Source organism: Mustelus asterias, chromosome 8 (assembly GCF_964213995.1).
Source record: "Mustelus asterias chromosome 8, sMusAst1.hap1.1, whole genome shotgun sequence".
Lineage (NCBI taxonomy): Eukaryota > Metazoa > Chordata > Chondrichthyes > Carcharhiniformes > Triakidae > Mustelus > Mustelus asterias.
Window position 1 is genome coordinate 121,901,269 of NC_135808.1, and position 106,899 is coordinate 122,008,167.

The window sequence follows — 106,899 nt, forward strand, 5'->3', positions numbered from 1 at the left end:
TTGCGCGCTGTACAAAGCATACCGTTCATAGAGAAGGAAACGAGAGGGTGCAGAATGTAGTGTTACAACCATGGCTAGGGTGTAGAGAAAGATCAACTTAATGCGAGGTAGGTCCATTCAAAAGTCTGATGGCAGCAGGGAAGAAGCTGTTCTTGAGTCGGTTGGTACGTGACCTCAGACTTTTGTATCTTTTTCCCCCGAGGGAAGAAGGTGGAAGAGAGAGTGTCCGGGGTGGGGGAGGGGGGTAAGAGGGGGAAGAGATTTGAGAGGTCAGCTATATTCTGCAATTTTTTCATTAATTACATTTGGGGATTAGGGAGTATTCCGGAGAATTGTCCCTTCAGCAGATTAAACCTTACAGAACAATACCAAGCTGAAACATTGACTGTGTTTCTCTGGAGACTCTGTGATAGTGCCGGAGGGTTGACAATGCTCTGGCTGCAGGAAGGACGAGGTTGTTTGGCTGAACAGATGCTGCCTGCCCAGCTGAGTGTCGACAGCAACAACAACAACATGTATTTATATAGGACTTTTAGTGAGACTCCAGGCACTTCACAGGAGAGTTTCAAAGCAAAAAGGAAGCCCTGTGGCTCAGTGGATAGCACCCCTGCCTCTGAGCCAGAAGCTCCGGGGTTCGAGGGCCAAGGAAGGTGCATTCATAACGGGGCCAAATAAGTTGAGTGTGTCAACCTGGAAAATCCTTCCAACATGCCAATGGCTGACGGTAAGAGTGGGAAGGACGCCTGGTAGCCATGCCTGAGGTGGAGTTGCACCCCTCAAACTATCAGCCCCTGGCAACAGATGACCGATCTGTACCCGGAATTACTAGCTGTGGAAACAGACAGAAGCCTGCCTTAGGAGCACCACTAGGTGTGGGACAGGGAAGACAAGACAACGCTCAAAAAGATATCATTGTGGGTGGACAAAAGCTTGGTCGAAGAGGTAGGTTTTAAGGAGCGTATTAAAGGATAAAGAGGTTTATGGAGGGAATGTGAGTGCTGTGATGGTGGAGAGATTAAAATGGGGAATACTCAAGAAGCCAGAGCTTGGGTAATGGAGATCTATCAGAAGGTTGATGCTCAAATGGGGCAACGAGGTTGCAAATTGTCAGTCCAGATAGTTACCAAGCAGAGGGTTGGAATTAATGGTTTATCACAGAAACCGAAACAAATGGCTGCTCTTCCCAATATTTAAATTGGGGGAAATTTTGTCCATCATTTTGATTTGATTTGATTTGATTTATTATTGTCACATGTATTAACATACAGTGAAAAGTATTGTTTCTTGCGCGCTATACAGACAAGACATACCGTTCAGAGAGAAGGAAACGAGAGAGTGCAGAATGTAGTGTTACACTCATAGCTAGGGTGTAGAGAAATATCAAATTAATGCAAGGTAAATCCATTCAAAAGTCTGACAGCAGCAGGGAAGGAGCTGTTTTTGAGCACTGGATGTTAGACATGTTGTCCAGAAATGCCAGTATTGTGTGTTTTCTCCAAACCCTGATCCAGCGGCAGAGCCTGTCCAGCCTCCTGCCCCATCCCCACCTGTTAAAAAAAGTGGACAGACTTTCCATTCAAAAACAGAAAATGCTGGAAAAATCTCAGCATCCGTGGAGAGGGATAATAGAACCAATGTTGAGAGTCTAGATGACCCTTCGTCAGAACTCCTGAAAAGTGAATAGACTTCCCATTGCCTGATTGGATGATTCTTCATTGCTAAAAGAGTTTTCCCTATTATCTGTAATTTGTTTATTAGTTAGAAAAATAAGTGTTCAAATAAAATGATAGGTTTTTGAAAGTTATACTCTTCTGGTTGCTGGAAACAATGTGCATGATATTAATGTTAATTCCTGGTGACTTCAGGACAGCCCTATGGTCTATCTGGGCCAATCTTGGTCGATTTCCACACTTGAACTGATATGTGGCGTGAATTTTACTCATCACGTAAATAGGCAATGACCATAGAATCAGAATCCTACAGTGCAGAAGTAGGTCATTCGGCCCATCGAGTTTGCACCATCCACAATCTCACCCAAGCCCTATCCCCATAACCCCATGCATTTACCCTAGCTAGTCCCACTGATACTAAGAGGCAATTTAGCATGGCAAATCCACCTAACCCACACACCTTTGGACTGTGGGAGGAAACCGGGGCACCCGGAGGAAACCCACGCAGAAACGGGGAGAATGTGCAAACTCCACACAGACAGTGACCCAAGCCGGGGATCGAACCCGGGTCCCTGGCGCTGTGAGGCAGCAGTGCTAGCTACTGTGCCACCGTGCCACCCAGGTTCAGCTGCCTCCCCTTGACATCTAATGGCATTGCCATCATTAAATGCTCTCTTCATGAATATTTAGGGGGTCACCACTGAGCTGAAACTTAACTGGGTCGGTCACATAAATACTGTGGCTACAGGAGCAGGTCGGAGGCTGGGTGTTCAGAGGCAAGTGACTCACCACCTGTCTCTTCAAAATCTTCCACTATCTGCAAGGAACAAATCAGGAGTTTGATATAATATTCTCCACTTGTCTGGATGAATACAATTCAAACAAAACACAAGAAGCTAGACACCATCTGGGATAAAGCAGTCCACTTGATTGACATCCCATCCACCACCTTTAAGCAATCACTTCCTCCACTGCTGGTGTACCATGGCTGCAGTGTGTATTTTGCAGCAGTTGTGTTGCAGCACATTGCCGAGATTTCTTTGGTAATACCTGCCAAAGCTGGGACCCCCTCACTGCCTAAAAGAACAAGGGCAGCTGGTGCACAAAATGCACCACTACCTGCAAGTTCCCCTTCAAGTCACGTATCATCCTGATTTGGAAATATATCACCATTCCTCATACTCAGTTGGGTTAAATCCTACAACTCCCTCCTCAAAAACACTGTTGGTGTATGTCCACTACCCAGACTGCAGTGGTTTAAGGCAGTGGCTTACCACTATTTTCTCAAGGACAATAAGGATAGGCAATAAATGCTGACCTTGCCACAATGTCAATTTCCTTGAGTCATTTTTTTTGTCAAGTCATTTAAGAAACACTTAGTGACCATTGCTATTTTGGTGTCACACTATTCAATTTATTCCACTTGCCATTATGCCTGTATCTACTTCTTTACAGCACTTGAAATTGCACTTGGATACAAATAAGATAACCTAAGAACAACTGTTGGTCTAATGTAATTAGTAGAGATGCAATTGCCTTATTGCTTTCAGTCTGAATAAATCTTCAAAGGGAAGATGCCAGAAAACCATCAGGTTTCATCTTTTTAACCATCGTGGACGCTTAATTTTAATCAGCAGAAAAGGTCGATCAATCTTAAAACTGCAGCACATTTCACAGATGTAACAGGTCCGTTTAAACTCCACGTATAGATAGGCAGTGAGTGCCTATGCTATTTTAAGCAAAGAAAATAGTGAAGCATATGAGTCACAGTTTTGTGATATTCTGTTCATTTATTCCTTATTAATAAACCATCTGTTGTTTTAGAGCCCAGATTGTGGTCGGTTAGCATGTATTTAATCACTCTTTGGCTACACATGCATTCCAATAGTTCAGATAGCTTGCCATTGCCATCCCTGAATCTTTGCTCAGACATTGGGAGAAGCCAGTGACAGAGCAGAGAAAACCATTTAATGCCAAAACCATGACAGCCAGTGTTCTATTTATTTCACATTCCATTCCACTAGTTCTTGCATCCAGCAGATAATTTCCCATAATTTTTGTCATTCATAGTTTCAACTCTAGAGCAAGTGTGTATCCCCCTCCTGAAAAGGAACCATTTTTGCGATACATGCTTGCTCGCTCTTCACCATCCCATTTCTCCTTCCCTTGCAACCTCCCTATGAAACCATAACAAGGGAATTTGCTTGCCACACATATTGAATGTCACTCCAAACACTTTCTAAGGAACATTGGGTATTTCTGCCATATAGTGCACTACATTTGCAGCTCACCACGTGGTCACAGGGAGACCAAAGCAAGTTAGAATGATGGCTGAAAGTGTGATCCTGATCTCGCTGTGGTTTTCCACTTCAATTTCTATCCCAATCAATGCATCTTACGCTGTTCTAACCAAGCTCAACACCATGAAGAAACACTATTGCATCTTCATATTCTGAAGCTTTGTGGTCCGAATGTTGACTTTATCAACTTCAGCCATTAGGATGCACTTACACGAATAGTTTCAGCCTCTGACCAACCTGCACTTGGGAAATGAAAGTTAAGGTTTGAATGGACTCTGAAACCATGTTCAGCATCAGGAAGGGTCTGCCTTTGAGTTAAAGTGGCAGTTATACTAACTGCACAGTCGTGATGCAAACCAGGATTGTATGCTGCTCAATCTCAAGCCAATCTCTCTTCCTTTTTGGCCACCAAGAGCGCCTTATTCTACTTTCAATACATGCTCGATGCAGGAAGAATGTTCCTGATGTGGGGGAAGTCCAGAACTAGGTGTCACAGTCTAAGGATAGGGGGTAAGCCATTCAGAACTTCTTCACTCACTCAGAGTTGTGAACCCATGGAATTCTCTACCACAGAAAGCTGTTGGGGCCATTTTGTTAGATATGTTCAAGAGGGAGCTGGACACGGCCCTTGCAGCTAAAGGAATCAAAGGGTATGGAGAGAAATTGGGAGTGGGATACTGAAAGTGCATGATCAGCCATGATCACATTGAATGGGGGTGCAGGCTCGAAGGGCTGAATGGCCTGCTCCTGCACCTATTTTCTATGTTTCCCAAAGTGTGGTGCCCAGAACCAGTCACAATGCTCCATTTGAGGCCTGACTGGTGTTTGATACCAGTTTAATACAGCTTCCTTGCTTTTGTACTCTATGTCCCCATTGATAAAGCCCAGGATGCCATATACTTTATTAACTGCTCTCTTAACCTGTCCTGCCACTGTCACTAACCTGGCTGATGTTACTTGCGAGGGTGTCCCAACTTGGAACACTGGCTCGTGGTGGTGTATAATTTTGTGGTCGGTACAGACTCGATGGGCCGAATGGCCTGCTTCTGTATTGCAGGGACTGTACGATACTCCTTTTTTGAGGTCCCACTTCTTATTTCCTAACTTCCTAAAAATAACTTCCAAGACCTTAACCCTCTTCCTACACAACGCATTGGTACCAATATGGACCACAGCCTCTGGCTATTCACCTTCACCCCAGAAAAATGTCACCCAGCATTGGGTGACTGTGCGGAGTTTGCACATTCTCCGTGTCTACATGGGTTTCCTCCGGGTGCTCCAATTTCCTCCGACACTCCAAAGATGTGCAGGTTAGGTGGATTGGCTATGCTCAATGCACAAGGAGGGCCTGGGTAGGATGCTCTTTCAGAGTCAGTGCAGACTCTACGGGCCAGATGGCCTCTATCTGCACTGTAGGAATTCTATGGTAATAGTGATAGATAATTGAGACTTCAGGCCTGCCCATTTCCAAACAATATGAGTTTTCATTGTGCAATAAGGTGCTTGGACCTTGTAATTCTTAATTATCAGTCGGTTGTAAAGTGTTAGATATTTCTCTTTCTGAAGCTGAAGTTAACATTTTAACAAAAGATTGTAAGAACAGAGACAACTGCTGAGAAATGCTGACAGTTGCATTTACATAGGAACAATAAGAAAATGTAAAGTTACTATCTACCTAAATGGGAAACTGTGGGAATGCTAAAGTTTATTTGTGTCACAAGTTGGCTTACATTAACACTGAAATGAAGTTAGTGAAAATTCTCTAGTCGCCATACTTCAGCGCCTGCTTGGGTACACTGAGGGAGAATTTTCCTTAAAGAGTTGAGAAATTTGGTTCCAAACATGACTTGCTCATTCTTAAAGTTAACAATGCAATATGTTGTGTTTCATTCTATAATGAAGTACAAAGTCATATGCTAAATTTATGATACGTGTATATTTAGAATTTTTTTAATGCATATGGATCAACTTCATACAATAAATGCTTCATTACAATTAGCCACAGTGAAAAATTAAATTAATACAAATTAAAGCACAGAAATACCGACAAAACTAGAACAGTAATCAGTCAGTAATAGGAAAGTAGGTTAAAAAAATTGTCCACTTAACTTTGTGCATCTAATGTTTGATTGCATATTCTCTCAAACCTCAATATACCAGAGATCTCCTGATTTTTTTCTTCTGAGTTTATTTATATTTGTTTACAGAACTATTTCACCCACAATAGATACTGCATGCTAAATTTGCCACTCAATGCAAATTCAGAGACATTATTCAAGGATTACCAGAATTTGGAGGGGGGTTGGATTGGAGGGGAACTGGAGGGAAAGGGAATTGCAATGGACAACAGGTCATAAAAATATATTACCTCCTTCCAAAAAGCAAAGATGGCTTACTGAAACATTACACCGATGAATAAACTTACAAAGGGCGCTGCAGAGGTTTTTGACCGCTGCAGAGGCCTAAAGTCTCTATTATCTATCACTATTACCATAGAATTCCTACAGTGCAGATAGAGGCCATCTGGCCCGTAGAGTCTGTACTGACTCTGAAAGAGCATCCTACCCAGGCCCTCCTTGTGCATTGAGCATAGCCAATAAAAGGGATAATTCTGCATGTGTTTATCTAGTTGCCAGCAACTACAAACAAGTCGGCAGTTGCAAAGCAGTGAAACAAGGAAAGTTCAAATTGTGGAAACAATCCGATTACAGAAAAGAGTGTGATCTATTAATGAACATTTTAAAAGAAAATCTGTTCATTACATGTCTGATACCAAGTATGAAAAGAAAATCACTCAATACATATATTTATTAACTCTAATTTTAATGCCACGTCAACATGTTACGGTAGAAAAAAATTACATCACATCTTTTTCCCTATTGTAACCATCGTCTTTGAATAACTCGGAATGTTATCCCTTGTCTCAATTCTTTCAATACAAACATAAGTACATCATTGCAGTAAACCGGTTAAATGTAAAACAAGACTTTTATAACTACAGTGAATCAAAAGCCATTTGTGCAAATAGATTTTTTTAATGTTATAAACCAGTTATACTAAATACTCAAAACATAGATCACATTATCTTTTAATTTCAGGTTTACAAAAGACAGACGAGGGACATTGTCACCCCATTTTACAAGTTTGCTTTATCCAGGAGGAGCCACAGACCCCAAACAGTTTGTCCACATAATTGTAAATACACAATATATTTCATTTCTGCGAATAGCTTTGGGTTATTTGAAAAATCTGAGAAAAAAGGTGCTATATGCAAGTGCAAGTTCTTCCATCTTCCACTGTGTGCAGGGAACATTACAGGAAGCATTTGATGGTCAAGTTCATGTCAGGATCTTTTAATAACCAGTGTCTAGAATATGCTTAAACAACTGCAAAACCCAGAATTGTCATTTCGGATCATCTCAATCATCATGCAGATAGAAATTCACTTTTGCATGAACAGAGTCCAAATTAATGTCACGATTTCTAATAAAGATTTTTCTCAAATGTTGCCATAATATCACTCTGTAAATTCATGTCAATTGTAGTTGCCATCTGTAAAGAAATGGAGATAAAGGTTATTTTTTCAATTCATTCATCTGATGAAAGTATTCCTGGAAAAGCCAGCACTTGTTGTCCCATCCTCAATTGCCCTGAAAAAGGTGGTGAGCTGCCTTCTTGAACTGCAGTCTGAGAGATGTGGGTGCAATTACAGTGACTTTATGGAGGGAGTTCCAGGTTTGTGACGCTGAAGGAGTGGGGTTGTAGTTCCATGGCAAGGTGGTATGCAGCTCGGAGGATATATCATCATTCCTTCCCAGTCGCTGGGTCAAAATCCTGGAATTCTCTCCCTAACAGCATTATGGGTCAACCTACAGCACATGGACCGCAGCAATTCAAGGCAGCGGCTCACCACCACCTTCTCAAGGGCAACTAAAGATGGACAATAAATGCTGGCCAGCCAGCGACGCCCATGTCCCATGAATGAATAAAAAGAGAACTTGCACGAGGTAGTGCATCCATGCATCTGCTGCCCCTTTTACTTTAGGTGGTAGAGTTATAAGGTTTGGGAAGAGCTGTTGAAAACAGGCTCGGCGAGTTGCTACAGTGCATCTTGTAAATAGTACACACTGCTGCCACTGTGTGCTGATGGTGAAGGAATGAATGTTGAAGGCTGTGGGTGGGGTGCAGATCAAGCAGGTTGCTTTGTTCTAGACAGTGTCAATTTTGAGTGTTGGAGTTGTGCTCCTGCAGGTAAGTGGAGGTAAATTCCATCACACTCTTGACTTATACTTGAGAGCTATTCTATGTAAAACAATGAATTCCTTTTAAAATCCCAGGAGAAACTAATTAGGTTGAAACTCCTGGAAGAGAGAAAATCAGCTTGAATCTTTAAGAAATATTTTAAGTCACCAAAATTTTCTAGAAAAAGAAATTTGAAATATACATCCATTAAAAATAGAAGCAGGAGTAGACCATTCAGCCCTTCCAGCCTGCTCTGTCATCCATTATGACCATGGCTGATCCATCAAATTCAATATCCACAATATCCAAATTTAATATTCAATATTAATATGGGGCGGCATGGTGGCACAGTGGTTAGCACTGCTGCCTCACAGCACCAGGGACCCAGGTTCAATTCCCAGCTTGGGGGGGTCACTGTCTGTGTGGAGTTTGTACATTCTTCCCATGTCTGCGTGGGTTTCCACCGGCTGCTCCGGTTTCCTCCCACAGTCTGAAAGGCGTGTTGGTTAGGTGCATTGGCCATGCTAATCCTCCCTTGGTGTATCTGAACAGGCACCAGTGTGCGCCAACTAGGGGATTTCCACAGTAACTTCATTGCAGTATTAATGTAAGTCTACTTGTGACTAATAAATGAAAACTTAAACTCATCCTGATCCCGCCTTCCCCCATATCCCTTTAATCCCAAGTGAATTCCTCAAAACCACACAATGTTTTGGCCTCAACTACTTTCTGTGGTAGTGAATTCCACACATTCACCACTCTCTGGATGAAGAAATTTCTCCTCACGTCAGTTCTAAAAGGTTTACCCCTTATCCTCAAACGATGACCCCGAGTTCTGGATTCTCCCTTCATCGGGAGCATTCTTTCTGAGTCTACCAAGACTAATCCCATTAGAACTTTATAAATTTCTATGAGAACCCCGCTCACTCTTCTAAACCCCAATGAATATAATTTTAACCAACTTAGTCCTGTCATTCCAGAATCAGCATGTAAATCTTCACTGCATTCCCTCTATAACAAGAACATCCTTCTTCATAAGGACACCAAAACTGCACACAATACTCCAGGTGTGGCCTCACCAACACCCTATACAATTGCAGCAGAACATCCCTATTCCTATACTCAATTCCTCTTACTATGAAGGCCAACATGCCATTTGCCTTCTTTATTGCCTGCTGTACCAATGTACTTACTTTCAGCAACTGATGCACAACGACATCAAAGTCTCGCTGAGTATCCACCTCTCTCAATTTACAGCCATTTAATTAATGTCTATCATTGCTACCAAAGTGGATAACCTCACATTTATTCACATTATACCACATCTGCCATGCATATGCTCACTCACTCAGCCTGTCCAAATCATGCTGAAGCATCTCTGCATCCTCCTCACAGCTCACCCTCCCACCCAACTTTGCATCATCTACAAATTTGGAGATAATGTGTGCTCTGTTTTACAGAGACGTGGCTCACTCCTGCTTCACCAGACAGTGCCCTACAACCAGAGGGCTTCTCAATCCATTGAATGGACCATACAGTGGCCTCAGGCAAGGCTAGGGGAGATGGGATCTGCTTCCTAATCAACACTTGGTGGTGTCTTGACATAGCAACACTGGCAAGTTTCTGCTCCCCAGACCTAGAATACCTGATGCTAAAATGCCGCCCCTACTACCTTCCATGGGAGTTCACCTCCATTATCCTGATGGAAGTTTACATCCCTCCCCATGTGGACGAGAAGATTGTGCTGGACAAAATATACACCACTACGAATAGCGTTGAGACAAAACATCCCGAGGCCTTGTTCATTGTGGCCGAGGACTTCTATCAGGCCAAGCTCAAGAGCGTACTACCAAGCTACCACCAACACCTCTCCTGTTCCACCAGAGGCCCAAACATCCTAGACCACTGCTACACAAATAGCAAACATGCCTACTGCTCTATCACCCGCCCACACTTTGGCAAATCAGACCACAAGGTTGTGCTCCTGTTCCTGGCTTACAAGCAAAAACTGAAGCAGGAGAATCCATCAAAGAAAGTCGTGCAATGTTGGTCTGAGGAATCAGATAATCTCCTAAAGGACTGCTTGGAGTCAGTGGTCAGTATTTAAAAACTCTGCGAACAGCCTAAACGAGTACGCCACTACAGTAACTGACTTCATTAGTTAGTGTGTAGAAGACTGTGCGCCAAAGAAGCAAATCCGTGTGTTCCCCAATCGGAAACCATGGATGGACAGGGATAGCCACTGCTTGCTGAAGTCCAGGTCTGAGGCGTTCAAGTCAGGCGACACTGACCTATACAAGAAAGCCAGATACGATCTAAGGAGATCCATCAAAGATGCCAAAAGACAGTACCAGACCAAGCTAGAGTCCCAGGCTAGCCACACAGACCTCCGCTGACTATGGCAATGTCTGCAAGATACAACAGGCTACAAGATGAAGGCATGTAAAATCGCCCCTCCCTGATGAGCTCAATGCATTCTATGCCCGTTTTGAGCAAGAGGTCAGCGAGAGCATGCCCTCCACCCTGGATGAACCTGTATCTGGGGTCACCATTGCAGATGTCAGAGCAGCCTTCTCGAAGGTCAACCCATGGAAAGCGACTGGTCCAGATGGGGTACAAGATGTGGAGATGCCGGCGTTGGACTGGGGTAAACACAGTAAGAAGTCTCACAACACCAGGTTAAAGTCCAAAAGGTTTATTTGGTAGCAAAAGCCACTAGCTTTCGGAGCGCTGCCCCTTCATCAGGTGAGTGGGAGTTCTGTTCACAAACATATAAAGACACAAACTCAATTTACAAAATAATGGTTGGAATGTGAGTCTTTACAGGTAATCAAGTCTTAAAGCTACAGACAATGTGAGTGGAGAGAGGGTTAAGCACAGGTTAAAGAGATGTGTATTGTCTCCAGACAGGACAGTTAGTGAGATTTTGCAAGCCCAGGCAAGTCGTGGGGGTTACAGATGGGGTACCCAGACATGCACTCAGATTCTGCACAGATCAGCTGGCGGGGGCATTCGCAGACATCTTCAACCTCTCTTTACAATAATCTGAGGTCCCTATCTGCTTTAAGACAACCATCATCCCAGTACCCAAGAAAAACCAAGCAGCGTGCTTCAATGACTATCGTCCGGTGGTTCTGACATAAATCATTATGAAGTGCTTCGAAAAGTTGGTCATGGCACAAATCAATTCCAGCCTCCCAGTCTACCTGGATCCACTACAGTTTGCCTCCACAGCAACAGGTCCACAGCAGATGCCATCTCCCTGGCCCTGCACTCAACCCTGGAACACCTAGATAACAAAGACACCTATGTCAGACTCCTATTTATTGACTACAGCTCAGCCTTCAACACCATTATTCCTACAAAACTCATCTCCAAACTCAGTGACCTGGACCTCAGCTCCTCCCTCTGCGCCTGGATCCTGAACTTACTAACTCACAGACCACAATCAGTAAGGATAGGCAACAACACCTCCTCCACGATCATCCTCAACACCGGTGTCCCACAAGGCTGTGTTCTCAGCCCCCTACTATACTCCTTATACACCTATGACTACACCAAATTCCCCTCCAATTCAATTTTCAAGTTTGCTGATGATACCACCATAGTTGGATCTCAAACAATGACGAGACAGAGTACAGGAATGAGATAGAGAATCTGGTGAACTGGTGCGGCAACAATAATCTCTCCCTCAATGTCAACAAAATGAAGGAGATTGTCATCGACTTCAGGAAGCGTAGTTGAGAACATGCCCCTGACTACACCAAAGGGGATGAAGTAGAAATGGTCGAGAGCTTCAAGGCTTTAGGTATCCAGATCAACAACCTGTCCTGGTCCTCCCATGCCGACACTATAGTTAAGAAAGCCCACCAATGCCTCTACTTTCTCAGAAAACTAAGGAAATTTGGCATATCAGCTACAACCCTCACCAACTTTTACAGATGCACCATAGAAAGCATTCTTTCTGGTTATGCAGACATGGGGAGAACATGCAGACTCCACACAGACCAGTCACCCAAGGCTGGAATTGAAGCCAAGTCCCAGTTGCTGAGAGGCAGCAGATCTAACTACTGTGCACCATGCCGCCCTTGGACCTCTGGGTAACAAAGGCATGAAATAAGCTACTAGAGAAGGCCACTGAAGCAGAAGTGATGGTTACCTTCAAGGGATAACTGTATAGATACATGGAGAGCAAAGAAATTGGTTAAAACATGGGCAGGTGTAGTAAAATAATCAAAATTGCTCAAGACAAACAGTTTCTAAAAAAGCTCACTCTCGACTCCCAGCCCTTACATTGTAACACTACCAAAATTGGGGCATTTCTTAACGACAAAGACCAACTCTTAAATTGCAGATTTAACTGCTAGGACAATACATTTTCTGTTAGCTTCTCACTGTGGATGAGGAAGTGTGTGCGCGCGGCTTTTACTATTGGGTGGAAGCAGCTTCTTAGAAATGGAAAAGTTATCACAGAAACTACCACCTTGAGCACAATACATTCCCATTAACTATTTAATCACTATTGCGAAATCAATAGCAGCGGTCTTGGTTTTTGGAAAGTATCGTCTTGGGCTACTTACTGCCTCTCTCCTTCTACGTTCTTGCTCCTTTTTCCTGGCCAGCTCTCTCTCTTTTTCCGGTGCCTCGTGCGCCTCTTGCATCTTCTGCTCTGTCTGTTTCTCACCCACCTCAGCTTGAGCTCTTTGATCCTCTTCCAGGACACTTTCCTTCTCTTTTTCTCTGCAACAAAAGTGTTGGGTCAGTGTGACCTCTTGAAAGGAAATTTTAAGTTGGCATACAATATGCAAGTAACTTGGTAACCGGGAGTGATCATCAGTCGCCAGGTTCAGTCTGCAGAACTGCCTTCCACAATTTGATTTTTTGAAATTAGATCATTGCAATGTATGCTCTTTCCTAAATAAAATTAGTTTCAATCTTGCAACTAGATTTCACATATCCTTCGATACATTGAGAGTCACTGCTGCCATAGAAGCCAATAGCTAAAAAACTTCAGGTTGCTTCACAAAGATATTTGCGTATTAGGCAAATGACTCATCATATCCTATCATAAAATAATTTCCAAATAATTCAAAGGAAATGCTACATTACTTTTGATGCTGCTTCTGCTTAATCTTTAGTAATATGTTAGGTTTCAAAAAGGAACTTTGGCGATAGAAAATAATAATCTAGGAAATGTGTCTTCAAGGACTTTGTGCAATGTCTGTACCTAGTGCTCTTTGGTGATTTTTAACGTATACAAGCCTCGATTTGCAACAACATGCTGGGATCCTGAGTAGCAAGTGATAACGCAAATAGATCCTGAACAGTTAACAGAGTCAAAAGTCATGTGGTCAGCAATCAGATACAGGACATATGCTTGGAATGAATTTCCTTGTGGAGAAAATGCCTTTCGATGAAAGTGAAGCACCTTACAAAAACGGCAAAACCCAGAGGCTAAAGGCAGTGCAATTGATGTTGTAAATATAGATTTTCCAAGTTTGGTATACTAGACATGTTGGAAAATAGAAACAATGTGGCATGAAAGGGACAATGGCAATTTGTTTACAAAATTGACAAAAGGGATAGCAGAGAGACTAGTGATAAATGGATGCTTTTCAGAAGAAAGCATCTGTGTAGTGGGTTTCCCCAAGGGCTGGTGCTTGGGCATTTACCTTTCTTGTTACTGTGACAATACTGTAACTTTAAGAAATATATTTGCCATGTTTCTTGTGCAGGATCGGTTTTAACAGTTGTTATCAATGTTGGTTTGTCTATATCCAGCAGCCCTGTATTGTTACTGCAGCAGCATAATTGCTCCCAATTGCGAGAATGTTCGTTTTACTCTAAACTAATGCTGTTCTGCTGTTTGTAGTGAGTAGGACTCGATTGGATAGATTGATAGATGACTGGGTGGAGCTAGGTTTACACAGGGAATTCAAGCTTAGTTGCTGCTTTAGATGCTATGAACTTGTTAGAGAGCCTCTCTTTTCCCCTCTCTGAAATTGGAGACTGGAATCTGCCAGGAAATAAGTCTCTTTCTCAGAGATTCTGCCTTTTGGGAGTGGATATCTGAGAGTCTGCTGTATGAGTTGTTGTTGTTTTGGAAACTGCATAGGGAGAGATTTCCCTTTCTGTCTCTAAAGTCTGGAGTCTAGGTTCTGCTGTTTGAGGATATATCCTTTTCTGGAAACTGCTGCCTGGATCTCTGTCCAGAACTGTTAAAAGGCTGGAAAACTAGTGTCCATGTAAGCATATCTGCTTTTGGTGCTACAGGTTCTATAGGGATTTATGTCTATGAGGGATACTGCTAAATAGGAACAATAGAGATAGCTAGCTGTTAAGAATTATACTTAGTCATGTTTAAGTATTTTAATTGGTAAAAGTTATACTAATTCTTTTTGTTATATTCTGTGTTAAGTTTGTTTTGATAAAAGTTTTCTAGTGGGTCAATTGAATCATACCTGGAGCAATAATGCCTTGTATTCACCCTAATGCCAAAATCAAAAGTAAGAGTTGGGGTCTAGGCTAACTTCATAATATAGCTTGGAGTTTCTGATTAGGTCCCTAACATTATGTACAACTGGCCTGGACTTGGGTACAATTTTAAAGTTTCTGACTGATACAACATTGGCAACGTAGTGTATAGCAGAGAGGGTGGAGGACAGACAGGTGAAATGGTCAGCCAAGTGACAAATGCAATTTAATGTGTATAGTTGTGAAGTGACACTTTGGCAGAAACAACATGCAAAGGAATTGTAATCTAAAACGGTACCATTCTGAATGGATGAGAGCAGAGGGACAAAGAGGTGCATATTCACAAATCCTTGAAGGTATCAAGGCAAGTGAAGGTAGTTTAAAAAAGTACAGAGGATATAGGCTTGGTAAGTAGGATCATTGCTTACTAAACCTTTACAAAAACCTGGTTAGGTCTCATTTGGAGTGGTGTGTATAATTCTGTGTACTACACTTTAGAAGGATGTCAAGTCCTTGTAGGGAATACAGGAGGTTTCCCAAAATAATATTGGGGATGAGGGAGTGTAGTTATGTGCAGATTAGAGAATCTGGGATTGCTCTTGGAGCAGAGCACGTTGAGGAGAAAACTAATAGAATATTCAAAAGAAAGACCAGTTTTGATCTTTCCTACTTGCTGGTTTCCTCTAGAATGTCGGCCAGCAACCAGAAGGGATAGATTTTTTGGATGATGTCACTGAGTGGCAGCATTGTGACAGATATCCCCATAACCCTACATATTTACCCTGCTAGTCCCCGACACTGAGGGGCAATTTAGCATGGCCAATCCACCTAACCCACACATCTTTGGAGTTAGGGGGGAAACCGGAGTACCCGGAGGAAATCATGCAGACATCAGGAGAATGCGCAAACTCCACACAGAGAGACAGTCATTCAAGGCTGGAATTGAACCCGGGTCCCTGGTGCTGTGAGGCAGGAGTGCTAATCACTGTGCCACCAGTTGGAATGATACCATTGTGGTTGGGTCACAAAGTCAGAGTGATCGGATCAATCCCCCAAGAGCTGGGTCACTGCATGAACAGTCTGGCTTTCAAAAAGTGAGGCCAAAAAAAAATCCCCAATTTGCTTAGCACTGTCTAATTTGTTTTGAGTGAAACTATGGCTGCAAAATCATTGGTTGTGTACATCTGTAAGTTACTTCCAACAGAACAAACGGGAGACAGACATTGCTCTTGCGTTGCAGTTTTTCCGACAAATCTGGCTGACAGTTCAGGAGATGCTCAATGAAGGAGGTCTTGGTGTGGCACAGTGGTTAGCACTGCTGCCTCACAAAGCCAGGGACCTGGGTTCAATTCCGGCCTCGGGTCACTGTGTGGAGTTTGCACATTCCCTCTGTGTCTGCGTGGGTTTCCTCCCACAGTCGTGCAGGTGGATTGGTCAAGCTAAATTGACTAGTGTCAGGGGGATTAGCAGGGTAAACATGAGGGGTTACAGGAATAGGGACTGGGTGGGATTGTGGTCGGTGCAGACTTGATGGGCTGAATGGCCACCTTCTGCGCTGTAGGGGTTCTACGATTATCATGTTGAGGATTAGAAGGTCTGACAACTGTGACAAACTTAAGTGGTAACAGGTTAAAAAAATAATTTCAATGGCAAGGGGAATTTTAAGGGGGCGGTGGGGGAGTGTACTTTGACTGCTTAAATCATCTGAGCCTATAGCAAAATTCTGATAGTCTTCTGTTCTGTAAAGTAGTCATAAGATTTCATTTTGTATAGATCCACTGTAAATCTATTATTTGAAACTTGGCTTATTCTTTGCTGCACTTAAAGTATCTGAACCTCCCACAAATGTTTCTTGCGCTAACTTGGATACACCAGCATGGTGAATTTAAAAATCTGAATCTGTATCCCTAATTCTTTGTCCTTGTATTCGCTCTGTACTTGGCCTCTTGTTTCTCATCCTCATGTTGCCACTCAGTGACATCACCCAAAAATGTTCAATTCATGGTCTTGATGGGTCTTTTTGTGCAATTGTAAAGACGATGTATTATAATGAAATCTTATATTCCCCAAGTGAATGGTGCTCGGATTCTCCTCTGACGCTCATCAATTGCATTCCAAACTTCATCAATTGTCATACCTTACATTGGGAGCAGTGAGTACAATAAACCAAATTGAAGAGGTGCAGGTGAAATGTTGCTTCACTTGAAAGACGTGCCTGGGGCCTTGAATGGTGTGCAGGGGGGTAAAAGGGGAAAATGCTATTATTCTGATCAGAATAATAGAATTCTAATTAGAATAATAGGTACAACGTCTAACAGCCAACTTTGCATCATTGTGGTTCAAATGAAATTGCCAGAATTCTAACAATGCTAAATTCTTGGTTGTTTGGTATAATGACCAAGGGATTATCTAAGGGTACCTGGTGGCTTAGCCAGCAAATACACAAGGTGATGTGGTCCTGTACCATAATCACTGGAAAAAGTTCTGGATTTGAACCTTAGGAAGTGAGTAGATGTTACCTGAGGCTTGTGGGAGTCATTTACGTAGACACTGGATTAGGGACGGAATTGAACTTTACTCTGCCATTTCTTATGAGAAGCTGGTCAATGTTTGACATTTAATTTTGTACATAATAAATGGTCACTTACAAAGGCATTTTAAAGTCTGCTAGTGTGTCTGGATGCACAGCTGTGCAGTGAATCACCTCCGTGAGAGGAAAGAACATTCACAATTGCTTTTTTATTAGTGTCCAAACCCGCTCCTTTGGTATAAATTGTTACCTTTGCTGCTCTGATGCCATTTTCTTTTGATCGCTGTCAGCTTGCTCAAGGTGGCATCTTTTCATTTCTTCCTGAGCTTTTTCCCTTTGTTCTTTCTCGATTGCTGCTTTTCTGAACAACTTGAAGCTCTCAGTAGAACATTTTATTACTGGAGTTACGGTCATCATTTTGCCCAAACTTGCCCAAGAATTTGCATTCTTGACCTCAATTTCCTAATATATCAAAAATTAAAGCAGCTTGAGAAATTGCAGATCAATAAAAAAAAACTTTACAGCAACTGGCTTAGACACAAATTGTCTTACTTTGATATTTTCAGCATGCTAATTAAATCATGCCAATTGGATTTCAATAGTTACATTGACATTTCTTGGATCAAGAACAACAAGAATTTGTCTTTAATAATGGAACAGTGTCAGATTCCATTTCTAGTGTACAGGAGCGTGGGTGAGGGGGGGGCGCAGAATATAGGGAGCCACAAAAGAGTTAGTTTATTTTATTTATTGTCACAAATAGGCTTACATTAGCACTGCAATGAAGGTACTATGAAAATCTCCTAGTCGCCACACTCCGGTGCCAGATCAGGTACATTGAGTGAGAATTTAGCATGGCCAATGCACCTGACCAGCTTGTCTTTTGGACTGCGGGAGGAAACTGGAGCACCCACGCAAACGCGGGAGAACGTGCAGACTCCGCACAGACAGTCACCCTCACTGGGAATTGAACCCGGGTCCCTGACGCTGAGGGGCAGCAGTGCTAATCACTGTGATAGTGGAGAGCTTAAGAACAAATATCTGGGTTTTGGGGAAGGAGGAGGACACAGTCTTGCCCATGGAAAATTCTTATTTAATGTTTGATTTATTGTCACATGTATTAACACAGTGAAAAGTATTGTTTCTTGCACGCTATACAGACAAAACATACCGTTCATAGAGAAGGAAACGAGAGAGTGCAGAATGTAGTGTTACAGTCATAGATAGGATGTAGAGAAAGATCAACTTAATGCAAGATAAGTCCATTCAAATGTGTATTTTGTTGTAGGATTACTGGAATTGAATTTAGGAGTTGATGATGAGGTGTGGGTGGTTAGAAATGTTCCAAATTTAGTCGAATACATATTTACGTGATAAAAGCTTGGTGTGGATGCTCAAGGTTAAAAGTTCAATTTAACATCAGGTTGCACAGTTCTTTTTCTATTTAAGAATTATTTGTTATTTTAGTTACAATATTTCGGATATGGAAGCTGCCCATTCTGATGAAAATAAAGCAAATGGCGACAGTAAACTAGCCCGAGAGCATAAAGAGCTCACTTGTTCCAAATAAGGTGGGAGTCAGGCTTTAAATATTCGTGGTTGCCTAGGATATTAATGCTGATCTGGAAGTCGACTTGGCAATCCAACAAGCGAGTTAGGAAATGCTGCATTTTGCAGGTTGCTATCAATAATTCAGTCAGCTTGATTCATTGCACAGGGGTTTGGGATTCTTAACATTTGGCTTCAACTAATCCTGCAAGTTCATGTCTCAAATGGCTGGAAATGCGATCAGGACCAAAACTTTATGGGAGATTATTGTCTGGGGACAAAGAGAAGTTTAAAAAAAAAACTGATCATTAAAGTGGATCAAATAAAGATGACTAAAAACAGGAAAATGTTTATGTGCAGTGCACGGAGTCCAAATCCCATGGCATAGGCAAAACTGGTTTTTAAAAATAACCGTGTAGGTGGACAGCCTCTTACGGCGAACAAAACTCTCAGCACTTGATGGAAATACACAATTGCAGAGCTGAAATTATCCGAGTTTGATGTAAAATACTTTTGCACAAGAACGCAATACATTAAAATCTCTTAACTGCACCTTTTGTTCATTTGCTAATAGTTCTAAATGTATGGCCCTCATCTAGCAGCTACCTGACCAGCAGAAATTGCTTTCACACAACTTAAATTATGAGGGATTTGGAGAAGGTTGAGCATCTGTTTTAGATCACTGCAACTCACAATGTTGTAGCAAAGACATGCAAGGTTTTATAGCTTCTCTGCATAATTAATGTCTCCTGGTATCATCTCTATTGCTTTAGCAAACTCCTTAAATTAAATCACTTAAAGAATGGAACATCTGACCCTAGTTTGTCTAGTTTTCACACCAATAGCAATCCTCAACCCAAATGACAATTTCTGCAGAGCTGATGACTGTGGAAAATCAATTTTGATGGAGCTTTTCCATGATTGAATGGAGCTTAACACACAAAGGACAGAACTTGAACCTTTGTCAGATATAGTTTTTGTCCATTGTTTTCTGTTTTAAATATTGGCCACCTCTGCTCATGGATCTTAATGCAACCATCTAACCGGCTTTATAAAGGCGGCTTCTTTGAAATAAGTCACTTGGTACTTCAAATCAAAAGGCTATTGCTTACAAACTTGTCAGGGAAGCATTTTAGTTTTACTGTACAAAAAAAGTCTGCATACCAAGAGAAGTTATAATTCCATACTTGAAGGGGAAAAATTAACAACATTTTTGTCACAGATAATAAGTCTAGAAATAAGAAGTCTCACCTTCTTTGGACCAGGTGTGGTTTTAGCCTCTGGGGCTGGTTTATTGTCACGACTTGCTTTCATTTCATCAGTACGAGCAACTTCCACATCTGGAATATTTAGAAAGATTTTAACTATTAGCAATACTAATGCAACAAAATATGCAATACACATAACATAAGGATTTAGTGGACATTTACACAGAATCATACAGTGCAGAAGAGGCCTTTCGGCCTATTGGGTCTGCACCGACACACGAGATTTTGAAGTGATGCATTTGCCTGTGGGCCTGAAGAAAGCTGCCAATCTGGCAATGTCCGTGGCAGGCTTCCTCCCTTCCTTAATAGCAGTTTAGTCTGTCACCAAGTCAGGGAATGAGTTGACATACAGCAACAGTGATGTCAATAAGCAAGCAAGCAGCCAACACCCTGAAGTACTCATACACAACAAACTGGGAAGCTGAAAATACTTAATATTCTTCACTTTAAAATTTACATTTTCTGATAGGATTGGATCCAAAAGGATTGGATTAGCATAGAAACTAGAATAAAACAAAGATCACCTTTTAAAAAAATACATTTTACAAGGAGAAATTAATTATGGAGAAATCTGACACTGTATAGATAAAACATCAGCTTCTCTGGGCGTATGTGGGTGTTTAGGGGTAATTATGAACTTAGTATGTCATTAAACGCTGTAATCTTAGGGGCTTTTACAGCAAGATAAGCAGTATTAGAATGAAAGTTCAAGTGGTGGGGAGGAGGCACCTATATAAAACATTACCTCACTTTTAAGTCATTCTTTGAATTAAGCCAAGACATTAACAACGTGATATGACATTATGTAGAAGCAAACAGTACTGCAGTTCAACACTGGGTAGTGCTTCTCTAGCTGACCCAACAGCAGCATTCCAAAGGCAATTTCTTAAAGCAAGAAAAATATTTCTAAAGTGTGTGGAATGACTTTAAATGTCATTTTTGTACTGCTATGCTCCACCAGACAAAAACAGCCCATCTGAATCAACTGGTACCATGAAAGCTTTCACACATCTGTGGCTTTTCAAAAAGGCAAATTGAACTCTAGTATAAATTTTACAATTTTCTATTAAGATTTCAATTTGTTTCTAAATCCTAATGCCTGACTTGCATTTGTGCAAGATAAGCTCTGGATAATCATTCTAGATTCATAGAAACTAGAAGGAGGAGGAGGCCATTTGGCCCTTCAAGCCTGCTCCGCCATTCATTTTGATCATGACTGATTATTGAATTCAATATCTTGATCCCCCCTTCCTCCCATATCCCTTGAGCCCCAAGAGCTATATCTAATTTCTTCTAGAAATCAGACAATATTTTGGCCTCAACTACATTACGTAGTAGTGAATTCCACACATTCACCATCCTCTGGGTGAAGAAATTTCTCCTCACCTACAAGAGCAGGGATGTACTTCTGAGGCTGTATAAGGCTCTGGTCCGACCCCATTTGGAGTATTGTGAGCAGTTTTGGGCACCATATCCAAGCAAGGATGTGTTGGCCTTGGAAAGGGTCCAGAGGAGGTTCAGAAGAATGATCCCTGGAATGAAGAGTTTGTCGTACGAGGAACGGTTCTCTGGGTCTGTACTCACTGGAGTTTAGAAGGAGGAGGGGGGATCTTATGGAAACTTACAGGATACTGAGGTGCCTCGATAGAGTGGACATGGAGAGGATGTTTCCACTAGTAGGAAAAACTAGAACCAGAGGGCACAACCTCAGGCTGAAGGGATGATCCTTTAAAACAGAGATGAGGAGGAACTTCTTCAGCCAGAGCATAGTGAATCTGTGGAACTCTTTGCCGCAGAAGGCTGTGGAGGCCAGATCATTGAATGTCTTTAAGACAGAGATAGATAGGTTTTGATTAACAAGGAGATCAGGGGTTATGGGGAAAAGGCAAGAGAATGGGGATGAGAAAAATATCAGCCATGGTTGAATGGCAGAGCAGACTCGATGGACCGAGTGGCCTAATTCTTCTCTCATGTCTTATGGTCACCTTCGTGCCAAAAGGTTTACCCCCCTTATCCTCAAACAATGACCCCCCACCATTGGGAACATTCTTTCTGAATCTACCCTGTCTAAGCCTGATATGACAGACTTGCCATCCAAGGAATCAGCCTGGTAAACGTTCGCTGTATTTCCTCTATAGCAAGGACATCTTCCTCAGATAGGGACACCAAAACCGCATACAATACTCCAGATGTGGCCTCACCAATACCCTATACAATTGCATTAAAACATCCCTATCCTCAAATCCCCTCACTATGAAGGCCAACATACCACTTGCCTTTTTTACTGCCTGCTGTACCTGCGCGCTTACTTTTAGCGACTGATGCATGAGGAATCCAAAGTTTCTGAGTACCCACTCCCTCAATTTACACCCAGTCAAATAGTAATCCGTCTTCCTATTATCGCTACCAAAGTGGATAACCTCACATTTATCCACATTATACTGCATCTGCCATGCAGATGCCCACACACACAGTCTGTCCAAATCACGTTGAAACATCTCTGCATCCTTCTCACAGCTCACCCTCCCACCAAACTTTGTATCATCTGCAAATTTGGAGATTCCCTCTTCCAAATCATTAATGTATAATATGAAGTGTTGGGGTCCTAGCACAGATCCCTGCGGAACCTCACTACTCACTGACTGCTAATTAGAAAAAGACCGATTTATGCCAACTCTTTGCTCCTTATCTGCTTGCCAGCTTTTTATCCATCTCAAGACATTACCTGCAATCCCATGTGCTTTAACTTCACACAGTAGTCTTCTATGTGAGACCTTGTTGAAAGCCTTTTGAAAGAAATAAACCGCATCCACTGGTTCTCCTTGGTCAACTCTACTCGTTACATCCACAAAAAATTCCAATAGGTTCATCAAGCACGATTTCCCTTTTGTAAATCTATGCTGACTTTGTCTGATTGTACCACTGCCTTCCAAATGCTGAGTTACGAAATCCTTGATAGTAGACTCTAGCAATTCCCCAGTACCAATTTTCCCAAAACCATTTCTCTACTAATGCCGATTTCCTTCAGCTCCTCACTAAAGCATGTCTCGCTAAACTTCTAGTACATTATTCATGTCTTCCTTTGTGAAGACTGAAGCAAAGCCATTTCTTTATTCCCCGTTATGAATTCTCCCGGTTCAGACTGTAAAGGGTCTACATTCATTTTGTCAATCTTTTTCTCTTTACATATCCATAGAAACTTTGTCAGTTTTGATGTTCCCCGCTAGCTTACTTTCATACTTCATTTTTCCATTCTTAATCAATCCCTTGGTCCTCTTTTGCTGAATTTTAGGTTGCTCCCAATCCTCAGGCCTTTTGTTTTTTCTGGCCAATTTGTATGCTTCTTTCTGGAATCTGATACTATCCCTAATTTCCCTTGTAAGCCACAATTCCCTTACCGCTCTTGTGCCAAACAGGAACAAACAACTTCTGGAGTTCACCTGTTCGTTCTTTAAATGTCTGCCATTGCCTGTCCACTGTCTTTCCTTTCAGTAATGTTTCCCAGTCCATCATGGCCAATTCATGCCTCATACCATCATTGTTACCTTCATTGAGATTCAGGACCCTGGTCTCAGAATCAACATGTGGAGATGCAGTGCTCCGAAAGCTTATGGTATTTGCTACCAAATAAACCTGTTGGACTTTAACCTGGTGTTGTGAGACTTCTTACTGTGCTCAGAATCAACTACATCACTATCCACCTTGACAAAATAATTCTATCATATTATGGTCACTCGTTCCCCAAGGGTTCTCTCACAACTAGATTGCCGACTAATCCTTTCTCATTGCACACCATTCAATCTAAGATGGTTCTGTTAGAGAAATACAAAGGGCTGAATCCCACCAAATGCACAATTTGTGTTATGTTGCGAATGCAGATCTATGCTGGCCAGGCTGGTAGGTTGGTCCAGATCTGGCCACTGATCTCTCCACACTTTAATGTTGTTTCCTGACCACCCTTCCATATCTAGATTTCATGGAGTGAAAGAGCTCAAATATACATTTAAAAATTCTAAATTAGAATGCTGTAGACTTACTTTGTTGTAGCGTGACAGGCATTGGGTCACTGCATGTTTCGAGAGGTGACTTGGTTTGTCTAATTGGGATGCTATTACATTCTTCTTCTACATTATATGAAGACTTTGGTTCCTAGGAAATAACATTCAGTAAACTATTTTCTTTTAAGATTTAGACTGGTCCAAATTACATTTTTTTAAAAATCAGAATAGATTTTACTTTACGTGGATGGCTGACAGAAATTTAAGTTTCGACAGAGGTGGTGAATGCAACGGGGATACAACTGCAGGAAGCCCTTCAAAACAAGAAACCAAGTGTTAATTCAGACATGACTAGTAGGTTTCCTTTTGAAAGTTCAACAGAAAGGTTAACATTGGATACAGCATTCTTGATTATAGACAACTTAAATATTCAACAATATCAAATGAGAACAGATTTCTATATAGTTACTGTTCCTTCCTTCATTTGCATTGGTGTCTTTCCCCCAAGTAACACTAGCAAATGCACCATTTTGCTTATATTACAGTTCATTGTATTTACAGTTGGAAAAAGTGTCCATCTGCAATTGCTGTTAAAGATAGATCCTTCATTCCAAAGATATTCCTTCTTAGCAGCACTGCAGGAATGCCTACACCAGCTGGACTACTGGCTCACCACAACATTTGCAAGGGCAATTAGGGATGGGCAATAAATGCTGGCCTTGCCAGTGACGCCCACATCCCATGAAAGAAATTACTAATTTGACATATGGGAAAAACGTACATGACCTTTAAGAAATAAGCACCCAAACAGTCAGGGTGCAAATTGCTACTTGAAGATTAAGGCTATACAGGCAGACTTTTGGAAAATACAAGACTGCAATTTTAAGTAAAAGAAGCCATAAAACATAAAATAGTATTCTTAAATGGGCACTGCTGCCTCACAGCGCAGGGACTCAAGTTTGATTCCAGCATTGGTTGACTGTGGAGTTTGCACCTTCTCCCAGTGTCTGCATGGGTTTGTTCTGGGTGCTCCAGTTTCCTCCTACAGTCCAAAGATGTGTAGGTTAGGTGCATTAGCTGTGGTAAACGCATGGGGTTACAGGCAGAGGGGAGGGCCTGAGTGGGATGTTGAGAGTCGGTGCAGACTCTGGCCTCTTTCTGCACAGTAGGGATTCTATGGTTATGTATGGGCCATACCATAGCTGAAGGTTATTGTTCCAAACCAGGAACGGTTATTCCTATTGGAAATTGCCACTAGATTGAAAAAGCTGCAATATACAATACAAACGCACAACAGAAACAAAATTCCACATGCAAAGTCCTGTGAAGATGACAGAATATGCTGCTACATGATACCCTGGTGATGACAGTGATTAATTTGGAGGATGGCACTGGAGAAAAGAAAAGCTGCAAAAGTCATTGGATTGCACCAGCATCTACTAATTGCAACCACACAAGTCAGAATAAACCAGTGCTCGTAAGGCTGTGAACAGGACAAGTTTTTAAAAAACTAAGGATACTTTCATGGTCTGTACAATACTCAAGATAGCAGGTTTTACAGGACACCAGGAATAATGGAACCATTAACAAATGGAATTGTGCATGGGTGGTAGTAGTTTTCAAACTACTTCTCCACTAAAGTGAATCTGTGCTAAATGCAAATAAATTGTGCAACATCATTTCCTTTAGTGTTAAGAAATAAGTTATGTAAGCTTTATCATTGTTGAAGAAAAAGATAATTTTGGTACTTGAGTGCCTCAAATATGGCTTGCGAAATTATCTACACTTTTGTTGTAACAAAGTCACATCACAAATGTGTAACTAAGGTATTACAGATTTTAAGGACTTTTTTTTAAAAAAAGGTACATCTCCATTTTCAAACCTATGGACATACAACCCAACACCTGTGTTTGCTCAAGTCAGGTCAGACTCTCATCTCTAATGTTGACTATGAAGGGTTGTTGAAATCTAAAGACTCCTCCAGGGATGTCAATTTAATCTTTTAAAAAGGTGTGAAAACCTTTTGGCTTCCAGGGGAACATGTGATAGGAAGGGACTTCATAAAAGGACCTCAATGTAATTAATTCCTTGCTAGTTTCAAACAATGACTAATTGAAAATTAATGTATCAGCCATTTTGGTTGTTTTGAACTGGATAAAGACGGCTGTAAGATGCCATCTTGGATGGCAGGTTGCGGAACCTCAAGTAGGAACTCCAACAGGCAGCAACAGGGGGGGTTCTTGGCCAAGGGAGAGCAGAGGGGAAGATGTTAAGAAATCAGTAGTTGTTCTGCTGAAAGAGTCTCGGCAATCTGCAAGTGTCATAGTCACAGTTATAGGAAACCGTCTCTCTCTTCCAAAAACTTGCTGACCTACTGAGTCTGCAAAAGCAAATCTCCAAATATTCAACCACAGAAGCCATTGCAGCTGATGAAAACAGCTCTTCAGCTTTCACTCCAGTCAGCCAACAATTCACCTGGCAGCTACAGGCCCACAATGATACTTTAAAGGGCTGAACCGAACCTCATCTTTAAGTATCTTCTATTTTCATCTACATTTAATCTCTGTATTTATCTCGTAACTTTATTGCTTTTACTTGGGTAACTTACAGAAGTGTTTTTGTAATAATCCAACCTTTCATCAGTTTAAGATTACAGCTATGCTCCTGGCTGTGTTTAAACATTAATCATTCGCAAATTAAAAAGAGGGTTACGGATGCACTAAAATTCTTAGCTCTCAGACCACTTTAACAAACTGCCTTTTACGTGGTCATGAATTGTATTTGTTTATGTTTTGCAAACCTAACAGGCAATAATGATTTGGATGAGAAGTTAGGAGGCATAGTTAGTACGTTTGCAGATGACACCAAGACTGCTGGCATAGTGGACAGTGAAGAAGGTTATCTCGGATTGCAACGGGATCTTGATCAATTGGGTCAGTGGGCTGATGAATGACAGATGGAGTTTAATTTAGATAAATGCAAGGTGATCCATTTTGGTAGATCGAACCAGGGCAGGACTTATTTAATTAATGGTAGGACGTTGGGGAGAGTTATAGAACAAAGAGATCGAGGGGTACAGGTTCATGGCTCCTTGAAAGTGGAGTCATTGGTGGACAGTGTGGTGAAGGCGACATTCAGCATGCTTGGTTTCATTGGTCAGAACATTGAATACAGGAGTTGGGACGTCTCGTTGAAGTTGTACAAGACATTGGTAAGGCCACACTTGGAATACTGTGTACAGTTCTGGTCACCATATTATAGAAAGGATATTATTAAACTAGAAAGAGTGCAGAAAAGATTTACTAGGATGCTACCAGGACTTGATGGATTGAGTTATAAGGAGAGGATGGATAGACTAGGACTTTTTACCTGGAGTGTAGGAGACTTAGGGGTGATCTTAAAGAGGTCTATAAAATAATAAGGGGCATAGATTAGCTAGATAGTCAACATGTTTTCCCAAAGGTAGGGCAGCCTAAAACCAGAAGGCATAGGTTGAAGGTGAGGGGGGAGGGATACAAAAGGGTCCGGGGGGGGGGGGGAAACAAAAGGGTCCAGAGGGGAGGGATACAAAAGGGTCCAGAGGGGCACTTTTTTCACAGAGGGTGGTGAGTGTCTGGAACAAGCTGCCAGAGGTACTAGTAGAGGGAAGTACAATTTTGTCTTTTAAAAAACATTTAGACAGTTACATGGGTAAGATGGGTAAAGAGGGATATGGGCCAAAGAGGGGCAATTGGGACTAGCCTAGTGGTAAAAAATGGGCAGCATGGACACGTTGGGCCAAAGGGCTTGTTTCTATGCTGTATGACTCTATAATAATGTTTCTATGCTTCAAAATACATGAATTTGAAGTACATCCTATATAAATGTCAAATCATACACAGTGATTGAGCTCAAACTGTTTTAATCAAGTGAGATCATTACCTGGAGGTGAAATAATAATCCGTGCTGGTTCCTTTAATGGCCCAAACTGCCAAGGCTCAGAATTCTGCATCTTTCTTTGGTGATTACTGAACACAATAGGTTGACTATGCGTCTGTTGTGACGGTGGTACTTTACTACCAGACAATGACTGCACTAGAGGAACAGCATTCCATGCTGGTTGACGCATCTTGTAATTTAGATGGTTGCGCTTTGGGGAGGAAAGAAATGTTTTGAGAAAACCAAAAATGAAATGACAGAATATCACACCACCGATGTTAAAGGTTTAACAGTTACCTTTCTCTCTTCATTAGAAAGAACATTGTTACATTTGCTCCATTTTGGCTTTGGTGCTCTCTCTGCAGAAAGAAAGTTAACACTGTACATTAAAATTATGAAATGAAAAATAAAAGATTATGGATGGCCACTCTTGCATTTATAAGATTGCAAATCAAGTCCAAAAAGCCCTTCCGAATATCTAACTGGTTATGCAGTTAGTTTCAAGTTTATTTATTAGTGTCACAAGTAGGCTAACATTAACACTGCAATGAAAGGTTCTGCGAAAATCCTCTAGTCTCCACACTTGGGCGCCTATTCGGGTACACTGAGGGAGAATTAGCACAGCCAATGCACCTAACCAACACGTCTTTCGGACTGTGGGAGGAAACCGGAGGCACTTGGACGAAACCCACGCAGACACGGGAAGAATGTGCAGAATCTGCACAGAGTGACCCAAGCCAGGAATTGAACCCGGGTCCCTGGCGCTGTGAGGCAGCAGCGCTAAGCACTGTGCCACCACTCTGCAACGGAATATATTACTTCACTGCAGTTTTGCCTCCACATATTCGAAAAGATGTTGAAGCAATAAGAGGATACAGTGCAGATTCATTAGGATGCTGCTTGGTATAGAGAAATACAAATTAAAAAGACTTGCTAGAAAAAGTAAGTTGTTTTCACTAGACCAGAGGAGTGTATGATTTAATTGTAGTGCTTAAAATTATGAAGGGATTGGTCACAGTAAGTAGAAACCAAATCATTTAATGTGGTTGAGAGATCAAGAACAAGGGGACACAGTCTCATGACTAAATGTAAAGTGATTTAACTCGGATTCGGATAAACTTTACTACTACAGAGAAGGCTGCAGGACTGCATTGCACTATCAAAGTTAGTGATTAAAACAGAGACCATGCCAGAATAAGTTAGATGGTTTATTGAAGAAAAGGAACACAAAGGCAACAGGGGATTGAGACGCCTGCTCACATGTGGGTTCAACACTATCAATTGTTTTAGTCAAACCATCCGTTTCTCCAATTCTATAACATTTTGAAATCTCATCTGGGGAACTTCAATGGTTTAAGAAGTCAAATAGGTTGCAATCCACAGATTTATCAAGCTTAAAACAATAAATATACACATTTGCTAGTCTAGGCAAATTATTGGCCTGGATTTTACACAACTAAATGTTGAGACCAATGATGCTCACCATTAGTAAAAGGACAGAAAATTCCAGCATCTGTACATGAACATAAAATCAGAAGTTGTTGTTGGAGATACTTCACTCCTATACAGGTGCGCTGCAACAATCCTTACCGAGAGACTCGGTAATCACTCCAAAGTCAATGCAATGGCATTGAATTGGAATACTTACTCAATAACTCCCGCCACAAAGATGTCAAATAAAAGGTAGGCTGGTGTATACAGGAGTTCAAAAAAAATTAATAGCGTTCGTAATAATTGCTTCCTAAATCTCTCTGGCCCCAAAAATGAACTTTTACAGAAACAACATCTCATTCCTTCATGTCTATTAGTGGTGACTTTAAAAAAAAATCTGACCTCAAGTTTATGAAGGACAGAATGAGAGAAACAAACTTCAGATTGGTTTCTCTGATAGCCAGCATGACACTGAGAATTAACATTTTAAAAGAAAAAGGACATGTTTGTAAAGACATTTCGGTGTCCTTGTTTCTTTGGGCATTTTTATCTGTACATCTAGCTAGGAGTATATTAGAAGGTCAAGTTGTGAGGTAACGAAAATATGAATGCGGGTTTCTGCAGCAGATGAGTTGAGACAAGGTCGGAGGTCAAGCAATATTATGAAGATGGAAATAGCCAGTCGTAATGACACAATTGTGTAATCGGACAGTCATCTCAGGGTCAAATATGGCACCAAGGTTGCAAACAAACTGATTAATTTCAGACTGTTGCCATGGCAAGGGCTGTCATTGGTACTCAGGGGACCAGGTTTGGAGCAGGGAACAAAACAAAGGTTTCAGTCTTCTCAATATTTAATTGGGGGAAATTTCTGCTCATCAAGTACTGGACATCAAATAATTAATTTGATAACTTAGGAACAGTGGAGTTAAGGGAGATGGTAGTGAGGTACAGCAGTAATGTCACTGACCAGCAACCCAAAGGCCCAGGCTAATGCTCAGGGGACATGGGTTCAAATCCCACCATGGTAGCAACTGGAAGTAATAGTCACTTAATAAAAATGGAATTGAAAATTAGTTGCAATAATAATGACCACAAAACAATCAAATCATAAAAACCCATCTGGTTCACTAATGTCCTTTAGGGAAGGAAACACAGAGGGTGGTAGGTGCCTGGAACTCGCTGCTGGGGGAGGTACTGGAAGCAGATACAATAGTGACTTTTAAGGGGGGTCTGAACAAATACATGAATAGGATGGGAATGGAGGGATATGGTCCCTGGAAGGGTAGGGGGTTTTAGTTCAGTCGGGCAACATGGTCGGTGCAGGCTTGGAGGGCCAAAGGGCCTGTTCCTGTGCTGTAATTTTCTTTGTTCTTTTGAAATATGCTGTCCTTACCCGGTCTAGCCATGTGGCTCCAGTTCCACAGCAATGTGGTTGACTCTCTGAAATAGCCCAGCAAGGCACTCAGTTCAAGGGCAAGAAGGGATGGGTAACAAATGCCGGCCTAGCTAGTGACACCCACATCCCATGAAGAAATATTTAAAAATGTGAAATTAACGATGAGCTATTGTGGCGAAATGGTGAGCGAGTGAAAATAAGGGAGGACAAGAGAAATGTTGAGATAAGGAAAATTGATTTAGGATTACACATCTGTTGGCTTTTGTTTTGGTTTCTATAAGATCAAAGTACAAGATGCAGGAGGGGAGAGAAAAAGAACTTGGGGAGCAGACAACAGTATCTCATCTAAATAGATTTAAAAATAAATTTGACCTTGAAATCAAAAAACTTCTAATGGGAAGATTTGTATGATAGAGAAAACAGCTGTGTATTTTACAAGTAGACAGCCACAATTCTGTAATGTCATAATTAAAACATGCCGCTATTTAGCTTAACGTTCTGCAAATGACAATTTACAAGACTATTGGTACAGAGTGAATGTTTAACTTGCATATATAAAGGCTCGCAAATCTGCATCTTCCCTTTTATTTCCTTCAACTTGAAAGGAAGCAGAGTAAAACGAACAAAAACGGGTACAAATGCTCCTTGCTCCTTTAAAGAGAACAGAATGTTAATGCAACTAGGAATTCACAGAAACTTTGTGGCAAAAATGAATCATCTATTTCATGAGTGGCCATTTTCTTCAAAAATCTTGACTTTTACATGAGATCTAGCACAAGATAAGTGATTTAAATGTATGTGTTTAAAGAAATGAAAATGTAAACAATTGATGAAAAAGCATTATCCTACATAGTAAATACCATTTCTGTTGGATGTACATTATACAAAAATTAAAGGTCTCAAAATGACACATGATAATTTATACAAGATAGGTTTGCTCAACATATCGAACTGTCCCATTGAAATCTACGAACTTTCCACTGTAGCAATAAAAAAAAGCCCCATTTGTAAACTATTACTGAATAATGGAGGGGATTAAACCTCCGATACAAAATACCAAAAGCATTTAGCAAACCTTTGACAAAATAAACACACTTTAGTCACTACAAAACTTTTTTTTTATTAGAGTCACAAGTAGGCTTACATTAACACTGCAATGAAGTTACTGTAAAAATCTCCTAGTTGCCACACTCTGGTGCCTGTTCAGGTACACTGAGGGAGAATGTAGCACGGCCAATGCATCTAACCAGCACGTCTTTTGGACTGTGGGAAGAAACCGGAGCACCCGGATGAAACCCACACAGATACGGGAAGAATTGCAGACTCTGCACAGACAGTGACCCAAGCTGGGAATCGAACCCGGGTCCCTGGCGCTGTGAGGCAGTAGTGCTAACACTGTGCCACCATGCCACCCTAATTTTATTTGGCATGTTAGGATTACTGATTTTAATTCAGTCCAATTGTAAAAAAACACAAAAATAGAACTACAATTTTAGCCAACATATTCAAGTTAGAAAGAATTCATCCCGACAGAGCAAGACTCTTGAAATAATTGTAGTTGCTGAATGCAAGAGAGATGACTTGGAGTCAGCCAAATTCCAATAGCAGTTGAAAAGGTGAAAGAGGTTAACAGACAGTTCAGCCTGGGGAAAAGAATGCTTCCTAATAACACACTAAGGATTGATGCTGACAGACAAGAAGAATATCACATTCTGCTACAAAACAGATTAACTACATCATATTGCAATTTCTACAACTGATCGAGAAGATGTAAACTCTTGCTCAGTTCACCACCTACGAGAAACTTCAAATGGAAAAAGCTTTTCGACAGCCTGACCATTAATATTTGTACCCAGACAATAAAGTACCCCTTTCCACCCCCCCACCCCCTACCAGCCTGACAACTGAGATGACGCTATAACGTAACAATAAACACAAATTTTCTGACAAATTAAGTATTACAAAAACCATTTTAAATTATTTCTCCAATCACAGAATGAATAAATAAAACGCGGAAAGCATTTCTAAGGTGTTCAATTCCAAACATTGACCCTACTCCACTCAGTGACAGCTGCAAGAACCTGGACTATAATTATATGAAAACTGTACTACAAAAGCCAAATCAGAAATATCAGTTACACTAACACAAAACCAGAAAATATTGTTAACTGGCCTCTCAATCTGCATTATGCACCAAATAGAAAATCACAACACTTGAAACATTACATTAAATAGTGAAGTGCTTATGGTGAATTCCAGTAACGCAGTAAATTAAAAATATGAAACATCAGTCTTGCAAGCCAAGTTTTACTCAACTCTAATCAATTTGAAAATAAATGGAAAAAGCAGCAAATGCTGGAAATACAAAGCATGTCAGCTAGTACTTGCAAAGAAATGTCAAGTACATACAAGCTTTTTATCATGTGATCAGATAAAGTTAAGTATAAGCTCTTTTTCCTCTACTAATGCTGACTTGACTTGCTGAGTATAATCTGCAGATTTCATTACAGGTCAATTGGCCTAAATTTACAGATAAATTTGCTCGATATTTACCACCCTAAGCAAAACACTTGGATTGTAACTGATTGGCATTTTCAGACTTCTTAAAAAATGAAGAATTGCTAGGACAGGCTGGATGGACCAGCTAGTCCCTTCCTGCTGTCAACTTTGTACGTTTAGACGAAATACATTGCTCTGTCAATATGTACATGAATACCAAGTTATTAGGAAGGGATTCAAAGAATACTTCAGCTTCCAAGACCCATTATTAATAACAGCATTATACAAGACCCATTATTAATAACTAGACCAGTTTTCTGTAATTATCCATGACAAATGTTGTTAAAAAGATAGTTTGAGCAGCAGAGGTGGGAGATGGTAGCATTTGATGTTAACTCAGCTGTATTAAGTCATGTACAGAGGTTGGTACCTAACCTGCTTCAGTGTCACTGCTATCTGAAGAACTAGAGTCACTACTGGTGCTGTCACTTCCCGAGTCTGAGGAACTGCTGCTACTTTCACTTAATCGGGAACATTGCCCCATCTCTTGAACTGGATTATTCTTCTGAGCTGTGTAAAAAATGTTAGAACACTTAATTTGAAGACAAAAAGAGAGAGCAGATTATTACAGATTGAACAATCCAAGTACATACAGTTTTTGTTTTGTTTCTTTCCAGAGTTCAGATGTCCACTCACATCCTGTAATCTTTTTTCCAGCTCTTGCCTTTTCTCTAGTTGAATTTCTTCCTTCGATTTTCCTAAAGATTTTTTAGCTACACAACACAGGCATCCAAAAAACGCATTAGACTAGCCATCATTCTAAATGAGATAACATACGTTCTAGAGAATTTCATACTTACATAAAGGTTTTCTTTGTTTTTTCCTCAGACAAGTCATAACATGCCTTTGTAGGTCTCTCAGTGTAGAGGGTTTTAAAGTTTCAAAGTCAATTTCTATCTCATCTGGATTCGAGTCTCTTAAGGAGGGTTCTCTTGCCTGTATTATGTGGACGATGCGTCCCAATTTGTCACCAGGAAGCTTGTTTATGTCTAGACTCAGTTGTCTCTTTTCATCGTAAGACATTGGCTTGGCATCATCTTCTGAATCACATTCAGGTGCTTGCTGTTTATTTTTCCTCGATTCTCTGCATTGTAAAGTGCACTTATTAGCATCAGTATTTAAAATTGTCCTGTTCAATGAAAGTGGTGTCACAAACACCTATTGCTTACTATATGTGAAGTCAAATTTGCAATGCTAGGAAGTGACAATGGAATCAGGTTTTGCATGCAAGTCACAACGAAAAATAGAAATCATAGAAATCATAGAAACCCTACAGTGCAGAAAGAGGCCATTCGGCCCATCGAGTCTGCACCGACCAAGATCCCACCCAGGCCCTATCCCCACATCCCTACATATTTACCCGCTAATCCCTCTAGCCTACGCATCCCGGGACACTAAGGGGCAATTTAGCATGGCCAATTAACCTAACCTGCACATCTTTGGACTGTGGGAGGAAACCGGAGCACCCGGAGGAAACCCACGCAGACACGAGGAGAATGTGCAAACTCCACACAGACAGTGACCCAAGCCGGGAATCGAACCCAGGTCCCTGGAGCTGTGAAGCAGCAGTGCTAACCACTGTGCTACCGTGCCGCCATGAATAGGGCTTCATAGCATTAGAACAATTTTGTGTCCTCAGGTTATCACTAAAAATGCCATTAAAATATAACCTGTGTATGAAGCTTTTTTGAACAAGTGCTCAAGACACAATGTCACGCTCTGTAATTGACAGCAATGTAATTTGTAAGCAATTGCCTTAGTATCTCGCTTGGAAATTGCAGACCCACGGTAAAGCATTATAATTTGTATTATTTTGTTCATACTTTCAACAGTTATTGCAAACAACATCCTTGGGAGTTTTTGCTTTACGGAGTACAGTAGAGCAAGGGAGCTGAAAAGAGAGATATTGGATCATAAATTGATGCAACCGCAGGTTGGACACAAACCAGGTGCTCCGGTTTCCTCCCATAGTCTAAAGATCTGCGGGTTAGGTGGATTGGCCATGCTAAATTGCCCCTTAGTGTTGGGGGATGAGCAGGGTAAATATGTGGGGTTATGGAGATAGGGCCTGGGTGGGATTGTTGTTGATGCAGGCTTGAGGGGCTGAATGGCCTCCTTCTGCACTGTAGGGATTCTATGATACTATTTGGTGTCTTCTGTTGACATCACACTATATTTGCACCATAAATTAATCAGATAATAATGCATTGATGTCGCCGTCACATCATGAATATTTTATCAAAAGGCTTCTTTCTTTGGCCAAGATCATAAAAAGGATAGAAAAAAAAACATGAATGGCAGGGGAGAAAATAGAGTGAATTAGAGCCAAACAAAAAATGTAGAATGAGGAGTAGAGAGAGAAAAGGATAGAAGGGAGATTAGAGTCAATTGTGGAAGAAGCCACAAGGAAGACACGAGGAAAAGGAAAACTTTTTAAAGAGACAAACAGAAGAGGAGGACATGGTAATCCAGTTGTGTTTTGGAACTGCTGCACTGGTCCTTAAGACTGACTGGCCAACTAGGGATTGTATTTCAAGTTGATGAGCGACTGGAAGCCTTTAAATGCTCTCTGAAAGGAAGGGGGAAGGGGTCATGAAAAGAGAGTATAGGGAATTAGGGAGACAGCTGAGAAGGAGGAAAGTAAAAGGTAGTAATCTCAGGATTGTTGCCTGTGCCACAGGAGGGTGAGGGCAGGAATGGAGTGAGGTGGAGGATGAATGTGTGGCTGAGGAACTGGTGCAGGGGGCAGGGATTCAGGTTCCTGGACCATTGGGACCTCTTTAGGGGCAGGTGTGACCTGTACACAAAAAACTGGTGGCACTTGAATCTCAGGGGGACCAATATAGGTTGGGGGGAGGGGATCGAGACGAGGTGACTGGGAGCGAGGAAGTTAGCTCGCAAACAGAGAAGGGTTATAGACGGTGCAAGAGGGAGGATGGACGGGGGATAGAGAAGGGGAGAGCTCAGACCAAAGGATTGAGATGTGTTTACTTTAATGCCAGGAGTATAGTGAATAAAGGGGATGAGCTCAGAGCGTGGATTGATGCCTGGAAGTGTGATGTGGTGGCCATTACGGAGACTTGGATGTCTCAGGGACAGGACTGGATACTACAGGTGCCGGGATTCAGATGTTTCAGGAAGGACAGGGAGGGAGGCAAGAGAGGGGGTGGAGTGGCACTGCTGATCAGGGATAGTGTCACAGCTGTAGAGAAGGTGTATGCTGTGGAGGGATTGTCCACAGAGTCTCTGTGGGTGGAAGTGCGGAGTGGGAAGGGTTCGATCACTTTGCTGGGAGTTTTCGATAGGCCGCCCAATAGTGACAGGGAGGTGGAGGAACAGATAGGGAAACAGATCCTGGAGAGTTGCAATAATAGCAGAGTTGTTGTGATGGGAGACTTTAATTTCCCAAACATAGATTGGAATATCCCTAGGGTAAGGGGATTGGATGGGGAAGAGTTCGTTAGGTGTGTTCAGGAGGGTTTCCTGACACAGCATGTGGACAAGCCTACAAGAGGAGAGGCTGTACTTGATCTGATACTGACCAATGAGCCTGGACAGGTGTCAGATCTCTCAGTGGGAGAGCATCTTGGGGATAGCGATCATAACTCTATCTCCTTTATGCTTGCATTGGAAAAAGAGAGGATCAGGCAAGCTAGGAAAGCGTTTATATGGAGTAAAGGGAAATATGAAGACATAAGGCAGCAAATTAGAGGAGTAAATTGGAAGGAGATATTCTCGGGGAAATCTACTGAAGAGAGGTGGCAGTTTTTCAAGGAATGTCTGTCTAGGGTTCTACAGGACAATGTTCCGAGCAGACAGGGAGGAGTTGGTAGGTTAAAGGAACCGTGGTGCACGAAAGCTGTGTGGGACCTATTCGAGAAGAAAAGGAAAGCGTACAAAAGGTTCAGAGAGCTTGGCGAAGATAGGGATCGAGATGAGTATACGGCTTGTAGGAAGGGACTAAAGAAGGAAATTAGGAGAGCCAGAAAGGGTCACGAGAAGGCCTTGGCAAGTAGAATTAGGGAAAACCCTAAGGCGTTCTATAAATATGTGAAGAGTAAAAGGATGAGACATGAAGGAATAGGGACTATAAAAGGTGAAGGTGGGAAAATCTGTACGGAACCAGTGGAAATGGCAGAGGTGCTTAATGAGTATTTTGCCTCGGTTTTCACAGAGGAGAAGGACATGGGTGGATGTACTGTGGGCTTGCGGTGGACTGAAAAGACTGAGTATGTGGACTTTAACAAAGAGGTTGTGCTGGAATCTTTGAATGGCATCAAGATAGATAAGTCGCCGGGTCCGGATGGGATGTACCCCAGGTTACTGTGGGAGGCGAGGGAAGAGATTGCAGAGCCTCTGGTGATGATCTTTGCGTCGTCGATGGAGACGGGAGAGGTGCCGAAGGATTGCGGATGTGGTTCTTATTTTCAAGAAGGGGAATAGGGATAGCCCAGGAAATTACCGACCGGTGAGTCTAACCTCAGTGGTTGGTAAGCTGATGGAGAAGATCCTGAGGGACAAGATTTATGAGCATTTAGAGAGGTTTAGTATGCTCAAGAATACTCAACATGTCTTTGTCAAAGGCAGATCGTGCCTTACGAGCCTGGTGGAGTTCTTCGAAAATGTGACTAAACACATTGACGAAGGGAAAGCGGTAGATGTGGTTTATATGGATTTTAGCAAGGCGTTCGATAAGGTCCCCCATGCAAGGCTTCTCGAAAAAGTGAGAGGGCATGGGATCCAAGGGGCTGCTGCCCGGTGGATCCAGAACTGGCTTGCCCAAAGGAGACAGAGAATGTGTATAGATGGGTCTTTTTCCAAATGGAGGTCGGTCACCAGTGGTGTGCCCCAGGGATCTGTTCTGGGACCCTTGCTGTTTGTCATTTTCATAAATGACCTGGATGAGGAAGTGGAGGGATGGGTTGGTAAGTTTGCTGATGACACAAAGGTTGGTGGGGTTGTGGATAGTCTGGAGGGATGTCAGAAGTTACAGAGGGACATAGATAGGATGCAAGACTGGGCGGAGAAGTGGCAGATGGACTTCAACCCAGATAAATGCGTCGTGGTCCATTTTGGCAGGTCAAATGGGATGAAGGAGTACAATATAAAGGGAAAGACTCTTAGTACTGTAGAGGATCAGAAGGACCTTGGTGTCCGGGTCCATAGGACTCTAAAATTGGCCCCGCAGGTGGAGGAGGTGGTTAAGAAGGCGTATGGTGTGCTGGCCTTTATCAATCGAGGGATTGAGTTTAGGAGTCCGGGGATAATGACGCAGCTATATAAGACCCTCGTCAGACCCCACTTGGAGTACTGTGCTCAGTTCTGGTCGCCTCATTACAGGAAGGATGTGGAAAAGATTGAAAGGGTGCAGAGGAGATTTACAAGGATGTTGCCTGGATTGAGTGGCATGCCGTATGAGGATAGGCTGAGGGAGCTCGGTCTTTTCTCCTTGGAGAGACGTAGGATGAGAGGAGACCTAATAGAGGTATATAAGATGTTGAGAGGCATAGATCGGGTGGACTCTCAGAGGCTTTTTCCCAGGGTGGAAATGGCTGCTACGAGAGGACACAGGTTTAAGGTGCTGGGGGGTAGGTACAGGGGAAATGTTAGGGGGAAGTTTTTCACAGAGGGTGGTGGGCGAGTGGAATCGGCTGCCGTCAGTGGTGGTGGAGGGAAACTCAATAGGGTCTTTTAAGAGACTCCTGGATGAGTACATGGGACTTAATAGGATGGAGGGTTATAGGTAGACCTAAAAGGTAGGGATATGTTCGGCACAACTTGTGGGGCCGAAGGGCCTGTTTTGTGCTCTAGTTTTCTATGTTTCTATGAAATAACCTATCAAGCCATTCAATTGCCATACTGAAAAGCAACAATGCCAAAAGCAAAAGCACCACCATATGACAAATGTTCAGCTACATGAGGCATCACAAAAATGGCACTGCTAAAGAGTGGAAGGTCTCAGCCTGCTACATCATTCATTGAGGGGGCATATAGTTTGGTTAGGTTACAAAGCCATACAGTGGAGTCAAATTACACTTCGCTCTATTGCACAGGTATTGAACTCTTTAAACCTGGACTAGATCCTGTAGGTTTCTTGAATTTCAAAAATAGGTGTCCTTTGGGTTGATGAAGCCTAACTCTGGATTTCACAATTGAAGATCAGATGGAGAGTCACCATTTTAATTCTTTTTTTTGCTTACAGAATGAGATGCAGAACTGGATATACTGGTCCGAACAGGGAGTGGAACACTCCCCATTTGCTTGGATGAGTGCAATTCTAACACTCAGCTCAACACCATAAAAGGACAACACAGACCTCTTTATTGGCACTATATTCACCGCCTTAAACATTCATTCCTTCCACCACTAACACAACAGCAGCAGTGTGAACCATCTAGAAACACTGCAGCAACCTATCAAGTCTGCTTCAGCAGCACCCTCCAAATCCACGATCTCTACCATCTGGAAAAACATGGGCAGCAGACAACATGGGAACACCACCATCCACAAGTTCCCTTCCCAGTCTCGCACCATCCTGAGTTGGAACTATGACACTTTGTTCACTGTTGCTAGGTCAAAAATCTGCAATTCCCTTTCTAACCGCACTGTGGCTGTACCCACACCAGATGGGCTGCAGCCAATCACCATCATTTGAGTTATTTGGGATTGGCACTGTCAGCATTGCTCAAATCTCATGAATCATTAATAAAAAAGCAAATTACTTTTTTTTTCCTTAGCAACAAACCTGTTGTTCACTTAAAACATTTTAGTGATTTAAGTTAGATTGCAGCAGGAGCATTGTACGTAACTCTGGGGTTTAAAGTTCATTAGTGTCGCAAGTAGGCTTACATTAACACTGCAATGAAGTTACTGTGAAAATCCCCTAGTCGCTACACTCCAGCACCTGTTCAGGTACACTGAAGGAGAATTTAGCATGGCCAACGCATCTAACCAGCACGTCTTTCGGACTGTGGGAGGAAGCCGGAGCACCCGGAAGAAACCCATGCAGACACTGGGAGAACATGCAGACTCCGCACAGACAGTGACCCAAGCTGGGAATTGAACCAGTGTCCTTGGTGCTGTAAGGCAGCAGTACTAACAGTCCCACAAGAAGTGAATAGCAAATATTCTTGGTATTTATCTAGTGAATGAGGCTATAGATAGCCAAAAAAGTCTGAAAATGTAATGAAGGCTTTTTCGCAAGATATTGGATGTTAAAATGAATGCTCTTAAACAATAAAGAATGAATGTAAATATCAAATGTGTGTCTGCAAGATGGTTTTCTGGAGCTGCATGTTGAAGAACTAAGCAGGGAACAGATTATTTTAGATCTAGTTGCATTATGCAATGAGAGGGGGTTAATTAATAACTGTGTAAAATAACCCTTAGGGAAGAGTGACCATTATATGATGGAATCTTTCATTAAGTTTGAAAACCTTGCAGTTCAATCCAAAACTAGGACCTTAAATCTAAATTAACTATGAAGGTACAAGAGGGAAGTTGGCTCTGGTGGATTGGGAAAACACACAATGGTATGACAGAAGACAGGCAATGGCTAGAATTAAAGAGCTAATGCATGGTTAACAACAAATATACGTTCTTTCAAGGCACAAGAACCCTACAGGGGACAAGTCAATTGACTGTGGTTGACGAGAAAGGTTGCAATAGATCAAAGGAAATGGCTTAAAGTTGACAAATAAAGTATTAAGCCCGAGAATCGGAAGCATTTTAGAATTCAGCAAAGGAGGATCCAGAAACTAGAATATGAATATTGAGAATCATAAAACAGACTTGTTGCTAGGTAAAAAAGAAGAGATAAGCAAGGATGTCCACATAAGTAGTTTGGGATTTTCTAAGTGAAATTAATTTTGAATAGGCTCTCATAGCACCTAGGTCATTCTTTATTTACATGTCAAACCACTTTAACCACGATGGAAATAACAAATTATGACGATGCGTTACTGGGGAACTTCTACATAGTTGGAGGTGCATCTTTTGATAGATGTCAAAATGAGGAGTTACCTGATCTCAAAGGTTCCTTCCTGTGAAGAACAGTGACAGTCTCTCAATGTCTCAGTCAACATTTATCTCTTAACCAACACCACTAATTACAGACCAATGGTTAGTATGAATATTTGTTGGTCTTGCTGAGCATAAATGAACCGCCATGTTTACTTACTTAACAGTAAGCAGATTTCAGAAGTAATCAATTGGCTGTGGCGCATGTTGGGGTGTCCTGCAGAATACAATTGGTGCTGCCTGAATACAATTTTTGAAAAAGTTTGTAAGGAGATAAGCTAATGACGCTGGGAAAAGTGAACAGATGCTCATGTTAATTACTTTGGGTCAAAAATTCAACACATTGTCTCTTGCTGATGCAAAACAGTCATCAACTTGTCCATGCAGGTGCAGAAAATCATTGACGTCATTTGCAGGGAGACAGTGCCAGTTGGATCTTATTCTGATCCTGAAGCTGTTCACCCAGTTTGAGCCTCACGATGGGCAGGCAGAGTGCAGCCTCTCCACAGTTTCAGGGATGGGAAGGAGGGGAAACTTCTGACACAGACTCAAGAACAGCTTCTTTCCTGATGCCATCAGACTTTTGAATGCTCCTACCATATATTAAGCTAATCTTTCTCTACACCCTATTAGTAAATGCAACACTATATGCTGCATCCTCTCCTTTCCTTCTCCCCATGTACTCTATGAATGGTCCGTTTTGTCTGTATAGCGCTCTAGAAACAATACTTTTCACTGTATCCCAATACATGTGACAATAATAAATCAATTCAATTCAGCCTCCATATCTCCAAAGTAATTAATACCAGCATCTGTTCATTTTTCCCCAGAGTTTGCAGCTTGCTAATGCACCCAGGTTAAGGGGAAGAGGCCCGGGAGCAGGAGACACAAACTGTGGGGAGGTTACAACCCGACTGCCCGCCTGCCACAAGACTCAAACTGGGTGAACGGCAGCAAGATCTAACTTGAAGCAGCCCTGGAGCTGCAAAGATGGGATATGGAAGAAATGTCTTTGTATATTAGAACGCCGTCACCCATAATTCTTCCCATTGACATATTCTCCCTACAGACTACTGACAGCTTAGCTAAGCAGCCCTCTAACTTCTGAAAGTTTGTATGTAATAAATACTTTTAAACAAAATACTTCTACATTTTGTAAAATTCCATTCAAAAACACCACGCAATCATCGGAAATTTCCACTTTAAATAGGCATCCTCCATTTCTGCAGCCTGTAGGAAAATATGCAAAAACTTGAGCCCAAGTTCACACCTATTCCAGGGAGAAAAAAAACAATATGCTCAGGGCAGGGGAACGACAAATAAAAATGGACATCAGAAATAAAATACCCAAAATAAGCTCCAGACAGGTCCGAACATTCAAATCTGCTGGATTCTGGAGAGCTCCACTGATTTGGAGAAGATGAGGCTTTGTAAAATCACTGTCTTTAATAGCTATTTGATAAATATTTCTGCTGCTGGTTGCTGCTGGACTGTCGCTTTCAACAGTCAGAGTAAAACAGTACAACTGCGCAGGCTGGCATTTAGCAACAAACGCGGCCTTTTTAAAAAAATGGCTTTAAAAATAAATATTATCACTGGATTTAAAGGGACAACTAACCAAACAAAAGTAAAAGAAAATTTAGTTTGGACCAACATTCCTTTCCATCTTTTCGGCACTCGAGGACAGGTCACTGTCTTCAGGTAGTGAGGAAACACCAGTTCGAGAGAATGCGATTGTACCTTTTTTCCACCAAGCCTTTCTTCGATTTCTTTTTCTGCAATTGCTTAGATTTGAGTTTCTTCCTTTCACAATTCTTCTTCAGTTTCTTTTTATCTTTCTTCTTCTTTTCCTTTTTGACTTTGCTCTTTTTCTTCAGCCTAGACAACGGAGCTCGGGCTAAGGCTTTAAGCTGATCATGTACTGCTTTTAACTGTCAGGGATAATATTGATAGAGGTCAAATGTGCAAACTCAAGTTATAGGATAACAAATTCTTTTCTCAAGACCGTAAAAAAATGAGCAAAAGCACCCAGCCCATCCAGCATGTTCTGCCATTCAATAAGATCATGGCTGATTGGATTGTGGCCTTACCTCCATCTCCTGCCTGTCCCCATAACACAACTCCCTTGTCAAAATCTACAAATTCGCCTTGAATATATTTAATGACCAGCCTCCACTGTTCTCTGTGGAAGAGAATTCCAAGGACAATGATCTGCAGGAAATAATGTCTCCTCATAAATGGAAGACTCCATTAAATGGAAGACTCTACTGTGCCTAGTTCTGGATTCCCCCACGAGGAAACTTCATCTCAGCATCTATCCTATCAATCCCCCTCCAAATCTTTTAGGCCCTACCTGCTGAACCTTGCGCAAGTGAAACTCTTCATCCCAGGAATCAGCCTAGTGAACCTTTTCTAAATTAATTCCAGTGCACATATATCTGTTCTTAAATTTGGAGGCCAAAACAGCACGCAGTATTCCATGTATGTTCTCACCAAAGCCCTGTACAATTGCAGCAAGACTTCTTTACTCCTGTACTCCAATCCCTTCGCAAAAAAGACTAACATACCATTTAGAATCATAGAATCCCCACAGACCCTATCCCTGTAACCCCACAAATCTACCCCGACACCAATGGGCAATTTTCCATGGCCAATCAACCTAACCCGCACCTTTTTGGAGTGTGGGAAGAAACCCACGCAGACATGGAGGAAATCCACGAAGACACGGGGAGAACGTGCAAACTCCACAGAGTCAGAGGTCGGAATTGAACCCGGGTCCCTGATGCTGTGAGGCAGCTATGCTAACCACTGTGCCACCGTGCATTTACCTTCCTAATTACTTGCTGTACTTGCATGCAACGTTGTGCTCCTTATACAAGCACACCCAAGTCTTTCCGAATTGCAAGTCTCATGCCTCTCAAAAATATTCTCCTTTTCTATTGTTAAAAATGAATAAACTCACTTCCCCCCCATTACATTCCATCTGACACCTTGTTGCCCACTCACTTAAAATGTCTATATCTCTGAGCTTCGTGTCCTCCTCACAACTTAAGTTTCCACCTAGCTTTGCATCCTCAGGAAACTTAGATACATTACTCATTGCCTCTTTGTCCAAGTTATTATTTGCAAGTAAATGAGGTCCAACCACTGATCCTTCACAGCCGGACAACTTGAAAATGCCTCAATTACACCTACTCTTTGCTTCATAATCATTAACTAGTTCTCTGTTCTAATATATTACCTTCCAAAATGAGTCCTTATCTTGCCCATTGACAATTTGTATGGCACTTTATTAAATGCCTTTTGGAAATACATGTATAGTATATCTACTGGTTTGCCATACTTGTTAAATCTTGAAAAATCTGTAATAAATTTGTCAAGCACTATTTCCCTTTCATAAAACTATATTAACCAAGTGCAGTGTTAAGACTTCCCTAATAGGTTCCAGCACTTTCCCCATGAATGATGCCAGACTAACTGACTTGTCGTTTTCTCTCCACTTCCTTTCTTGAATAGCAACATCACATTTGCTAATCTACTGGGAACATCCCAGAATCTAGGGAACTTTGGAAAATCATAGCCAGTGCATCCATTATCACTACAGCTATCTCCTCTGGGGCACAAGGGGATAGCCCATCAGGTTCTGAGGATTTGTTGGATTTTAGTCCCTTAAGTCTCTTTAATATTTATCTCAATTTCCTCACTTGTAAGCATCTAAGTTACTCTTTTGGTATGTAACTTATAGATACAAAAGATATGTTCAGTGCCTCTGCCATTGCCTCATTCCCCAGAATAATTTCTCCCGTCTCTGCTTCTATGATTACATAAGTTTGCTTAAGCCACTCTCTTCCCTTTTTATATAGATGTATTTGCCTACTCACTCCACTTGACTAAATTGCCTTGAAACCTCTTTACATCATGCTCGTCACTCACATACCCACCTAGTTTTGCATTGTCAGTAAACATGGAAACATTATGTTTGGTTTCCTCATATTGTAAAGCACTGATCTCTGTGGTACTCCACAAGTCACCACCTGCCATTCCAAAAAAGACCCATTTATTCCTACTGTTTCCTGTCTGTAAACCAATTCTCAATCCATGCCAATATTTTACTTCCAATCCAATGTGCTTTTGTTGACTTTACCAAAAGCTCTCTGAAAATCTAAATACACCATATCCACTAATTTCCCCCTTATTCTTCTAGTTACGTCCTCAATAAACTCCAGGTTTGTCAAACATGATTTCCCTTTATAAATCTATGTAGACTTTGCCTAATCCCATTGACGTTTTCCAAGTGTCCTGTTATCACATCCTTTATAATAGACACTAGCATTTTCCCTAATTCTGATATCAGGCTAACCCGTCTGTAATTCAGTTTTCTCCCTCTCTTTTTTTAAAATGGTGGGATTATATTTCCCACCTTCCAAACTGTTGGGACTGTTCTAGAATCCACAGAATTTGGGAAGATGACAAGCAATGCATCCATTATTTATTTCTATGGCCACCTCCTTTAGCACCCAGAGGTGTAGATTAGGCGACTCTGGAGATTTATCAGCTTTCAGTCCCATTAATTTTCCAGCACCAATATTTTTTTAAAAACAGATGCTAATTTCCTCTAATTCCCTAGAATTTCTGGAAGTCGTGTCTTTTTCCGTGAATACAGAACTGAAGTAGTTGTTTAACTGCTCTGCCATTTCCTTGTTCTCTATTATAAATTCTTCCGTTTCTGACTAAGGGACCTACATTTGTCTTCACTAATCTTCTTTTCTTTTTATATACTTCTGTCTTTTGTTCCTTGCAAGTTCAGTCATACTCTATCTTTTCCCTCTTAATAAATCTCTTGGGTCTTCCGTTGCTGAATTCTAAACCACTCCTGGTCTCTGGGCTTGCTATTTTGCTCTAGCAGCTTTATGTACCTCCTCTTTGGATCTAATATTATCCTCAATTTCTTTGGCTAGCCATGGATGGGCCACTTTAAGTTAAAGTGAAATCTTATTTTAAAAATTCCACGTTCTTCCTTACCTGATCCTGAAGCTGAGCAAGGCGGTCCTTCTGCTCTTTTCTTAAGCTGTCGGAACTACTTTCAGCAGAGAAACTGTCATCGCTATCTTCACTTGATGATTCAGTGAATTGAGTGGTGGGTTGTTGTAATGGCACAGCTTTAACAGGCTCAGATATTTTTGCAAAATGCATCTCAAAAACATCCTGTTATAAAAGATGGACACAGAAAAACATGGGTTACATGATTAACCAGATAACCAGTTATGTAGGATTTAGTGCAACTGACTATCTTCCTACATTACTTTGTATATATTACATAAAAACTAGCAAATTAAAAATAATACTCTTGGGGGGAATATACAATATCATGTACCCAATTCTTTTCCCAAGGCTGTTCTTAATTGCATCATCTACATTGAGGAAAAAAGTTGCTAAACAATGGTGTCTGGTATAACACAAAATACTCACTCCCCAAGAACAATTCGAAACTAATGAAGTAAATGAAAATTTCAGGTTTTGGTCTAGATATGTCTGTCTGAATTCAAACTATGTACAGAGGGATCTCAGAATTTATACATCAAAAATACTTCTCTCTTGACAGATTTTGAACGTGTTAAACACATTTCAGATCCACAGATTTTTGGCTTGTCCAGTTTTAAAGTTATATTTAAAAATGGTTGATTTTCCTGTTACGTGTCAAGACTCGACCAAACCTAGTATTCATCTGTGGGTGGAAGGTGGAGTAAGGAAAGATGGGATGCTCTACAAGGCAAAAATTTAACTGTCCTTCCATCTGCATTGTCCCTATTTTTATTCTCAGTTTGGGAACCAAGACAACCTTCATTTCCCCCACATCATAATCACTCCCACTGGGGTATGTAGTGGGGTGGGGATTACACTGGAGAGCAATAGATGGCAGATACAATGCAAGGTTACAGAATTAGGAGGATGAGGTGGAAAGGCAATGAAGTTACCATAGAAGCAAGCCTCAAATATCCTACTTTTCCCCTTTCCCAGCCCCGACAAGCTCACCTGCTAATGCAATAGAGTACTCCAATCATAGCCCTACTCAGAGGGTAACGATGCTTCCAGTCTTGAACTTGCTTTTAAGTAGGAATGGGGTAGGGAAGGAAAACGGGGGAAAAAGCCAGAACCACTTTGTCTAGGGAGATAACCATCTATCCAATTGGGTGACGGCCTGTCCTGGTCAATCAAAATTGATTTTTAAAAAAATGTAACACTTAGGGACTGTATGCGAGGGTCACACGCTAAAAAAGGGATTCATCAAGTTGAGAAAGGCAATTTGTAAAAGAACCAAACAGATATTAAATTTTCTAAATGGAGTTTTAAATTCAAGTCTTATGGTACTTTCCTTACCTTCAACAATTTATCTGCTGGTCATAACCACAAAAGCCTATAAAACTGCCTCACAGCACTATTCTGCATACAGAGCCTACATTTGTATGCAGAATTAAAACAGTTCTCTTGGTTAATTTTCAATTTTCTATATACATCACCTACAGGTATCATCTGCAGGTATGACAGGCACAGCAGGAAATGATTTTATAATGCATTTTTCTATTAAGATAGCAAAAGATAGGATTTAGCAAATCCTATGAATTATTGCAACCCAAATTTTAATTATTGATTCAGAATATTTATATTTCATGAATGGATACACTATTCTATTCTCTTACCTGAAGTTTTTTACCCATGGCTACTACTTCATGGTCTGGTGGATTATACTTGTAGCAATTCAAAAACATTAATCTCACATCTGCGGCAAACTCCTGGCTATTGCTGTATTCTTGGTTGCTCAATTTTTTCTTGCAAAAAAAGATTGAAATAAAAATGATTAAAATATCAAGTACATTACACTTGGCTCTTGCACCAGATAACTACCTAGATTTTCACTCCTGAAAAGGGCTTTGATGTTCATTAAAATTTTTAGCATTTTAAAAAATAGAATAGCAATGATTTACAATGTATTTGCCACATCATATCCCATAACAGTTCTTCTGTATTGAGCATATTTTTTTCCAAATTTTAAGTAATTTGACGCACATCATTTATACTGACTGCAGTGACTTGAGGTCAAGAACAAACTCTTATACTGTATAGAGCTCCATTCCAGTGAATGACCATAAGAGATAGGAGCAGAATTAGGCCACTCAGCCCATCGAGTCTGCTCCGCCATTCAATTATGGCTGATTTTTATCTCATCTCCATTCTCCTGCCTTTTCCCCATAACACCTGATCCCCTTATTAATCAAGAACCTATCTCTGTCTTAAAGACACTCTATGATCTGGCCTCCACAGCCTTCTGCGGCAAAGAGTTGCACAGATTCACCACTCTCTGGCCAAAGAAACTCCTCCTCATCTCTGTTTTAAAGGATCGTCCCTTTAGCTTGAGGTTGTGCCCTCTGATTCTAGTTTTTCCTACTAGTGGAAACATCCTCTCCACATCCACTCTACCCAGGCCTCGCAGTATCCTGCAAGTTTCAATAAGATCCCCCCTCATCCTTCTAAACTCCAACGAGTACAGACCCAGAGTCCTCAACCATTCCTCATACAAGCTCTTCATTCCAGGGAGCATTCTTGTGAACCTCCTCTGGACCCTTTCCAAGGCCAGCAAATCTTTCCTTAGATAGGGGGTCCAAAACTGTTCATAATACTCCAAATGGGGTCTGACCAGAGCCTTATACAGCCTCAGAAGTACATCCTTGCTCTTGTATTCTAACCCTTTCAACATGAATGCTAACATTTCATTTGCCTTCCTAACTGCCGACTGAACCTGCACACTAACCTTAAGAGAATCTTTAACAATGACTCCCAAGTCCCTTTGTGCTTCTGATTTCCTAAGCATTTTCCCATTTAGAAAATAGTCTATGCCTCCATTCCTCCTTCCAAAGTGCATAACCTCACTTTTCCACATTGTACTCCATCTGCCACTTCTTTGCCCTCTCTCCTGATCTGTCCAAGTCCTTCTGAAACCCCGCTGCTTCTTCAATATTACCTGTCCCTCTACATATCTTTGTATCATCTGCAAACTTAGCAACAGTGCCTTCAGTTCCTTCCTCCAAATCGTTAATGTATATTGTGCAAAGTTGTGGTCCCAGCACTGACCCGAGGCACACCACTAGTCACCGGCTGCCATCCTGAGAAAGATCCCTTTATCCCCACTCTCTGCCTTCTGCCAGTCAACCAATCCTCTATCCATGCCAGGATCTTACCCTTAACACCATGGGCACTTAACGTATTTAACTATCTCCTATGCGGCACCATGTCAAAGGCCTTCTGGAAATCTAAATGAATCAGGTCCACTGGCTCTCCTTTATCTAACTTCCTTGTTACCTCCTCAAAGACCTCTAACAGATTTGTTAGACATGACCTCCACTTGACAAAGGCGTGCTGACTCAGTCCTACTTTATCATGCACTTCCAAGTACTCTGCGATCTCATCTTTAATAATGGACTCTAAAATCTTGCCAATGACCAAAGTCAGGCTAACCGGCCTATAATTTCCCGTCTGGTGTCTCCCTCCCTTCTTAAACAGAGTTAGTGATGTAGTGACAGCAACGTTTGGAATGCATTTAAAAATATACTTTTAATTTTATTCCCAGGAGGCTCAACAGGCATCAAACTTGACACTGCAGTGAAGTTATATACAGCATGTGGTGCACTTGGGAAGTCTTTCATCAATGTGTACCACTGTCAAACTATAACCGGACTCCAAATCATACTAGCACTTCTGTCTTGTGAATCCCTTCTTTGGCATTCTTCTGTCTAAGAGATGATGGTTTACACCTTGATGCTTAACTTCTCGGTGTTCCTCAGAAAACCCACTCTGCCACAGCAGTCTCTGCCAGATTTTCTGCAGATGAAGGCAGTGGGTTGAAAAGGTGCAGGATTCACTGGTGTCCGTTTCCATTGGGTCCTCTTCTGGACCAACTTAGCTTTGTTTTCTCTCCTCTCTTCCTGTGCCTCTCCAACAGTCAAACCCCAGAGGTCACAGCTGTCAGCGACTGTCTCCATGCATAAACATTCAGTTTACTTAAATTTACTTGATAAAATTGAGATATTTGTTGTAAACTAGAGATGAAAAGCTGTTCAATTTTAGATTGGGCCTGTACTCATTGGAGTTTAGAAGGCTGAGGGGAGATCTTATAGAGACATATGAGATAATGAAGGGGCTAGACAGGGTAGAGGCAGAGAGATTCTTTCCACTTAGAAAGGAAACAAGAACTAGAGGAAACAGCCTCAAAATAAGGGGGAGTCCGTTTAGAACAGAGTTGAGGAGGAACTTCTTCTCTCAGAGGGTAGTGAATCTCTGGAATTCTCTGCCCATTGAAGCAGGGGCAGCTACCTCGTTAAATATGTTTAAGACACAGGTAGACAGATTTCTGATCAATAAGGGAATTAAGGGTTATGGGGAGTGGGCGGGTAAGTGGAACTAAAGCACTTTCAGATCAGCCATGATCTTATTGAATGGCGGGGCAGGCTCGAAGGGCTAGATGGCCTACTCCTGCTCCTATTTCTTATGTTCTTATGTAGGTAGTTCTTGTATCCAATAGTTGATGCCACCTGAAATTTGACAGTATGTCTAAATTTCTTTTCAATAATTTGCATCTTCCAGCTCTGTAAATAGAAATTTACATTTCAAACTTATTTTTCATAATTACTAACAATGTCCCAACTGTGCCTGTTAATATCATGTTCAATCTTGCTTGCAGGTCTGCTTAAAGCAGAGAGAAGGGCATCCAACAGCTTGTGACCCAGTAGTCAGTTCCCTGCAGAGAAGGTGATTGTCTATACATCCTTCATTCATATGATCAACATGGCTTAGTAATGAATAGATGAGGATGGATTTAGCTTGCTCCAGGACCTCCGTGTTAGTGACACTGTCCTGCCAAGGACTGATGAGGAAATGTCGGAGACAGTGGAAACTGTTCAACCTTTTCTCTTACATAGCACATGCTACTCAGGTCACACACAAGGCATGTTGATTTCAGCATCAAGTGACAGATTGCTGGTGACTGGGGAGCCTAGACATGTGAAGCTATCAACAACCTTCAGCATTGTTGTTAATAATAATTGATGGTGGGATAGCAATATCCTGGACCATGATATTTGCCCTCCGATATCTACCGTCAAGAGTGAGAAGGAAAATGCATTGGTCCTGTGAAGCAGTAATGACTAAGTGTCAACAGTGGGCAAAACATCCTAAAATTAATTTAATGCAATAACATGAATGCATAAGAGTTATGTGGAAGAACATGAAACAATCAGTATAAACAAAAAGTTAGTTCATTTTTATATTTATTTCTTTATTTGGTTGTCTCAAGTCTTTTGACTAAATTCTTAACTGCCAACTTGAGAATAGAAACAATATAAATTAGATTTTTAGATTATAACAATCACCAAATACTTAAATACATGCAGAAATACAATGTGGTGCTTATGTTGAATTGAAAAATTGATTCTCTCAATTGCAAATTGAAACTTGTGCTACATGCAAAGGAGTCCTTGGCGAAAAGGTAGACAGGCCACGACGATTTTAAATAGATTAATATTTTCTTCAAAAATGCATCTAAGTGTGAAATATTTATTTACCAAATAGTCCTCTTCATTAATCTTCTATGATGAATAGAAGAATGGTCAATCCAAATTAGAATACCACACACTGATCTCGGATTCTAGGCGGATCACAGATGGGGACGTGCAAGTTTATCCCAGGGTAGGGATACAGTAGTAATAACATTTGAACACCAGATCTATATTCATCTTCATAGTCAGTCTTCACTAATCCTCAATTGTTTAAAACAGTTTGATATCCAATGATGGAATAACATTGTTATTGGTAATTATGTAGCTCCCCATTGATAGAAAACCTGGATAAAATTGCAATGTAAATTTCGATTTGCAGAACTGAAAGTTATGAATTATTGTAAAGACATTTACAAATACTGGTCAAATTCCAGGTGCCAACAACAACTAATGTTGGCAACTACCAGATACAAGAGCCAACTAAATTGAACAGCTTTTCTTCTTGGTTTCCAAAAAATTAAATACTTCTTTTATCAAGGTGCAACTTAAGTAAGCTGAAGGGTTATGCATAATGTCATTATGCATAGACTGACTAAAATATCAAAGATGTGACAATTTAAAGATTCCACAAAACCTCGTGTTGCATAAAAGAGATGGTACACCCAAACAAAATCTCAATTAATCACAGTGAATTTTTATTAATTCTCTCAACTAGATGCCAGCATTCCCTCAATGTAGATCAGAATAGCACCAACTAATCTTCTAACACAAATATATAAGAGGAGAACCTAATGGTTATTTGCAGCCACTCGCATTTATATGGTACTTTTCACCTAATGAAACATCCCAAGGCTCTTCACAGAAGCCATATTAAACAAAGTATGACAACGAGCCACGTAAGGAGATTTAGCTCAGATTACCAAAGGTTTGGTCAAAGAGGTAGTTTCAAAGAAATGTCTTAAAGCAAGAAAGTGAAGTAAAGAGACAGAGGGGTGTAAGGAGAGTATTGCAGAGCTTGGTGTCTAGGCAACCAATGATGGTACAATTAAAATTGGGGATGCACAGGAGGATTGAATTAGTGGCCTCCCAAATATTAGTGGGCTGTGGGGTTGGAGAAGGTTACAGAGATAGGTAGAGATGTTTATTATTAACATGCACAGATCTCTCGAGAGCATGAAAACTTTAGTTGGAGCCAGGAAACAAAGCTGGCTAGAACAAATTGCACACATCTTAACGCACCCTTAACTTTTTGCAACCTTTCACTAGAGAGTAGTACAAAACGCATCATTGGTATGGTGGCACAGTAGTTGGCACAGCTGCCTCACAGCACCAGGGAACCGGGCTTGATTCCTGGCTTGGGTCACTGTCTGTGCGGAGTTTGCAAGTTCTCCCCACGTCTGCGTGGGTTTCCTCTGGGTGCTCTGGTTTCCTCCCACAGTCCAAAGATGTGCGCGGGTTAGGTGGACTGACCATGCTGAATTGCCCCCATCAGGGGGACTAGCTAGGGTAAATGCATGGAGTTGTGGGGATAGGGCCTCAGTGGGATTGTGGTCGGTGCAGACGTGATGAGCCGAATGGCCTCCTTCTGCACTGTAGGATTCTATCTTCATTCCTGTGGCTGCAGAGAAAGAACGTCCAAATGGGTACAATATCCATTAGCCTCTTTTTTTCATGATTCTAAGCAAAGAGCATGCAAACAGGTGGGGAAACATTCCACTAAATTTTGTGGAACATACCAAGGTTTGAGAGTGGACTAGAAGTGGTAGAACAATGAAGTGGTGGCCAGGACGAACTGCTCATATTGGAGAGCATTTCTCACTTGCCAATTGATGGAATAATTCTCAAAGCCAGTGTCTTTTTAATCTATAGATTCTACCTCAATATTTACTTTGTCCACCTCACTCTCATGACAGTATTTCTTTGCAAGTTGTGTTAATCTTCGCCCTCGGAAACTTCCCACTTCGTGTTTCACTTTCCAGTCACTGATCCAGCTTCTCTAGGGTTCCTTCTCTCTGCCACATTGATTCCATTGCTGTGTATAATTAGCCTCTTTTCCACAAAGATTCCAGATGCAAAATTAGTGTACTCAAAACAAGACCATGTAAATATTCCACAGCCCTTAGGGATCAAGTTTTAGTGACATTAGTTAGTGCATCAACCCATTCCAATGTAAAATTGACATTTGCAAGACTGCTCCAAAACTTAAAATATTTAACCACGTTATTTGGATTGAAAGGACATATCCAAATATGGTTTATGGAAAATTGAAATAGCTGATTAAATCAAATCAGGAGGGGGTTGGGGGGGTGGGGGGGGGGGGGGGGGGGGGGGGAGAGGAGAGATGTAAAAAAAAAACTTACTTTCACAATACTAAGATCCATGGGATGTTTAATAATATCATGATAATCATGAAGTCCCAGTGCTTCAATATCCACTGGCTGGTAGAAAGGCCAAGCATAAGCTGCATGTCTCTTTGCCAACATTTCTTTGAGAATATTATTGCAGTATTGCAAATGCACCGTGAACTTTTCTTTTCTAACTGAATGTTGTTGAGAATCTGGTAGATCCTTTGTTGGTGGCTTGTTTGATTGACTGCTTTCCCTCCAGGAACAGCTTTTTATAGGCTTCTGTTCTGAGGGTTTTTTCGAGGACCCACTACTTGTAGTGAAAGTTGAAGTAGTGGGTGTAGTAGTGTCTGCCTTCCTTTTAACACCTTTCTTTACCTTAAAAGGAAATAAGTTAAAGGCAAAAAATGAAACATGAATAAGAACAGGCGGCAGCAAGCTTTTTTTGAAAAATAAAACTCATCTGTTCACCTTATAAACGTTATTTCAATATTTTCTCCATATGGGAATATTTTAAATAGTCTCCTCAAATCCACAGCAAAGCACACTGGGCAAGCAAATGTATTCACTCAAGCGTATTGCTGCAATTAATTCTCAACACCCAAGTAGGCTCATCTAAATAACCGGACTGATCTGGATTGAATTTCCATTTAAAACAAGTCAGAGCCAACTTTTAAAAGTTCCTTTAGGTACAAAAGAGCCTTTCAGGTGGCCAAGGACACCAATGTCAGACTCCTATTTATTGACTACAGCTCAGCCTTCAACACTATTATTCCCTTGAAACTCATCTCCAAACTCTGTGGCCTGGGCCTCGGCACCTCCCTTTGCGACTGGATCCTGAACTTCCCAACTCACAGACCACAATCAGTAAGGATAGGCAGCAACACCTCCTCCACGATCATCCTCAACACTGGTGCCCCACAAAGCTGTGTTCTCAGCTCCCTACTATACTCCTTGAACACCTATGACTGAGAGCCAAATTCCCCATCAATTCGATTTTCAAGTTTGCTGACGACACCACCATAATGGGTCGGATCTCAAACAATGACGAGACAGAGTATAGGAATGAGATAGAGAATCTGGTGAACTGTGTGGCAACAATAATCTCTCCCTCAATGTCAACAAAATGAAGGAGATTGTCATCAACTTCAGGAAGCGTAAAGGAGAACATGCCCCTGTCTACATCAACGGGGACAAAGTAGAAAGGGTCGAAAGCTTCAGGTTTTTAGGTGTCCAGATCACCAACAACCTGTCCTGGTCCCCCCATGCCGACATTATAGTTAAGAAAACCCGCCAACGCCTCTACATTCTCAGAAGACTAAGGAAATTTGGCATGTCAGCTACGACTCTCACCATAGAAAGCATTCTTTCTGGTTGTATCACAGCTTGTATGCCTCCTGCTCTGCCCAAGACCGCAAGGAACTACAAATGTAGCCCAATCCATCACGCAAACCAGCCTCCTATCCATTGACTCCGTCTACACTTCCCGCTGCTTCGGCAAAGCAGCCGGCATAATTAAGGACCCCACGCACCCCAGACATTCTCTCTTCCACCTGTATCTTTTTCCTGAAGGAGGAAGTTGTCTGAGGTCACGTACCAACTGACTCAAGAACAGCTTCTTCCCTGCTGCTGTCAGACTTTTGAATGGACCTACCTCGCATTAAGTTGATCTTTCTCTACACCCTAGCTACGACTGTAACACTACATTCTGCACTCTCTCGTTTCCTTCTCTATGAACAGTATGTTTTGTCTGTATAGTGTGCAAGAAACAATACTTTTCACTGTATGTTAATACATGTGACAATAATAAATCAAATCAAACAAGGTGGGGTTGCGAGCTGAAAAGATAGTTCAGCACACATTTGGCACAAGCCATCATCTTGCTAAGGATGTTAATTATTATCACATGTATTAATATACAGTGAAAAGTATTGTTTCTTGCGTGCTATACAGACAAAGCATACCATTCAGAGAAGGAAAGGAGAGAGTGCAGAATGTAGTGTTACAATCATAGCTGGGGTGTGGAGAAAGATCAGCTTAATGCGAGGTAGGTCCATTCAAAAGTCTGATGGTAGCAGGGAAGAAGCTGTTCTTAAGTCGGCTGTGACGTGACCTCAGACTTTTGTATCTTTTTCCTGACGGAAGAAGGTGGAAGAGAGAATGCCTGGGGTGCGTGAGGTCCTTAATTATGCTGGCTGTTTTTCCGAGGCAGCGGATAGTATAGATAGAGTCAATGGATGGGAGGCTGGTTTGCGTGATGGACTGGGCTTCGTTCATGACCCTTTGTAGCTTCATCCATCTAGAATCATCTTGCTAAGGAAGTTAATGATTGGAACATCTATCTAGGAGAGTTATGGGACTCACTGCCAGTTAAATTAAATCCTAGCACTTACCAATGAGGCTTCACAGCATTTTGGTGGATAGACTTGTTGTCCACTCCCAATAGTGACCTTGGAGTAAAGAAATTGTTGTTGAGAATTTTGAGCATTATCTTTTAGTGTTCACTAGCTGCTCAAGGTTTTAACTGATCTTTTGAAACACATCTGGAAACTTTCTGGGACATTTGGACAAGGCTCAGCCATTATTATTCTGGGAAATTTTGAAAACTTGACCTGAAAAGAGTACTGCGTTAATCCACCTTATAAGAGTCACCAGGAAAAAAAATAGTGCTTGGTCCCAAGCATAGGAGTAGTGTGTGGAGGACATGACACCAGACAAACTAGCAATAGCCATTGCAGGAGAGGGGAACAGGAGGATGAGATGGATTCCTTTCTCCCAATCCTGCTGTCTGACATTAGAAATTGAGTGCAGGAATGGAAACTCAAATCCTTCAAATTGATCACTATACCTAAGAAATCATTAGAAAGTATGGGAACTTTAAAATCACTGCTCTGTTCAGATACAGAAATACTTACTTTTGTAACAGGCTTTCCCGCTGGTATTAAAGGGGATGGTGGAGTGGCTGACAATGAAGTTATTCTTGACTGAGGTGCTAGCACAATCGCTGCTTTCTGATTCCCAACTTCAGATGTAGGTGGACACAATTTTGATGGTGCAGTTGAGGACACTGCTGACACTATAGCAAGAACATCACTATATTCATACAATGGGCAAAACAGTATACAAACAAAAATATATAAATGTTAAAGTATGTTTGCAAACATCCTTTAACAGGAACTGGCATCAGGTCCAAACACCAGGAAATACCAATTTGCTCAGAACATTCGTAAAGCCACAGTTAAGAATGCCATCTGCATTTTTGGATACCTTGTTTAAAAAAGGACATTAATGCCATTGAGACCATACATACAGCCAGGCAGCACGGTGGCACAGTGGTTAGCACTGCTGCCTCACAGCGACAGGGACCCGGGTTCAATTCTCGGCTTGGGTCACTGTCTGTGTGGAGTTTGTACATGCTCCCCGTGTCTGCGTGGGTTTCCTCCGGATCTCCAGTTTCCTCCCACAGTCCAAAGGTGTGCGGGTTAGGTAGTTTGGCCATGCTAAATTTCCCCTTAGTGTCAGGGGGACTAGCTAGGGTAAAGGCATGGGGTTATGGGGATAGGGCCTGGGTGGGATTGTGGTTGGTGCAGGTGCAATGGGCCGAATGGCTTCCTTCTGCACTGTAGGATTCTATGATTAAAGAATCCCCAAAAGGCTTCTAGATATGCGAGACAATAGTTAACAATGAGTGGCTTATAATAATAGGACTACCACAACATTGTGAAAAAATTGAACTAGTTAAGGGTGAATAGCACAACGGGAAGGCTATATAAATATATTAAATACAAGTAGTAAAATAGAATGGATTACTGATGGAATGAGATGAAGCAAGGTTGAAGGACACCTATGCAGAAGATAATCAGCATAGACCAGTTGAGCCAAATGATCTGTTTGTGTTGCAAATTCTATGTACTTTAAGCAGAAGTGACCAAGAGGAGATTTAATGCTAATAAAGTTATGAAGGAGTTTGATGAAGTGAATGGACACAGATTATTTCTTCTGATCAGTGACAGGAGGCCAAGGATTTTAAATTACCAAAAAGGAGCAAGGAGAACATAAAAAATAGGAGCAGAAACAGCCATTGCAACTTCACCATTTAATAAGGTCATGCCTGATCTTCACATCAACTAAGCTTTCTCACCTGAAATATATTGATCTCAGCCTGAATGCATCAATGACTGAGCATGCATTGTGCTCTGGGGTAGAGGGCTCTATAGGGTAAAGTTCTGCACAACTGCAGCAATTCTTGTATTCCAAATCCCCATGCAATAAAGGCAAACATACCACTTGCCTTCCTAACTTTAAGGACAACCATACTCCTTTGAGCACCTACATTTAATAGATTTTCACTTAAAAGTGAATTTAAAAAACATTCTGCTTTTCTGTTCTTCCCACCAAAATGAACGACTGCATACCCCACACTATATTCCACCTGTCACATTCTTGCCAATTAGTTAACCTATCTATATCCCTTTGCAGTCTGCGTTTTCATCATAGCTTACTTTCCTACCCAACTCCTCAACAAACTTGCCCACATACTTGTGATCGGGGAGGTGATGGTCTAGTGGTATTATCGCTAGACTATTAATCCAGAAACTGGGGGCCTAGGTTCTTCCACAGCAGATGGTGGAATTTGAATTCAACAAAAACAACATCTGGAATTAAGAATCGACTGATGACTATGAAACCATTGTCGATTGTCAGAAAAACCCATCTGGTTCACTAATGTCCTTTAGGGAAGGAAATCTGCCGTCTTTATCCAGCCTGGCCTACATGTGACTCCAGAGCCACAGCAAATTGTTGACTCAACTGCCCTTCGGTAAACTAGGGATGGGCAATAAATGCTGGTAAGCCAGCGATACTCATGTCCGTGAATGAATAAAAAGTATGGGACTAAAATCCCCTGGATTTGATGGCCTTCATTCAAGGGTTCTAAGCTCAAGAGTTCAGGGCTGGAGACAGATTTGAGGGTTTAGGTTAAATTTGGGCAAGGGACAGGGAGGGGAAAGGCCATGGAGAGATTTGAAAACTAGGATGAGCATTTTAAACAATGGTGCTTAAGCAAGAGCAAGTGAGCACACGAGTTTGAACAGAGCTTTGTAAGAATTAGGATACAGTAGAGTTTTAGGATGAGCTTAAGTTGTGGGAAACTCATCAGGTTATACACTGGTATAGTCAACTCCAGAAGTAACAAAGGCATCGATGAGGGTTTCAGCAGCAGATGAGCTGAGACAGGGGCAAAGCCCAGTAATATCACAGAACTAGTCAGGTTTAGTGATATGTGGTCAGCGTTTCATCAAGGGCAAACACAACACCGAGGTTCCAAATAAGTCTGGTTCAACCTCTTAACAGTTGCTAGGGAGAGAGACGACATCAGTGGTTAAGCACAATATAAAACTTCAGTATTTCACACAGAAATGCCCACCCCATTAAGATGTCTTACTATTTGCTTGTGATTTTTTCAATCTTCTCCTTCCCAAAACTAATGCTTTTCTCATTTCCAAGTTAATGCCGTGCATATAGAACAAAACTATGGATCCACTCCTCCATTCCAGTTCGGAAAGATGCTCTGGGGCGTCAAACTGAAATAAAACACTCACATTCGAGGCCGTACCCCCACCCGTCCCTCTCTTGTTTCCAGAAGATGGGTAGCAAAACACAAAGACACTCATTTCTTTAGCTGCATCGCCCCTTTAATTAGTTTACTATGAATGTTCTAATAAATTCAAATCTGTTGGTCCACTGTTAGTTTGCCAATTGACAATTTGTCACTTTCCAGACTTGTTACCATTTCTGTTCTACTTTGTGAACACACAAGAAATCCTCATCTGAGTTTTTGTTATAGCTACAAGATTCTGGGAACTAGCACCGAACATACAAATGTATGCATGTAACAGTCCTCAATTTTCTGATGGGCAGAATAGAGAAGGCCACAATCACCAAGACTCCTCCTGCGTTAACTAAACAATCCATTTACATTCCATATGACATTTTAGGGACAATTACTACTATTCAACTTGAGGTCACGTTTCTTTCTGGTGTCTTTTATTCAGTCCCTCTAACTGTTCAAATGAAGAGTTTCATACACTTACCAATTTCTTTGAACTTTTCTAACAAAATCCAGCCCTCGGTATTTTTAAGAGATGTTAATGTTTAAGGATTATAGAGTAAGAATTTCATTTGATGTCAACATTAGGGTGTTTTTAAAAAAAGTGATTCTTACTCTCCCCTCACGCGCCACCACCCCACCCCCCCCCCCCCCACACACATCCCCCAATCCCCACCAATATTGTTGATTTTAAAGAAGATTGAGGATGCTTCCTGCCCCTCTGTCCCCAACACCTCGAAGGAAGGAGGGGGTGCTTGTTCAGTTGGTTACCTGATCCTTTTCTTCCTTTTCCATTCCCTCCTCTTTTGTTAACCACAGGAAGTTCTATTTCCTCTTGTGGCATTTGTGACACCTTCTGTAGAAAATGCTTCTCCAATGTTTGTGCCATTACAACTATGTCATCCCCTGGCTATAAACAGACAATCGTTATATCTTTTATCAACATAACACAAGAAGCACGTAGCAATTTATAAAAGGTGTAACAACTTACCCGATTATACACATAACAGTTGGTAAACATTGTATTGATGTCTTCGATACACTCCACAGCTTTATAGTAGTATTTGTTTTCCAAGCGTTTTTTGATTGTACCCAAATCCATTGGCTTCTTCGTTATTTGATAATAATCCTGTGAAAAAAGAAACCAGGCCACCAGGCTTAGGAGCAGCATAGAATCATGATAACTAATTACACAACTTATGAGCTTTAATTACTCAATTCTTCACTTTGAGTAATTAATTTATTTCTTAAAAACTGCACTCTTGAAATTACCCCAGACGTGCCATTGAGCAAATGCCTTGCCCTTCCTGAGTCTTGATGCTTATTAACTGTTATTTGAGTATAAAATGTGTACTTCAGTCAAATCAATGTTTATTTTTTAAAGAGGGACTTGCTGGATAAATAGAATGCAGTAGATGCAGTGTACATAGATATGCAGATGGTAGTCAATGTGGCATCGTAAGCATAAAGCTAACATTCAGGAATTTTTTTTTAATACTTTTCCAATTCAATCAAATCAAATCCAATTCAGAGTCTCAACAAGTTGAGACAGTTCAGATCCAGGCTGACAAGACAGGGCAAGGACCAAACCACCCTGTCCTGGGCCTGATCTACATGAGCCAAGCTGATTGGAGAAGGGGGAGGTTCCTCCTCCAAAACTTGAGCTCATTTGCATCTTAGCCAAAAGGCCGAGATGCCGCTTAAAAAAATTGCTTCATATGAAACTTCAGTGTAACCTAATGACCTCAACCAAGTGCGGCCGACCATACTACACTTGATCTTAGCCAAAAGGCTGAGAAGCGATTCAGGAACATTCAGGAATGTCATATGAAGAAATGTAACCGTATGAATAAAAAGTTGATCAACCCTAAATATTTGGTTTCTATCAATGTGCATTGCTCACAGTTTAGAAGGGCTGGATTTATTTTTGTCCTTGGAATATACAACTGACCTTCACTTGAACATTATGAAGTTCAATCTTGGAATTTGTTGATGATGCAAAAGTGGGGCTGAACTGGCAAACATCATCATTGGAAAATAATTTGCAAAACAAAGGGGGAAGAGCCATTTCATATGGGTAGAGTTAAGGTATACATCGTGCAAGGAAAAACAAGGAATATACTCAATGGAAAGATAAAGGGAAGATTAGGATTAAAATTCCTGAAAGTGCAGGAAGTTAAAGAAAATAATGGTCAACAGCTTTGGGGGTTTATAACATAGGTTATATAAGAATAAACCAGGGCGGTAACTCTGTACAAAACAATGGTTGAACTGCAGAACAATCGGGTGCAATTCTCAGCCTGCTGTGCTGCTTTTACAGTGCAGCGGGCCAGGAGACTCGAGCAGAGGCCGTTTCGCCAGCTCCCTGCTGGGTGCCATAGTTCCCACGTGAATCCGGCAACCAGATTTCCAGCGCCATCAGTTCCACACCGGAAATCAGCGTGGAGCTACACAAGTGATTTAAATCCTAATTTGCATTCAATTTAAACAGCATTAGCGGGCTCAGGACTGAAATCTCCAGGCCCGCTACTCTTCCCCGTGCACCCCCGCACCAGGCCAGGAGTGATTCACTCCCACGGGGTTTAGTACAGCTCCCCACTTGTGGGGAGCTGACGGCCCAACCCCACTGGAGTGATGGGCAGGGGGTAATTGAGGCCCCCCAGAGGGTTGAGTGTCAGGGTGTTGCCCTCTGGGCATTGCCACCATGGCAGTGCCAGCCTGGGCTCCCAGCACTGCTCAAGGGACACCTTGACTGCTCATCAGGCATAGTCAAGGGGACGTGGCCCCTGAGCAGTCCCACTGCCACTCTATTTGGGCTGAGTGACAGAGGGAGGCCAGCGATCGGGGGGCCGACAGTGTGGGGCCACTGCACATGCGCCGATCTTGATGCTAACATATCAGTGCATGCGCAGTGGTCTGCTCAGCACTATGTGGCTGGCCTCTTGAACAGGAATACACCCCGCCCACTGAATTTCAGCATGATTCACGCTGAGGCACTCTGTGGGAGATTCATTTTGAAACTCCCACTCAAAAAAAACAGCGGGATTTACTCCAGTTTTTACGCAAATTCGACACTTGGAATTTTTTGGGGAGAATTGCCCTCTATATATTGAATTTGATGTCCCACAGTCATCCAGAGACCCGAATTGATAAACCAGAGAACCCAAATCCCACAACGTCAGTTAGAGAACTTAGAATTCAGTTTTAAAAGAAAACACTGGAAATAAAAAGTTAGTATTAGTAATAAAGTAACCATCAGATTCGTCATAAAATCCCAAATGATTCAAGAAGCAAACCTGCTATTCATACCCTATCTAGCATGGAAATGCCTGGTGTCACTCACCAACAATGAGGTCTACACGCTACTGCAGCACCTCAAAGCCACTACCATCTTCAGAAAAATTAGGAATGGGTAATAAGTGCCCTTACTAATAACATTTTTAAGTTATTTATTTAGCGAATGCAAAGGCCGTAAGCCAAGCAGTTTCTTCCAGTTCTGCTTTATCAAGTGTGAATAAGCCTCTGCTGAGTCTGTGGATGGAACACTTATGATGCAGTTTGCTCTCTCCCACAGACATACACAGGGCATCTGCGGAGGGCCAAACTGGGGCCCCAGCTGTTGAGGGTGCACCAGTCTCTCTTTGGCAGGTTGAAACTAGGCAGCTGTTGGGTTGGGTTTGAGGCCAGGTACGAGTTAGTCATGTCCAGTGATTCCCATTCATTTGTCCAGGTGGAGTTTGTATTGAAGTCCTGTGTGGGAGGGTGTTTCCAGATCGGCCGTCTTGATGGGAGCCACACCTTGGCTGGGCTGAATAGATCAGCATGAAGGGGCAAGCAGGGGGCAATGCAAACTTTTTCTATCATTGTGGGTTATTGCAAGTCAGTAGCTATGTGGAGGAGTGATGTTTGCCAGGATAGGAAGCCAAGGGAATGGTGTTGAGAGTAGCATTCCAGTAATGATACACATGGTGGCATTCAGCTGGGTAGCAACTCTGATGATCATAACCAAACAGGGGTGCAGTATTCTGCTACTGAGAAGAGTACGCAAGTGCGGAGGCTCAGAGAGTGGTGGTAGCAGCATCCCATGTTGAGCTGACTAGTTTGGAAACAAAGTTGTTTTTAGATGTTCCTGGAAGGTCAGTGTCCTAGCTAGGGTCACTGAGGTATGTTGGAGTTGGGTGGTGCTTTAACTTGTCGCCGTTCATTTGGACGTTGAGCGCTTTATTGGCTTTTGCATTGTGAAGATGGAATAAACTGGATACTGTTCTTTCAGAGCTTGGATTGAGTCACCGTGTCACAGTATTTTTCAAGTTTTGACAAGTTCTCGTTTAGAGTCTAGTCCAAAGTGTGGAAGTCGGAGGCTTGAGTTGCGAGGCAGATGTCATCAGTATATATGAATTTTCAGAAGGTATTTTTTGGAAGATCATTTGTGTACAAGTTGAATAGGGTTGGAGCCATTATGAAGCCTTAGGGAACCCATTGGTTTGCCCTTTCCATCTACTTTTTACCTATCCAAGGTGAACTCTGAATTTTCGATTGTTCAATGTTCCGATGCTTTTATTTGCCCAGGTGGAGAGGGCCTGTGACAGCTTCAGGGGGAGGAGGCTGGTGTGCCAAATGGTGCCAAAGGCATATGAGATCATCAAGAAACACAGCACCTGTCTTCAAGATTTTCTGAAAGCCATTTTCAATGCAAGTGGTAAGGACCACTACCTGTTCACATGCTACAATCCTTGCAAAAACCAGCTTGGTCGACATCAAGAACTTCTACCATTGGGGACCCACGCTGAAGATGTGGCATTCAATGGTTTTGTACGGGACTAACAGGAAGAGATTGGATGGTAGCTAGCTTTCAAGTATGGGGTCTTTTCCAGGTTTTGGTATGATGACGACTTTTGCTGTCCTCGGTTTCTTTGAATGATATTGGAACTTATGACCCTCATGTAAAACCAAGTCAGCCAGGCAAGAACTTGGGGCCCCAAGTGTTTCATAAATTCTGGCGTGATATTGCCATATCCTGCTCCTTGCAGGACCATCTTCAGTTCTGCAACCTCCAGGGGTGGGGAGGGGCTGGTATCTTCTGTGTTGGTAGTGGCGGCATGGCCTTCGTTCACCTAAAATGCTTCTTTTCGTGTTTTTGTCCAGGGTGCCTTAGCTGTGACAATTAGGAACATCGGAGGTGCAGTTTTGAATGGGTGGCTATTGTTCAAAGGTGATGAATTAGGCTCCACACTTCCTGTTAGAGTGTGAGAAATTTCCTCCCACTTGGTGCAGTGAACAACATTGAACTCAATCAGATGGCCTCTTACCTCTGTGCCCCCAGATGCTTTATATGCTTTGAGGACAGCACTGTCTTCATCTAAGCATGATATGTAGATGGGTTGGTAGCCTTGGGGAATTGCCATGAATGCTGCTTTGTAGATGGTACCACAAAGATGGTTGTATACTTAGTCAGTGATGTATTGTAGTGGGATTGTCGAGATGCTGCATTCCAAAGTTTTACTGTATTTTGTCCAGTTGGCTTTCCAGAAGCTCCATCACACCTTCTTGAGGCTGTTGACTACTGGAACATGTAGGCCTGTGAGAGTGAGTAGAGGACGGTGTTGCCTCTGTGGGAAATCATCTAAAATAAGTCTCCATGCAGGGTGGGGAGTCCCATTAAGAGAACTGACCTGACACAGGTCAGGGGTGTAATCCCTACGCCATCTGGCTGAATGGATCATTTCTCACTGTTTGGGGTTGTAAGTATCAGATCATTTCTGGATGCCCACTCTGCAAGCACTTCACTGTCACAAATACTGGGTACTTCCAGTCTGAATGGTCACTGTTAAATCCCCATAAGATGGCTGGGTGGGGGGAGGATGGGCAAGACTTGCTGGTCCCAGCTGATGCTTGGGGTTTGTAGACATTGGTTCTGTGGTGTCAGAGAAAGTGCTCAGAGCAAGTTACTAATCTAGAGACAGATTATAGATTAACCAGGATTTTAAAAATTGGTTCTTTCACAGGATGTGGGCATTACTGCCCATCCCCAATTCCCTAGGAACTGAGTGGCTGACAAGGCCATTTCAGAGCACAGTTAGGAGTCTGGAGTCACATGTAGGCCGGACAGATTTTATTATTTGAATTTAAATTCCACCAACTGCCTTGGTGGAATTTGAATCAGTGTCCCCAGAACATTAGTTGGGTCTCTGGATTACATGTCCAATGACATTAGTACTATATCACCCTCTCCCCATACTAAGCATAAGAAACCAGAATTACAATGAGAGGCTTTAGATACTGGGACTACTGTTACTGAATCAGAAAAGGTTAAAAAGGAAAAGGCATAGAATCAGAATCCCTACAGTGCGGAGGGAGGCCATTGAGTCTGCACCGACAACAATCCCTCCCAGGCCCTTTCCCTGTAACCCCACGTATTTACCCCACTAATCTCCTGACACTAATGGGCAATTTATCATGACCAATCAACCTAACCTGCACATCTTTGCATTGTGGGAGGAAACCGAAGCATCTTTTTGAAAACAGAGGTTTGATAAAGTACATCGGGAAAGACCATACATCCTGGCTGGTGAGCCAATGACAAGTGGTTATCAATTTAAAATAATCACACTCCTCACTCGGTGACTAGGAGAGCAAAATGCTTTTTCAAAGAGTCAGTGCAGACTTGGCTCCGGGCCGAATGGCCCCCTTCTGCACCATAGGAATTCTATGGTTCTAAGTGCAGAGTTCAACTCTGGTTGAGTGTCCTTTATCCATAAATCTAAAAACCAAACATCCAAAATCTACAATTCTGGATCTCACTGATCTTCAGCACGGGAGTCTGGTTGTTTCCCGCCACTCTTTACCTTGCAATTTATGTGGTGAACATGTCAAAAAGGAACTCATTGATAAATAAATGGAGGGTATCTGCAATGATATATCTTACTTTTCTAGCCATTTTATTCATTTTAGACTACAGCTAGCTTAAGAATGCAAGTTTATACGCATTACCAAAATGATCTAAAAAACAGATGCAATCTTGGCCCCGAGGGTTTCGATAAAGGATAGTCGACCTGTATATTTCGGCTCTAACTTCACATCAGATTTATAATTTGGCTCTGCATTGTAGTTACTGCTGCTAAAAAATCCAAGGCAATGTAATTGAATACAGCACTACATATTCCGACCAGATGAGATACAATTCTTACAGGCAAGTTTAGTTTCACAGCATCGACAGGTTGTTGGAATGGCCATGCAAAATGGTGCTTCCACAGAGCTTTAACCACCACTCTCCCCAAATACTGCAGCTGATTTGTCATGCGACCAGGTTTCTTCAGATTGTGATATTCTGGTGGCTGTGGATTCACAATCGTATGTGGGGGTCTTTTATCCACAGTTGATGTCATTCTGAATTTCTTGTGTGCAACCAACAGGTTTTTGAACCCTCCTTTCAAAGCTCTCGACAGATCTTCAATCCTATCATTACTTCATGGTAGACTCATGATAGAATCTGTTAAATAAAAATAATACACTTTAGAAAACATTGCTCTTTTTATTTTAATTTATATAATAATTCTTTGACTTTGACAATCAAAAAATGATTCCCTGAAAGAAATGTCATTGGGTGCAAACAAACGCAAGCAAAAAACTCAATTTAGACCAATGAAAATGCGAAGATACAACTGAGTGAGCCATCCTGGCATCGTCACATCTTGGGACTAGACATCGCACCATACTTTCAAAGTGAGATTTTACAAGTGCTGGAAAGGATAGTTTGATACAGATGACTGGTAAAGATAGCCAGAAGTACATCAGCTCCATGCAAGAATGCAGTGGAAAAGGAGACCACAGTTTCAGTGCAGGCATGCATGATACTAGAAATAAGCAACATGGAAGACTCTTGACCTGTGCCTTATAGAGGGTGGACAAGTTTTAGGGAGTCAGGAGGCAAGCGGATTGCTGCAGAATTCCTAGCCTCTGACCTGTGTCTGTAGCCACAGTATTTATCTGGCTAGCTCAGTTAAGTTTCTGGCCAATGGTAACTCCAGGATGTTGACAGTAGGAAATTTAGTGATGGCAATGCCACTGAATATCAAGGGATGATGGTTAGTTTCTCTCAGATGGTCATTTGCTCAACACAAGTGCCAGGGAATATTACTTGCCACTTATCAGCCCAGGCCTGGATATTGCCCAGGTCTTGCTGCATTTGGGACATGAATTGCTTCAGTATTGGAGGACTCGCGAATAGTGAACATTATGCAATCAGCAAATATCTGCACTTCTAACCTTATGATGAATGGAGGGTCATAGCAGTTGGGCCTAGAACACTACCCTGAGGGACTCCTGAAGTGATTGTCCTGGAGCTGAGATTACTGATCTACAACAATCACAACCATCTTCCTTTGTGCTAGGTATGATGCTAACTTCATTGACTCCACTCCTGTTTTGCTCAGGCTCCTTGATACCACACTCTAAAATGCAACCTTGATGTTAAGGGCTGTCACTCACCTCTGGAATTCAGCTTTGTTTTTGTCCACTGAGGCCAAGAGCCTCACAAATTGAACATAAATTGTCAGTGAACAGGTTATTACTAAGCAAGTGCCACTTGCTAGCATTGTTGACAACCCCTTCCATCACTTCACCAGTGTTAGAGAGTAGACTGGTGGGGTAGTAATTGGCTTGGTGGGATTTGTCCTGCTTAGTGTGTACAGGAAATACTTGGGCAATTTCCCACATTGCCAGGTAAATGCCAATGTTGTAGCTGCACTGCAACAGTTTGGCTAGGGATGGGTGTGGCAAGTTCTGGAGTACAAGTCTTCAGGACTATTCATGGCTGGACATGACAAGAATGCAAAGCTTAGACCCGATTTGTTGGTTGTGGAATCACTTAGCTCTGTTTATTACTTGCGACTTGGCACACTAGTAGTCCCGTGTTGTAGCTTCAAGTTAACACTTTTTTTAAAGACATACCTGGTGCTGCTTCTGGCATGCCCTCCTTCATTAAATCAGGATTGATCCCTGGCTTGGTGATAATGGTGGCGTGGGGTGATACGAGTTTACAGATTGTGGTCGAGTACAATTCTGTTGCTGCTGATGGCCCACAGTGCCTCATAGTTGCCCAGTCCTGAGTTGCTGAATCTGTTTGAAATCTATTCCATTTAGCATGGCAGTAGTGCCACACAACACCGTGGAAGGCATCCTCAATGTGAAAACAGGGCTTTGTCTTCACAAGGACTGTGCAGCAATCCCTCCACCCGATAGATCATGGACAGATGCATCAGTAGCTGGCAAGTTGATGAGGATTAGGATAAGTACGTTTTTCCCCCTTGTTGGTTCCCTCACCAGTTGCTACAGACTCAGTCTATCGACAATGTCAACAGTGGAGCTACTGAGTACCCTTGGTGTGACGGACATCGAAATTCCATAACCCAGAATACATTTGGGTAGCTGCACTCAATGCTTCCTCCAAGTGGTGTTCTAAATGGAAGAGTACGGATTCAGTACTAGGGGGAATGGGGAAGCAGTGGTATATAATAATCAGCAAGAGGTTTCCATGTTAAACCTGATGTGATGAGACTTTATAGGGTTCGGAGTCCAGTGCAACTCCCTCCTTAATTGTTCCATTACCTCTGCAGAGATGGTGGTCTTCAGGACATTATCTGCAATGTACGATTGTGATTATGGTTACATCAGGCTGTTGCTCGACTAATCTGTGACACTGCTCTTCTAATTTTGAGATGTTAGTAAGGACTTGACAGAGTTGACAGGGCTGAGTTTGGGGGTGTTTCCACTGCTTTGGTCGATCCAGGTTGGTCCATCTGGTTTCATTCCTGAGGACTTCTTAGTGGTTTGAGAGAGGAGGGTTGTGAATCTCAAGTCATTTAGGACAGAGCAGGCAAGGACAACAGATTTACTTCTGTAAAAGGGCATTAGTGAACCGGACAGGTTTTCTTTTACAAAAAATTGACATTTAATCCCAAGTTTTTTGTATTGGTTTTATTTTTCCGCTATCTGCCGTGGTGGGATTTGAACCCAGGTGCCTACAGCATTACCCTGGGTCGCTGGATTACTAGTCCAGCAGCAATACCAGTACGCCACCATTTAAAAAGTGAGGAAGGGATGGACCAAGTCAACCTCTTACCTTAACAGTGAGCAAATAATTGGGAAAAAATTGTGGAACAGCATGGAGGTGCACTTACTGAAATGTGTTCCTGCTTAGGGCCTCAATACATTCTGATAACAAAAGGGGAGAGTCTAGAATAAACACCAAATCACAGGATTGCAAAAGGAGTGGTGTGTCAGATGGCTTCATATTTTATTTGTAATCAGAAGCATGAATGACTGGTGAGCTGGGAGGGAGCACTGCACACGGACAATGTTTTTTAAAAAAGCATGAAGATCACATCCACAGGAACACAACGCTTCCTCATTTGTTGAGCATCCACATGCAAACAAGCATGCCCCAAAGTGTAGAAACTGGTAGAACAGCTAAGTAAACCTACGATTCAAGGCAGTTTACAATATATTTTTACATTGAGGAAGACAATGTAGACTGTATCATATAATTTAATTTGTCCACAGTAAGTCCTCTCCCAAAAGGAAACAACTGTTTCAGTCAACACAAGCTTCTTCATTCTATCTATCCAAAAAAGCACAACTGCACTGAAAGAAACCAGACAGATAAAATTTCTGCACTAATTACCTGATTAAGAAAATTTAGTTTTTAAGCTGAATAATGTATGCATTCCATAAAGTGCAGTCGGTATAGAAACTTACCTTTATATAGTTCTTTACCTGATCAGCTATCTCAAAGCACTTTACAGCCAATGAATTATTTCTTTGAAACAAAATCGCTGTTGTAATATAGGAAACTTGACAGCCAACATGAGGTACTGCAAACAGCCACAAGTTGCAATGTACTAATACCCAGGGGTAATCAGTGTTTTGGGATGTCGATTGAAGGATAAATACTGGTCAGGACATTTGGGATAACTGTTCTTAGAAACCATACCATGGGAACATTTACATCCACTCGAGGGGACAGATAGCACTGAATGCAACATTTGTATTGCACTGTCAACTTTTTAAATTTTGTGCTCTAGACATGGAGTGAGGAATGAACCCAGAACCGTGTGATTCAGAGGCAGGAGTGCTACCAACTCAGCCATGACTGACACCATTAGCAGATTTGCTTTACAATTCATCTATATCAAGAACATGGCCAGCAAAATAAGTAATTCACATGACAAAAACCAGAAACTAAACTTGCAAACCCAGAATTAAAAGACGAACAGTTTTGTTTAGAACTAAATTCTAGCCCTGGTAGGAAATACTTTCACTTTCCATCATTCTGAATGAACCGGTGAATTACAATGTTGCATCGACTTTGGCCCTCACTAGGCTAAAGTAGCAGAACTTGGATTCTGGTTGATCTGCAAGATGGGAACGTGGTCTCAGGATATGATGATCATTTAGGACTGAAATTTGCAGAAATTTCTTCACTCTGTGTCCACCATTGGAATTCTCTACCCCAGAAGATTGTGGATACTCACGAGTATTTTTAGGGTTTGAGATTGACAAAGGATTTTGGTTTCAGAAAAATCAAGGGATGTGGAGGAGAGTGGGCAGGAGGAACTGAGGCAGAAAAACAACAAGATTGTAGTGAATGGTGGAGCAGGCTGTCTATTCCCTACATTAAGCTTAATAAAATAGTTAAGGGCTTAAGGAAAAATTCTTCTCATTACCTGATGGTACAAGGGACACCAGTTTAAGATTTTTGGCAAGAGATGCAGGGGAATGGGAGGGGTAGAACTTTTCTTTTCTGCAGCAAGTGGTAGTGACCTGGAACACACTGCCCAGGAAGGTGGTGGTGGAAACAGTGGTGGATTTAGTTTATGATGGGGCCCTGTGCCCATCTTCAAGGGCAGAGGGCTGCCCTGAAAATGAACACGCAGGTCTAAGCCAAGAAAATACACAAATTGATTACTGCTGTTAAATACATGCCTGTTTGAATAATTGCCTTTTTGAAATCCAAGCTCATTTCTTGTCTGAATGCAAGATTGCAAATGTTGCAATGCAAGAGCGAGCAAAGATGGAACGCAGGCCTAAGACAATGCAGGACCCCCCCCATTGCAGACAAGACCCTGTTGCCTCCATTAAATACTGCAATTCACAGTTTCACTCACCACAGATGCTGCCCGACTTATTTTCAGCATTTAAAACAAAAAACTGCTCACGCAGGTAAAATGCTCACCGTTACATGGATGAAAATCTGTAAAGCAACACTGAAGTCACATGGGGGAGAGAAAAAGATAACAGGACTATCCAGGACATACAGAAAACAGCACCTATGAAACACCTTGAATGAAAAACCCCTCACGACCAGAAAACAAGCAAGACTGCAGAAAGTGTGCGCGCTGTAGGGTCATACCCGATTTTACTGGTTGTGTGGTTTTATTCCCTCCCATTCTCTAACCACATTAAAGTTTTCCAGGTTATTTTTAAGTGGTGTATACAGATTCCATTTGTCAGCGTTTTATCCATTGCAAAACACTCCAGTTACTGAACAGAAGGCAGACTTCCCAAGTGCAAACGTGTGTGTAATTCTGTAGCTGTGCAGTGAGTACCTGAGCTGCTGCATGAAGAAATGGCCACACTACCTGGGAATGGAACCTTCGCTATGCTCCAGTGTTCCACCGCCATGGCCTACAATACGAAGCCAAGTCTTGCGCGTCCCAGTCTCTCGTCCAGAGCACAAACAATCTAACGGACAAGACTGCTGCGCAATTCTTTAAGGCCCATAATTATCAATTCCAAATAAAACTTGAATCTATTTGTTCCACAAAATTCAAATAAGGCAAATTAGTAAATAAAAGTGCAAATAAAACGGAATTACTTGTGCTTCACATACAGATTGCCAAGTTTTCTGTCAAAGTCGGGCATCTCCATAATGTGCATCATGTCCTTTGTGCCTTCATTTCCTCTCCTCTCTCTTGGCCCTGCATTTCTTTTCCAAGGCCCTACTGTCAGGTCACCCTTTCTCCCAACTTCCCTCTTAACCGGACAGAATCCAATTCTCTTTACTGCTGAATTTCTCTTCAGCCAGAAGTTTAGGTTCTTCCCTGCAGTTTTCATGGAGACTACAAGGCCACGACTCTCTCCATAACTGTCCCTCGTCTGCCTGAGGCCTGCCCTCCCTGGAAATGTGAGGTCAGTTCAGTATTCAAATTATAGGCGTCGAGGCACAGCAGAATTTCTGTGCACATATAAAATATTGCAGTATGAGGTGATCTTATTCTGTGATTTCCCTTTGATAAAATACTTACTTTATAGAGGGCCTTGTGCCAGGGCACGGTGTGCTTCATTGTTAACCCACCCCTGGGTGGGAACAATAATTTCAAATGGAAACTGGATGAGTACTTGAAGTAAACTTGCAGGCTAGTCGATTGAGTGGGAGTTAGGATTGACGGGTTTTCTCCACAGGGGGCTAGCATGGATTCAACGACCTCTGTCTGTGCTGTAAATGACCAATTCTCACCTGGATATTTTTGAGCAATGTACAGAACTGGTGGCAAAACCCAGGGCATTATTGGTGATGGCGTTGGTTGGGTGGGCAGGCAGGGAGTGGGGGAAGAACGACATCTCCGACATGGAATTGGAGGATACAGAAACTTGATAAAAATAAAGAGGACACACTGAAAGGTCACTTGGGATGCATCCTAGGTTACGGAGGCATGGGTAGAGATAGCAGAAATTCCTGCCTCACATTCTTTCATTCTCAGTCCTTCTTGGATAGGTGTGTAATGCCAGAGGACTGGAGGCTTGCAAATGTTACACCCCTACATGGCCATTAACTACAGGCCAGTTTAATCACTATAATAGGGAACATATAAAAGCCAGAGTAACAAAATAAATTTTTTGGAAGAACACAGAAGAAACAAGTTTGCTGGTTGCCATTCATTATGAAAGGGTTAGTGTGGTTGGTATATTTATGAATTTTCAGAAGGCATTGGATGAAGAGAGTAGCGGCATTAAAGTAAAATTGTTTACAAGACAGAAGGCAAAAATAGTAATCAATCTGGAAAAGTGATTAGGTCCTATTGATTTATTATTGACCTGGACTTCAGGTGGCAAATTTCAAAGTTTGCAGATGACAAAACTTGTAAACAGTTAACAGCGAAGAAGGTGGTAACAGACTTCAGGAAGTCAGACAGATTGGTGACATGTGCAGACACACGCTGATGATTTACTGCAAGGAAGTGTGAAGTGATACATTTTAGAAGGGAAGTGAAATAAATGTAATATAAACTAAATAGTACATGTCTCAAGGGGGTGCAGGAACAAAGACCTTGTGACTCAGACATGTGTTTGAAAGTGGCCAAACAAGTTGTTTAACTTTATTTAGTGTCACAAGTAGGCTTACATTAACATTGCAATGAAGTTACTGTGAAAATCCCCTAGTCACCACACTCCAGCGTCTGTTTGGGTACATTGAGGGAGAATTTAACATGGCTAATGCACCTAACCAGCATGTCTTTCGGACTGTGGGAGGAAACAGGAGCACCTGGAGGAAACCCACGCAAACACGGGGAGAATGTGCAGACTCCACACAGGGAGCCAATCCGGGAATCAAACCCATCCCTGGCTCCGAGACAGCAGTGCTAACCACTGTCACTATGCCACCCAATGCTGGGAAAGACATTTAAAGAATATAGAGTTCCCCCCCTTTGTACTCTTGAACTTGTTAGAAATTCAAGAGTACAAAAGCAAAGTTATGCTAAATTATAAAATTACTGATTAGACTTTAGCTGGAGTAATGACTATTGAGCATGGCACCTTTGGATGGCAAGGCCTTGGAGAGAGTGCAAAGGTAGATTTACCAGAATAGTAAGGAGGATGAAGAACCTGAAAGTCATGTTGGAGGACACCAGTTTTAACAATACCTTCTCCACGATCTTCCTCAACACTGGTGCTCCACAAAGCTGTGTCCTCAGCCCCCTACTATACTCCTTTTATACACCTATGACTATGTGGTCAAATTCCCCTCCAGCTCGATTTTCAGGTTTGCTGATGACACCACCGTAGAGGGTTGGATCTCAAACAATGATGAGACAGAGTACAGGAAAGAGAGAATCTGGAACTGGTGTGGCGATAATAATCTCTTGACATCAGCAAAACAAAGGAGATAGTCATCAACTTCGGGAGGGGTAGTGGAGGACATGCCCGTGTACATCAATGGAGATGAAGTGGAAATGGTCGAGAGCTTCAAGTTTTTTGATGTCCAGATTATCTGTCTGGACATCAACCTGTCCTGGTCCCTTCACGCCGATGCTATAATTAAGAAAGCCCACCAATGCCTCTACTTTCTCAGGAGTTTAAGGAAATTTGCCATGTCTGCTACAACTCTCATTAACTTTTACAGATGCACCATCGAAAGCATTCTTTCTGTGTATCACAGCTTGGTATGGCTCCTGCTCTGTCCAAGACCGCAAGAAATTACAAAAAGGTCATGAATGAAACCCAGTCCATCACGCAAACCAGCCTCCCCGCCATTGAGTCTGCCTACACTTCCTGCTGTCTCGGAAAAGCAGCCAACATAATCAAGGACCTCAAGCATCCCAGACATATCTTCCACCTTCTTCCATTGGAAAAACGATACAAAAGTCTGAGGTCACGTACCAACTGACTCAAGAACTGCTTCTTCCCTGCTGCCAGACTTTTGAATGGATCTACCTTGCACCAAGGTACCTTGCATCTTTCTCTACACCCTAGTTATGACTGTAATAATCAACAACCTGTCCTGGTCCCTTCACGCTGATGCTATAGTTAAGAAAGCCCACCAACGCCTCTATTTTTTCAGGAGGTCAAGGAAATTTGCCATGTCTACTACAACTCTCACCAACTTTTACAGATGCATCATCGAAAGCATTCTTTCTATGTATCACAGCTTGGTATGGCTCCTGCTCTGTCCAAGACCGCAAGAAACTACATTCTGCATCCTCTCCTTTCCTTCTCTGAATGGTATGCTTTGTCTGTATACTACACAAAAAACAATATTTCTTACTGTATACTAATACATGTGACAATAATAAATCAAATCAAAAAATTAAAAGAACCAGGTGGGAGCTGAGTAGAATATTTTTTAAATAAAAGTTGAAATATGTGGAATGCATAACCTTAAAATGCAATGGAAGCAGTTGAGATGGAATTTAATACATACTGGAAAAGGAATAATTTGCAAAACTATGCAGAAAGCGCAGGCAATTCAGCCCCTCGAGCCTGCTTGGTCACCCAATACAATCATGCATAATGTCCTACAATGTCCAACAAGGGGAAAACATCCCTGTCAACCCCCAAAGCATCTTTTAACCTCAATTAGATCTCCTCTCATTTCGTATAAACTCCAGAAAGTATTGGCCTAAACTGTCAATCTCTCCACAAGTCCTTTATCCCTGGAATCAACCTAGTGACTATTGCTTCACAGTGCCAGGGATCTGGATTCGATTCCTGCCTCGGGTCACTGTCTGTGTGGAGTTTGCACGTTCTCCCCTTGTCTGCGTGGGTTTCCTCCAGGTGCTCCGGTTTCCTTACTCGGTCTGTAAAGATGTGCTGGTCAGGTGCATTGGCCGTGTTAAATTCTCCCTCAGTGTACCCAAACAGGCACCCGAGTGTGGCGACTATGGAATTTTCACAGTAACTTCATTGCATTGTTAATGTAAGCCTACTTGTAACACTAATAAATAAACTTCATCCCTGGAATCAACTAGTGAACTTTCTCTGAATCACCTTTAAAACATCCTTCAAGCAAGGGGACCAAAACTATGCGTAGTACTCCAGAAGCAGTCTTACCAATGCAACTATACAGTTGTAATAGTACATTCCTGCTTTCATACTCTATTCCATTAGCAATAAATGCAAAAATTCCATTTGTCTTCCTTATTACCTGCAGCACCTGCATACTAACTTTCTGCAATTCATGCACGAGGACTCCCAGATTCTTCTACACCAAAGCATCTTGAAGTTTCTCTCCATTTATATATTTAAGCTGCCTTTTTATTCCTCCGAGCAAAATGGATAGCCTCAATTATCCACGTTAAATTCCATCTGCAAATTTTGACCCACTCAGCAAACCGTATGCGTATCCATTTCCATTTGTAATTGTCTTATTACCTCATTGCAACATGCTTCCCTGTCACCTGCAAATTTGGCTACTGTACATTCTGTAACTGCATCCAGGTCATTAAATATAAATTGTAAATAGTTGGGGCTCAAGGACTGATCCCTGTGGCACACCATTAGTTACAGATTGCCAACCAGAAAAATACCTATTTATCCTCACTCTATTTTGTTGGTTAGTCAATCCAAGCTAATTTATTATCCCAACCCAGTGGGATCTTGAGAGACAGTATAAAATAAGGGGCAAAATTCTTAAGGGGGTGTAGAAGCAGAGGGGCCTTGGTGTATATGTGCCTAGATCATTGAACGTGGCAGGACAGATGGAGAGAGCAAGTTAATAAAGCATATAGTATCTTGGGCTTTATTAATAGTGGTATAGAGCAACAAGAACAAGGAGGTCATGCTGAACTTGTACATGACACTAGCCAGTGCAACTACTCAGTTTCTCTGCCCCATTACTGTACCGTACATTCCCTACAACCTATGTTCAACTGGCAGGTCAGTTTCTCTCCTTCTTTAAATTGTAGAGGAACATTTGTAATTTTCCAACTAACAAAAACAATTCCCAAATCTGGAGACATTTTTTGCAATGTTTTCAGTGGTACTTTCATAAGTCCCATTATTTGCTTCATTACCATTTTTAAACTTTTCAAAGGGTTCCTTTATACAACTGGTACGTGAAAATTTAAAACTATACATTCAATAAATATCCCATTTCCATATTGTCTATAACAGCATCACCAACATACACCTTTGTGTCTAAACATCCCTTTTCTTTTTATTAAAATAAATATTTATTAGCTTTCATAGTCTTAGCTCTTTCATATTTGCTTTTGCACGGTTGATCTGTATAAACAGCGACAAGCTTGAAGCTATTCTCTGTGGCAGGAAGAAGAGTTTAGACATTAAATCTGCAAGCAAACAATTCTTTCAGGAGTGATACTCTCAATGATGCAAAGGCTGCAAGAGAGGTGTAGCAAAGTAATCACCACAATTTCCTATGCTAAGTGGTCTCACCTTTTATTCCACAACTATCAAGTCATTAGCTTACATCAACTTGTAGAATGACAAGCTCCATCATGGATCTTGGGGCATAAGCACCTTGCGTGTAGAGAAAAGGTAAACCATACAGTTGTCAGAGCACATTATTTACCAGAAGGTCAGGGCTGTCCAAATCACAAAAACTTTATGATTCTTCGACTAGCCACAAACATGAACATATAATTATTTGCATGCTGAGGGTTACCATAGACCAGAAACTGAACTGGACAGGCCATATAAATACTGTGGTTACAAAAGAGGCTTGGAATCCTGTGCGAGTAACTCACCTCCTGACTCCCCAAAATTCGCAATCTACAAGGGACAAGTCAGGAGTGCAATGCAACGCTCTCCCCTTGGTTGGCTCAGTGCAGCTCCAAGAGCACTCCAGAAGTTAAATATTATCCAAATACAAAGCAACCTGCTTGATTGGCATCCCTTCCAAAAATAATCACTCCCTCCCTCCATCACCAATGCACAGTAGCAACAGTGTACTCTGTCTACAGATGCACTGCAGGATCTCACCAAGCTTTGTTAGATAGCACCTTACAAACCCATGACTACTACCATCTAGAAGGACAAGGGCAGCTGACATATAAGATCATAGCCTGCAAGATCCCCTCCAAGTGATCGCACCATCCTGACTTGGAAATAAAAAACATAAAAACTAGGAGCAGGAGTAGGCCATCTGGCCCCTTGAGCCTGCTCCGCCATTCAATAAGATCATGGCTGATCTTTTTGTGGACTCAGCTCCACTTACCCACCCGCTTACCATAACCCTCAATTCCTTTACTGTTCAAAAATTTATCTATCCTTGCCTTAAAAACATTCAATGATGTAGCCTCAACTGCTTCACTGGGCAGAGAATTCCACAGATTCACAACCCTTTGTGTGAAGAAGTTCCTCCTCAACTCAGTCCTAAATCTGCTTCCCCTTATTTTGAGGCTATGCCCCCTAGTTCTAGTTTCACCCGCCAATGGAAACAACTTCCTTGCTTCTATCTTTTCTATTCCCTTCATAATCTTATATGTTTCTATAAGATCTCCCCTCATTCTTCTAAATTCCAGTGAGTATAGCCCCAGTCTACTCAGTCTCTCCTCATAAGCCAACCCTCTCAACTCCCGAATCAACCTAGAGAATCTCCTCTGCAGCCCCTCCAGTGCCAGTATATCCTTTGTCAAGTAAGGAGACCAAAACTGTACACAGTACCCCAGGTGTGGCCTCACCAGCACCTTACACTCCATCTTGTGCTCCATCTGCCAGACTCTCGCCCACTCACTTAGACTATCTATATCCCTTTGCAGACTTTCAGCGTCCTCTGCACATTTTGCTCTGCCACTCATCTTAGTGTCATCTGCGAATTTTGACACACTACAACGTCACCATGTAAATACCACCAGTCCATGATTGTTGCTGGGTCAAAATCCTGGAACTCCCTCCCTAACAGCGCTGTGGGTGTACCTACACCACATGGACTGCAGCGGTTCAAGGCAGCACACCGTCGCTTTCAAGGGCAATTAGGGATGGGTAATGAATACTGGCCTAGTCTGTGAAGCCCATATCCTTTAAATGAATATAAAACAAAATGAAGAGCCTTGAACATCTGTTTTTTTTGGACATTTTTCAGAACACTTGCCAGCAAATTCTGAAATGCCTGTTACAAATAAAAACATTAACATTCATCTAGTTTTTTTTTTACATTATTGTATTTTTAAATTATAGATCATCTCCAAATTTTGGATTTTCATTTCTAAAACTCTCTACTTTGCCTGGATATAGAGTCTTACTTAATTTGTTAAGGATGGCTATTTAACTGCACAAGTGGAGCTATTGCCTTTCAGGAGGTACATAGTTTAGAGTCAGAATTTTACAACACAAAGAGGCCCATCGTGTTTATGCTGGCTATCAAACACCAATCTATTCTAATCCCATTTTCCAGCACTTGGTCCATAGCTTTATGCGCTACAGTGTTTCTATCTATTCTAATCCCATTTTCCAGCACTCGGTCCACAGCTTTGTACGCTACGGTGTTTCAAGTGCTCATCTGAATGCTTCTTAAATGTTGTGAAGGTTCCCGCCTCTACCATCCTTTCAGGCAGTGTGTTCCAGATTCCAGCCACCCTCTGGGTGGAAAAAGCTTTTCATCCAAATCTCTTGCCCCTCACCTTAATCAATGCCCCTGGTTATTGACCGCGCTTCCTTCCTATCTACCCTATGTCCCTCATAATTTTGTACACCTCAGTCAGGTCCCCCTCAGGCTTCTTTGCTCAAAGGGAAACAATCCCAGCCTAACTGGCTTCTCTTCAGAGCCGAAAGGCTCCAGCCCAGACAGCATCCTGGTGAATCTCCTCTGTACCTTCTCTAGTGTTATCACATCCCTCAGTGCAGCAAGCAGAACTGCACACAGTACTCTCGCTGTGGCCTAATGGGCATTTTATTTGGTTTTATATTCTATGAAATAGTTATTTGAGTACTTCCCACTATTCCTCTGTAGTTTAATTAACGATTTGGCCCATTTTACTATAGTTATCTTATTTCTTCTCTTTGAAGTTAGCCTTATTTAAATTTAAAACATGGTTTATGACTCAGATGATTAATTCTAGTTGGTTACTCATCACCAAATCTAGTGTGGCCTTTTCCTGTGTCTGTTCTAAAATTTGTTCTAGAAAATTGTCCCATACATAAATTATTTACTGCCTGAGCTGTTTAGCTTCTCCCCATCTATGAGAATTAATCTCTCATTAAAATGAGTTTTGTTCCATGCACCCTGATCTCTATTTGTACAGAAGCCCCCATGCCACAGCACCCCACCCCACCAGCTTTATTGCCGATGCCAAAACTACCAACTCGAGGATAATTTGGTAAAGCCCCAGCCTTTTTTCTCCACTACCAAGCATCACGTTAAGCTGCTCCACTGACCCTTAATCCATGTCAAAAACAGCTGTGGATGGTCTCCTTGCTGACAAACAAAGCTAATTAGCTGTCTCAGTAGCTTATTTCCCTTCTCGGCCTTTTGGCTAAGATCAAGTGTAGTATGGTCGGCAGCCCATGGTCGGCCGCACTTGGTTGAGGTCATTAGGTTACACTGAAGCTTCATATGTTTCATATGAAGCAATTTTTTAAAGCGGCATCTCGGCCTTTTGGCTAAGATGCAAATGAGCTCAAGTCTTGGAGGAGGAATCTCCCCCTTCTCCAATCAGCTTGGCTCATGTAGATCAGGCCCAGGACAGGGTGGTTTGGTCGCTCGCCCTGTCTTGTCAGCCTGGATCTGAAATGTCTCAACTTGTTGAGACTCTGAATTGGATTTGATTGGATTGAATTGGAAAAGTATTTTTAAAAAAGTAGCTTATTTCCCTTCAAGGTTGCCCCAACTCTTCCTCTATCATTTTCCTCATATCTAGCTCAACTTGCTCACAAGACTCACCTTTTGCTCCCTCAAAATTATTCCCACCAAGCTAGTGGCAGAGTGGTTAGCACTGCTGCCTCAGCACCAGGGACCCGGGTTCGATTCCCGGCTTGGGTCACTGCGTGGAGTCTGCACATTCTCCCCGTGTCTGTGTGGGTTTCCTCCCACAGTCCAAAGACGTGCAGGTTAGGTGAATTGGCCATGCTAAATTCTCCCTCTGTGTACCCGAACAGGCACCGGAGTGTGGTGACTAGGGGATTTTCGCAGTAACTTTATTGCAGTGTTAATGTAAGCTTACTTGTGGCTAATAAATAAACTTTATAAACTTTCTCTTTACGACCTCAAATGCTAGCCAACATTGTAAATATTTTCCTTCTGATCAGATATTAAACTCTTTCAGAACAACCATAATTACCTCCTCTCTCAAAGAAAACTCCATCCTTCATCATTCCATCCACACAAACACCTCATCTCCAACCTCTCCAAACTTCTTGTATTCACTGTCACCTCCCACCCAAGTATCTTTCCCCACCACAGCAGTGAATGGCCAAGATCAAAGTCACTACCTCACTGATGTGACCACAGAGCATTTCCCTTCTTGCTCTCTGCAGTCTTTGAGCAGGTCCACCACATCACACTCCAAAGTCTCTGCTCCAGTGGCTGCACTATTACATTTCCAATTGTACCATAGACATAGAACATAGAAACCCTACAGTGCAGAAGGAGGCCATTCGGCCCATCGAGTCTGCACCGACCACAATCCCACCCAGGCCCTACCCCCACATATTTACCCGCTAATCCCTCTAACCTACGCATCTCAGGACTCTAAGGGGCAATTTTTAACCTGGCCAATCAACCTAACCTGCACATCTTTGGACTGTGGGAGGAAACCGGAGCACCCGGAGGAAACCCACGCAGACACGAGGAGAATGTGCAAACTCCACACAGACAGTGACCCGAGCCGGGAATCGAACCCAGGACCCTGGAGCTGTGAAGCAGCAGTGCTAACCACTGTGCTACCGTGCCGCCCCTTAACCACTGTGCTACCGTACCAGAGCAACTCCAGCAGCAGCTTTACATCCTGCCCACATACCATAATCAATCAGAGTCCCCCAGAGAACAATCCTGGCACCCTCTTTTAGATACTAAACAAAAAACTCATTCATCCAACAGATTTCACAACCTCAATTTTCCAGTGCTTTACAGCCACTTAAGTGCTTTTGAAGTGTAGTCACTTGTGTCAAGTAGGACAAACAGCCAAATTGTACACAGCAAGCTCTCATGGGAATCATGACCAGATCGTTTGCATTAACATGCTGGGTGAGAAATTACTTAAGATACCAGAGAGAGCACTCCTGCTCTTCAAAATAGTGCCTTGGGACCCAAGAGTGCAGATTGCGCCTCACTGAAAGGTGACATTTCTGACGCTACAGTACTCATTCTCAATACTGCACTGGAATGTCAGGTTAGATTGTGTCTAAAGTGACTAGTGTGAGGTTTGAACCAACTATTCAAGTCATACGTTTCAACACTTCCACTAGCTGTGTTGCCAGTGTTGTCCCAGCATCCAGCCATCCTAGTTGGCTTCCTAATGTTTCACTACATCTGCTGTTCTCTTATAGATTTTCACTTCCTTTTTATTTTTAAGCTCTACTGAATTTTTAAAAAAGCCAGCTTGATTTTGCGTCTTTAGGATAGTAAATTTAGCAGTGTTCTTCAGTTACATGGGAATTAGAATCCACATTACTGTTTAGTCCTCAACAATGTTGATATAATGTTTTGCCTCCTCATGCTGTTTCCAATCTGACCATCACTATCAATTAATGAAATTGCCATATTTAGAAAAAGGCTAGAATTTGGGATCTATTTTTAGGTCAACATCTTTAATACCGTTGTGGCGAAGTAGAGTATTTGGTGGATGTCCAATGATTAAAATACTTTTACAAGTCACTGGCTCAACTGAAAACTGGTATGTAAACATTTTCTGTAGATGTTTCCCAGGACTTTGACCCTGACTCAACTCATCTACAGCTGAAACCCTCATTCATGATGTGGAGATGCCGGCGTTGGACTGGGGTAAACACAGTAAGAAGTTTAACAACACCAGGTTAAAGTCCAACAGGTTTATTTGGTAGCAAAAGCCACACAAGCTTTCGGAGCTCTTAGCCCCTTCTTCAGGTGAGTGGGAATTCTGTTCACAAACAGAGCTTATAAAGACACAGACTCAATTTACATGAATAATGGTTGGAATGCAAATACTTACAACTAATCAAGTCTTTAAGAAACGAAACAATGTGAGTGGAGAGAGCATCAAGACAGGCTAAAAAGATGTGTATTGTCTCCAGACAAGACAGCCAGTGAAACTCTGCAGGTCCATGCAACTGTGGGAGTTACAAATAGTGTGACATGAACCCAATATCCCGGTTGAGGCCGTCCTCATGTGTGCGGAACTTGGCTATCAGTTTCTGCTCAGCGACTCTGCGCTGTCGTGTGTCGTGAAGGCCGCCTTGGAGAACGCTTACCCGAATATCAGAGGCCGAATGCCCGTGACCGCTGAAGTGCTCCCCAACAGGAAGAGAACAGTCTTGCCTGGTGCAATTCATTGGCTCACATCCGTGAGCCAATGAACCGGAACAGCCGACAGAGAGATCCGCAGTGCATCCGAAGAGGAAAGAGTCGAATTGGACTCCTCCGGAAGGCCGCTGCCCTTGACTTGACATGTATGCCCAAGCCATCAGGAGGTGCGTCAACACCAAATTCATCAGCCGCACTCACAAGACAGCCCCGAACATCACCCAAGCACAACGTAACGCCATCCACGCTCTCAAGACCAACCGCAGCATTGTCATCAAACCAGCAAAGGAGAGGCCATCGTCATACTGAACAGAACGGATTACTGCAAAGAAGTGTACCGACAACTCAACAACGAGGAACACTACAGACAGTTACCTGCAGATCCGACCAAAGAACACACCCGTCAACTCAACACTCTGATCAAGACCTTTGATCCGGACCTTCAGAACACCCTCCGTGCTCTCATCCCACGTACTCCCCGCGTTGGAGATCTCTACTGCCTCCCGAAGATACACAAGGCAAACACACCCGGCCGTCCCATCGTATCGGGCAATGGGACCCTGTGCGAGAACCTCTCCGGCTATGTCGAGGACATCCTGAAACCCATTGTACAAAGAACCCCCAGCTTTTGTCGCGACACGACGGACTTCCTACAGAAACTCGGCACACATGGAGCAGTTGAACCAGGAGCGCTCCTCGTCACAATGGATGTCTCGGCACTCTACACCAGCATCCCCCATGACGATGGCATTGCTGCAACGGCCTCAGTGCTCAGCGCCAACAACTGCCAGTTTCCAGATGCAATTTTACATCTCATCCGCTTCATCCTGGACCACAATATCTTCACCTTCATCCAGACACACGGAACAGCCATGGGGACCAAATTCGCACCTCAATATGCCAACATCTTCATGCACAGGTTCGAACAAGACTTCTTCACCGCACGGGACCTTCAACCGATGCTATACACTAGATACATCGATGACATTTTCTTCCTTTGGACTCATGGTGAACAATCACTGAAACAACTCTATGATGACATCAACAAGTTCCATCCCACCATCAGGCTCACCATAGACTACTCTCTGGAATCGGTTGCATTCTTGGACACACGCATCTCCATTAAGGACTGTCACCTCAGCACCTCACTGTACCGCAAGCCCACGGATAACCTCACGATGCTCCACTTCTCCAGCTTCCACCCTAAACACGTTAAAGAAGCCATCCCCTACGGACAAGCCCTCCGTATACACAGGATCTGCTCGGATGAGGAGGATCGCAACAGACACCTCCAGACACTGAAAGATGCCCTCATAAGAACAGGATATCCGCTAGACTCATTGATCAACAGTTCCAACGCGCCACAGCGAAAAACCGCACCGACCTCCTCAGAAGACAAACACGGGACACAGTGGACAGAGTACCCTTCGTTGTCCAGTACTTCCCCGGAGCGGAGAAGCTACGGCATCTCCTCCGGAGCCTTCAACATGTCATTGATGAAGACGAACATCTCGCCAAGGCCATCCCCACACCCCCACTTCTTGCCTTCAAACAACCGCACAACCTCAAACAGACCATTGTCCGCAGCAAACTACCCAGCCTTCAGGAGAACAGTGACCATGACACCACACAACCCTGCCACAGCAACCTCTGCAAGACGTGCCGGATCATCGACACAGATGCCATCTCACGTGAGAACACCATCCACCAGGTACACGGTACATACTCTTGCAATTCGGCCAACGTTGTCTACCTGATACGCTGCAAGAAAGGATGTCCCGAGGCATGGTACATTGGGGAAACTATGCAGACGCTGCGACAACGGATGAATGAACACCGCTCGACAATCAGCAGGCAAGACTGTTCTCTTCCTGTTGGGGAGCACTTCAGCGGTCACGGGCATTCGGCCTCTGATATTCGGGTAAGCGTTCTCCAAGGCGGCCTTCACGACACACGACAGCGCAGAGTCGCTGAGCAGAAACTGATAGCCAAGTTCCGCACACACGAGGACGGCCTCAACCGGGATATTGGGTTCATGTCACACTATTTGTAACTCCCACAGTTGCATGGACCTGCAGAGTTTCACTGGCTGTCTTGTCTGGAGACAATACACATCTTTTTAGCCTGTCTTGATGCTCTCTCCACTCACATTGTTTCGTCTCTTAAAGACTTGATTAGTTGTAAGTATTTGCATTCCAACCATTATTCATGTAAATTGAGTCTGTGTCTTTATAAGCTCTGTTTGTGAACAGAATTCCCACTCACCTGAAGAAGGGGCTAAGAGCTCCGAAAGCTTGTGTGGCTTTTGCTACCAAATAAACCTGTTGGACTTTAACCTGGTGTTGTTAAACTTCTTACTGTGTTTACCCTCATTCATGCCAGTTACCTCCAAGTGTTCCAACATTCCCCTTGCTGATCTCCGCATTAAACTTTCTGCAAACTTGGGTTTATGCAAAACTCTGCTGCCCGTGACCTGTATCAGGTCATATTCATCCATCATCTCTACTCACTATATCGACTCCGACTTAAATGCTGATTTGATTTCAAAAATTGCATCCTTGCTTTTAAATCCTTCCATGGTCTTGCTAGAATCTGTATCCCCCCTTGCTGGAACCCCCCCCCCCCACCCCTCTTTCCCGTATTTCCACTTTAAAAATAATTTTAATTTAAATGCTTTTATATCAGTTCCAATGATAACCTGTCACTGCACCATCTGGTGTAAATCCTACTCATTCCCTACCATATCTTCCTCTGCTCCATCTGTTAAGAGAATCTTTTATTAACCTACTGAAAGTAAAAATCTCTTGGTATTTTATGAAACTACTGGTTTCAGACTGGTCTGTTACTAAAAGCAAACTGAAGTTAATATTCTTATTTCTGTAATGACATAGGATTCTGTTCCTGCTTCCAACTGTGGTCTTGCTTGAAGCAAGGTTCCAGCTAGCTCCAAGATGTACGGACAGCCCAGTATTGCCAACTAAAACTGCTGGACTGGTTTTCCCACCAAATGCATGACACCGCTTACTAGTGCTCTGCACCCTGCTTCGCTTGTATACATCATCAGGTCCCATTTTCACTCACACTGGTCCTACCTTTGCTTTGTTTCTGGTTTACCTCCCTAGCAACAACCCCGATTGTTACATCCACAGTTCTGGCTGATATGTTTGATGGGTTTATGGAGCAGCCCACACTGCTTTCTGTTGCTGGCCTGGCTTGACTTCTGAAGACCCTACAACTTCTATCCACATCATGAGGATTTTGCTATTTCCGCTATTCATGTTGGATGTACCCTCTTCAGCTGTTTTTCCATCTTGAGTGGGGTGAGATACTGAATGTCGTGGTGTAATGGACAATTCTCTTTCTCCTGTCCCTGAAGCAGAATTCAATGCTGACAACAGAAATTTAAATTAAAAATGTTATACTACATTGTTGGCAGGGGGCAGGACTCAAAGCTGCTAACAAAATTAAAAGCAAAAGTGAATTTCAATCTAGCAACAAACACAATTCACTGAGTGAGGTTTATGTTCATCAACATTGACTGAAAAGGTTGCAAAAATAATCCCAATTTGGATATGCAAATGCTTTTGGATGAGGGGTGATTGAGAGCAATTAAGGTTCCACAGCCAACCAAATAGAGAAGATTTCGAATTCAAAATTACACAGTATTACTTAAGAAAAAAATCATGCAAACCAAAGCATGTCAATATCAAATCTCCTTGGCAGAAGAAAAAATCCAACTGTTCAAAAACATGGCACATCTTGCAACTCACTCAAAAGGAAATGTACACAAAAAACAAAACAAAATATAGAAAAATATAAAGCAGAAGTTATATTCACAACATAACGCCAACACAAAAATTACAGGGATAGACAAAGATATACACCAGATTCTCAGATTTGTGAATAAAGGCACAAGACATCCACAAACACAAAGCAAAAGGTGATAAATAACATAGCACTGACCCAGGTAAACTCCTGTACTGAAACAAGTTATTAGTGGCCCAATGGATAAAGCAACCTTATTTACCCAAATAAATTGCTCCAAAGACTCAGTCCTGATCCAGAGATGATGAATAACATCTTCTCCTCAAAAGACGAACTTCCATTTTACGTTTTACCTCGGTAGAACTGGGATATTGCTCAAGAAACTGCGTGCATCATTAAGTCATAGAATCATACAGTTCAGAAGAGGCCCTTCGGCCCATTGAGTCTGCACCGACGCATTAGCAACACCCGAATCCCATCTGCCAGCACTTGGCCTGAATGTTATGATGTGCCAAGTGCTCATCTAGACACTTTTAAAAGGATACGAGGCAATTTGCCTCCACTAGTCCCAGGCAGCGCATTCCAGACAGTCACCACCTTCTGGGTAAAAAGGTTTTCCCTCATATCCCCACCTAAACCTCCTGCCCCTCACCTTGAACCTATGTCCCCTCGTGACTAACACTTCAACTAAGGGGAACAACTAAGTGGATAAGGGGCTCCTTATCCACTCTGTCCATGTCTCTCAATCTTGTACACCTCGATCAGGTCACCTCGTCTTCTCTACTCCAATGAAAAAAACCCAAGCCTGCACAACTTCTCTTCATAACTTAAATGTTTCATCTCCCTGGTGAATCTCCTTTGCACCCCCTCCAGTACAATCACATCCTTCCGATAATATGGCAACCAGAACTGCACACGGTACTCTAGCTGTGGCCTCATCAAAGTTATATACAACTCCAACATGACTCCTCTGCTTTTGTAATCTATGCCTCGATTGATAAAGGCAAGTGTCCCATAAGCCTTTTTCATCATCCTAACATGCCCTTCCACTTTCAGATATCTGTGAACAAACACACTAAGGTCCCTTTGTTCCACAGAACTTCCTAGAGTCCTACCATTCATCGAGTATTTTGTCAAATTACTCCTTCCAAAGTGTATCACCTCACACTTTTCAGGGTTAAATTCCATCTGCCACTTATCTGCCCATTTGACCATTCCATCTATTTTTTCTTGTAGCCCAAGACACTCCGCCTCACTGTTAACCAACCATCCAATCTTTGTGTCATCCGCAAACTTACTAATCCTACCCCCGACATAATCAATATCATTTACATAAATGACGAATAATAGTGGGCCCAACACAGACCCCTGTGGTACTCCACTGGACACTGGCTTCCAGTCACCAAAGCAGCCTTCTGTCATCACCCTCTGTCTCCTACAACTGAGCCAATTTTGAATCCACTTTATCAAATTACCCTGTATCCCATGTGAATTTATCTACTTTACAAGTCTCCCATGTGGAACCTTGTCAAAGGCTTTGCGGAAATCCATATAAATGACATTGACTGCACTATCCTCGTCTACACACCTGGTCACCTCCTCAAAAAATTCAATCAAATTGGTTAGGCATGACCTCCCTCTGACAAAGCCATGCTGACTATCCCTGATCAAGCATTGCCTCTCCAAGTGGAGATAGATGCTCTCCTTCAGAAGTTCCTCCAATAGTTTCCCTACCACTGACCTGAGACTCACTGGTCTGTAGTTCCCTGGTTTATCTCTACAGCCCTTCTTAAATAGCAGAACCACATTAGCTGTTCTCCAGTCATTTGGCACCTCCACTGTGGCCAGAGAGGAATTTAAAATTTAGGTCAGAGCATCTGAAATCTCCTCCCTTGCTTCCCACAGCAGCCTAGGGCACAATTCATCTGGGCCTGGATATTTATCCACTGTTAAGGCTGCCAACACCTCCAAAATGTTTCCTTCCCTATGTCAATTTACTCAAGAACCTCTCTCTCTCCCTGAATTCCATATCATCCTCAGTCTCTTGGATGAAGACAGATGTGAAGCATTCATTCAACACTCTACAAATGTCCAACCCACATTGCCCCCTTCATCCCTAATGGGCCCTACTCAAGTGTTCAAACGTTCCGCAGTACCCATCAGTCATATGTTTTCCAATTCAAATAGTCTTGGGAACAGATTAGGAATCTTTGGAGAAAAATAATTTAGTGCATTCATAAGACAACCCACTTATTCCGAATATCAATCTAGTAAATCTCCTCTGAACCACCTCCAACACTCTTACACCCTTCCTTAAATAAGACCAAAATTACCCACCGTATTCGAGCTGCAGTCTCCCCAAAGCCCTGCAAAAGTGAAGCATAACATCCTTAATGTTCAATTTCTCTTCTAATAAATAGCATTCCATGCTGCACCTGCATAATAACCTTGTGATTCATGCATGAGGACAGCTACATCCCTCTGCAGCCATTCTCCATTTTAGTAAATGCAAAATGAACAACTTCTCACACTCGCATTATACTCCATCTGCCAGATTTTTGCGCATTCATTTAACCTAGCCTGTCTATAGCCATCTGCAAACTGTCTTCTTCGCAACATGTGTTCCTACCTTTGTGTCATCTACAAATTTAGCGACCAGGCCTTCGCTCCCCTTCTCTAAGTCATTGATGCAAATTGTAAAAAGTTGAGGCTGCAGCACAATTTTGCGCAAGATGGTCACCGAACTGAAAAATAGGAATCGGAGGAAAGTAAGTTTGGAGATTGAAGTACAGAACTATGAATAGGATCTTCTGAGGAAGGATGACGACAACAGTTCTAAAGAGAGGCAGAAGGTGCTGGAGAAAAGGCAACTACCGATATCAGTTAACATGATCAGTAAGGGGAACGGAATGGGGGAAAGAAAGTAGAATGCATGAGGTGCCTTATGGAAGAGAAGTTTACAGAAGGCAGTGACAAGCAATTGCAAAATACTAGGTTCAGGGCAGGGAGGGAGGAGAGATAGTGATGAAGACAGCAGACAGATTATGCTGATATCCACGAACCTATGCTTTTGTATCCAATATATATCAATGTTAGCTATTCTTTTTGATATTAAGTTTACAATAGTTCATCTGAAGTAGCAATCTTTTTGATACCACTGGAAAGATTATAAACTTTTTTGTGGTGCAATCAACCTCTCGCCAACTTCAGGGACAAGTCTACTCCTTTCAAAACCAATCACCATCCCCTGATTAAAACGTTTACCCACAACCACTATATAAATACCATACAGAGGTAGATCATTTAGAACTGAGATAAAGAGGAATTTCTTCAGAGTGCGATAAATCTTTGGAATTCTCTACCCCAGAAGCCTATGGAGGCACAGTAATTGAGTATGTTCAAAGCAGAGGTCAATAGATTTCTAGATAAGTGACATTAAGGGATATGGGAATAGCACAGGAAGATGGTGTTGAGGTAGATGAGGATCCATGATCTTGTTAAATGGTGGAGCATATTCAAGGGACTGATGACCTACTCCTATGCTCCATACAATCTCTAACCCATCTTTGGCCAAATTCCTGAATGCATCATGCCACCCAATGCACCAATTTCTGATGAACATCCCTGCCATCTTGTTTTCAATTCAACAAATCATCAATAACATCGTATGCCTGTCTTTAAAATTCAATGCCCTCCCCTGCATTTTCAACTTATTTTTTGTCTTATACACTGTAAAACATTTAACAAATATGGTGCTTCACCGTGGCATTAATATCATTCTATTCTATCTTTAGTGGTCCCAATACAATTATTATAAGTCTACAATTTCCAAATTTCTGATATGCACGAGGACGACCCATTTTGATTCCCACTTATTTTTCATTGACAGCATGATCTGCTTGCATGGGATCTTCAACATGTAAACTGCTCATGATCATGCCAAAATCTCTCACCACACCAACGTTGAAACAATATGTATGCATCCTTAAGGAAGCACATCCTGAACTACTGTCAATCAAGGCTAATACATGCAATGTATTAGTCTTGCAACATAGTCAGTCAGCCTATACGCAGCTGGAGTAGAGATTAGATGTATAATACTTAAATTTCCCAGGCAACCATCTATAGTTAACAAATAAAGAACCTACATTATTTGTTCACCAATCCTTGTGCATGGTTGGTGTGTCTACAAAGAGAAGTACAATGTAATAAATGATTCAAGGACTGCTGCAGTAATATTCAACTGCCAGTCAGATATCAAGTTCTGGAGTTGAAATCTCTGAAATCTCATCAGTATATCCATGATTGTGCGTTCCTAATTCTGACTATCAATGTTTCCTGTTGAACAGTTACACTGAATTTTAGTCCTTCAACATGATACCTCTGAAAACTGCTATCTTTTCCATAATTCCAAATTGAATCTGTCCCAATCAAGTTTCTGCCTTGCCATATTGAAACAGACCTTATCAAATTCACAAATGGCATGCTACATGACAGTGGTCATCCCTCTTCATCCTCCAAACTTATCTGCAGCTTTCAACATGGCTGACCACACCATCCTCTGCTTTCCAGCAGGTTGCAACTCTTGCCAGGTTCCATCATATAGTGCCAGAAAATCAATCAGCAATGGCTTATCTTCCCACGCTCACACCATTAGAGTCCCTAAGCATATATTCTAGGCCTCCTATTTCTCTTTTACATATTGCCCCATTGTGGCAATATCCAAAAACTTCAGTTTCCACATGTGCACCAGTGATGCTCAATGACACATGTTTATCTCACCGCCATCTCTTGATGTCTGCACCATCTGATTTAACACATTGTTTGTCCCCAATTAACTTAAATTTCCTCTAATTAAAGGATTTTGTATGAATTTATCATTCAAAGTTTTATATAAACCAAATTGCTCAACATTTCAGAAAGGATCACAAATCCCAGAAATAAAAAAAATCCTTTAGTCAAAATGTGGGAAAAAAAGTGTTGAAGAGGATCAAAATTGAATGACTCATTGTTTTATTCAACTGTTACAGATTAGATCTGTGAAATGAGTCACAATAACTAAATTAAGAGCTTGTCATTTCAAACGTAAATTTACTAATTTAGTGGATGGCAGAATACTGTCCCAGCCTTCCAAGGGTAACAATCAAAAATTCCATTTGGGGCACTACATAGCTTTTGAGAATTTGAAAATAATTCTTGCAGTTGAAGTGTTCTTCATTCAATGAGTTTCCAATTTACATTTCCTAGGATGGTTGCAACGGGATGAATATATTTCTCCAATAACAGTATACAAAAATAGGAGCATGCCTGTCAAGCATGCCGTCATTCAATTAGATCATGAATGATCTTCAATCTCAACTTCACTCTGTCATATCCCTTGATTCTCTTAACTGTACAAAAATCTCTCAGTCTTGAATATCTTCAATGACCAAGCCTCCACAGCCCTCTGCGAAAGAAAATCCACAAAGATTCTCAGTGACGGAATTTTTCCTCAACCAAGTCCTATGTAACAAACCTGTTATAATGAGACTATGACCCCTATTTCTAGACTCTGCAGTCAGCAGAAACAGCTTCTCCATACTTACTGAATCAAGCTCTCGTCATGGTAACATTTGAGAGATTACCTCTCATTCTTATGGTGTCCAGAGAATATAGACACCTTCTATGCACCCCCTAAGGCAAGTACACCCATCCTTAAGGAGAGCAGAACCTTATATAATGGCACTTAAAATGTTATACTGTAATGAGGACAAACATAAGATTTGCCTTCCTAATTGCTTGCTGTACCTGCATGTTAACTTTGTGATTCATGTACAGGGATACCCAAATCCTCTGAATCCAGTGATTACCGGTTTCTGAATTTCATGCTTCCCCATATCATACTCCGTCTGCCACCTTCTCGTTCTATCATCTAACTGCTCTACGTCCTTTTGTAGTCTCTACATCCTCCTCAGCTTACTTTCTCATCAAGCTTTGTAGCATCAGCAAACTTTGACGATCACCAATAAAGATAATAAATAATCAAGACTCAAGTGGAACACAGTAAATAAGAGCAGTCGGCCATTCAGTCCCTCATGCCAACTCCCCCATTCAACTAGATCATGGCTGATCTTCTACCACCATGCCATTTTTCCCATTCTTTAATGTATAGACATCTATTGCTCTCTGTCCTGAACATATTAAATGGCTGAGCCTCTACTCTTATGGCACTCTACAGTTACACACTGCCATTCTGAAAATGGTCTGTTTATTCCTACTTGTCAATCTCTGTCCGTTAATTTATATCCAATCCATGCTATGATCCCCATAGAGACGATAAAAAATAAATTCAAATTTCCTGTTGGTAGCTGAAAGGATGACATGACATGATTTCATATCAAGACTTACTGTAACAAAAACTAAAATCACTATTGACTAATATTTGTATGTAACCCAAACTACAGATTTGAATATTCCTTTTGAAATATATGAGTTATGGTCACTACCTCCCAAAATGCTAGCCCACTGATACTTCAACCACTTGCCCAGCTTCATTCTCTAGGATTAGGTCTAACACTGCCCCATCCTTCGTAGGACAGAAAGCTATCTTGGAATTTAAAAATTCCAGCCTAATCCTTTCACACTAAGGCGATTCCAGTTAATATCCCCTGCTGCTATAACCCTTTCCACTCACACCTCTTGTGATTTGCCTACATATCTGCTCCTCCATCTCCCTCTGACTGTTGGGAAGCCTGCTGTATAATCCCAAAGTGGTCACTTTCTTTAAATTTCTAAGCTCTACACAGACAGCCTTATTTGAAAAGCCTAAAACATCCTGCCTCATTACTGCAATGATGGTCTCTTATCAATATTGCAATGCCTCCTTCTCTGACACCCTGCCCCAAATCATGCCCAAAACTTCTACACTCTGGAACGTTGAGTTGCCAGTCTTAACCTTTTAACCATGTCTCCGTGATTGCAACAATATCATATTTCCATATGCTGATCACCACACAAGTTAATCTGCCTTACCAGACAGTTCCTTATATTGAAATAGTTGCAATTTAGTTTTCCAATCCTCCCATGTACCTTATCATGTCTATGCCTTCTCTACCTGCTGGACTGACCTAGCTTTCTTTCTCTATTTGACTGAACCTTGCTCCATCCATCCCCCTGCCAAATTAGTTTAAAAGCTCTCGAACAGCACAAGCAAACCCCCGAATAATATTGGATCCATTCTGCCTCAGATGCAACCTGTCCAGCTTGTATAGGTCCCACCACCCCAGAAACTATGATCCAAAAATCTAAAGCCCTCCTTCCCATAAGCCAAACATTCATCTGACCCATCTTCCTATTCTCACTAGCATGTGGCACCGGAAGTAATCCAGAGAATACAACCCTAGAAGTCCTGTTCTTTACACAGGGTGGCACGGTAGCACAGTGGTTAGCACTACTGCTTCAAGGCTCCAGGGACCTGGGTTTGATTCCCAGCTTGGGTCACTGTCTGTGTAGAGTTTGCACATTCTCCTCGTGTCTGCGTGGGTTTCCTCCGGGTGCTCCGGTTTCCTCCCACAGTCCAAAGATGTGCGGGTTAGGTTGATTGGCTATGCTAAAATTGCCCCTTAGTGTCCTGGGATACGTAGATTAGAGTGATTAGCGGGAAAAATATGTAGGGATATGGGGGTAGGACCTGGGTGGGATTGTGGTCGGTGCAGACTCGATGGGCCGAATGGCCTCTTTCTGTACTGTAGGGTTTCTATGATTTACTACTACTTAACTCCCTAAATTCGTGTTGTAGGATCACATCTTGTTTTCTACCTATGTCCATGGTACTGACATGTACTATGACGACTTGCTGTTCACCCTCCCCCTTCAGAATGCTCCTGTAGCCACCCTGGCACTAGGGAAACAACATACCATTTGAGAATTTTGTCCACAGCCACAGAAACACTTGTTGGCACCCCTTACAAATTGAGCCCCAATCACTAATACTCTCCCTGTCTTTTTCCTCCCCATCTGTGCAGCACAGCCAACCATGGTGCCACAAACTTGGCTGTTGCTGTTTCTCTTCTTCCACCCCCTGGCCAGGAGATGCCCATGTACTCCAACAGTATCCAACATGGTATATCTATTTGAGAGGGGGATGACTACAGAGGACTGGTGCACTATTCTTCCTGGTGATCACCCAACCCTTTTCTACCTCTACAATGATTGCTTACTGTGTGACAAGCTTGCTAAATGTGCTATTTACAACATTCTCAGCATCACAGATGCTCCATAGTGATTCCATCCATAGCTCCAGTTGCGCAATGCAGTCAGCCATTCAGGATCTGCAGCTGAATACATCTCCAGTACAGATGGTCAGAGACACTGGAAGTATTCCCGATTTCCCCCAATGCAGGGAGAGCATTCCACCGGGCTGAGTTCCCCGCCAAGAACTAAGCTCTTAATTTTTCCTTTCATTTAGAGTACACATTACATAAGGGACCTTCTACTTTAAACACTAGTTACTCCAAACTAACATCCTTGAAAAAGTTAAAAAAGAAATACCCACCTGAACAATCAGCTGCCTGCACTGCCGCATGTCACTTTGAACTCTGCCACTGGCTCACCTTGTTGTGTGTTCTGGAGTGCTTTGCTTCATCCTGCTGTTTCCTCAAGTCAGCTCCCAATTGTGATCTTACCAACACAAGCAATAATCCAATAACAATTACTCAACCTCACCAAATTAGTTCAGTGTTCATGGAGCTCTGCTCCTGCCCAGACAGACTTGAGATCTGCTCTTTCAACTTCACCTTCTCTCTGTTTTACTTAACTCTGTTTTCACCCAACTCCAAAACACCCATTCAGCCAAGAGGATGGCTTCCCTTTCATGGGCCCCAAAATCTATGTTTTTGAAACTGGATTAAACCAGTTGCTCGGTTAACCAGCTTCAGCTGAGAGCAACTCAGCTGACTGCTGTTTCAGAAATGCAACTAAATGACACCTAATCAAAAAGAGCATCTTTTAGTTACTAGATTAAACTAATTTAGCTTGAAATTAGGCTTGAAATTAAGTTTAATCACTACTTAACCCTTGAAACTCCATTTTCTGCCAACACCAAAGCACTCTCCTCTGCCACAGACCATATCATTACCGCCCATCCCACAAGAGATAGTATTGGCTCTATTTTTTTCACACCGTTTCATTAAGTTGTGGACAGATGAGCAGCTGGTGTTAGCAAAAATGGTCCCGACAGGATGGCACTTTCACAAGGCAGAGCAAATGAAGCTGTATTCAGGGACAAGATGTGAAGATGCAGTACTAGTGTGGGGGGCCCAGTGTCATTTTAGCACCCCTGGGGCAACAGCCACTGCTCCCACCTTGGCCAGAGCAGAATTAAAGCACAGGCCAGACATTATGTCTGGTGGTCTGGCATTGACAAAGCTCATGAGATCCATTACCGTCACTATTGAGAAAGTGAGGCAAATTTTTGCAATTCATGGTCTTCCCTAAGTGTTAGTATTAAATAATGGAATGTCATTCCCAGCAGATGAATTTTGGACTTTTCTTCTCAAGTCTAATGGCATTCACAATGCTAGGTCAGCACTTACCATCCAGCCTCAAAAAGGGGTGGCAGAGCAAGCTGTGTAGACATTCAATGCATCTATGAAGAAGCAACTTCATAGACTGTTGCAATTGGCAAGTTTTTTGCTGTACTACAACACTGCACCCCGTGCCACCACTGGGGTTATACCTGCAGAGTTGCTAATGGGTCAATGCCTGCTTACTGTTAGGGCATGTGTTCCCAAATTTGCTAGAGAGCATGGAGACTAGGCAAGCCCCCCAGAAAGAGCATCATGAGATTGTTCAATGTGGATGACCCTGTGTTGGTACGGAATTATCATGGCAGACCTGTCTGGGTACCAAGGAGTGTCTTGGCGAAGACAAGGCCAGTCATGTGGTGGAGGCACAGAGTCAGAGTTAAGAAGCATGTTGACCACTTATGCAAGAGAGTGGAGCCAACTCTAGGTGACAAGCGTTCCCCATTTCAAGTACGTACCAGCCTCTCAACAAAATAGTTCCATGTCTGTGGTGGGACCAATGCAGCTTTTGGTTTCAGTGGCTAAGGCAGAAGGAGGAGTCTGCCAGGACTTAGCTCCAGAAGTGGCTCACATGTCCATCCCATCGATGGTTCCAGTGTTGTCGGCTGCTGAAGATCCCGATTGAATTGTGGCATTCTGCAAGGGTCTGGAAGTCAGCCACAAGCTAGGGACTCTCGAGTAGGTGGGTTTATTTGATTTCCAGGGATCCTTTGAGGATATCACTAAAATGTTTCTGCTGAATAAGATACATGTTCCGAGAAGTTCCTAGTTTACATATGTATTTTAGCCTGTTTCAAGTTTTCCATTACCATATTTGCAGCAGTGCTTCAACATTGACAAAATTTTTAGTTAAACTTCCACAAATCCCAAGTTTTAATGTTAAAAAGGCCTTCCTTTCTCCACGCTGGATTTCCACAACTTAGCAAATTTTGTTTTGACGATCCACTTAATGTTGCATTCCATGATTAAATGATTCACTCCAGTTACAACTGCTCATTCAGCTTCTAGGTCAGACCAGTTAATCCTTTTCTTCAGTTAATACAATTAATCAATAGATGTATTGAGAAACAACTGTATATGAACTACAAAGTTAAGGAATTTGATACCAACTCCTGTTTGAACGAGCAAAGCTCTTTATTAAGTTTTGGACAGACTTAATGTGAACATTTGTGTCAAAAAGTGAGATGAATACAGTCATGTTTAAAATCACCTCACAGCAGACAATGATAAGATTAAATGTCTGAGATGTACCCCTGAATACTTTGATTCCTTTTTCTCCATCCAACCATTTTTAGACCCAAAAACAAATTACTTTGAGATATTCAATGATACTGGTGGACAAATTCTGCACTTTACAGAATATTGCTAGCCTGTAATCAGGAATCCCAAGTACCAGTTTTAAGGCAGCAGATGCTCATTAGAAGTAACAGTAACTAACCATAATTAATAATGCAAATGTTTAAAAACGGGCCCTGCTGTTCAAAACGATATAATGGATTTGAATTTCAGTAATGAGTGAATTGATAAGTTTCTTCTTCAGGTACAAGATTGCAGTCACTGTACTGCATACTGCTGGGTCCAAACAGTAGCAGGCTGGAGGAGTGATAGTACAAATGCAGTTGATTCTGTACATAAAGAGCAATCATGGCTCACAGTAGGAAAACTGTACAACAATGCCACATTAAGTCATGTAAATTTTTTTCCTAAATTGAAGGTTACATTCAGTCAACACAATAAGCAACATTTCCTTTACATTGAAAAGGTGGAAACCTAAAAATACATTTTAAATCATCCTGTTGTTTAAATGATCAAACTTGCTAAAGTTATGAACTGCCAATTGGCCAGAAGTCAATTATTCATGGTCATTTACAGTTGAGGAAAAATTGAATGCATGTTTATTGAAAAATCAGATTTACTAACACTTGTAACAAATTATGCAACTGAGTAGAATTGTACAAAGTCAAGCAGGATAGCAATTGAATTTATTTAAATTACACCTTTAACATTAAAGAACAGCTCTAGAGAAAATTAGTCAGTAGTGTGTCATTGGGCAATGTTTTAATTGGACTAAAAAAAGCACCAATTAACCCAATGTCACTAGAAAGCAAATAAGCACAAGTACTCCCTTAATCAGAAGGGGGCACCACCGATGAAATACTTACAAATGGTCCAATCAAACCAAATAAAAAATAGAACTAGTTTCATTTCCCAGAAAACAAACATACCAGGGTATACAGTCCCTCACTGGGAAATGCACACAATTGTGGAAGAGAGACAGGTAGCTGGAGTGAGCTCCATGTAAAACAGAGTTGTGGGCCAGGTGGAAACTAGTCTCAGGGGACTCTTAAAAGGAGAGCTGCAGCAGGAAATAACATATTCAAGGTCCTTGATTAAGACAACTTCATGATTAGCAACAGTCACGCTAAGGAAATAAACCAATGATCCCAATTTTGAATTGAATGACAAGTGGCTAAAGGAAGCTTTAAGAAAGCATGGTGTCAGTTGAGTGGTCTGAAATTTTGCTTAGGGAGTGGGAGAAAAGATAGAGAAGAAATGGATTTCATTGAGAGGGGCAAGTAGTAGGTGAAGGGAAATGAAGAGGCAACGTTAGAAGTGGTGAGGGGACTGCAGGCTTAAGAGGCGATTGGAAACAGCAGAGGAAAGCCCTGGTAAACAACTTCCAAGAAGCCCACAAGATAGCACAAGCAAAATACTATAGATACTGGAAATCTGGTCAGGTAGCATCTGCTGAGAAAAATAATGGTAGCATTGCAGTTCTGGTGAAAAATCACAGGCCATTACAATTAACCAGTTTTCTCTCCAGAGGTGCTGCTCAAACTTCTGAGGACTTCCAATTACTGACAGGAATGGGGTTTGAGAAAACAATTAAAAGAAAAGAGGCAATTTTGAATCGTTTTGATCCTCCAGGTTCAGCCAAAGATAGAACTGCAGTAACGACTGATTTTTAATCCAATAGAGAAATACTGTTTATTAATCAGGTGCACCCACAAAATAAAGTTGTGCCAAGGAACAACATGGGGCTGCAATGAGCAACTTTGTAGAAAGCCACTCACCCCAAGGAGCAGTGCTCCGAAAGCTCATGATTCCAAATAAACCTATTGGACTTTAACCTGGTGTTGAGAGACTTCTTATAGAAAGAGGACAAAAGTTGAGGTCAAGAACTACAGGAAGTGTAGGAAAACTTAATCAATGGCAAGTCGTCTGCCAATGGAACCGTGCTATCAGCCCCACATAATTCAGATTGGTGATTAGGATTAGAAACGACTATTACTAACGCTGTGCTCACCAGAGCTGCCCAAATAAACTAAAACATATCCAATATTTTGGACAGGAATGTCGAATGCAACAATGCGAGTCTTGGGTATTGAAGAAGCTGCCAGAGGGTTGGTAGTATCAGTTCTTTGACTTGATTCAAACTGGTGCCCCAATTATTTCCCGCAGAACACGCCTAAAGCTTTAGGAATTGGCTGGCGACTGCTTAAACTGGCAAAATGTTATTAACGACGGGCAGGTGCTTTCGCCTGTATTTGCGCAACCGAGTTATCGGCTACACAAGAAAAGTTTGCTTTGGTCCGTTGAGTGCAAACTAAACAATCACCTTGGGTTAATTTTCGAAACCTTACAACCCAAAAGCAACGACTAGATCAATTGCTTGTTGTATTTTGTTTATTAATAAAATCAAAAAAAGATTCTCTGGGAAAAAAAACCAGCAAGATGTCGGCAAGAAGCAGGCTCGAGCTAACTTAAAAACTTGGTTATTTTCTGGAAAAGGAGGGATGTGGGGGAAAGAATCTGGAATTGTCCAGCAACAAACTCGCTGCCTTCCCCGTGAAACTACAGCCTCCTCTACACCGAGAGAGGAAAACCCGCAACTGCCCGCGTCCAACTCCCGTTATTACCCCATCATTACTCATGGGCCTAAAAAATACCATGTAAGAAGTGGTTAAGTTGACTTTGCATGTGTTTAGTGTTTTAATTCTCGCACTGTCTGACTCTCTCCCCTCCACAAGGACCCTTGTCCTCCTCCTCCTGCCAGCTGTGCACTGACCTTATGGTTAAAGCGGTGCCGCCAGGCGCGCGCAGAGACCGTTAACCGCTCGCGCCTTTCAAACCAGCGCCTCGCGCACTGGCCATGGAGCGCCAGTTACGTCACCAGCCCGTTTATATTGGGGGCGTTTCCTAGGCCCCGCCCCTCCCCTCCCCTCCCCGGCTCCGCTCATCTCCCCTCTCCGGCCCCGCCCTGTCCCCGCCCCTCGGCCCCGCTCACCTGCCCTCTCCGACCCCGCCCCATCCCCGCGCGCCCCGCCCCCTCCCTCCCTCCCTCCCCTGTAGAAGCTGCCAGTGCCTTTTCCAAAAGTTTGGGGCAGGTTGTTGTCCAGGTGATGCCAGACCTGCTGAGTTTGTCCAGCATCCGCAGCTGTTTGCCTTTATTCCAGCACACTCCTGGGCTGGTGTAGAACCTTCCTTTCATCGACTTCAGGTCATCTAAAACTTTGCTGCTCTTGACTCAATTCAGTGACAAGTTTCACAATGCCCGGTTAAACTGTGGCTTTTGCTACCAAATAAACCTATTGGACTTTAACCTGGTGTTGTTAAACTTCTTACTGGGTTAAACTCCCAGCAGGGTTATTTGGAATCAGGAGCTTTTGGAGCGCTGCTCCTTCTTCAGGAGGACTCACATGTACATATATCACCTGTTGAAGGGGCACTGCTCTGAAAGCTCGTGATTCCAAATAAACCTGTTGGACTTTAACCTGGTGTTGTGAGACTTTTTACTGTGCCCACCCCAGTCCAATGCAGGCATCTCCACATCTTATCTCAACTGGCAGCGGGTCGGGTTCCCCTCTCACCCTTGTGCTTGCTGACCCATATTGTCTCCTAGCCAAGTCATGGTTCAGAACTTCTGGTGTCTGGAGGGTTGTACACCAGAGATACCCCAGAAAATAAGCTGGAACTCCACTCCTCCTCCTGCCCCGGATCATAGAAATCATAGAAACCCCACAGTACAGAAAGAGGCCATTCAGCCCATCGAGTCTGCACCGACCATAATCCCACCCAGGCCCTACCACCATATCCCTACATATTTTACCCGCTCATACCTCTAATCTACGCATCCCAGGACACTAAGGGGCAATTTTAACATGGCCAATCAACCTATCCTGCACATCTTTGGACTGTGGGAGGAAACCGGAGCACCCGGAGGAAACCCACGCAGACACGAGGAGAATGTGCAAACTCCACACAGACAGTGGCCCAAGCCGGGAATCGAACCCAGGTCCCTGGAGCTGTGAAGCAGCAGTGCTAACCACTGTGCTACCGTGCTGCCCGGTTACTGCATGGCAGTAACCACAGGAATTAACTGGTGTTCAAACTTACTATGAACAATCACCTTGCACTGGGAACCATTCAATGCTCTGTTTTAAAAGTTCTGAATCCCAGTGGAATAGTTACCTTGAAGACGTTAGAAGGATAACTATACTATTGGCTCCCTCCCCCACCATATTACCAAACACATCCTGATTACCCACCTGACCCCCCCAACTACTTCCCCACCATCCCATCTATCCTCCCATTCCTGATAACCCCCTGACTCTAATATTTCCCACTCCAAAAAACCCTCTTGACCCCACACTACCCCCAACTACCCTTCTGACAGATTATCCTTCTGACCACCCCCCCCCCCCCCCCACCCCCACCCTTGCTTCCTCCCGCCCACTTTCTCAGCCACCTGACCCACACTCGACCACTTGATCTTACGCTGGCCATCCAAACTGCACCACTCCCACTCTCAGTTACCTTACACACTTACCTTCTCCCTGGTACTCAAGCAGAAATTAAATCCACAATGAACATTGATAAAAAAACTTATATTCTCAGCCTACTTAGTGGCACAGGAAATTGCTGAAGCAAAATAGTCACGTATGATTGCTGAGGAATTGATAATACCATGGAAAATTGTAAGGGAAATATCTGGAGAGCAGAAGCCCGGGGAACTGGAAAAAATACCAATGCCTAAATCACCGTCAGTAGACGGTGTCAGTGGACAATTTTACAATGTATTGAATGACTGCATGACAATGACTACTATACAACTTGACAATTCTACAGATATTTGGAAAATATCCCATCTACCTATATGTGTGGAATAAGAAATGAAAGAAAGCTTCTTACTTTATAAGGAACTTAATATAACAAAGTCAGGCAATATGTTCAAATTGTTGATTGAAATCATGACATTAGCAGATATCAGCTGGACAGTTTGATGAGGCTGCAACATAGACCAGAAAGCATTCTGGTGTTCAAAAACTCATAGCATTCTTGTGTTGTGCAAAAAGTAGAAGCATTGCACCCGTGATATTTGGACACGTCTGTTGGAATTTTGTGGAGGTGGCAGGGGTCTTGCTAATTTTATTAAATCCAGAGCAACAAATTCCATGTGTTTTGCAGCACATTGTGAGGAAGTGGATGCAGAGCATAATTCTAGGCTTATGCATACAGAGACAGGATGGCCGTCTTGAGGTAGAATGAAATCTTAGAATCTTAGAAACCCTACAGCACAGAAAGAGGCCATTCGGGCCATCGAGTCTGCACCGACCACAATCCCACCCAGGCCCTACCCCCATATATTTACCCACTAATCCCTCTAACCTACGCATCCCAGGACACTAAGGGCAATTTTTTAGCATGGCCAATCAACCTAACCCACACATCTTTGGACTGTGGGAGGAAACCGGAGCACCCGGAGGAAACCCACGCAGACACAGGAGAATGCGCAAACTCCACATAGACAGTGACCCAAGCCGGGAATCGAACCCAGGTCCCTGGAGCTGTGAAGCAGCAGTGCTAACCATGGTGCTACCGTGCCGTCCTTAGCAGCCCTTACATGCTTACCCATGTATTTAATTTCAAGAAATACATGCTTACTTACTGATAAGGCACCTGAACCGGCCGTAGTGCAGAATGATGATTTGTGGAAGGCCAAACTGGAAATGCATAAGCTGAGTAAAACTATGCAAGTTGGGAGAACTCATTTTTGGAAGAATTGATGCATTGAAAAAGGAACTACAGGTCTGAGAGGTTTATATTTGTGAGGGGAATACAGATATGTTTAAGCTCTTACAGTCTCTCATTCAAGAATAAAATTTGATTTTGATGTAATGTGATGATACTGTGCCTTTAAGAAATGTATGTTAATCATGTTTCTCTGCAGGATGATTTGTCAGCACCATGTTGTCTGTAGCCAGTGTCTTTTATTGTTACTGAGGCAGTTGATAAAATGTTGATTTGAACCAGAACTAATACAGTGTTCTGTGGTTTTAATGGTCCCTTGGGATTGCTGAATAGAGTTTGATTTGGGGTAATTGACAGGTCATGTCATGTGACTGAGTGACAGCTATTTTTCACAGAGCATTTCAGTTTAAGTTTTATTTTCCGAAGCAGCTTGGAGTTTTTCCCCTCTCTGAAGTTCGAAGACTGGAAGTCACCAGAGATTAAGTTTACCTCTCTGAAGTTTGGCTGTTTTGAGGATATATCCTTCTTTGTAAACAGCTGACCTGGATTTCTGTCCATAGATGTTACAAACCTGAAAATCCAGCACCACTTGTTTCTGTGCCAAGTCTGAAGAAGGGTGTATGCCTGTGGGACAGTGTTTAACTTGGAACAACAGAGAAAGCTAGCTGTGGGAATAATACTGGCACGGTAGCACAGTGGTTAGCACTGCTGCTTCACAGCTCCAGGGTCCCGGGTTCGATTCCCGGCTCGGGTCACTGTCTGTGTGGAGTTTGCACATTCTCCTCGTGTCTGCGTGGGTTTCCTCCAGGTGCTCCGGTTTCCTCCCACAGTCCAAAAATGTGCGGGTTAGGTTGATTGGCCAGGTTTAAAAATTGCCCCTTAGAGTCCTGGGATGCGTAGGTTAGACGGATTAGCGGGTAAATATGTGGGGATAGGGCCTGGGTGGGATTGTGGTCGGTGCAGACTCGATGGGCCGAATGGCCTCCTTCTGCACTGTAGGGTTTCTATGATTCTATGTTTAAGTCTTGTAATTGGTAAAAGTTATGCTAATTCATTTTGTTATATTTTAACGATGTTCTTAAATAAACTTTATTTGATAAAAGCTTCCTAGTGAAATATCTTATGCTCACCAAATCAAATTTAAAACTTAGGGTCTAGGCTAACTTCACAAAACACTTGGGAGTCTTTATCCTGGGTCTTAACAGTAATCAAACAACAGCTAATAACACATCTTTCAGGTTCACACGACAAATTTAATACTTATTTCCCAGAACTACCAATGAAACAATCTGCTGTACATGATGGACTACAGATCGCTCTAGTGAGAATATTGAAGATAAACTGTCACGTTCTGTGCCATCAAAACTATTAGAAGAGCTCATTGACATTTCACACACAGCCCCCACAGAAACAAATTCAATGAAATGTCGCTGGAGATATTTTGGTGTAACTGCTCCATTGAATATAACAATGTTCCTATTGCAACACTGAAGGTATTTAGTACAACCTACTGAGGCAAAGTTGGGTTTTCAGCAATGACATCACTGAAAGCAAGGTATTTAGGTTAAGAGGTAGGTCTTTTTTCTCTCAGAAGGTGATGAGCCTTTGGAACTCTCTTCCCCAGAGAGCTGTGGAGACAGGGTCATTGAACATTTTTAAGATAAATTTTTGACTAACAATGGAGTTAAAGGTTATCAAGGTTAGGTGTGAATGTGGATTTGAGGCCACAATCACTTATTGAAGGGTGGAGCAGGCTTGAGGGGCCCAATGACCTACCCCTGTTTCTAATTTGTATGTTTGTACTTATGTAGAGGTGCAGTGGTAAACATTTAAGAAGACAGAGGGTGGTGGTGGATGGAAAATTTTCAGACTGGAGGCAGGTTGCTAGCAGAGGGCCACAGGGATCAGTGCTTGGTCCTCTGCTCTTTGTGATTTTTATTAATGACTTGGAGGAGGGGGCTGAAGGGTGGATCAGTAAATTTGCTGACGACACCAAGATTGGTGGAGTAGTGGATGAGGTGGAGAGCTGTTGTAGGCTGCAAAGAGACATAGATAGGATGCAAAGCTGGGCTGAAAAATGGCAAATGGAGTTTAACCCTGATAAATGTGAGGTGATTCATTTTGGTAGGACTAATTTAAATGTGGATTACAGGGTCAAAGGTAGGGTTCTGAAGACTGTGGAGGAACAGAGAGATCTTGGGGTCCATATCCACAGATCTCTAAAGGTTGCCAGTCAAGTGGATAGAGCTGTGAAGAAGGCCTATAGTGTGTTAGCTTTTATTAACAGGGGGTTGGAGTTTAAGAGCCGTGGGGTTATGCTGCAACTGTACAGGACCTTGGTGAGACCACATTTGGAATATTGTGTGCAGTTCTGGTCACCTCACTATAAGAAGGATGTGGAAGCGCTGGAAAGAGTGCAGAGGAGATTTACCAGGATGCTGCCTGGTTTGGAGAGTAGGTCTTATGAGGAAAGGTTGAGGGAGCTAGGGCTGTTCTCTCTGGAGTGGAGGA

The 106,899-nt window shown here is 42.2% G+C and overlaps 2 protein-coding genes, 1 non-coding gene and 1 pseudogene across 3 annotated transcripts; 1 reads left to right on the plus strand and 3 right to left on the minus strand.

Moving 5' to 3' along the window:
* Positions 1–7,453: 7,453 nt before the first annotated feature.
* Positions 7,454–28,138, minus strand: LOC144497777 (bromodomain-containing protein 4-like). Its single transcript, XM_078219214.1, has 7 exons — positions 27,952–28,138; positions 24,274–24,344; positions 24,070–24,181; positions 20,016–20,104; positions 17,467–17,678; positions 12,793–12,952; positions 7,454–7,522 (listed from the first exon to the last, which is right to left on the minus strand). Exons 1-7 carry the CDS (start codon positions 28,136–28,138, stop codon positions 7,454–7,456), a joined length of 900 nt encoding a protein of 299 aa, XP_078075340.1.
* Positions 28,139–33,707: 5,569 nt separating this feature from the next.
* On the minus strand, positions 33,708–101,516 carry LOC144497977 (bromodomain-containing protein 2-like). Its single transcript, XM_078219443.1, has 14 exons — positions 101,426–101,516; positions 67,044–67,345; positions 60,848–60,985; positions 60,628–60,766; positions 57,164–57,324; positions 56,642–56,698; positions 54,264–54,626; positions 48,055–48,183; positions 46,379–46,561; positions 43,097–43,287; positions 41,938–41,949; positions 34,138–34,466; positions 33,943–34,050; positions 33,708–33,850 (listed from the first exon to the last, which is right to left on the minus strand). Exons 2-14 carry the CDS (start codon positions 67,239–67,241, stop codon positions 33,708–33,710), a joined length of 2,151 nt encoding a protein of 716 aa, XP_078075569.1. The 5' UTR covers positions 67,242–67,345; positions 101,426–101,516.
* LOC144498073 (U2 spliceosomal RNA) lies at positions 61,464–61,660 on the minus strand. Its single transcript, XR_013498634.1, has one exon. It is a non-coding gene; the product is annotated as a U2 spliceosomal RNA (small nuclear RNA).
* LOC144498111 (U2 spliceosomal RNA) lies at positions 81,046–81,251 on the plus strand (annotated as a pseudogene).
* Positions 101,517–106,899: the final 5,383 nt, after the last annotated feature.

Bases quoted from the DNA above. Each gene is read 5' to 3' on its own strand.
- LOC144497777 (XM_078219214.1), bottom strand. From the start codon at position 28,138: ATGCGTCAACCAGCATGGAATGCTGTTCCTCTAGTGCAGTCATTGTCT. The intron at 24,345-27,951 runs GTAATGATCTCA...CTTGTTTTGAAG, and splicing joins GATTATTATTTCACCTCCAG to GGCTTCCTGCAGTTGTATCC. The intron at 24,182-24,273 runs GTAAAGTAAAAT...GTTATTTCCTAG, and splicing joins AATTTCTGTCAGCCATCCAC to GAACCAAAGTCTTCATATAA.
- LOC144497977 (XM_078219443.1), bottom strand. From the start codon at position 67,241: ATGACATCAACTGTGGATAAAAGACCCCCACATACGATTGTGAATCCA. The intron at 56,699-57,163 runs GTAAGTATTTCT...CTTTACTCCAAG, and splicing joins CGGGAAAGCCTGTTACAAAA to GTCACTATTGGGAGTGGACA. The intron at 43,288-46,378 runs GTAAGGAAGAAC...TATCCCTGACAG, and splicing joins TTGCTCAGCTTCAGGATCAG to TTAAAAGCAGTACATGATCA.